At 45.9% G+C, this 121,896-nt stretch overlaps 3 protein-coding genes across 7 annotated transcripts; 1 reads left to right on the top strand and 2 right to left on the bottom strand.

Annotated features, from left to right (window-relative positions):
• Positions 1-21,048: 21,048 nt before the first annotated feature.
• TMEM44 (transmembrane protein 44) lies at positions 21,049-58,359 on the bottom strand. 4 transcript variants are annotated; one of them, XM_087439834.1, is made up of 11 exons: positions 57,972-58,359; positions 55,206-55,332; positions 53,358-53,451; positions 52,070-52,236; positions 51,783-51,869; positions 47,625-47,795; positions 46,067-46,207; positions 44,220-44,324; positions 40,420-40,578; positions 27,881-27,943; positions 21,051-22,409 (listed from the first exon to the last, which is right to left on the bottom strand). In XM_087439834.1, exons 1-11 carry the CDS (start codon positions 58,106-58,108, stop codon positions 22,356-22,358), a joined length of 1,305 nt encoding a protein of 434 aa, XP_087295960.1. In that variant the 5' UTR covers positions 58,109-58,359; the 3' UTR covers positions 21,051-22,355. The 4 variants fall into 4 exon arrangements, with proteins under 4 accessions (XP_087295962.1, XP_087295960.1, XP_014638559.2 ...); XM_087439836.1 differs by lacking the exon at positions 40,420-40,578 and having other exon boundaries at positions 21,049-22,409; XM_014783073.2 differs by lacking the exon at positions 21,051-22,409 and having other exon boundaries at positions 27,540-27,943.
• Positions 58,360-70,524: 12,165 nt separating this feature from the next.
• Positions 70,525-100,469, bottom strand: LSG1 (large 60S subunit nuclear export GTPase 1). 2 transcript variants are annotated; one of them, XM_014783072.2, is made up of 14 exons: positions 100,328-100,469; positions 98,452-98,578; positions 94,288-94,408; positions 94,029-94,115; positions 93,159-93,245; positions 88,778-88,838; positions 87,424-87,600; positions 82,961-83,377; positions 80,436-80,537; positions 80,147-80,290; positions 77,851-77,974; positions 75,283-75,362; positions 73,762-73,935; positions 70,525-71,001 (listed from the first exon to the last, which is right to left on the bottom strand). In XM_014783072.2, exons 1-14 carry the CDS (start codon positions 100,424-100,426, stop codon positions 70,822-70,824), a joined length of 1,980 nt encoding a protein of 659 aa, XP_014638558.1. In that variant the 5' UTR covers positions 100,427-100,469; the 3' UTR covers positions 70,525-70,821. The 2 variants fall into 2 exon arrangements, with proteins under 2 accessions (XP_014638558.1, XP_087295959.1); XM_087439833.1 differs by lacking the exon at positions 100,328-100,469 and adding an exon at positions 100,165-100,316.
• Positions 100,470-113,334: 12,865 nt separating this feature from the next.
• FAM43A (family with sequence similarity 43 member A) lies at positions 113,335-116,544 on the top strand. Its single transcript, XM_004424555.3, has one exon. The coding sequence runs from the start codon at positions 114,343-114,345 to the stop codon at positions 115,615-115,617; it is 1,275 nt and encodes a 424-aa protein (XP_004424612.1). The 5' UTR covers positions 113,335-114,342; the 3' UTR covers positions 115,618-116,544.
• The last annotated feature ends 5,352 nt before the right edge of the window (positions 116,545-121,896 follow it).

The following is a 121,896-nucleotide window of genomic DNA, read 5'->3' as shown; positions in this document are numbered from 1 at the left end:
TGGCTCCTGCTGTGGGCACTATAGGGGCAGGTTTGCAAGTTGACCTGGAAGTCAGCCAAGGTCAGATGGGCTCCAGCCGCTGACCTCTCCTTGAGGCCTCCCCTTAGAGTATGGCAACTTCTCCAGCAAACCAAAGGCCCCTTTTTACTCCCTTTCCCAGAGGAGACAGTAGCGCCTCCCACCCACCCACTCGCTTTCCAGGGAGCCTTAGCCCTACAATAGCCCCCGTCACCACTTTGGAGGAAGCAAGTTACTTTTAGTTTCCAGAGATGATTCACCATCCTAAGGGTGACTGACACGACCTGTCTCCCTGAAACGGGATATAACCCCCCAAGTTAGTAAAAAACTGGGAACAACTAATCTGTCAGCCAGGATCTGGCTCACCAAATTAAGATTTATTCATAGAGCATAATAAGGTTTACTCATGCAGCATATTAAGGCTTATCATGCAGCCATTAAAATGAAAATGTAGATCTACACAAATAGTTAAGTGAAAAGAAGGATGCATTTATCCTCTGGTCCCAATTTTACAAAAATGTGGATGTGCAAGTATAAACACATGTGCATGGAGAAATTATTGAATGATATCCATCGACATTCTAACAATGGTTATCTTGGAGTGGTGAGATTTCTGGTAAATCTTTTTTTATACTTCTCTGTATTATTTGAAATTTTACAATGAGCATGTTTATTTTATAATTTTAGGGAAAACAAAACTATTTTCAGTTTGGAAGAAAAAACTTCCATTCAATTTGGTATATTTCATGTGCAAAGTGCTGGAGTAATGGCTAATACCAAGTGCCTTGGAAACACAGAGCTGAGAATGGTATTAACCCTGCCCAATATTTGCAGGGTCAGCGTGCCTGGATCAGATGACCCCTAGGACAGGTCTTCCTATTTCATGAATCTATGATTTGAAGACGCCAAACAGTATCTCCAGATCAAAACTATTTATAAGAATCATTTCCTTTGTAATGAGTTGCAACTTCCACTAACCGCTTGTCTGCTTAGATGACCTCATCTCTGAGATTTATGTGAAATGACTCCTTTTCCTTGATGTTATCAAGGAGTTTCAGCAGTTGAGTTCCTTATATTTCTTTGTGTTTAAATGGTATTTGAAGACACTGTCATTTGTCAAGGTTTAATTGTTCCCATTATTTTTACCCTGGCAAGTTTCCAGATACTGCTGGGCAGATTTGACAATGAGACCAGCAAAGAGGTTGCGAGATGGAACAGGCCTAGAAGTTCCAGCTTCTAGCCCAGATCTTGCACTTTTTAGCTGTGTGACTTGAGTTAGTCACTGCTCGCAGGGCCTTAATTTTTTCATTTATGTAAAAGGGGGAGGGGAGAGGGGTTAGATAAGATGATTTTAAAGATCCTGTCCAGCTCTGACTCTCTATGTTGAGTTTTAACTCTGAGATTGTAATAGAGTATCTCACAGTCCTGGTCCCAATATTCTTAAAGTTATCTCAGTATCTAAGTCTTTCAATAGCTATCGAATTTTATTGTTGAATAGGGCCTCAGAGTCCACTGCTTGAATCCCTCCCACACCACCCCTACTAGGTTGTCACCCTGTATCTACTAACACCTACAGGGACGAGAAGCTCGCTTCCCCCTAAGAAGCCCATTTCTCTTTAGTCAGAAAGAGCATTTAAAAGGTGTTTCTCGGCAGAACTGAAATCTGTAACCCTGTAACTCTGGAACCCTGTCCACGCTCTGGGTCACTTTGCAAAGGGCATGCAAAACGCATTTTCCTTTCGCTCTCTTCATCGCCCCTTTGGCAGCCTCGGTGAAGGTGTTCCCAATTCCTGACGCTGATCTTGAGGGAGGAGGTCTCACCCTTCCTATTTTAGACCTCAGAACCTGAACAAGGGTAAGCAGTTCTTTACTCAAAGTTCCAGTGATGAATGCAAACCACATAGAGTTGGGAATGTGGAAAGTCAGGCGTTGAGTCCCTTTTCTCAGACTTTGCCCTTTTGTCCCGAACAAAAAAAGTCTAGAGCCTCACTGCCCTCACCAACCATGTGGGTGTCCTTTCCTTTCCTAACTTTAGCCCTTCTCATGTTCCCTGTTTCTTTTTTACCCCCTGGAGTTCCGGCATTCCCCCACCCTGTTTTCCGAGTTACCAACACTCTTATCAGAAATCTCCAGGCCCCAGTCCCCTCTTGTGTCTGTAAATTGTACAGCCTCCAGCATCTCTCCCTCCTCTCTCTGCTTTTTGCAACTAGGTATAGAGGAGAGGTGGTTCTGAGACCCAACAATGGAAATAAAAGACATCCAGGACAGAGGGGACTGCCAGTTCAGAACGCAGTTTGATTTCCCCCAAATACGTTAGAAAAAAAAATCAGACACATCTTGCACCTCAGGGATTACAAACTTGCAACCAGTAGATAAATACTTTATGGAGATCTAATGCACACTACGGTGATTATTGTCAACAATACTGTATTATAAACTTTGAAGTTGCTAAGAGACTAGATCTTCATTGTTCTCACCACAAAAAAGAAATAATTATGTGACGTGATAGAGTTATTAGCTAAAGCTATGGTGGTAATCATATTGCAATACATGAATGTATCAAATCAACACTTTGTACACCTTAAACTTACACAATGTTATAGGTCAACTGCATCTCAGTTTTAAAAAAACAAAGAAAAAAAAAGCATTAGTTAACTTCAATGGGTCTACAGAAGTATTTCATATTCCTTTTGTCAACATAATTTTAACCTTTCATTTTGTAGAGGAACAGAAGTCCCTCTGCCTTCCCAATCTTGGATTTTCATTACAGGGTGCTCTTCCATTAACTTGAGAAAATTATGCTCACATGATCACGCCTAATTCTTGGGTTTCTCCATTGGATGGGAAAGTGGGAAATGGGAGGGGCTTTGGAGAGAGGAATTTCTAATGTCTCCATCATCAGTCAAGATTCAACTAGAGAAGACCAAATAGGAGATACATATTAACATGTTATGAGATTCATTGCAAGGAATTGGCTTATGCAGTTGTGGGAGCTGGCTAGGTAAGTCTGAAATCCATAGAGCAGACCATCAGGAAAGGTTGGCTGGAACTCCAGTGGATTTCTTCTCCAGGAAAGCCTCAGTTCTGCTCTTAAGATCTTTCAACTGATTGAACCAACTGATTATCTAAGACAATCTCCCTTACTTAAGGTCAACTGACTAAGGACTTGAATCACATCTACAAAATAACCTTCACAGCAACATCTAGATTAATGTTTGACTGAATAACTGGGGACTGTAGTCTAGCCAAGTTGACACATAAAAGAGACCATTACATCCCTCAAATACCTATCTTGGAACTTTTGAAGTTACTTATTCCATATATACTTATTTCTTTTTTTATTTCTTACAAGGAGAAATTTATGTATCAAGTTTCTGTAGAAATGTTCACATTCTTTGCCCAAGACAGTTACCCTCCTCTTTGCCTGTTAATAGAGAGGCATGAGGAGCCCAAAGTGGCTGTGTGGCAGTCTTTTGTTTTTTATATAAAGATTGGCCCTGCACTACCATCTGTTGCCAATCTTCCTCTTTTTCTTTTTTCTCCGCAAAGCCCCGGTACATATTTGTGTATCATAGCTGTAGAGTTGTAGCTCTTCTATGTGGGAGGCTGCCTCAGCATGGCTGGCCGAGCGGTGAGTAGGTCAGCACCCAGGATCCAAACTGGTGAATCTCGGGCCGCTGAAGCAGAACGTGCGAACTCAACCGCTATGCCACTGGGCCAGCCTTACTCCTTAACTTCCAGTTCAATGGAATTATTGTTGTGTTTCCTGGTGGAAGCATTCCTCCCTTTGAATCTAAGACCTCTAGACCAGCAGAGCCTAAGGTTATAAGGAAAGAAAGCAGAAATCTTGCTAGTGGATCATTCAGAGTAATAGTGAGTCGAGCAACTCCCATATCCACCCCCTGATTCTTGAACCCATGAGTCCTGGCTGTGGGAGAAACAGTACATATATTGAACACCGATTTAGAGAATATGCAGCATCCAAGAGGACACTGCCCAGCCCCACGAGATATTGCCACCTAGCTGATGCTATAACTAAGTCTTCAAGAGGCCATTCCACCATTCTATCAAGCCAACTGCTTCAGGATGATGGAGAACATGGTAAGACTAGTGAATTCCATGAGCATTGGCCCCTTGCTACACTTCATTGGCTATAAAGTGAGTTCCTTGATCAGAAGCAGTGCTGTGTGGAATACCATGATGGTGAATAAGGTATTCTGTAAGTCCATAGATGGTAGTTTTGGCAGAATCATTGTGTGCAGGGAAGGCAAATCAGACTATCCAGACTAAGTGGCTAGTCCAGTAAGAACAAAGTGCTGGCCCTTCTATGATGGAAACGGTCCAATGTAATCAATGTGCTACCAGGTAGCTAGCTGATAACCCCAGAGTCACACAGGAATCTCAGTGTTGGTCTCTGTTGCTGGCAGATTAGGCACTCAGCAGTGGCCAGACCAGGTCAGCATTGGTGAGTAGAAGTCCATGTTACTGCGCCCACACATAACCTCCATCCCTGCCACCATTTCCACTTTGTTCATGAGCCCACTGGACAATGACAGGACTGCCTGGGGAAAGAAGTTGACCAGTATCCACAGAATGGGTCATCCCACCCACTTGATTATTAAATTCCCCCTCTACTGAGGTTACCCTTTGGTGAGCATTCACATGGAACACAAATATCTTCACATCTTTTGCCCATCCAGAGTGGTCTATAAACTTATCTCTTCCCCAGACCTCCTTGTCACCAACTTTCCAATAATGTTCCTGTCAAGTCCCTGACCATCCAACCAAAGCATTGACCACAGCCCATGAATCAGCATAGACCTTTTTTCTCTGTATAAACATAAGAGTTCTAGGTTGAGTGAACAGAAGTATATCTTGGATCACCAAAATAGAGTCATGATGGCCCTTCAATCAATTTCCAGACTTGAGCCTGTTTACAGACCAAGAACCCCTTGAATAAAATGGAGTCCAGGTCTCCTTGAGAAAGGACCCTGCTACACTGCCAAAATTTTATACTGTGAATCTTTCTCAGTCTTTCCCAAAGGGTCCGTGACCTACTATCCAATACCATAGGTTTCTGCCAGTCAGACTATTGTGATTAATGCTTTGGCTCAGCTGTCTATTATGGTAACCACACCCGTCTTGTCTTTGGTGATTAAGTGCTTTCCCTTGGTCCCTGCCACTCTGGGATCCCATTATTCCCATTGCATTAGGGATCCTACTTTGGTGATTGCAGTTTTACCGTAATTTTTGACCTATAGAGAAAGTGACCACAGAGCTCTTCAAGGTGCTGAGGCTCCCCTCACAAATTTATTTCTCACAGTCATGTTGAAAGGTGTGTTTTCTTGAACCTCCCAAGGTTTGTGAGCAGGTTACATGATAAATCCACTCTAACATTCCAGTCTTCTTAAACTTTTAGATACCTTCCTCTACAATATACCAAAGCAGTTCTGGCATTTAACTTCATTTTGGGCAGGCCACCTTTGGGGCCATTTTTTTTGACAACCAACCAAACTATCAGAGACCTTTCTAACCCCTCAGTCTAAAACTTTGAACTCAGAATCTCTCCTGAGCAGGCCCATATCAATAAATCTTGTCTGATCCAACTATAGGATCTTGTCTGATCCTATACTTTTAAGATCCATTCTACACATTTTCCCGATATCTCTATATGTATGAATTGGAAAAATCATGCAGTTTTTTTGGAGTGTAGTGTATCTCCTCATGGGTCACACTTTGTACTTCACTTGGAGCCCACTGGGACTTGAGTTTAGTTGTAGGCTGAGAGCCTAAGAGTGGTGGCAGGGGTAGCAAATTAATACAGGCCCAAACTAGGGCAGAGGCTGTGAGGATGGGTTGAGTGAACCTGGGGAGGATGGTTAATTTTATGTGTCAACTTGACTGTGCCATGGGGTGCACATTATTCTGGGTGTTTCTGTGAGGATATTTTTGGATGAGATTAACATTTAAATCTGTAGACTAAGTAAAGCCGATTGCCCTTTCTAATGTGGGTGGGCCTCATCCAATCAGTTGAAGGCCTCAATAGAACAAAAAGGCTGACCCTCCCTCAAATAATAGAGAATTCTACCCTCCTGATTGCCTTCAAACTGGGACATTGACCTTTTTTGTGCCTTTAGGCCCAAACTGAAACACTGGCTCTTCCTGGGCGTCAAGGCTGCAAGCCTTCAAACAGGAACTACACCATCGGTTCTCCTGGATCTGATTAAAACTATACCATTGACTCCCCTGGGTCTCTAACTTGCAGATCCTGGGACTTGCCAGCTTCAATAATACTGTGAGCTAAATCCTTATAATAAATCATATATATAGTTTATTGGCTCTGCTTCTCTGGAGAACCTGACTAATACAGAGGGAAGAATGAGAAGGACACTAAGGAGAAAGAATGGATAAGTCTTAGAAACTGATAAAATACAGATTTGGAGGACAGGGAAAAGAGATAATAATGAGTCCAAGGTTTTACCTTGGAGACCTGACCAGAGGATACTGTGCTCAACTGAGATAAGGAAGTCAGGAAATGAGTAGGTTTTGAGGAGAAGAGAAGTGCATCTGATTTAGCCAGCCTGAGTTTGTGAGGCATGGGATACATGTCAGGGCATGTATAGGTTCCTGGAGGGAACTTGGGACTAGTTCTTAGAAAACAGGTCTAGTCATGAGAAAACAATGGGAGTCATCTCTACAGAGAGAGTTGAAATTTTAGAGTAGATGAGACCATGTAGATGATTTCAAAGATCCCGCCCAGCTTTGACTCTCTATGATGAGTTTGAATTCTGGGATTATAATAGTCCAGTTCCAAATATTCTTAAAGTTATCTTCGCATCTATGTCTTTCAATAATCACAGATTTGCATTGTTGAATAGTGACTAAGAGATCACTGCTGGAATCTCTGCCCCCCGCCCCTTTCCACCCTACACTAGATGGTCTCTCTGTATCTACTAACACCTACAGGAGCGGGAAACTCATTGCCTCCCAAGGCAGCCTATTTCTCTTTAATTAGAGAAAAAGGCTGATTCTTGAGAGAAGCCAGGATGAAAAGGGGTTGAGGGGGAAGATTTGCCAGTAAAATGGAGGAAGCAGTAGGTGGACCAAAGAGGAACAAAGGGAGGTTGGTATCCGGAGGGTTAATCAAGAAGGTCTAGGAGAACTAGAACTTAAGCTCCTGGACTTAGAGATGAGGAGGCCCCTGATTATTGAGGAAAGGATGATTCTAAAGGAGTGGTAGAGACCAAACTCAGATTCCCAGGGGCTGAGATAGTTTTGGTGGGAGGAGGGGAGAGCGTTGACTGCTTGTTCAAGTGAGGGTGACTTTAGTGGACTTTGTATGGTTCCCTCCATGAGCAAGGTGCATTCGAGCCTTTCTTGGTACTTGCAGGTGGAGGACCCACCTCTATTATGAATACTCAAGACTACATGAAGGCAATTTAGAAGGTAGGTGTAGAAGAATCCAGCTTTGGATGATTGCTGTATAAAATGCAATGGGTTTTGCAGATACAATTTTGTGATGGCTCATATCCATACACAACTAGGTTGGAGTCATCTATTGCTGCGTTACAAATCACACCCACAACTGAGTGGCAGAAAATAACAATGACTTATTATCCCGTTATTTTTTTTGGGTCAAGAATTCAGACAGGGCACCGTGGGGACAGCTTATCTTTGCCCCATGATGACTAGGGCCTCAGCTAAAGACTCAAATGCTGAGGAACTAGAATCATCTGAAGGCTTAACTGGGACTGGAGGATCCACTTCTAGACACAGTTCATTCATGCGCCTGGCAAGTTCACAGTGGAAGTTGGTCCCCCCCAACACGGTCTCATGTTGCTTAAATGTCCTCACAATGTGGCACTTGTGAGCAATTCAAGGGCCCAAGGTGGAAGCTGCAATTTTTGTTAATGATGTCATCTAGGAAGCCACACACCATCAGGTCTGCAATATCCTATGATGCCGTGGATCAGCCCTCTTCATTGTGCGAGGGGACCATACCGGGTGTGAATACCAAGAGATGAGGATCATCGGGGCCACCTTGGAGGCTGGCTGCCACACGTGGCATGACAGAGGTCAGTTAAAGCCAGATTGGAGCAGCACTGACAGTGTGATGAAGGGCCGGCGGCTGGCAGAGACCCACACCTAACTGAGAGGGTCCAATGTGCTGGCTATTCCAGCCAAGGAGTCTATAGATGGTGTTCTTGGTCTATCAGATTTTTCATCAACCCGACTAACCTTCCGTAGATGGAGAGATTACAGTTTCCTGAAAGGGAAGCATCAGCTGAGACCTTCAATGCAAAGCCACACTAAGCCCCTTTGCTGGGCTGGACAAACTCTGTTCTTATTCCGTGTTTATGGGATGCACAGTTTCCGGATGTACATTGTCTGTGTCTGCTAATGAATTTAGAGCTGAGAGGGAAGAGGTAGTGAAACTACAGCAGGGCTTCAAAAATGCTTCTCCACTGAGCAAAGCTAAAGAGGAATCTGCATGACAGTGGATTTGGATGAAAACAGTCTTCTCACCCTTCGTAAGCTGAAAGCCATAAATACGTATGTGTGGGGATAGGCAATGCTCTGCAGGAGCCCACAGGAGTTTCCACTTGGGCACACTGTGGTCTAATGCCAGAGTACCTCCGCAGCTGCTCTACTCACCCACAGGACAACTGAAAGCCTCACCTTTTTCCTGCTCATCACCTCCTCCACCCCTGGTGGGAGCTTTCCTGGCATTTTGCCATCCCAGATGGAATAATGCAGCTGGCGACAGCTGAGATAGCTTGTGCCTGAACACAAGGGCAGGGAAACCAGTGGACAAGATGTGAAAGGGCTTGGTAAGCACATAAGAGATACTGAGGTGCCACAAGCACAGTGCAGAGCTGCCCCACTAGAGAAGTGTTGCCTAGAATGTGCTTTCTCTTCTTCCTGGGATGTGGAGAGGGCAGGAGTGCCTCAGACAGGTGTGCCCTGTTCTCAGTGGAGCTCGCTGCAGCTGAGACCTGCTGCTTCTGAACAGCTGCTTCTGAAAATGGTGAAAAGGACGAGATCTCCCCCCCAGAAAACGAGGGCTTCTGTTTTTATCATACAGCCTCTGCTGTTATTGTGCTGTGTGACCAGGGTAAGTCTCAGCCTTTCCACCTGTAGTTTCTTCATCTGTGGACGTAATAACCTGCTTCTCTGGGGCTTGTTGTTAAGTGCAGAAGGAATGAGTAAATATTCACTGAACGCCAAAACACCATTAGGTGAAAGACTTACTGGGGCAACTTTGGGCAAAAGTGTTATTTTCCTCTCCAGTAATTCCTCTGGCTTCCTCCAGTGCTGTGTGGCATTGAGACAGGGCCACCGGCTCGGGAGCTGGAAGCCAGGACACCTGCTTCCTCTGCCTTGCTGTGTGCCTGGAACATCACTCCCCAGGGGGACTGCTACTTTAAAATGAGGGACTTGGGGCCGGCCCCGTGGCTTAGTGGTTAAGCGTGTGCGCTCCGCTGCTGGCGGCCTGGGTTCAGATCCCGGGTGCACACCGACGCACCGCATCTCTGGCCATGCTGAGGCCGCGTCCCACATACAGCAACTAGAAGGATGTGCAACTATGACATACAACTATCTACTGGGGCTTTGGGGAAAAAAAGAAGGAGGATTGGCATTAGATGTTAGCTCAGAGCCGGTCTTCCTCAGCAAAGAGAGGAGGATTAGCATGGATGTTAGCTCAGGGCTGATCTTCCTCACAAAAAAAAAAAAAAAAGTGAGGGACCATTTTTTGGTGGTGGCTTCTGGAGAGTGCTATCTACTCTGTGGTCTTTCATGGCCTTGAGTCTAAAGGCTAGAGTGGCCACATGATGCTGCATTGTGGCATGTGGACCAGGTGGGCACCCGGGTTCTCACCCAGCTTTTCAGGAGAGCTCAGATATTAACCCATCCTGTTTCTTCATCTTGACTATGTAATCAATTACCTGGGAGAGCTTGTAAAAAAATACGACTCCCCTGCCTCACCCAGACCAACTGAATAAGAATCTGAGCGTACGACCCCCTCTTAGGTATTTTTTTAAAACCTCCCCCAGGTGATTAGAATGTGCATTCCAAGGCTGAAATCACTTAACCCTTCCCGATTTATAACTCTCAGCAGAGAGAGGTTCAGGTCTAGGCACTGACCCAAACTCTCTCTTAGTTGGTAGCAGAGCCAGGACTGTATCTCAAAGCTTGTGAACCCCAATCCTTGAAAAGTTCTAGAAGTTACTTATGGAGATCTCTATATCTTCTCTATCAATGGAAACTCTTGGATTTCCTCAATAAAAATCATCCCCCATCCTAAAGGTAGCAATGGAGGGACATCTCCACCTGGGGAGGGCAGTTGGACCCCACACTGATTCACTTTCTGTGAGTCATCCTCCTGTGGCGATCTCACTGATCACAGGTGCTACTATCAAGCTGGACAGGGGACCCCTAATTCCCACCAAATACAGCTTGGGTGAAAGTTGAGAGACAACTCATGGGAAGTAGCCAGAAAAAGTCACATCCACCAAGAAAATCTGTTCCCACTTCAGCTCGCTTGACTTCTGAGAGGAATGCTTGTTGGTTCTCTCCCTGCCTTGGCCCATGTGGCCAAGCCAAGGTTCTTTCCCAGCAGACCAAGAAGTCCCAATAGGCTTCAAGGCAGTCTGTGGAGTTCAGAGCAAGGGAGAAAGGCCAGGAGGCAGTCTGAGGCCCATCTTCAAAGTTCGAGCTCCCCCTCCTTCTAATTGACACTTGGAAGGCCTACACTCCCTCCAGCCCCATGTCTCCCACAGCCGGAAGACCTCACCTGGTCCTCTCTTCCCTTTCAGGAAATGCACTGACAGTAAGTAGCAGGGGGTTGTTTTGATATCCTGCTTCTTCTTTTCCAGCTAAGAGACCCAAGATCCTGTCACAACAGAAAGAATTGCTGGACCAGTAGTCGGTAGGTCTGGATTCAGTTTTTGAGTGTTTGATTTCCTTGCTGCAAGACCTCAGGTCCATCTCTTAATTCCTCTGAGCTTTTGGCATCTCAACTTTGAACTGGGGATCTAGAACCCTGCCCTGTCTACCTCTCAAGGTTGTCACTAAGATCACTTTCATTAATGTGACTAAGATCACCCAAGCCTTGTAAACTGTGAAGACTGCATGAGTGAGAGCCTTTATTATGAGGGAATTAAGGCTTGGGTAGAAGTATAAATACTCAAAGGATGGATTTTTCAGAGGATTAGAATATTCTGCCCAAACCACTTTGGAGTTGGAAAATAGCTTCAAGGGATCTTTGCCTAGGTCTCCAGTGGTGCATCCCTGGTATTTATGGGCTCCCTGAGGGCATACAATGGGGCTTACCGAGGGAGGCTTCAGCATAGACCTTGTCCTCTCCTGAGTGGCAGAAGCTGTCCCAGAGCCAACGCCTCCATAAGGAAGGCTACGTGCACCTGTGTTGTTGCCAAGCAAATGTGATGATCTTCGCTACTATCATTCATTGTGCCTGGTACATGGAAGATGTCCCTAAATATTTGTTGAGTGAATTGATTCAAATATAAGGTAATGCCCATGTGAATCCCACACTTTCTTGAGATCTGCAACTTTTCAGGGCAGAAGTAATAGATATTACTGAGGATTAAATTAATTGGGGGGGAGAAATAACCAAACAAACCTCTCCAATTATAGGATAATACATATATATTCATTGTAGCTAAGGAGTATGTATGTATTATACATTCTCAACAAGAAGAAATAAGAAAACAATTCAGTTTCATAAAATTTTGCTAGTGACTATGATTAATATGTGCCCCAAACCATGCTGGGCATTGCTGTAGGCAGGGTATAGAAAGAAGTCACCCACGGTGTTACAATTGAGGTGCAAGACTGGATGGTGATTGGGGGAGACCAGGAAGGATTTGAGGAAGAGGTGGCATTTGAGGCAGGCAGAGAAGGGGAACTGGGAGAATAATCCAAGCAGGGACTCTTGTGACAAATGGAAACTCTAGGGCACGTTGTGATTAAGTCACAACAGCTGTTGCTTACCGAGGCTCGCCATGTGCAGGCACTGTGCTAAATGCTTTCCGTACACTATCTCATTTGCTCATAACTCCGTGAGAGAGGTATTTTTGTTCCCATTCTACATATGAACAAACTGGAGTTCAGAGGGTCACAAAGCTGCTAACCGGCAGGAACAGGATTCAGACATTGGTCTGACTCTCCGCCAGTCCTTGCTCCTATGTAGTCCAGCATGAATGGAATTGGGTGCTCATACAGTGACACAATGGGAGCAAAGACGGGACGAAGACAAGGCGTGGGACATTTTGTTTATAGATTCTGAGGCGTCTTTATTTAACATAGAGGCCAGAGTAGACACAGAAGGTTTTAAGGAGGGGGAAGAACATGATTAGAATTGTGCATTGAGGTCACTTGGTGGCCATAGAGAGGGTGGACTAGAGATCCATTAGGAGGCTGTGGCCACAATCCAGGTTTGGGATGAGAGAATCCCTGCTTGCCATCAGGCTTTGCTACTTGCAAGTGTGGTGGGACCAGCCGCCTCAGCATCAGAAATGCAGACTCTTGAGCCCCACCCCCAGACCTACTGAATCAGAATCTACACTCTAACATGATACCCAGCTAATTCTAATGCACATTGAAACTTGACCAGCATTGCCATAAAGGACAGGAGCTCTGCCTGGCGGTGGGGGGGGGGGGGGGGACACGACACTCCTTCTAAAGGGGCACATCTTTTTTGCATGGCAGATCCCTTTGAGAATCAAAGGAAAGCCAAGGACCCTCGCCCCAGGAAACAATGGTGCAGATGCACGTCACAACATTAGCCTACAACTACAGGGGCTTCACAGAGGCCTGAAGAGCATGAGGGCCACTGTTGGGTCTGTAAGGAATCCCCGAATCTTAATTCATTAATAATTTACTTGGGGAGGATTGGTGAGGAGTTTACAATTTAAAAAATTCAAATCTGAAGACATGGGCTGTCATTTTAGAGACCTCTTCAGAGCCCGGACAAGGCTTAGGTCACTGCAGACAGGGCCAAGACTCTGTTCCCATCTCCCCCTCCCCCTGGCATTGTTTTCCAAATCCCCTGGTGATCTGAGGAGATACCCCGGAGCAACGAACCAAGGCCCACCCTGACTTCCTTGAGCTGGACAGGGCCTGCCTGCCTGCTTTTCTTTAGTCCCAGAATAGCCAAAATTAGCCTCACTTTTGTTTCTTTTCTCAGGAGGCTCTGCATTGTATCTCAGGAAACGAATATTGTGCTCTGGGGACCCTATCTTATCGTGGACTGTGGGGGAGGTGATGAGTGAAAGGAAAATGGTCTTTGACAAATTGGTTCAATTCGGACAATCACATGACTTTCCAGCAATTGCCCACCACTGCTTCAGTAAGGCTATTGTTTCAGCTTCCAAATATTTAGCCAAGTGGGAGGCCAGGGAAGGTTGGGGAGCGGTCAGAGGTTTGAGAATTTGATAATGTGTGGAAAGGACTTTTTTTGGTGAACCTCTGGCATTTCATTGAGAATGCTGATACCCAGAGGCTCTGGTCACACCACCTGAGTTCTTTATCACTAACTGAGTTCTTCAGGGGTGAGGAGACACCTTAGGGTCACTGCTGGAATGCAGAGAGGTGGGAGAGACTCCTTCTGAGGTGGGGGCCCTGGAGGCGGTAGCATTTGAGCGTAGTTTGATTCACCAATTACCAACTTCACGGCTGGATGGGCCGCCTTGCTGAGTCCTCTGGGGAGAGATGGAACTGTTCTTTTACTTCTCACAGTGAACACTGCTCAGAAAAACAAAACCACGTGCAGTGATCCATGGGGCAAATGTGACCTGATCTGTCCGAGCTAAAGGTTTCACACAAAGAATTCAAGGCGTGACCAGGCATTTGCCCTTACGCAACTCTTCAACAATTCCTGCGTCTCTGGGGAGTGCTCCTGCTGAACCCCTCAGGCTTGCTCAGCCTGACCTCACAGGACATTCAGGAGATGAGGCTGGTGGCGGCCGCTGCACGTGAGAATGTGTGTTATCGAAAGGGAACACTTTTCCCCTGTGCTCATGTGGTCATCCGTCTGATACGCCTGTGGGTGGAGGTGGGCAGAGGGGAAGGGAGTGTCCAGTCACCGGCGACAGAAAAGAGCCATGAGGTCATCGGAGCCCAAGGCTTTCCTCACTGACTGTGGGCAGCAATTGTCTTCCCAGCTTGCATTCCCAGGGGTTCACCTCCGCTCCCACAGAGGGTTCTGATATTGGGATTCCTGCTGAGGACACACACTTTCTTTTAGCTGAAAATACACCCTGAGAGCCAGATAGGGGATATATTATTGAGCAAGAGATTTGAGATTTAATTTTGAGAACTACAGTTTGTTTCCAGCTTCTGATGACAACTCCCTCACGTCTGATCCTACCTAAGATGCCACCCTTGGCCGGCCCGGTGGCGTAATGGTTAAGTTTGCGTGCTCTACTTCGGCAGCCTGGGGTTCACAGGTTCGGAGCCTGGGCGTGGACCTACGCAGCGCTCATTAAGCCATGCTGTGGCGGTGTCCCGCATACAAAATAGAGGAAGATGGGCACAGAAGTCAGCTCAGGGCCAATCTTCCTCGACAACAACAAAAAATAAATTACATGCCACCCTTGCCTCTCATAACTCCTTGCTTAGGAACAACTGTGTGGGCAGCCCTCATCCACTTTGCCCACACCCTCCCCATGGGTCCCTTCCCGTGGCATCTCACTGGGATTTTGGATTCCTCCCCACTCCTCTACCCCTAGACCTCCTGAATCAGCAAGACTCGAGAATCTGTGTGATAAGCACCCCACTCCAGGGATTCGGCTGCACACTGAGTTGGGGAATCATTGAGCCAGCTGATCTCTAAGCACAGATTTTGCTCCAATATTCTAGGATCAAAATGTTCTAAGGGATGGCAGCCTCCGGGGAAGAAGCACACAGCCTCCCACGTGTACAGGTGAGTTTTAATAACCTTCAGGTCTCAGTCTACTTACTTCAGTGATTCTCTACCCTGGCAGCATATTAGAGTCATGCGTGGTATTTTTAAAAATTACACATAATATGGTTTCCACGCAGAGATGAGATGTGTGGGTTTTTCCACCTCTTCTCTAAGAAGCAAAAAACCACCTTGGAATCGCCAGCAGTGGTTCCAGCTCGAGGGTACGTGTTGGCACCAGGTAATCTCTTGGGAAATCTCCCTAATGAGGGTCAATCAGTTGGTGCCACAGAGGACAGAGAGCCTTCTGAACAAAGTGGGGTGTGGGGACCCCAGGACTTACCCTGGTAACTTGCTTTAAAATAGTAGCCTCACTGTCTGGGGAAAGACCCTCAGGCCATTTAAGCTATAAGATGGTCAAAGGGAAGCTGCAGACCCTAGGGTGGATCTCTGGGGTGAGTAAGCGGGAGAGTGGAGATTCTGGTCCCATCAGCCTGTGGGGCTGGAACTGAGTGTGACTCAGCACCCAGAGCCAGCTGGTGTCCTGGGAGGAGGCTGAGTAGACGAACTGCTATATTAGGAGACCACGTCGGGGTACCCTTGGCCAAGGTTAGCAAAGGGGGAGGTAGTGGTCCCTTCTCCAAGGGCCACAGCTGGGCATGAAAGGCTTCTAGGAGCATCTGGTGGGCACCAGCTGAGGACGGGGTAGGACCAGCATCCAACAGTGACACCATGGGGCTGTGAGAAGTCACAGCAGAAGTAATGATAAGTGTTAATATTTCTTTGGTGTTATTTGCCTAAGATTGATCTAAGTGCCTTACACTTATTGATTCATTTAATAACAATTAATAGCAGTTCTGTGAGAGAGTCATTATCACCCCCACTGTACAGATAGGGAAACTGAGGCACGGAGGTTATACAATTAGAGAGTCGCTGCCACGCTGTGAACCACGCAGTCTGGCTCCAGAGCCCACATCCCTAACCATTAGGCACTGCTGCCTCCATAACAATAGCCATAATTTATTGGGCACTTACTGTGCACTCTTATGTTCTCTGTGCTCGTTTAGTCTTCACCACAGTCTGATGAGATGGGAACTGGTTTTACTCCCATTTCACAGATGAGGAAAGCGAGGCACAGGGAAGATAAGTTGTGGACTGCTCATCGTCCATTCTCTCCCCTCTGGGAATGAAAACTGGACTCATCCCACCTAAACTGCAGCTCCTTCACTTTTTTGGAACTTCTAAGCCTTTAGGGTTCTCAAAAAACTGAAGCTAGTGGAAAGCTTCACTAGGGGATGCCAGGCTTCCTGCAACAGGACATGTGCACTCTTTAGTGAGGAACTGGAAAAACAAAGATGGTAAGACAATATTTCTACCTCCAAATTTGTGAAAGCAGATCATAACAAGCCCCACCCCAGATTTGTGGAATCAGAATACATGAAGGGTGAGGCCGGGAAATCGGAAATAAAACAAAACCAAAAACAAACCACAGGTGATTCTGGTGCACAGCCAGGGTCGAGAATTACTGCCTTTATTTCATAGTCATATTTCACAGCCCCAAATGAGGAGGCAGCAGTGTTTCTAGGAACTGGTTCTAGTTTTCGGCTCCTCTCGCTTAGAAAGAAGCTGCCTGGGGGAGCTGACCAGGGCGAAGGAGCTGTGAAGGACCTGGGCAGAGAAGCAAAGCTCCATGTGCTCGTTGTTCCTGCCCTCCCCTTGCCTTCTCTACTTGGCAAATCATTATCTGTTCTTCAAAGGCAGGCACAAACGTCTTACTCTTAGTAAACACCTCCGCTGTTCAGCGTCCCCTCCTCCTGCCTCGCCCTCCTCAAAGGACTGCCACCGTGGGAGCCCGCAGCACAAACCTCACTCAGAGCACCGCTCACCACATCCCTTCCCTGTGCTCTCCCACCACCTTTCAGGACTGGGTGTTATTTACACCTTTCTCTTCCACTTCCCCCACCCCTGCCCCCGCCAGGCCCAGCCCAGCAGGGTGCCTGGGAAATAGTAACCTCTCAGAAAGTGCTAGCTGTTGAACATAAGGGAAAAGAAGAAGGGAGGAGTAAAGAGAGAGGGACAGAGAAGACAAAAAGGGCAAAGGGGTAACATGGATGGAGGATGGCCAGCGAAATCTGCTTTAGTGTTGACCCCTTGAGAACATGTGACCTTTGCTCTGACCCCTGGGTACAGCCAGACCAGGCACTGACCTGGTCGCTCTGGAACTGTGGGCACAGAGTACTGAGAGAGAGAGGTGAGAACATTTATGGTTTCCCCAGGAACCATTTCTTATTTTTGTTGATGCTTATAGCAATCCTATGAGATGAGTAGGGTAGACGTGAATAATCTCATTTCACAGCAGAGAAAACTCAGGCTCAGAAAGCTAATAAACAGGTCCAGGGTCACATGGCTAGTAAGCAGCGGGTGGGTTAATCCAAATTCATTGCTAGGCAAAAATAGCTTGGATTTTTAAGGTTGGAAGAGCCCTGGCATATCATGTGATCCAACTCTCACAATGGTACATCTTCTCCACAACTTCCTGGCAGAGAGGGGATGGAGCTGTGTTGGCATAACTCTAGTAATGGGAGCTCCCCGCAATGCTTGCAGCTTGGATAGGGCCAAATGAAAGTTCTCCCTTACACTGAGTTCAACTCTCTCTGTAGCACATACCCACTAGCTCAATCCTCTCCTCCCCAAGACCAGCGAAAGGCATTGTTCCCTTTCCGTTCTGTCAGCTCTGCGCTACCGCCCTGAGCCTCCAGGGCCGACATCCTGGGCTGAGTCAAGGCCCGCTCCCCTCCCTTGCAGCAGAGGGCTGCCAGTGCCAGCTCAGCTGGGACACTGACTCACTCCCGACAGCGTAGGTGAGTCACCGCTGGCCTATGGGGATGTATTTCCCGGTTCAGGTATATCAAAAGGATAACATCCTCTGCCGCTCTCTGCTTCCTCAGGACAAAGTGGAGAATCTCCAAGTATCTCAATCCTGCCTCCGCAGAAGTTCAAGGGCTTTACTCACACAACTTCACAATAAAAATGCACTCAGGGCCTAAAAGACATCCAGGTGAGTTGGACCTAAAAAAAGTGCAAGCTACAAAACGAACTGCTTCATGCGTCGGAGGTAATGATAATACCTGATGTCTTGATGGCCTTTAGGGGTTGAAAAGACCCTTGGTTTGTTTTCAGTTTTTGCAGCCCATCAATAAGGCAGGTAGGAGAGGAGTCAATATTTTTTGTGAACAAACAAAGGGAATCAGTGTCACAGCCGGTGAGTGGCGGGATCAGGACCATCCCAGGCCTTCTGGGTCTGAGGTCAACAACTGACTCCCATGTATGGCAGGCCAGAGCAAGCCCTCTGGAGACCAGCCAGGTGCTGACAGCCCAGGCACTCACGTGCTTCAGCTCAGGCCCGAGTGCCGGCTGCTCCCGCTGGGATTGGTGGCAGCACTTCTGAGCCTGGCGCTTTATTGTGTCCTATCTTATCTCAATAGGAAAAGGCAATTCAGGGGAAGAATTTCCTTGTCACGGTGCTCCAGGCTTTCCATTGTCTAGCTTTCTTAGCCCCAGTTCATCCCTTGGGTCTGACCATTACTCATATCCATGGAGGCGCCTTATCAAGGCTGTCTAAGATAGAGGGCCTATTTTTTTCTCAGTACCAGAAAAACTGGAAGCTGTCTGCCCTTTGTGGCCTGACATCATCCCACAATTAGCCAGCTCAGAATCCAGCCACACTGAGAAGCTACTAGAACAGCAGTCCCTAGTAGTTCAGTTGTTTCCTTCACAAAGCCCTAGGATTTCAGGGTCCTCTCCCCGCAAGTGTGATGGAGAGCCATCTCACACTGGAGCTGACTGCGAGAGTCTTGACTCCTGTACTTTCTCCCCCAACTTTTTACTCCGAAAAACTTCAAACCTACAGAAAAGTTGAAAGAATAATACAATGGACATACTTATACCAGTCACCTAAATTCACCAGTGGTTCCCATTTCATCACATTTGCTTTATCTCTTTCTCTCCATTTACATATACACCTGAAACATATAGACTTTCTTTTTCTGTCGAACCATTTAAAATAAGCTGCCAAATCGTGATGCTTCTGTGAAAATAAATAAATGGAAACCTCATTTAAAAGGAAGTCGAGAGGCCAGAAGAGAGAACTTTCATGCACTTGCCACTCCATGTGCAGTATAGACCCCAACAGGAAAGAGGCACCTTGCATCTCCCACAGGAGGTGATGCTATTTACTACCCCGGCAGAAGGAAGGAAGGAATTCCTCCTTGCCCAGCAACAGCTCAGCCAATGAGAGACTTACATAACTCAGCCAATGAAAAGCCACCACACTTAGAACTCCTAGTCTCCTCCAACGGACTCTTCTTTTACAACAGCCCTCCCAACTTCATAAAAGAACATTTCTCTCCTTTCTTTCTTAGAACTTGCCTGCACTTTGTTTTGCCATAGACAGCCTGTTCTGAATTGCAATTCTTTTCCTGAATAAGCCCATTCTGCTGGTAAAATAACTGGCTGTTTGTTTTAGGTCAACACTTCTCTCCTAAATAGTTTAGCATGTATATCCTAAGAATAGGGCATTCTCCTACACAAGCATAACACTATTATCACTCTCAAGAAATGAAACAAAAATGTTAGCTAATATACTGTACATAGAGTCTTGAGTCTCTTAACGATGGGGATACGTTGTGAGAAATGCATCATTAGGTGATTTCATAGTTGTGCAAACATCACAGAGTGTATTTACACAAACCTAGATGGTATAGCCTCCTACACACCTAGGCTATATGCTACTAATCTTACGGAACCATCGCTGTATATGTGGTCTGTTGTTGACCAAAACGTTGTTATGTGGCTCATGACTATATTCAAATTTCCTCAGTTGTCCCAAGAATCCCATATAGCTTCTTATCCCTCCCTTTAGATTCCTTTACACTAGAACAATTTTCTAGTCTTTTTCTATTTTTGTCTTTCATGACATCGACATTTAAAAAAATCCAAAGTAGTTATTTTGTAGAATGTCCCACAATTTGGATTTGTCTAATTGTTTCCTCAAAATTATACTCCAATTAAAATATCTTGGCAAGAATATTTCATAGGTGATGTTGTATCCTGCTCAAGATATTACATTAGGAGACACATGATGTCAATTTATCCCATTTTGGTGATGTGAATTTGATTATTTGATTAAGGTGATACCCTCTAGATTTCACCATTGTAAAGAAACCCATCTCCATGTGTAATTAATAAGGTAATCTGGGGCTGGCCCGGTGGCTTAGCTGTTAAGTGCGCGCGCTCCGCTACTGGCGGCCCGGGTTCGGATCCCGGGCGTGCACCGACGCACTGCTTCTCCGGCCATGCTGAGGCCACGTCCCACATACAGCAACTAGAAGGGTGTGCAACTATGATATACAACTATCTACTGGGGCTTTGGGGAAGAAAAAAAAATTAATAAGGTAATCTGTGGGGTGATACTTTGAGATCGCATGAATATCCTAGTCCCAATAACCTTTCACCCAAAGCTTTTAGCAACCATTGAGGTCTTTGCCTATCAATTATAATTATGGTAGATCACTTTTTCAGTTTGTTTTTATCTGATTTTAAAAGATATACATGCTTATTATAGAAAAGTGTAAAATATTGAAAAGTATAAAGGAAATATAATTTCTACATACACACAGAGAGCAAGATAAAAATACATACACCAATACGTGGTACAGCCACTTATGAATTTCCCTTTTTCCAATGTTTATGTGGATTTCATTTGGGGAAGCATATATGTATTTATAACTTCCTTTAGTTTGTTTTGTCTAATTATATAATAGATATATTCTTTTTTTTTTTTTTTTTTTTTTAAAGATTTTATTTATTTATTTTTCCCCCAAAGCCCCAGTAGATAGTTGTATGTCGTAGCTGCACATCCATTCCAGTTGCTGTATGTGGGACGCGGCCTCAGCATGGCCGGAGAAGTGGTGCGTCGGTGCTCGCCCGGGATCCGAACCCGGGCCGCCAGCAGCGGAGCGCGAGCACTTAACCGCTAAGCCACGGGGCCGGCCCTAATAGATATATTCTTATTGAAAAAGTTTATACTGCACCAAATAGCATTAAAAAGCATAAAATTCATAAACATATCCATGACAAATTTACTTATATATTTTCTTTTTTATACGTCTCTTATTCATACTAAGAACTCTAAAAAAAATTCTGTCCTTTTAATTTTCCTGCCTTGCTTTTAATTAGCAACTTGGCTGTCCTGTTTCCTCAGGGGCTCTCTCCTGCCCGTTTTCCCTGGTTTGGGAGTAGTTTCTATCTGGTCTACCACTGCCTTTCTCTGGTCTTGGGGGACGTGATTGGCAATGAACTGGAACTACAGCAGCTGCCTGAGCCAAGGGGTTTCTCTCGGAACAAAAGGTGTTTATGCTGCAAACTTGAAAGAAAAGGGAATTTAGGGGGAGATTTTTTTTTTGACTGGGGTATGTATTTAACTGCTTCCATAGTCAAGAAACCACTACTACAAGAATCCATACAACCCCTTTACTGTAGAAAGTCTCATAATGACTTATAAGACTCTTCTGATCTTATTAGTAAACAATGTTTTTAAAATAATTGCTAATATTGGCATGCACTCTTGTGTTCTACTTTTACTACTTGACATTGTCTTTTGTAGATTTTTCCTACTGTGTAAGAACTGGGAATTCATGTTGGAGAATGAGCAAGCCACTTGGGCACTGAACTAGATGATTTCAAGGTAATTCAGATCTGGTCTTCAGTCTATGGTTCCATGATCTTTTAGGTTTAATGGCAAAATATCATTTCTTCATTAAAGTATAATGTTTAATCTTTCCCAGTAGTGGGGTTTTGGAGCCTTATCATTTTTTTTTTTTTGCTAAATAGTTTTATGAGAACATTTCACACAAATAGACCAGTTTTTAAAGTAATTTCCTTAGGGCAGTGTTTCTCAAGAGTTATCTTGGATCATCTGTAACAGAATCACTTGAGGAGCTTGGAAAGATTTCCAGGCCCCGCCCAGATCTAGGAAATCACCAGGGGCGGGGCCTAAGAGCCTATCTTTGAACAGGTATCACATATATCAGAGCTTTAGGATGTAAACATCCACAAAGCACAATCGCTAGTCAGAAGGAAAGGCCTATGGAATGGCTATTTCACATGTGACCAGGCTCTCCGTGGGAAAGAGGGTGGCGGCTGCAGTGTATGAGGGTCCTTGTTCCAGCTGTGGGTTTAGAAAATCCCTCACATTTAACTAGAGATGCTCCACGCGCTAGGACACGTGCAGGACGAGAGGTAAAACGCTGAATGGCAAGGTCAAGTCCAGAGCAGAGGAGTGGAACTTGCCGGGCTGCCCTGAAGGAAGATGTGAGTTGGAGAGGGCTGGACTCAGAAGCCGGCAGCTGGCTCAGGAATAGCGGCGTGGCGGAGGGCGCCCTGGCGCCATGGGTTCCACAGCGACCTGGAAAATGTGAAGATAGTTCTTAACACAGTTTTCCATACACAGGTGGCCCTGTCCTCGCTGCTGTGTCTCATTAGCCTGTACTTATGGAAGCTGGAGGTAATCTAGCTAAGAAAAAAAAAAAAATGTCATCTTAGAACCTTATAGCTGGAAAGCATGTTTGAAATCAAACCGAATGGAGAAAACTACTAGAACAAACAAAAGGGTTAAAACTGGTCGACCCCGCCCCCCCAAAAAAGAGTGGTTGCCTGAGAAGCAGGACGGTCGGGGGTGAAGGGGCGGAGCAGGGCACTGTTGTTTTTCTTCATCAGCCTTTTGCCACAATCTGATTCTCTCTTTAAAAACCGTGTACCTGCACTATCTTTATTTAAAAAAAAATTTTTTTTAGTGTATTTGAAAACAAAGAAAGTGATTTACAGCACACCATAAAGGATGTTGAGCGGTCTCAAAAATGCTAGAAATGGTAAAATCTTCTTGTAATTATCGCCCGAAAAAGGCGGTGCTGTGAAATGCAGACTCGGAGCCGCTGTCAGCAGCCCTCCCGAGGCTGAGCGCGGATGCCGGGAGACGGTAAACTGCGCGCGGCGGCGCCCACGGAGGCAGCGGTGCGGGACTCGCCCGACTCGCGTGAGGCGGTGGCTGCGCTGTGCGCACGCGCAGAGCCGCGCATTTCCTGTCTTCCCGGAAGTCCCCGGGCGGTGATTTGAATGGACCGTAAGATGCTAGGGGTTGGCAGCTTCTCCGAGAAAAAGGTGGGCAGTAGCAGCCAGAATTCAATTCTAATGGTGCCCACAGTGGCCCCCCCTCGTCTCTCGCAGCTTGAAGAGGCCACTTACTGCCCCGCCGGGACAGTCGTGGATGAGCCCAATGGAGGTTGAAGAGGGGGCAAGCGCCCCTGACCCCGGATAGGGACTGGGCCCCGCTGAAGACCAGGAAGACAGGAGCCGGGTCCTCTGCAGCCAATCCCGGCAGCTGGTGGAAAATTTCCGACGGAGTCGAGAGGGTATGCTGAGTTCTCCAAGCGACAGGTGAACGGAGGCACTTGGAGTTAACTCGCTGTTGAACGAAGTGTTGGGCCCCAGAGCAGCAGTCCTGGATGCCCCGTGCCTTGTTTGGCTTTCAGAGTTAGGTAAAGGAAAAGCAAATCAGATGTTCTCTAAATCATTGGATTTAGCACCATTCCTTGAACTTCTCTCTTCTCTGAGATTGTCCCTCTCACCTGATGATGACCTTTGGAGTAATACTGGACAGGCATGTGTAGATTTAGTGAAGAGTCAACATTGCACCAAATTTTGGGTTGATTCAAGGTTCATTCAAGGCAGAGCCTCCTATGCCAAAGCATCAACTTGAACGTCAGTAAAAAACAGTGTAAATTCGAAGAGAGTAGAGCAATGCCCACATACTTGGAAAATGTGGAGGAGGATGATCAAGAAGGGACAGAAAAAGAGGTGGAGAGAATCTGCGAAATTAGTCTTGAGACACTCCTAAGTCATCTCTGTCCTTCTTTTCCTTAATTGGTACAGATTCTTTTTCTCTCACTGTGGAAATATTCATATATCCTTCAATATAAGAGATGGTTTAGCAAGAATGAGGCTTGACAAAAATAAACTGCCAGTAATAGAGCCTCTCAATGAAGACAGTGAATGAAGTGACCAGAATCCCCAAGTTTGGAAACAGGTGTTGTAATAGTTTTTGATTTACAGTACTGGAAGGAATCTGCAAAATTTTAAAAGGTCCAATGCTGTGATTTCTTCATGTTACAGGAAAGACTGGTTTCTTTTTTTGTGTGTGTGAGGAAGATCAGCTCTGAGCTAACATCCATGCCAATCCTCCTCTTTTTGCTGAGGAAGACTGGCCCTGGGCTAACATCTGTGCCTATCTTCCTCTACTTTATATGGGACGCTGCCGCAGCATGGTCTGACAAGCGGTGCATCGGTGAGCGCCTGGGATCAGAACCTGGGCCGCCAGCAGCAGAGCGTGTGCACTTAACCACTATGCCCTGGGGTTGGCCCCGGTTTTTTTTTTTTTTTTTTCCTGAGGAAGAACAGCCCTGAGCTAACATCCATGCCAATCTCCTTCTTTTTGCTGAGGAAGACTGGCCCTGGGCTAACATCCGTGCCCATCTTCCTCCACTTTATATGGGACGCTGCCACAGCATGGCTTGATGAACAGTGCGTCGGTGCGCACCCGGGATCCGAACCCGAGTTGCCAGCAGCGGAGTGCATGCACTTAACCGCTACGCCACGGGGCCAGCCCCAAGTTTCTTTATAAAAGGGAAATGTTATTTTAAATGGATAGTAAAATCCAAACAGAAAGAAGTATATATTATATAATGAAACCGATTTTCAAAGTATATCTGAAATTTGTCTTAATGTCTCTTCCTTGAGAGATAAAGATGTCAGTCTTCTGTGGGAAACAAAAATTCATTGGCACTATCATAAAAGGGAAAAAATGAAAGAAATCTGGCCTTTCATTTTACAGATGAAGAAACCATGACCAGAAAGGGAAATGACTTGACAAGGCTCACGGTGAATCAGAACTGAGAACTGGAGCCCAGCCATGCTCCTTGGCCCAGTGCCTCTCCTTACTCTGTGGGAGCTCATACCCTATTGTAACAAACATGATGTGAGTGTGGCATCAGATGATGCTCAGAAATCTCTTCATCATACTAAGTACTGGTGGGAGATAAGGGGACTGGTTCTTTAGGATCCAGACAGGATGTTAAGAAAATCTTAATGATCAGAGCTCTCCTAAATCATAAAGACTTCTTTGGGAGATAAAATGGGTGAAATCCTTTTTTTCCAGAGGAGCTTAAGCAGGGGCTGGATAATCACTTATTGGGGTTGTCAAGGGTATTCAAACCTCTGAAGTCCCTTCCATCTGTGGGTCTGATTCTTTGGTTACCAACTGCCTTTCAGGGCATATGTGGCCAGGAAGTACAGGGAGGAAGGAAACTAATCCCTCTTCAGTGTCTGTTTTGAGTCAGGTATTGTGTTGTGCATTTCACATATGTTAATTCATTTAGTCTCCACAACAAGCTTTCTAGGTAGGTATTATTCTCAGTCAGCCTTAGGAGTTCACAAAGGTTAGATAACTGCTCCAAGCTATGGAGATAATAGGCAGCACAGCTAAGACTGTAATACACCATCTCATTTCCAGATGAGTGGGCAGGAGAGGATGATTACACAGATTGTTTCCCAGCCTCTCCCCAGGGTAGGTAACCCCTTGCACTGCTCAGTGAGTCTTCAGGGCAGGTAACTCCCATTATCCTCCTGTTCTGACTAACAACTAGGGATGAAGCTGCAGCAGAGGCCCGGGACACTCCTACTAGGAGAAAGGCATTTTGGTTGGCACCTCTTCACAAACACTCCAGAGTTCCAGAGCTTTGCATAACAGGCAGATTCTCATTGAACAACGAGGCCAAACTTTGCTTCCCAAATTCTCAGTTTAATCGTTTGCTCTGGATAAAGAGATGTGGGATTCAGCTTTGAGACAAGCTCGGACCACAATGATAGGAACTGGTTTGTGAAGGAAGAGGCTGGGATGATGAGATCCAGGGAGACAGTCAACATCTGGAACTCAAGTAGTTTGTGATACTCAAAGCCAGCAAGATCAATTTATATTCTTGGGTGAATAGCCATTTCCATCAGGATCCAACTAATTTCTGGTGCCCCGGGGAGCATAAGCCAGCCTCCCCTTGAGAGAGAGGGGATGTGCTAAAGGCAAGCTCCAGAGATGTCATCCTATTCCCATGCCTTCTGCCTTTCTAAAGATGAGCCTGCCTCCTGCCCTGCTGTTACTACTCAGATTAAACATGTTCCCCATGTTCATTCTATAGCAGAGACTGTACATTTCTGCTTCCTGAAAAGTTGTGGGCATAGAGATGTAAAACTCACCCATCAGCTGTGGCCTACCTGAGGCATGCCAGTCATCTTCCTACTCAGGTATCTTCCAATGGCTACCAGTTAGCCACAGAATTAAGTACCAACTCCCTAGCCTCCACAGTCTGGTTCCTTTCCAGCCTTTTTACTCACCCCTTATAGCGCACACTGTACTGCCCATTCTGGACACATTAGATTCCTCCTTCTTTGACTAGATTCTGCCCTTCCCTGCTTCCAGTCCTCTGTGTGGTTTCATCTGCTGGAATGTTCTCCCCCTAACTCAAATCTTCATCTTCCCTCAAAGTACAGCTTCAGTGGTTAAGATTACAAGGCAAACCTGACTTGAGCAAACTCCTTTACAAGACAACCGGGGTCCAGAGCAGTTGGATAAATAGGGTGGTTTGCAGTTCACTTCTAGCTCAGAGGTCACCTGGGGGATTGGGATCTCTGCAGAGACCTGCAGAACCAACCTGCTTCCAGGAAGCTCCCCATTTTTCATGCTGCTGGGACGAACACTACCCCTTAGGAGAAACTGGGCAGCAGCGGCTGAGTCACACAGGCTGCCAGGGGTCAGCCAGGAGCAGAGCTGTGTTTCTTGGCATTTCTCCCAGTTCCTCTCGTGGCAGACTTCCGTGGCTGTGCTGGGATTCAGACAGATCTCTGTGTTCACAGTGCAATACTTCAATTCACTCAATCAGGATTTATTCACTCTAGTGTTCCTCCCACCTTAGCCCCATTCCCTCCACCCACGATCACAGTACCAAAATAATCCTAAAATGGGGCAGCTGTGCTGGAATCGAACACCTCCTGCCATGCCTCTTACCCTCTGCATGCTCTCAGTCACCTCCTGAAGCAGACAGTCCCCCTAACCTGCAAACCACATCCCAGCACACACCTTGCCAGGTTGGAGCAAGTCCTGGTACCCAGAGCAGTTTGCTTTGCTTGTCCTTGCAATACCAATGATCTCACAAACACCTGGTTGACCAAGCAGTCCTAGCTCTAACTTCCCACAGAAAAGTGGGTGACCAGAGGGCAGGAGCCAGGTCCCATCAGTACCTGTGATTGTGTCCCAGACCCCCAGCACATGGGCCCACTCCTCTCATCAACTAGGCTTGGCCAGGTCTTGCAGAATGGGGCTCTACTGAGACCCAAGCACATTAGCTGTTTGGTAGATGAACTCCTTCCTGGCACCCACCAGATATTTAGAGTATGGCTGAATCTAAAAGGAAAGGGAAAAGAGAGTCCAATGTCCCTTAGATGAAGGTTTATATCTCAAAGCAAGAGTGGTCTGTGAACTTCTAATCTTCAGAACAAACTCTGGGCATGTCTAGGTCTGTCCACAGGACACAAAGTCTTAGCTCCATTTTGAGCCATGGCTCAGACCAGCCAGGCTCAGTGACAACTCCTGGTTCCTCAATTTCATGGCAGCCTCAGCAGAAGCTTACATTCCTGCCACAGGTGTCACTGAAGGTTTATCCCTGCTCAGTTCCTGACAAACACTTGGCCTAGGGCTCTGAACTGATGAGCTGGCTCCAGAAAGTGTTACTCATCAGAGGTCAAGTCCACTGGCCTCATAGAGCAGCTGTGCACCTGGGATCTGAGCTTCTCCACGTCATCTTTGTTCCCTTTGAGGTTTACATCTTCAGGGTCCCACTGTGGAGAAAAGACACAAAAGGTACTCTCGTGGAACAGACCCTCCCCATCTCTTTTAATCCCCCCAACAACAGCTCCAATCGTATTCTCGTGGCCCAGATACAGACAAGGACAAACAAGTAAGGGCAGGTTAACTAGGCCTGTGTTTCTAGGACCTAATGGGGCAAGTGTAACTTTAAATCAAGGAACTAATGGGTAGCCACTGTGAGCAAACCAGCACTGCTTCCCTTCCCACCCTCTTTTTCCCTGTCTTCACCAAGTCCTTCTCTAGTAAGACTGAGTCATGTTCCCTGTATCCTGAGAATTCCCACCTCCATGCCTAACTCATTTCTGGAAAGGACCAGGCAAACTCAACCCATTCTTTATGGCCCAGATAAGTACCTCCTCTTCCAGGAAGGGCATCCTGACTGCTTACACTGAGCTCTCGCCCCCTTCTCTCTTTGTACTGCCTGTATCACTCATTTGCAGCTAAGCAGGGACAGCCCTGCCCTTTCTCTTGGCGTCCACCTTGTCCTCTCAGGTAGATGATGAGCTCCAAAGAGCAGGGCACCCATCTGCCCTTGTCCCCCACATGGTGTTTCCTCTAAACTTGAGGTCAACAGACTTGTCAAAAACAAACACTTAAAACCTAATTCAAAGTGGTGGTCACTGCCAGTGACTATTTCACCCGTCTGACTCAGGCAAGTATGGGAAATTGAAATTTGCAGGGGTAGGAGTGAAAGGTTAAACAAAAGACGTGGGCATATCAGCATTAATGAAGCTGTTTGCAAAGTCCTCCTTTTGTTCTAATATGATGGATGGGAGAGAGAACTTTGCACACGTGCCAAGAGCAAGGGAATCCTTAGTGATTCCTGCCATGGAGGCAAGTGGGGGTTGGGCTCAAGTCCTCCTTCTGCCACTGACTTGCTTTCTCTTCTCTGGGCCTCAGTTTCTCCATGTGTAAGTTGGGATGTTGGATCAGCAACTAGATAATACAATCTCTTTTATTTCTGAGTTTCTGTGACTGATGATTCTGAGACATAAGGTCATATTTGACAATATCAAAAGACCCAGGAGAGCCAGCCCTGATGGCATAGTGGTTAAAGTTCCACGCACTCTGCTTCGGCAGCCCAGGTTTAGTTCCCAGGCGCAGAACCACACCACTCATATGTCAGTAGCCATGCTGGGGTGGCGGCTCACATAGAAGAACTAGAAGGACTTACAACTAAAATATATAACTATGTACTGGGGCTTTGGGGAGGGAAAAAAAAAGAGAAAGAGAAAGATTAGTAATAGATGTTAGTTCAGGGAGAATCTTTCCCAGCAAAAAAAAAAAAAAAAAGACCCAGGAAACAACAAGCAAAGGCCACATAGGATATGTCAGCCTGGGCCAGGCAATCTATTTGGGCAAGAAAATAAAGCCAGGCATGGACGTGCACTCCAAGAAAAACACCCCACCAGCCGCTCAAACTTGAGCTGAATCAAACAGTCCAGTCCTTAGAGGTCGGAGATAAGGTCTTTAAGGCTCCCTGAGCCGCTGACAGATAATGCCCACTCCATGCCCGTTATAAAACTCAAATTGTGGCTTTGTTTTGAACAGAAAGAAAGAGCCCAGTTCGATTAGTGATTTACTGATAACAAGTGAACGAAGTTCTACTCCTTGGTAACTAAAAACAGCATCATGTTAAAAGACCACCTCATCCCAGTCCCCCTGTGGGCCAAGGACTAAGCTGATTTGGTTGGTGCAGCTCAGCCCCCTGTACCTGTTTGGGGCTGTACCAGCCGCATTTAGTGCTAACTTCTCATTTACGTTGCACACTTGGGGGGACACCTCTAAGCAAATTCCTTCCTGACATTATCAAAGACCCCAAGTAAAAGAGGTCCCCGGCCCTCAGCCTCCGTGGCCCGGTTGCCCAGTGGTGGAAGTAGGGGCCCATTCCGTTCTCTGAGGATGGACAGCATGCTTTCAGATGAATGCTGTTTTCAAGCTGAGGCCAACATTCTAGATCACAGTTCTGAGTGTGCTCTGGACCAACCTCACCAGAGGGTCCAGGGTGCTCACTGAGAAGGCTGATGCCAGGGACCCACCCTAGACGCTATCTGTGGGTGGGGACCTAAGGTCTGGCATATTAACAATCTCCTAGGGTGATCTTAGCTGCCCTGATGTTTCAGAACCACTGCTCCAGCTCCTGAAATGACTTCTTAAGAGTTACTTTTGCTCCTCCTGACTAGTTCAGCTGCCTGTACACAGAAGCAGCTGCCATTTTGATCAGGTGCACGCTTTCAAGTGGGTTAAGTCTTTGAGAACATTTTAAACCTCTTCCTTCTGAACCCTCAGAATAATGTGTTTTTAAACTTCTTTTTAAGTAATAAAAACATTGCTGGAATCCAGGCATAAAGAGAATTTGAGCAAAAGATGATCTACTCTTATCAGAAAAAATCCTGGGAGATGATGGGCACAGGTAGTCGTCATAAAACATGTGCTCCTCTATCACTTGGAGGCGGGGGTGGCACGGGGGTGGCATGGAAACAGCAGCCAGCTGTCAGAATGACAATGTGGGTATTGTTTATGTCTACTACGGCAGCCACTCTCAGCGCCACTAATGACCTGCAGTCACTCCCCTTGTTCACAGACCCTTGTCCACACCATACATCTTCCTCCGTCACGCATCTTCTCTGAGTCCCTACTAGATGGTCAGCACAAAGCAGAAAGAACTCTGAACTGAGAGAGCCCCGAAAATACCCTGATCCTCAGACTCGCCTCTGGTTTTCACATTCTTTTTTTTCCTAAAGGAATCTGGCACAGGCCCAGCCACCCAAGGGGGGCTAACAAAAACAGGAACTGAAATCAGCCACAAGAAGTCCCTTCTGGAATAGAGAGAGAGCATGATCATACCTGCTCCGAGTTTAGACTTCCCAACACTTTTGCTGCAGAATAAACAGAGATAGAAAAATGTGTTGGATAGATTTTGCCACCATCACAGAGCAGAGCAGAGCTCAGCACCAGCCTGTGTCTGCTAAGTGAGCCAGGAGGCAGGCCCTCCAGGTCTGGGCAAAGGAACAGCTGACTTCAGCAGGCAGAAAGGCAGCAGCTTCTAGCAGCTTCAATGTAGATAGGATAATTGTGATAATTATAAAGGGCTAGAGGTCCTTGGAAAAATTATACATATTTTAAAATTACTATTATTAGAAATTATTATTAGGCATAATTATAATAATAGTAAATCATCTTCCATTTTCTAACCACATGGCTGAGATGAGTCAACTCAAACCCATAAAACTAAGAAAGAGAAATGCAAATAAAATCCCCACTTTGAAAATATGGGGTATTTGCTACCTGCCAAGATTCAGTTTTAATCAGCCTTTCCTGCACGGTTGGTTCTACCCCCAGCCTCACACATGTCTGACTCTGGTTCTCGAAGGGCAGTATCGCGGTCTGCACCCTCGTCCAGCACCTCGTGCAGAGCCTGGGAGACGTGTGTTTCTGACACAGAATCTACAAATGTCTGCTATATCAATCTGTGAACTTCTGTTACACTGAACAGCTGCCAATCTGAACGGTCCACAGGATTTGGCACTATTGTCACATTAAAACAAAGCCTCTACTGTCTTTTAAATTTCCATTTTGAACAATTTTTTAATTACAAGATTTTCGATCATACACAAAGTAAAAGACTAATCTAATGAACACCCATGGACACATCCTGTTTTATTTGCTCTAGCTCCCCAATTATTTTGTTTGCTGAAATATTTTAAGGTAAATACTTTCATCTGTAAATACTTCAGTATGGATGTCTGGTTAAGGACATTTCTTTAAATCCTAAACACAATGACATTATTAAAGCTAAAAAATTAGTGATAATTCCATAGCATTCATCTTTTAATGACCTGTTAGGGGGGATACATAAACTGAAAAAAAAAAAAGATTATTGGAGAAGACACAAAATTACTAAAAATGATGGTTCCACACACTGCAAAAGACAGAAATGTGGATGACAAAACAGGGGTTGAAAAAGTTAAATAACTTTTACAAATGTAATGGAAATGAAAAGAGAAAGGAAAGAAAAAATGCTAACCTTCACCTTTCTTTAGAAAATACAAATGTTCATGCAAAATAGTAACAGTAATCTGTGGTTACCACAGTGAGCGGGTGTTCTGTTTGTTAAAAAAAAGTACTCAGTGCAATGTGATATACTGGATTGTATCCTCGAACAGAATAAGAACATTAAAGGAAAAACTGGAGAAATCCCAATAAAGTCTGTAGTTTAATTAATAGTAATGTACTAATGTTAATTTCTCAGTTTTGACAAATGGAGGATGGCTGTGTAAGATGTTAACATTAGGGGAACCTGGAAGAAGGTATACAGGAACTCTGCACCTTTGCAACTTTTCTGTAAATCTAAAATTACCCCAAAATAAAAAAGTTTATTTAAAGCCAAGCAAACAAAGAAGCTTAAGTCTCCCACTGGATTACAATGAAACTTCCTTTCCAAATCTTCAGCCTCACAGGCAAGTCTACAATTTAAGAAGAGTGCCCTCTAGTGGAGGTCAGAAGTCAGGATTTCTTTTTTAAGTTATTTTAAATCCACGATGATAATGTGCCTAAGGAGTACATTAACCCAAATCTTTGTAACTGAGGTCTCTCCCCACCACCACCACCCCAAAAAAGTAACAGCAAATAACATTTTATAGTCTTTTCCCCATTCAAAAAGCAAAATGTGTTCATTTTTGTATAGAAATTTAAAAAAAAATCACCCATAATTCCACCCCCACAAGACAGCCTCTATGAACAGTTACTGAATAGCCCTCTGAAATACACATACACACAAATCAAACTGTGCAAATGACTTTTCTCCCTTAATATGTAATGAGCATTTCCACATATCCTTAAATTGTCTTAGGACCACAATTCCATCACCACTGTAAATCACAGCAAATAGTATTTCAATTCACCTCATTTCTTTTTTTTTTTTTTTTTGTGAGGAAGATCAGCCCTGAGCTAACATCCATGCTAATCCTCCTCTTTTTGCTGAGGAAGACCAGCTCTGAGCTAACATCTATTGCCAATCCTTCTCCTTTTTTTTTTCCCCCCAAAGCCCCAGTAGATAGTTGTATGTCATAGTTGCACATCCTTCTAGTTGCTGTATGTGGGATGCAGCCTCAGCATGACCGGACAAGCGATACGTCGGTGCGCGCCCGGGATCCGAACCTGGGCCACCGGTAGCAGAGCGCGCGCACTTAACCGCTAAGCCACCGGGCCGGCCCTTACCTCATTTCTAAAAGCACACTTTTTCATGCTTCTGAAACCAAGAAGCATCCTGTAGCCCCTGTCCACAGGGCATGTGGTAACTTTTCCTTTGTTCCTGAAGACTCTGAGGGTATCTTAGCCATTGAGGAACCAGGGTCACACTCCAGGCTTATATTTTATTTTATTTTATTTATTTATTTTTGTGAGGAAGATCAGCCCTGAGCTAACATCCATGCCAACCCTCCTCTTTTTTTTGCTGAGGAAGACTGGCCCTGGGCTAACATCTGTGCCCATCTTCCTCCACTTTATATGGGACACCGCCACAGCATGGCCTGACAAGCAGTGCCTCCGTGCGCGCCCGGGATCCGAACCTGGGCCGCCAGTAGCAGAGCGCGCGCACTTAACCGCTATGCCACGGGACCGGCCCCTGGGCTTATATTTTAGACTACGGGAGCTGCATGGGCCCTCAGAGACCATGTGTTCAACTCCCTCCTCTTGTATTTGCAGAGAAGCAACTTCCCCCAAACTGGGAAGGTGAGACAGTGCTGGGCTCAGGACTGATTATAAAGGTTTTTGTTTCTTCTGATTATAAAGTTTAAGACTGGCCAGATACACACCAGCTACGATTCTCTCCTAGATGTCATTACGCAGATTTTCTTTTGACCTGGTACCTTACAGACTTTAAAAATTTACGCCAGATGCTTCAAAATCTCATCCTTTCTCTTTCCGTAGTTAGTTAACTAAGCAGTTCTAACTCGGGATCAAGCACGGTTTCACCTCCCCACACTTTCTTTCCTCCTCTCTAACTGCCCCAAACTCCCCACGCTGCTCCTCCTCCCGGGGCTGCCGTGGGGAGAAGGGGATGTGTGGTGGGAAATGCTTCACAGGCCGTCAAGTGCTGTGCACAAGAAGGAGCAGGGCTTCTGTAGCAAACTGTTCCCATGTTATTGGTCACTCTGGGTGGTTTCACTACTCAACCCTCTCTCCACTCAGGTCTGAACAGGCCCATCATGAACGGGAGCAGGGAGGGAAGAGCTCGGACCCACAGTGGATGGGTTTCCTTTATAAAGATGATACACAGCTTCACTTCAGGGACATCCCAAGGTTGGAACAAAAGGGGCGAGGCGGAGAAGCCATGTGTATTAAAACGGTGGGCAGCAGGGGTTGGGAGTGAGCACCTCTGAACTCCGGGCAAAGGAGATACAAACACTGTGTTTAGGACAAATCCTGGTGGGAAAGGCTTGGCAACCTTGGCTCCTATTCCTGATTTTTTTAAATCATTTTTTTCCAGTTTTACTGAAATATAATATTGTATGTTTCTGACTTTTTGGAAGAAATTTTGCCGTTCAAATGCTGCTCTGAAGAACTGAAGGAGTGGTCTAGGGAACGGCTGGAAGTAGGCACCATCAAGTCTGATTCAGGAGCAGGATTGCCAGATAAAACACAGGACTCCCAGTGAAGTCTGAATTTCAGATAACAAATAAGGTTTAGCACAGGTATGCTTATCTGAAATTCACATTTCACTGGACATCGTGTATTTTGTCTGCTAAATCTAGCAACCTGCTCAAAAGTGCAGGAAAGCTTCCTGGAGGAAGCAGGATTTAGCCAGAGCCTTGAAGGGCAGGAAGAGAAGACGAGATAAGCAAAGGAATCCAGAGAAGGGAAAGCTGGCTGGATGTGCAGAGAAGAACCTGGAGAGTTGGGCCAAGGCCAGACGGTGAAGTGTCCTGGAGGTCAGGCGAAGGGGTCTGGACTTAAACTGTCTGCAGGAAGGAGCCACAGAAGGCCTAAGAGCAGGGAGGCCATAGGGTTGGGGTCAAGTGCTGGGAAGATCCTGGGTAGGACAGCAATGAAAGGAGGAAAGATGGAGGCAGGAGGAGTCAAAAGCGCCTGCACTGGTCCAGGTGGAAGTAATCCGGCCCTTCCCGGGATTTCGGGGCGAGAGGAGGTTTTCCGAGAGTGGCGTCTAGGCAGACACAGCAGCCTGAGCTACTGTGCTATCACACTACAGTAACACGTTTTGTTGGTGGTTGATCCTTTTGTTGTCCTGATGGAAGCCTTTCTACGTCTAAGAATCGACTCCATGTAATTAACCACCGCCTACCTCCTCCAACAATACACTTTTACACTTGGGGTTGAGTTGCTAAGTGGGACCTTTAAGAGCACCCAGTCCACAGCTGGGGTTTCACAACGAGCAACTGTGGGAACAGTGCTCCACTGCGGTAGAAGCTCCTTCACATTTCGACCTCGTTAAGAGCCTCACCACCCTCCCTGAGGTCATCATTTCCACTTTCAGAGTAGGTGCTGAGAAATGAATGGGTGCAGCTGGGTTCCCTGGCTATAAGGGCCAGAGTGAGTATCAGAGCCCACTTCCAGCCCGTTTCCACGAGGCTGTGTGAGCACCTTTGATAGTCCTGCAAAGCCCCAGCAGCACCCCCACTTGGTCCTCACAATCACTCTGTAATACAGGCAGGGCAGGTCCCACGATTCCCATTCACAAAGGGAGAAACTAAAACTCAGGTCAGTGAGAGCCCGGACAAGCCCCCGCGTCCCCCTGGCTCCTGGTCAGTGCTTTCTCCCGCACAGCCCCCCTTCCCTTTGGGGGCCCAGTGGAGCCTCCTTCCTCAGCCCCAGGGGAACCAGCTGACTGCCCCACACATTTCAGGAAGTACTATCTCTCATTGTCTCATGGCAGGTGGCACCACCTCTCCAGGGAGGAAACAGAGCTGTGGAGGGCGGAAACCAGGTCCTGAACTTGATTTCTGGCCTTTGGTACCTATTGGAATGTTCTGGCCTCTTTCTTCATACTTCTATGTATTTTATTATAAAATTAGAACTTTTATAGTCTCTCTCTATATATATAAATATATATATTCTTTTTTTTTTTCTCTTAAAAGAATGATTTGGCTGTAAGAATGGCAAACGTCCAAGGGAATCTGTCCTGGTGTGCTGGTGCTGGAAGCAGGGTTTGGAGAGGAACAAGCAGTCTTGGTTGTCAAGAGCCTGAGGCACAGAATTAGCAGGGAGACACAGGCCTGGGACCTGACCCTCACCAGACAGAGCAATCTGGTCTTTGGCTCTGTTCTCATCCTCCACACATGCACATGTACACACACACATGCACACATATACACACAACTGCACCAGCTCCGGTTACGGTCATTCTCCAACATGCAGGCTTTGTTCCAATGACAGAAACAGCCTCCTTGCAGAATCCCTACAAAGCTTCTTATACCAGGTCTGTTGCATTGCTAGGAAGCACAGAAGGAAACAATGACTAAACACTTTTTCATCACAAAGCTGGACTCAATCTTTTCTTGTAGTCCAGAGGCTAAAAAAAAAAAAAAAAGCCTTTAAAAGGCACAGGAACAGTTTCAGAGCTGGGGGAAAGTCAACCCAACACTCATAATACAGGTGCTACCTGCCCCAGAGAGTGAGAAGGCCACTCCAGAAAGCCCTGCTCCTTCTGGGCCTCAGCCCCCACCTGTAGACCTTTCTCAACATCATTCAGTGCACCCTCTGGAGGGCTGAGCCAGGAGTGGGGCTGCCTGTGTTGAATGGTGAGTGAGCAAATGAATGGGTGGATCCACAGTCTCTGAACGTGCGTCATCTCGTGTAGAGATGCCCAGAAATCCACACGGCCCAAGCAGATGTCCTCTCTACAGGGTCACCGGTCACACTGAGGCTCCGACATCACTCATCTGGTGCCCTGACCAGCCTAGCCAGTGAACACTTGAGGAAAGGTGGAAATAATCTGAGTTCTCTGTCCACACGAGCTCCCTCGCCTTACCTGTCTCTGCCTCACTCCTCCTGTTCCGCCATCATTGGCATGACTTGCAAATTCCAGTGTTTTATCCTATTAGACAGGGCACTCTCTGAGAACCCAGGCAGAGCACAGGTGAGTGAAAAGAGCCCTGGGGAGAGAGCCAGTTTTCTCATCTGTAAAGTGGGAATGATGGATGATAAACCTGGTCCTGCACACCTCCCTGGGGACGAGTGCCTGCCAAGGCAGTGGAGTGTAGCAGGTAACAGGGCTTTCAGAGCCAGACGGAGCTGGGTTCAAATCCCAGGTCTGCCACCTATTATTATTATTACTAATGTTTTCTTGGGCGAGTTACTTAAACTCACTGAGTCCCAGTCTCCTCTTCTGGAAAACAAGAATAACAAAGGTACCTGCCTCAGGGCTGTCAAGTGATGATACCAAACAGTGCTTGTAAAGTACAGAACATATAGTACCTGGCACATGACACACACAGTCACTGTTAGCAACGAGTCCTGTGATTCTTATTAGTGGGTTTAAAAACACTCAGTGAACTAGAGTGCCACTCCTGTGGAGCGTACTGTTGAGACACCACTCCTTTCTCCACCTCCCCAGCACTGCAGGAAGCAGGTATGCAAAACAGTTGGTACGTGTCCCAAGGGCTGGGACATAAAACCACCACCTGAGAGCTAAGGTACAGAAGCATAAAGGACCACAGAAGACATAAACACATCACCTTAATGACACAGAGCGGCTCCCAGGCCTGCAGAGCAGAGCTGGAAAGCGTTCACGTATGGACCCAAGGGGTCAAGCAGAAACAGAGCTGCTCAACAACAGACACACAACGCGAGGAGGCTGAGGGCACGGAAGCCCACCTCAGGGAGGCCAGGGGGACGGGCAGGGGTGGGGCAGCCACAGAGTAGGAACAGATGCCCCGGGGTCTCAACCCAATGCCATGAAATATTTGAATCGTGCAACCTGGGAGGAGGTGACAACCTAGGGCCCGGCATCGATCCATATGCTCCAGCCCCTCGGGAGTGTGGTCTGGAGGAGCAAGGCGAGGATCAGACTCTAGACCGCGACCAATTTACTGAGTACCTTCCACCCTGCAAGGTGGGCTCAGGCCAGCTCGTCTGTCCTCATGCATTTTTCTTTCAAATTCCCACCCTCAGAAAATGCTTGCTGAATGAGTGACCGAACGGGCAGGTGAAGTGCGGAGTTACACTCACCGGCTAAGAGACACCTTCTCGATCACCTCCAGCCATAAAGGAACCAGGATCTTTCAGGAATATTCCTCTGACAAAACAGGCGAAGCTGTCAAGCCTGCACAATCCCGCCACCCAGAGGCAGCCGCTGGTTGGTGGGCTTGTGGGTTAACTTTAATTTCCTTCTTTACGTTTTCAAATTTCCTACCATAAACGTGTATTACTTTTAAGAACAGAAAATACAGATTACCAGAAGGCCCAATGGCTCACACACTTGACAGAAGCCTCACTGTCTCTGCTCACGGATTAAACAGTCTGTATCGGGAGATTTACAACCCCATTGACCTGTCAGTGTATGTGTTTAGTGAAATCCTAAATTGACGTCTTCACAGGCCGCAGTGGCTTTGTCGTTTGTAGCATATGGATGTTTTACGGGTGAAACTGGAGGACTGTCCTGGGGGGACTCCGTGGGGTGGGCTGGGGCAGCTGCGCTTCGGAAAATATATTCCTTTTACCATGGGCAAAAGCCTTCATTTCCATTTGCCTAATTTAAGAGTGTGACCCTGTCCCCTTGGAATTTATATATGTGGTTAGAAAAAGTCTAAAAAGAGAGAGAGCAGGGGAAGAGCAAGAACTGCAAAACACAGAAATGGCCCAAACCAGCCATGAAGACAAATTTCCCAATTTTTCAAGGTGACTGTCCAAACCTTACCTCAATTGAGGGTGGGTGAGGAAAGTCGCCCTTATGTCCACAGAGCGGATGTTGCCCCCGCTCCCCCAGCCCCTCCCTGACTCACTGACTTAGCTGTCCCTTCTCCTCACAGAACACTTTGCTGTCAGGCCCATTCTTTCCCCTCAGCCTTAGAGCTCTGCCAAGACTGCTGGCTCCAGGCTGCCAAGCCACGTGCCTTGGGTGTCCTACAAATCCTGAGACTGGATCCAAGAAATAAGCAACACCCAATGACATGGGGATAGGTGGACCCCAAATGGTCCTCGGTCTGGTGCAGAATTCCTCACTCAAAACCCAGCTTTCAAAGACCAGCTGGGTTCCAGGACGGAGGGACAGAGAAAGATGACGGCAGCCCAGGCCCTGGCCACGCACAGCCTGGTTGGGGGAGACAGGCCCCTACAGCTCACCAGGCTACACAGCAACAGTGGAAGTTGTATAAGAGAGATGAATGCTCTGGGCACCCAAGGGAAGGAGCCATTAACCTCTGGTGTACGTGTGGGTGGGTAGTTTCACACCGCAGGTGGCATGTGGGGAGGATTCTGACACATGGAAACTGGGCCGGAGAAAACCCTAGATGGAAAGGCCCAGAGGCCTGGGGATGGGGGAACAGGACAAGGGCAGACATCTAGGTGAGGGCAGGCGAGGGGCACAAGGCTGGGGCAGGTATGAAAGGTCTGGAACCTCACACTATGGAACCTGGACTTTACCCCACAGATCAGTGGCTCTAAGTCTTCAGATTTCAGGGTCCACTACGAGTTTAACAAATTTGGGGGACTTACTCAGGATGGCTAATTGCTTATTTTGCCAGATAAGGCCACTAAAACCAAAACCAAAAACTCAACAACTACCACTCACTACCATTATCATTTCATAAAAGGGCATTATAACACCAAAATAGTAAGAGAACACAACCCCAGAATGAAGGAGCGTCCTTCTCCCCAAAAAGACAGCTGACACCCTCCTGGACACCACACATCCACTACACTGTCCTTGTTCTCATTTTCCACAGACAAAGCGAAACTTCCTCCTAGAAGGGGGCCGGGAGCCACAGCTGTGGGACCAACAGTCACAGGAGAGCTCAGACCTGAGAGGTATACCCGTCTGTGACATGTGTTTTGTTCACAGATCCAGAAATTCAAAATGAGGTGAAGTTTATGACAGTACCTGGCATCGTGCCCAGGCATCATATATGACCCCGAGAGCTCGACAGGGCGCAGCTGGTGGTGCCCCAGGGCGAAGAAATGCTTCCACGGTCAAATGGGTTTGGGAAACACTGAGATTCTTTACAAGTTAATTATTCATGCGTTTATTTCTGTAAGACTTGAACGTGCAAGCGATTCTTCAAGACGGCACTGCAGTACGCAGTGTTTGTCTGACTCATGTGACCGTGGAAACCTCTCAGCACTGACAGCGTGGGAAACTCAGCGGCTGCGGAGCCCCGCGGATGCTGATTCATTATCTACAGGCGTGAGGTTCGTGTGGGCGGATGAGCGAGCAGCAGGGCAGGCAGCAAGGAGGACCAGCAAGTGTTGGTGAAGGAGGGTGAGTGTGTACCTCGAGGTCGGAGTTGATGGAGGACACCTCGGAGGAGCTGCTGGAAGACACGCAGGCCCGGATGACCTGAACGGGAGGGTACGAGGGGGGCTCCTGCAGGGACACGTCTCCAGTGCTCGTCTGACCGTCGCCGGGCAGCCTGGTGGCGCTGCAGCCTGCCTGCAAGGGGTGTGGGAAAGGGCAGGCAGGGAGACCGTGTATTTTATTGCTGAATTGGCAAAGCAGTCACATACTCCAGTAGTCGACAGGTAATCCCTGCCTTGCCTCTTTGAAGGGGTGTCCCGGGGCTCAGATGTAAATGCCCCGGACACAAGAACAGCTACTCGTACTGGACCCCAAATCATGAAAGGCTCCAGCCCTGCATGGGTTAAGTGCACAGCTTCATGTGACAGACGGCTGGACAGGCGGAGAAAGTCCACAAAGGAGACAAAGGCAGCGTTCTTTGTGGACTTTCTCACCCCTGGGCGGGGTGGGGAGGCAGAAGCCTCCCAGGCAACAGCCATCATAGATTCTATAAACTCCCCAGGGCCTGACCACACCTGAGTCAACAGATAAAATGGAGTTTTCAGATGCTCCAAGCTGTTGATCCTCATGGCCCCACGGCCCTCGGCCCTCAGCTCAGCCAGAAGGGGCTGCATCTCGGAAAATCTCTCCTTGGGGCCGGTGCTCAGGAGGGGACGCCGGAAGATGAGCGAGCACCCTGTGGTTCTTGTCCACTTCCACATGGCTGTCTGAACAGGGCTTCTAGCAATGCACAGGGCTACAGGGCACCCTCTTCACCACAACCTTGCCCGTTGGGACATTCTCACAAAAAAAAAAAAAAGAAAAAATTTGCTAATGAGCAGGCACGAAATGGCAGCACAGGGAGCATGTTGTCTTTATAAACGCTCAGGTCCCAGAAGCAGACAGGCTGAGTATGAAACCAATTTCTGTGATTTTCTATCTACAGGATCTCGGGCAACTGACTTACCCTCTCTGTGCCTCAATTTAAAATAATAAAATTATTAATTATTAATAATAATAGAAATAATAGCATCTACCTTGTTATGTTATGAGAATTTGATTTAATAATAATAATTTAAAATTAAAATACAAAATTAAATTAAATTAAAAATAATTTAATAATAATTTTAAAAAGCAACCATGTATGAACCATTGGTGTCAGCCATTATGCCAAAGAAGAAGCAGTATAGTACAGTGGTTAGGGGCACATACTCCGTAGATACAGGTCTGAATTCTGATTCTAGCACTGCCAAACTCTGTGACCTGGAGCAAGTTGCTTAACTTCTCTGTGCTCCAGTTTCCTTATCTGTAAAATGAGGATATTACCTCAGGGGTTGGCTGCCAGGCTTATAAGAGTTAATCTACGTAAAGCACTTAGACCAGTAGCCTAGCCCACACTAAGCATCAAGGAAGCGTTGGCTATTATTTACTCAGAGCCTGACAAGGAGTTACCCTCAATAAACTGAGTACCAGGGGATGGAGGCCCTAGAGACGAGGGAGGATTCCTGCCCAGGCTGGACGGTGGGCTCCGGGCTGCAAGGAGCTGGCTCGGAGACACCTCTCGCCCTCTAGTGGACACAGAAGGAAGAGCCCGAACAGAAGTATCGGCTCAGAAATGTGCTGGCACGCCCCAGCAGAAGAGAACGGAGGAGGAACCCACTCCTCCTTCATGGAGTCTGTTTCCCAGCAGGAATCCACTCAAGATTCAGGCACTGGAAGGGTTAATAGTGCAACTTTTGCGCTATTATTTTTCAGAAGTTCCATGATTTAAAAATTGCCTAGTGCCAAGCTTTGGCCGGATGCTGCCAGGATTCTCTGAGCTTTCCCGGGGGCTTCCCGTCACCCACCACCCCCATCGGAAGAAGGGCGTAATGCCGCAGTGGGCACTTCATTGTGAAAGCATGCTCTGAATCTCTCTGACCTTCACTTACATCTCACACAGGGTTATCTGCACCACTTCCCGAGGAACAGCAACAACAAAGAGTAAAACCTCTCTCAGGCCCACACTCTCCCCGAGCGCCAGTGTGTCCGCGGCCACCTCCGCGGGGCCTCTGTCCCTGGACTCCGTGTTCCAAACGCACCTTTACGGAGAGCCAATAACCTAACACGCCAGGGTCCAGGCAACCAAGACAGGAGGAGACAAAGCTTATATCCCAGCAGGAGACAGACAGCGAACAAAGCAAAAGTAGTGATGAGTGCTTTTCAGAGCATTTAAAGGTAATAAATTAATATGACAGTAGGGTGGAGGCGATTTTGAATGGGTGGTCGGGGAAGGCTTCTGGAGCAAGTAACAGTTAAACTGAAAACAAGAAAGACGTAAAAAAATCAGGAGAAAGAGCATTCTAGGCTGAGGAATGGAGAGAAATTCTGTGCAGCCAGAGACAGAGAGGAGGGGGGAGCGAACCGGAGACAGGGAGATAGTGAGCGCTGGGCTGGTGGGGTCTTGGAGTTGAGATTTTATTCTGCATGAAATGAGAAGGCAGAGGAGTGTTTTAAACAAAAGAAGGACAAGATGTAATTTACATTTGTAAGAGACCCTTCTGGCAGCTGGTTGCAGACGGAGGCTGGGACCAGAATAGCAGCAGAGAGGAAAACCAGTTAGGTGGCTGCTGGGTCTATTTTAGAAGTATTTACAAGACTCGCAAGGGATTGCACGGGCATGGGCGTGTAGCGGGGGGAGGAGAGGAATTTGGGGCTTGACCAACTGTGCCAACAGTGGTGTCATTTACTGAGATGAGGAAGATGGGGGAGGAGCCGGTCTGGGCATGGAAATTAAGGATTGTTTTGGACATGGTGTGGGATGCCATGTGGTGAGGCTGAATAGGCAGCCGGGCAGCCAAGACTGGAATTCAGGGAGAGGAAGAGGATGGAGACTCACTCTGGGGAAATGAGCAAGAGCTGGATTCAGAGCGATGGGACTATGAGACTGGAAGAGTGCACCAAGATAGGGGAGCCCTCCTGGGACAGAGCTGGGGTCCTGCAACCTTCAAGCCCAGCTTCCCAGGAGGAGCCAGCAGAAGTGATGGGGAAGGAGACCTGTGAGGGCTGGCAGGAGAGGGAGGGCCCCAGAAATCAGAAGCAGCTAGTGGCCAAATGAGTCGAATCCCAACTAGGACAGAAGTGACGCCGGGATTTAGCAATTTGGAGGTCCCTGGTAACTCTGACAAGAAGAGTTTTTGTGGGGTAGCGGGATGACGGAGCGGACTTCTTCTCACCTCTTTCCCTCTTTTCTCCAACCATCTTCCTCCTGAGGAGCCCCGCGTGCAGGCCAGACCCTGGGGGTCGTCTGGAGCCCTTGGTCTCGCTCACCCCACATTCTCACCACCCCCCCCAACGCTCTCCCTCCAACTCTCTCCACTCCATCTCTGCTTCTCCATCTGCTCCAGCCTTGGCTCAGGCCACTCCATCTCTTTCCTGGACTTACAACTGTCTCTCACGGACCGCCTTGCTTCTAGTCTCCTCTCCCCTAGTCCCCGCCCCCTAACCTTGCCTGAGTGACAGCTCTAAAACGCACTTTTGACCCTGGGTCTCTAGCTCTGAAGCTTCCTGGACTCCCATCACTCTCGGGATGACGGTCAGCCTCCGAGGTGTGTAATCTTACCCTTGCCCCCTTTCCACCCTGTCATCTCCCGAATTCCCCTCCATCGGTCCCTCCACTGAGGCCTTGGAGAGCTCCTTCCTCTTCTTACATGTCTCCCTGCCTCATCCTGCCCATCCTGCAGCTAAAGTGTCACCTCCTCCAAGAAGCCTTCTATGACTACTTCCCATCTTCTGGACACCCAGCTGTGGCCACTCACCTCCTGCACTGGCTCGATGGTCAGCTCCATGTAGCGACTGATGGCTGCCATCGTCCTGAGTGGCTTGCAGTGGGGCAGTGTCATGAGAGGCACCCAATCTGCATTCTTTCAAGTGGAGACGGAGAGACAGAAAGGAGAAGTCCTAAAGTTAGGAGATGTTTTCTCAGAACAAGGTCCTGTTTTCCTCCAAAGAACCCCTAAAGTATTTTGTTCTTTTATGGCACAGCTCACTTTCTGCTCCTACAGGATACATCTTATCTCTTTGAGGTCACAGTAGGTCAGTGGTTCCCAAAGTTTGCTGCACAGTGCAATCACTGGGCATCTAAAAAAACAAAACAACCGGTGTTCACCTCTCACCCCCAGACATTCTGGTTTAATTGGTATGGGATGTGACCTGGGCATGGGAGAGCTTAAAAGTCTCCAGATGATTCTAACATATGGCAAAGTGTGGGAACCACTGCAGTAGGTGCTAAATAATTGCTTTTGTAAAGCGGCAGTTCTCAGCTTTAGTGTGCATCAGAAGCCCCAGGTAGACACTAAAATATAGATTGCTGGGCCCCACCCTCAGTCTCCGATTCTGTAGATCTGGGTACAGCCCTAGAATCTGCATTTCCAACAGGTTCCCAGGCGATGCTGGTCCAGGGACCACACTTTGAGAACCACTGTTGTCAGGACTGCTGAAGAGACTGCAAAGGCTTCTCCTTCCTCCCTTCAGAGCACTAAGACACAGAGTTCTCTCTAAATAGTTTAGCTCCCTTTTGGGATATAATTTCATAAAAATTTCCAGAAAGGAATGAAAATGACCTCTCATTATAGCCTTCATGGGAACTCGGATCTTTGGTCCAAGCACCTATATAAACCCTTTTACCTTGGTCACACGCACCACTATCTTGTTAAGCCTAGAACATTCAGAGGAGTAGTTTTCCTTTTTATCTGTCTGAATGTCCCCTGTGGCCTCCCTAACTCCCCTGCACCCTGTCCCAGCCAGTGGACTCGGTTCACTCACTATCTCATTTCCACTCTCTGAAAGAGGAAACTAAGGTGGTGAGAGCCCAGATAATAGGCAAGATTTCTTCCTCAAAAAATTATCTTAGAAAAGAAGGAGCTGCTTTACAATCAAGTCCTTACAAGCTCTCTTGTATTATAAGGTACTTTATCAATTATTTGGCGCCAAGGACTTTTGACAAAGGCAAAGTGCCTCTGTTAGGATAAGTTCTGGCTACTGATAGAGGTCACCTGATTAACTCAGTAAAAGAAGGAGACAAGCACGGTTACCCAAGACATACTCTTAACTGGTGTATGACTAATTGTAAATGGTGGATGTTATTGTCAACAACACTTTTAAAGATCAGCTTTTTAGCAATATTATCTTAAAAAAAAAAAAAAGCCATGTTAGTGATGGTGATGATGAAGATGTCAAAGATGCATACAAAAATGGGAATACATGTTTTTATGCAATATAAGGGCAAAAATCACATTATTTCTAAATCAATATATTAACTTATGTATTATGTGAATTTAAATACATATATGAGTAAGTAAATTACTAAATAGCATGAGTGGACGTTTGACTGTTTCATCTACACTGCTAAAAATATATTAAAGTTTATTAAGTGATGAAAAAAATTCTTTAAAAAGTGCTATAATTGGGAGAATGGAGGATCCTGTTTATTCAGGGCACCCTTAGTGTTAAAAAAAAAAGTAGTTTTTAAAAGTGACCAATTGGCCAAGCTCAGAGGGACCCCCAGAATTCCCCGGCCTGGCCCTGGCAAGGTTCGCCGCCTCTGCCCGCTCCGCTCGCAAACACTTAGGTGGGACCAGCGGTTTTCCAGGCAGTGAGACCTTGCCTCGTTCCTCGCCTCCTGATTTTCTTCCTCTTTCTCTGCACAGGTCAAGAGGGCTTGCATGTCGGGGATCTCTCTGGCTTCAGAGGCGAATCCTAAGGCCCGCCTCATCTTGCTCTTCATCACGCAGGAAAGGAAGATGATCTGAGAAGTGGAGTTAAGGCCCAAGGATACACAGCACTTCAGCCGCCCACTGATGCCTCATCTCTGCCCCCCACGGGCCCCACCCCGGGCTCTCTCCCTCCCTGGTGTTCTCCTGCCGTGTCGGCTCCAGAACAGACAGGAGCTCATCTGAGGAAAGGGCCAGGTCTGGCTCTCTCTATGTCCCACAACCCATGAGAGCCCAGCACCCAGCAACACCCTCCCTTTGACAAGCACTTAGTAAATGCTGCTGAACAAAAGCATTTTGAAAAACATCTTCTTTGAAGGGCTTGGCTTACAGGGACAGTACAGGTAGTGGGTTGAATAGCGTTCCCCCAAAATCCATATCCACCCGGAACCTCAGAATGTGACCTGATTTGGAAATAGGGCCTTTGCTGATATAATTAGTTAAGATGAGGTCATAGTGGAATAGGATGGACCCTAAATCCCATGACTGGAGTCTGTATAAGAAGAGGAGAGACACACAGATACACAGAGGGAAGAATGCCACGTGACAAAGGAAGCAGAAATTAAAGGGAGGCAGCCACAAGCCAAGGAGCACCAGGAGCCACTAGAAGCTGGAAGAGGCAAGGAAAGACTCTCCCCTAGAGCCTCTGGAGAAAGTGGGGCCCTGCCTCAATGGTGGACTTCCAGCCTCCAGAACTGTGAGAGAATAAATTTCTGTTGTTTTAAGCCACATAGTTTGGGACAACTTGTAACGGCTGCCCTAGGAAACTCATACAGTACATGAGAACGTCCTAGTTTCGGAACTACATATGCTAAATCCACACGCACGCCACGACCGCAGCAGAGCCATCACCCACTGCCTGCGTGTCTACTTGCCCACTGTTGGAGCTTAGCCTGCCCTTGAGGCTCTCATGTCAAGGTCACTGGGGTGTCAGGCAACGCCCCCCAGGGAAGCAGGAAAGTGCTCAGCAGCCACCGACGAAGGGCAGCTCTTGCCAGCTTTTCCCTCTGCTTCCCCACCCCAGGCTCCAGGACCAAAGAGAACAGACAGGAATGACCACCCCCGCACGGCAGGTCCGCTTGCAAAGCCCTTTCCCGGCCTTGTGAGAAAGCAAGGCAGAGATGAGGATAACAGGTTCACAGAGGGTAGGGACCGACCCGGGCCACACAGAACCGAGACGGAAAGCTGGCTCTTCTGATCCCAGGGCCAGGAGCCTCACACTCCCCTTTGCTGTTTCACAGAGCACCAGCCAAGAGAGAATTCTTCTTCTTCTTTTTTTTTAAAAGGAAACAAAACATAAAATTGCAGATTGCAGTTGTGTCTGCCTGCCCCAGGCTTCAACCCACCTCCCTGGCCGCTGAGAGAGAGTTCCATCTAACAAGAGGGAAGGAACGCGTGAGGGGCAGGAACAGATAAGACACAGGCAGTGAAGCCCGGGCCTGGGGTGGATACAGCAAGGTCCAGCGAGGCACGGCCCAGGGAGGTCAGGAACCAGGGTGTGGCCCGAAGCAGGTAGTCAGGCCGCCGGTCATGGGCCACGATGGCTGAGGCGTAGAGGAGGCCAGCCAGGGCAGACAGGAACCGAGTCCACAGGTGGATGGAGGGAAACGTCTTACCCTGGCACTGGGCAGAGAGAGGAGGGGGCTGGCCCCGGAGGAACACTCCAGCCTCCACAGCTCCCTTGGAGCTGGAATCTAAGACCCAGGCCCCTGGTGGCACAGCAGGTTGGAGGGCAAGCCCTCTGCCCATGGCCAGTCCCCAAGGGTGCTGCCTCTGTTGGGCTTCTAGCTTTTGCTGCTTACTTTGCCTGGTGAACTCCTATTCATCCCTCAGAACCTGACTTCAACTCAACTCTGGGAAACTCTGGGAAACTCTGGTTACCATCTCTACCCTGAGGGGAGTGAGTAATTCCCTCTTCCAGGTCCCATCACACAGGACACATCCCTCTGGCAGAGTGTCTTTCACCCAGATCATGACTTAGCTCCTTACACATCCATCTGCTCAACAGACAGAGGGCTCCCGAGAGCAGGACTGGGGTCCTCGCCATCTCAGTGCCCCTGGCACCTGACACCAGGCGGTGGCTCGTGAATGTCAGCTGCAAGAATGTGAGGGAATTCTCAAGAATTATGAAGAGCCAAGGCCCGACTCTCTCTTCCTGGGACCATTAATTCTGAACCAGGACAGACGGGGAAAGTCAGGAAAAGTAGAGATAACATTCTGGAAATTTTGAAGCCAAGGGGATATTTTTGGAGAATGAGTAATGGAAATATTGGTTAGAAAATGGAAACATGCAACAGCTAATGTAATTAATACAACGTAGGGACTCTTTACAGATATGAAGTCACTTGATATACGCATTTATACATATACACACAAATACTATATACTTTCAATTATATATAATCACATAGTATATTTAAATTAATATACATAAATATAAATTATATAGTATATAATTTAGTTTGCTCATTAGATGATGGTATTTATAGATATACAGGCCTTGGCTAGGGAATGGGAAAAACTCAAGAGAAAAAACATGTTTTGGCCTATTTTCCCCATTTTAACTTTCAAAAAGATTGCTCGGGAGTGTTCCACTTCCCTCTGCATTTCTTCTGCTTTTGTTCCCAGGCCCCCTTGCTTCTCCTGTCGTCCCCTGAATAGAGCCAGCATAGGGCCGGGGACGGGAGGGTGGCCCCTGGCCTGCTGGCCCCATCGGCGGTTCCCGCCTCCCACAGCCCAGGAAGCAGGTCCGTCCCAGTCAGCACCCCATTTTACAGAGGACACTGATGGCCAGAGAGGAGAGGTGACATGCAGGGCCGGGGTGGGACCTGGGCCTCTTGCACCTCGGCCTTGCTCTTGGCGCTGCTCCGGGTGTGGAGGAGCCCTCTGCCCTCACCCACATGCAGCTCACTCACGGTGCCCACTGACTTCAAAATCCAGTCCCTCTCCAGGATCAGTACTAGGGCCTAGAGGGCTCTATTTGCCTGCTGTGCTGGACACAGAGTAGGTGCTTAATAACTGCTTCAAGAATGGAACTGGCTTGGTGACTCAAGGTGCAGCAGGAATTCCTCCAGCCCATGCGAGCCTCGTCCAGCAGGTCAGGACAGAATGCTACGGGGACGAGAGAGCCTGCGGCTGCCCGGCACTTCTGTCTGGGGCTGGAAGCAGGCCGTGCCTCGGAGAGCTCCCGCAGCAGCCATGTGCCGTCAGCACGAGGCTTTACTGCTCAGTGGGGTTCCACAGACCTTGTCCTGTTCAAGGACTCACTCCCGGGAGAAGGGGAACTTCTCCCACGAAAGCCATCCAGCCACTCCGTTCCTCAGTGCCCCCACCTGGGGTAAATTAGGAGCAGCTCCTGGGGGATCCAGGGTCTGAGGCCACACTGGCTAGGCTTCCAAGAACACCCCAAACTCTGTTGGGTTTCTCCTTAATAAGGGGACCCTAGCTCTAGGCTCTTCTTCAAGGGACCAGAGACACTCAGGGCTGGAAGCCCCTCAGAGATTGCCCAGCCCAATCCCAGTGCAATCTCACTCTCTCTTCCTGCCAAGGGGCCATCACGCTTGAACGCCTCTAGTGACGGGGAGCCCACTAAGTTATAAGGTAGGAATAACAATACTGATTGCTCTCAACATGCCAGGCACTTGCAAAACATCTAACCCATGAAGTTCTTTCTTTTACTGGTTGGGAAGCAGCCCTTCCAATAACCTCTTGGTTATTGGTTCTGGTCTTGGTCTTGGTTCTGTTCTCTGAGACTGCAGAGAACAGGCTGCTCTTTCTGCCCCAAGACAGCCCTTCTGCATCCACGAGCTTCTTTTTTTCCCAGCCAGATTAAGTCACTCATTAAGAAGTGTCTGCTGGCACCTACCATGGGCAGGCCCCCAGCACCCAGAATACAGCAGGAATAAAACAGACAAGGCCACTGCTCTCACGGTGCTGATGTTCTGCTGGGGACCAGGCAGTCACCTGGTAAATAACTGAAGGAGCTAATTTCAGGTTGTGACAAACAGTATGGAGAAAATGAAGCAGAGTGAGGGACACGGTGGTGGGGCTGGCCTGTGGCTGTTTTAGGTGGGGTGGTGTTATGGGTTGAATTGTGTTCCCCAAAAAGATGAAGTCCAACCCCCAGAGCCCATGAATGTAGTCTCATTTGGAAAAAGGGTCTTTGTAGATGATCAGGTTAAGATGAGGGCGAGCCCGAATCCAGTATGACTGTGTCCTTATAAAAAGGAGAAAGCTGGACAGAGACACGTGCAGAGGGAAGGCCACGTGACAACACGCACAGGGAGAACACCCCGTGAAGGCTGGAGTCACCCTGCCACCTGCCAGGGAACTACCAGAAGCTGGGAGCGTGGCCTGGAACAGATCTTCCCTAGCGCCTTCTGAGGGATCGTGGCCCTGCTGACACCTTGATCTTGGACTTCTGGCCTCCAGAACTGAGACAATACATTCCTGTTGTTCAAAGTTTGGGATACCTTGTTACAGCAGCCCCAGAGACTAACATAGATGGTCAGGGCACTGCACTGGTTCCTTCGAAAATCTTCATGTGATCTGGCAGCTTCTCAGCCCCATGCCACCCTGGAGACCCATCCCAGCGGTCGCTGAACCGAGTGCAGTGCTCACCACTCTCCCCTCCCTTGATCTGGAGACAGCACCTTAGCTGGTGAGGCCCCAGGCCCCGTGGGGTTTCTGGCCATCACAGCATAGGCGGCAGCTTCCCACAAATGATCGAGTAAGCACCTGCCATCCCCGAATCTTGTTATCCTTGGACTCCTAGTAAACGATGCTCTTGGCAAGTGATTGTTTTTAGACTGAATGATGGGCCCACGACTTCCCTGTTAGGCCTGGCCATTGTTCCTGTCAGCAAGGCCCTTCCAGCAGAGCAGTTTTCACATATCCAAGGTCTTCCGAAGGCGCTTTCCTGCCTCAGTGGCTTTTCCCACACGCTCTCCTCTTTCCCTCAGCTCTGCCTCCTCAAATCCCACCTTCCCTTCAGAGCCAACCTGAGGCTCTCCAGCACTTCACTGCCTGGCAGTGTGAACAATCTTCCTCCTCGCTCATTTGAACAGCGTAGCAGTCTTTCCTTCTTCTCCCCAAACCCCAAATATTTGACTCCATCTTTCTTAGAGAGTTAAAATATCCTGCTTTACATTTCTGTGTCTTCCACGAGACCGAGCTCCCCAAGGGCAAGCTCGAGCACGTCTGTATCCCCCCCAGGGCAGGCCAACACAGGGCTTCCCTCACCCCACATGCCTGGAAATATGTGGCAATAAGATGCTCTCGAATACACAGAGCCCCAGTAGCGGCATGACTCTCTCCTCCATCACCTCCTCATTCCCTAATGGGATACTTTTCATCCAACCCCAGCAGCTTTTTCCCGAGAGCCTGCTTTTCATTGGCTACAAGAAATGGAGAGAATGCACAGGCTCTCCCTGTGAGAGGCTCTAGCGGTCTCAGGACCTCCCCTGGGTCCACTGCCCACTAGACACACACACACCCACACACACAGTGAGTCACCCCTCTGCCCAGGTGACCTGGAGCTTCGAGGATGCTCCCAGATGCCCTAAGACCTGCCATGGTGACCCACAGTCCCAGCCGCAACCCGAAGCTCACGATTCTGGAGAGTGGGGGTATCCGGGAAGCCCAGGAGCCGAGGGCGGCGATGCCACCCAGCAGGTAGCCGAGGATTTCAGTGTCATCCTGTGGGGACAGTGATGTACTCAGCACCCAGAGGAGACAGCCCGTGCATCCCAGAGCCACCCTTTCTTGCTTTTAGTAGGTTCCTCCCAACAATGGCAAAGCCTAACCCTGTTCCCCCCCGGGCATTTGTTGGGACTGTGAGGAGGGAAGGGACTCTCACTCCCCATGTCCCTGGTCCCCCAGAGCTGGCTCAGCCTCACCTGCAGAAAGCTTCCCAGCAGCCTCCGCTGTGGCCCTCGGACGACGCCTGAAGCCTTTGGGACAGTGGCCCAGAGAGCCCAGCCTGGGCCCAGACTCAGCGGCAGCGCCAGGGCAAACACGCTGGCCCTGAGCCGCCGTCTCCTCTTCCTCTCCCGGGACCCCCGACCTGCAATAGACACCAAAATCCCGCAGTGCGCCTGGGATCTAGAACTCGACAGACAGGCACGCACGCAGGAAGAGCTGGTGTCAACCCCAGCCCCAATGCCAGAATGGGTTCCCACACTGTTCTACAGGCCAGACCCTCCCCACCCTTCTAGGCCCTGTGGTTGTGCCACCTGTCTGGAGAAGTCTTTCCTCCACTCCCATCGTCCCCCCACCACAACTAGCGCTATTCTCCTTCCTGGGCCCTCATAGTGTTTTACGTTTCAAGGCAGGGGAGATGTTATCCTTTATCAGACGTATCTGTGTGCACACAGTGTTGCCTCTCCTAGACTGGAACCCCTGAGGGCAGGCATCGTGCCCTGGCAGCTTCTATAACATCCACAGAGCCTGGCACAGAGCAGAACAGCAAAAGCTTGGGGAAGGCATCAATGAGTGAACGCATTCGTGCCAGGGCACCGGAACTGTGAGCAGGATGAAGAGCACCGTCTTTAAAAGTCTCCTTGAGATATAAGACAGATACTCCTCTGAACAATTCTAATAGGAACTTCTCTCCACTGGGCAGCATCGGGCAGCATCAGGCATCTCACATTATCCCACTGACACAAGCATCCCCTTTTTGGACAAGGGTCCAAGCACACTGCTGCCCGTTCTCAGGAACCCCACAGCTCCTCACACTCAGGGTACTCATCCCATCTCAGTCACTTGCAGCCCCCCTCTGCCTGATTCGGCCCATGTCCCCTCCTGGCATCCATTTCCGGAAGTTACGGGGCTTGGTCTGGCCACCCCAGACTCGCAAACTGACATATCACTGTTCATCCCCAAAGCCATGCACCATCCCTCCTCCTGGTCTTTGCCCACGCTGTTCTTTTCACCTGGAATACCCTTCCCTGCAGTCCCAGTTCCAACGTCTCATCCTCCTTGACACCTGCAGCCTCTTCCCTCCCTCGGATGCCCACAGTGGGCACACACCTCCTCACTAGCAGCTCTAAGGATCGTTTAGGGCCCTGTCTCCCTGACTGGGCTGAGGTCAGGGAGCCCATTCATTCACTTGTGCCTGGCAGGGGCCCAGCGCAGGCGTGACAAGGAGTAGGCACTCAGCGCACTGACGGATGAAGACACACTCACCCGAGTTAGACTTGTGTCTGGAGCCACAGACTGGGAAGAGAATGAACACAAAGTTCCCCAAGTCAACAGCCGCTAGGTAGGCACCAGTGAAAACCTGGGAGCAAACGGAGACAGAGTCTCGGTGTTGAAACATTTTCCAGCAACGACAGCATCTCTCACCTGGGATCCCCTCTACCACATGTGAGCCACCAATGCAGTCCTTCCAGGGAGCCTCCTACTAGCCCCGGGAATGTTGATTATCGCCTCCATTTGACTGATGGGGAGATGGGGTGCTTAAATGACCTATCCCCTTATGCAGAGGCCCATCGGCAGAGATGGGAGAACCCAGCCCTCCGCTTCCTACTCCACTCTCCACCACACAGTTAGTCTCTGCTGTGTAACTCTGGCCACTGAACTCCTCTGGGCCTCAGTTTCTTCATCTGTAAGACAGGGATAATAACGGTGTCCCCCTCACAGACTGTTAAGCAGATTATATGAGCCAATCCATGGAAAGTGCTTAGACCAGTGCCTGGAGGAAAGTAAAATGCCCCCACCTATAAATACCCCAGCTACCATGACAGTGGGGTTAGTGGTAAGAGCATGTCCTCTGGACTTTGAATCCTGGCACTGCCACTTACCAGGGGGTGACCTTAGAGAAGTTATTTAGCCCCTCTATGCTTCAGTTTCCACATGTGCAAAACAGGGGTAATGAGAGAGAGCACCCATGTCATAGGATGATTTGAGCATTAAATGAGTTAATACATGGAAAGCTCTTAGTGCCAAGTACGTAGTTAAGTATTTAATAAATATCAGCTGTTATTATTGGACTTGAGCTGGCCTCATTATATTCCATCAGCTAATGAGAATGGGCACCCAAAATGAAAGGTGATGCTTTTCTGAGACAAAACTGCTCGAAGCAGCATCTAGAACTCTCCAAATCTGTGTCCCAACCACCAGGCTGCCCTCCTTCATGTCTATCTGGGTGGGCACAAGGCTAGGACCCGCCCCATGAGAGGCCCCCACAGTGGGGCCCAACAGGTTCTCCTTGGGATGTGTGTTTTGGGATAGACCCCTTCTAGGCAGGTTTGTTCGAGGGCCTAGACTTTGGGAAAACTTGAACCTGTTTCACACTTGCTCCAAAGCCCACATCACCACGTGGGAAAGGCTTCAGCCACCCCTGTGTGAGCAGGGCTGACCCCCAGGCTCTAAATCAGTCACAGGGACAGTCACTGTTTATGGAGCATCGACTCTGTGCCAGCCGCAGTTTAAAGTGATGCGGATACTGTGTTGAAGACAAATTCTTGCCGCCGTGGAGCTGACTTTCTGGCAGGGGTTAACATACAAGAAGCAATAAACTAACAAGTAAGTAAAGTACATGGTGTACAGAGGGTACGCTGTGGAAGTACACAGAGTAGGATGAGTGGGTCTGGAGTGTGTGTGGTAGAGGTAGGGCACACTTTTAAATGGGTGGTGGGGGGAAGCCTTATTGAGAACTTTTTTTGTGTGTGTGTGTGAGGAAGATTAGCCATGAGCTAACATCTGTGCCAATATTCCTCTATTTCGTATGTGGGATGCCGCCACAGTGTGGCTGACAAGTGGTGTAGGTCCCCACCCAGGATCTGAACCTGTGAGCCCGGGCCACTGAAGTGGAGTGTGCTGGACCTTAACCACTACACCACGGGGCCAGCCCCAGAAGATGACTCTTGAGTAAAGAACTGAAGGAGGTGAGCAGTGAGCCATGTGGCTATCGGGGCAGGAGCACTGGAGGGGCCAGAGAGAGCAGCAAGGGCTCGGGCCCTGAGGCGAAACTGTGCCTTGCGTGGTGAAAGAACAAGACAGAAGCCACCGTCAACTGTGGGCCCGACGCACCTGGATCGTGAGCTGTCTGGCCAGAATCGCCCCAACGGTGTCACACAGGCTGGTCAGGAGGCAGCACGCAGCACACAGCGCCGTCTGGTCCCGTCTGGATTTCTTTGCACATCTCAGATAGAGAAGCCTGAGTGACAGGGGTATAAACAGAACACGGGAGCCATGAGTCTGGGCTCCCAAAGTAGGGTCTGAAAAGGGCATTGTGACTTTGTGTCCTTATGAAGCCCTTCCCCCCCAGGGATTCAGCAGGTGTCTCTGAACTTAGTTTACAGATGAGAAAAGAAAGGATCAAAGACTCCGCGAGCCTGCGGTCAACAAGCCCACGGCGGGAGCCAGACCTCACGAAACCTGGAGACACTCGCCTCTAAAGAAGAATTTCTTTCCTCCTATAAACCTGGCCAACTCAATTTAATGACCCACCACTCAGTGCTGACAACTAGCTGTCCGGTTATGTTTTGAAAGGAAACAGGAGAGTTATAAAAGTAACCCAACAATGGTAGTTAACTGCAGAGCAGAGTTCCCTGCCTAAATTAAAAAGGCAACTTGTGTCTTTGAAATTAAAGTGAAACCCTTCTAATCCCTCTGTGCAGTGGGCTGGCCTGGCTTCTGCCGCCCGCGTCCTGATTGATTTCATTTGTGTGTGTTGTTCACACACAGGGAGAGCGAAACCTCTTGAAGATGCCATGGTGCTGTGGGCTGACCTCCCCCTAGAGTCCCCCACTGCTGGCTTCTCTCGCTATTGCCCTCTTTCCACCACCCCCGCCCCGCCCCCCAAGCACACCCAGGAACAAGCACAGAGAGGCGGACAGGCTGGACGAGGTCAGAGGTCTCGGTCGGCATCATTGATTGGATCCCGGAAACAATGTTGCTGCATTTCTATGGAGAAACTGAGGCATGACTGCCGCTCCGGTTTCATTACCTTTAACCACAGGGTGGTACTCACTCCACATCCTTAGGACTGTTGGGCGCGTTCTGGGCACCAGCCCTTGGGAACAATGGATGAGGAAGGGAGGCTATTCGGGGTTCGCAAACATTCCCTGACCTGCCAGACGAGGCCTGAAGCTCACAGCGGGAACATCAACCTTTAATTTGGGTCCTGGGTTCCTGAGAGTGATGCAGGGCCTCAGAGTGGAGACTCCACATTAGAGACTCTCTGAGTTGGATCCAGATCAGAAAGAATTATTTCAGCCCTCCCATCTGGGAGAGGGAACACAGGCCTCTGGTGATGAGGTGGGTTATGGTGGGCCTCTGGCTGCATGTGTGGAGGCTCTGCTCTGCTCTGCACCTTGTTGCTCTTCAGCCATTTCCCCAGCTCTCAGGGGTCAGGGATCCCAGGCAGACTATAACTCAGCCCACACACAGCTCGGAGGAGACACAGCCCCCAAAGACAAATGGGGGTTCAGGGAGAGTGAAGTCCTGAAAACAGATGGGTGTCTCCGGACCTGAGGCAGGGGAAAAGGCAGAGGCTCTGTTCGCAGACTGACCAGCTGGGCATTCTCGAGGGAGTGCTCCACCTCTCCAGGCCTTAGTCTAATAATCAAATAGTCTGATATCTAATAATGCCAACCTCAGAGGGCAGCTGGGAGGAACAAATGAGGTAATGCACATGAAGTGCCTTGTTAGCTCCCATCCTCTGATCTGGAGACTTGAATCCTCACAAGCCCACCCCTTTCTAATAGGATCTGGGGTTTCCGTTCTCTCCATTCACTTGGGCAAGGTAGTTAACCTCTCAGAACCTCGGGCTGCCTCATCTAAAAGGGGGTAATAATAGTCCCTACCTGCAGGGTTGTGGCAGGGATTAAATCAGTGAATGAATGTGACACTAGCCCACAGTAAAAGTGGTGTCTTTTTATTCGTTTTCCAGTGATTGGTCAGTGGGACTGCAGAATCTCTGCAACAATGCCAAGCCTGGGGGACTATCTGTCAAGTGCCTAAGGTGAGCGGTGCCAGCTTTGTCCAAGGGTGCTGGTCCTTTCTGCTCTGCCAGGGAATACTTGGGTGGCACCATCCTGGGCATTGTTTGTACTAGCCTGTGGGTTTCCGAGCTTGGGACAGGGTGGCCAAAGACCTGGAGGCCAACTTCAGCCAGACTTCACCCTTAGAACCCAGGTTATGGTGACCACCTGGCCAAACCACTCCAGATGCTGGACAGACCAGGGCAAAGGCCGTGGCCAGAGGCAGATCATCGCCACCTTCCCAGCTAAGAAGGCCTTGGGTAAATTGAGGCCAGAACCATCGAGAGACTTGTCCAAGGTCCTTGCCCTCTGCCAAATGTTGGTGGTAGAGCTAGAGCAATAACAACGACGTTTGATGAGCACTTACTAAGAGCCTTACCGGTAGTAACTCATTTAATCCTCTCATCCGTCCTATGAGTTATCATCCCCATTTACGTGAGGAAAATGAGGCCCAGGGGTTTTATCGCTCGCCCAGCTCACACCGCGAGTCAGTGGGGAAAGGCTGAGAACAGAACCTAGGACTTAACGGCTTCCCGTCCAGGGCCCCATCCACCGCGCCTCCCAGCCTCCTCGTGCTGGCTCGCAGCCCAGCCTCCCTCCCTGTGCGTGGAATCCATAAAGAAGCATCCGACTTCAATCTACAGCGAAATGTTAGTTTCGATCCTGGAACTGTGCTGCCTCCTGCATCCTCCCTTTCTGCCCCCTTCCTTCTAGGTTTCCAAGAGGGAGTTAGCAGGGGGAGAGCGCCCCATTCCCCCTGCGGCAGACCCGGCCCCCCACCCTGGCGCCGCCCAGCCCCGACCCCCATTACAGCGCGTGGGTGGCGATCCAGCAGAAGGAGGCGCAGATCCACAGGCCGAAGGAGATGCAGACGCGATGGCGGGCGAAGCAGCGGTGCAGGTAGTCCCAGTCCCAGAGCGCGGGCGCGGGGCTGGGCGCCTCCCCCATCGCACGGCTCGGCTCCGCCCGGCCCAGTGGCCGGGGCCCGGGGGGCAGCCTCCCCCGGCCGCGGGCAGCCCCGGCCACTGCCGCCCCGCGCCCCCTTCTCTGGGTGCGGTTCCGCCGCGGCGGCCCCGGCCAGGCGCCCCGACTGCGGGCCGGGGATGGGCACGCCCAGCAACGCGCTCCCGGGCGCTGGCGGCGGCGGCGGCCAAGACACGAGGGAAAAGTTTCCGGGACCGCGCGGCTCCCCACCCCACGCTATTGTTGGGGGTCGGCGGGCCGGAGGCCGCCCCCCAGCGGCGGGAGCCGGGAGCAGACTGGCACAAAGGCTGCGGCCCCCGCCCCCCAGGCAGCGGCGGCGGCGGCGCGCTGGTGGACCCCTGCGCTGTGGCTCATCCGCAAACCCTGCGGCCAGAGTGGAACACAGTGACCTACCGGGTCACTCTAAGGCACTTTGTCCGTTCATTAACCCACCGCATTTTCTGTGCCAAGCAATGCACGTACTTCGCGCCTGGCGAAGCGCTTGGGTGCTGGGGATCCCGGGGTGCGTGGGGCTTGGTCCTGATCGTTAACGCGTGCAAACAGAGGGTGCGGTGGGAGGCTCGGAAGGAGATAACAAACGTTCCGGTGAACAAACTCCCCCACATCTTCTCGCACTCTCTTTTCTGAAGCTGTCAACGGCACCCTCTGCCCCCACTCAGTCACCCAAGCCAGACTCTGGAAGTCATCCTAGAAGGCGACCCCAGCAGCCAAGGAGGCCAGTGATCTTTGCAATCTGTCCCCTGCCATCCAGCCGCACTGCCGCACAATTCTGGTACACTGAGCTGTTTTTCTTGAACACAAACTACTATTATAATTTTTAAATTTCCTTGTTGATTTTAGTAAGTTTATAAACTTTAGTAAGTTTAGTCAATTGAGTAAGTCCTTAAAGAAGGACATGACTGTCTCATTTCATTTTTTTTCATTTTTAAAAATAGCAGCTTTATTGAGATCTCATTCATATACCATAAAATTCACCCTTTTAAAGTGCACAATATTTTATAAATTTTTTTTAATTTTATTTATTTATTTTTTTCCCCAAAGCCCCAGTAGATAGTTGTATGTCATAGCTGCCCATCCTTCTAGTTGCTGTATGTGGGACACGGCTGTAAGCGGTGCGTTGGTGCGCCCCCGGGATCCGAACCCCGGGCCGCCAGCAGTGGAGCATGCGCATTTAACCGCTAAGCCATGGGGCCGGCCCCACAATATTTTAATATATCCACAGAGTTGTGCAACCACCACCATTATCTAATTTTAGAACAGTTTCATCACTCATCAAAAAAAAACCCCAGTACTCATTAGCAGTTACTCTCCATTCCCCCTCAGCACTCCCGGCGCTAGGCAACTCCAAATCTACCTTCTGTCTCTATGAACCTGCTTATTCTGGACATTCCATATAAATGGAATCATCCAATAGGTGACCTTTTTGTGACTGACTTCTTTCACTTAGCATAATGTTTTTAAGGTTCATCCGTGTTGTACCTCATTCATTTTTATGGCTGAATAATATTCCATTGCATGGAGGTACCACATTTTATTTATCCATCCATCAGTTGGGTTTTTTTCACTTTTTGGCTGCTATGAATAAGGCTGCTGTGAATATCTGTGTACACGTTTCTGTGTGGATATAGGTTTTCACTTCTCTTGGGCATATAGCTAGCAGTGGAATTGCTGGGTCCCATGGTAATTCTATGTTTAAAGTTTTGAGGAACAGCCAAACTGTTTTCCAAAGTGGCTACACTATTTTACTGGTTCATTCATTTAAAAAACTTATGGCCACTCATAGGAGAAATGAAACACTGTATGTCAGGCATTGTGTAGGAGCTGGGGACACATTCTTGAGAAAAATAGACAAGGTCTCTACCCTTGTGGAGTTTACAGTCCAGTAGGAGAGAGAGACATTAAACAAGCAATCGAGCAAATAAAGGGAAAATTAAAATATGTTGTTAAACAAAAGGGGCCAAAATTAAAATAATAAAATGATTAAGATGAAGTGATATAAAATGAATACCAACTAGGACAAGATTAAAGGGTTAAATTAAAAGGAAAATAATATTTAACCGAAGTTTCTCATAGTCTATACACAATCAATACCCACAGTCTGAAACCCTTCCTTCTGGTTCCCTGAGAGTTCTTCTGGTGTATGTCCTCTGTGCTTATGAATGGTCGTCTCTGCCTCCATCTCCCATGGTGTGATCGCCTAGATCCTGGGTTTCTCTGGTGACATTGTCTGCCTACTGCTCCCAGAAGATAATCTATTCCACTATCTCAATGAAGTGAGGACACACCCCACCCAGTCTTGTGTCACCCTCTCACTTGGCCCTGAGGAAGGGCTACCCTATGTTCTCAGTCTCGTTTCGACTTGAAAATACCATTACTTAATTTGACTAAATCTTTATTACAGTTTTCGTCTTCCTCAGGTTCAGCAGAAACCCTTGGAAGGTCGGCCTAGTTTATTTTATTATTTTTTTTTTGTGAGGAATATCAGCCCTGAGCTAACATCCGTGCCAATCCTCCTCTTTTTGCTGAGGAAGACCGGCTCTGAGCTAACATCTATTGCCAATCCTCCTCCTTTTTTTTCCCCAAAGCCCCAGTAGATAGTTGTATGTCATAGTTGCACATCCTTCTAGTTGCTGTATGTGGGACGCCGCCTCAGCATGGCCGGACAAGCGGTGCATTGGTGCGCGCCCGGGATCCGAACCGGGCCACCAATAGTGGAGTGCACGCACTTAACCGCTAAGCCACGGGGCCGGCCCCAGGTGGGCCTAATTTAAACATTGCTTCAATCCTCCCCACCCACCCTGGACCAGGTCAACACACCTCAACAGTTTTTTCTTAGAATAGTAGTTAGTTCTCCACCTTTTCTGTGACCCCTTTGAGAATCTGAAGAAAACCTCATCCCTGAAAAATATGAACATGTGTGCATACCCACACACAGTTTCTCCTAAAATCTTAAGGAATTTTAAGATTGGAACCCCTGAAATTCAACTATGGATTCCATGGAGGAACAGACCCTAGATTAAAACCCTCTAGTTTAAGGGTTTAAGTCCTATGAGTCCCCTGCCTGGGCATTGGGGTGGTGTGGTCTGTGGATCATTGGTGTGGGAATTACTCTGGCTGACGTCAAAAAGCAGACCTATTAAATCCAGCTCTCTGGGCATGTGTCCTTGGAATCTGCAGGGATTAGTTTCCTAGAGCTGCTGAAACAAATTACCACAAACTTAGTGGCTTAGAACAACAGAAATCTATTCCCCCACACTTCTGGAGACCAGAAGTTTGAAATCAGTTTCACTGGACCAAAATCAAGGTGTTGGCAGGGCTGCCTCTCTCTAGGGGCTCTGGGGGAAGAATCTATTCCTTGTCTTGCCTCTTGCAGTTCCTGGTGGCTGCTGGCATTCCTTGCCTTGTGGTTGCATCACTCTGATCAGTCTCTGCTTCCTGCCTCCATGGTCACGTTGCCTTCTCCTCTTCCGTGTGTTCAATCTCCCTCTGCCTCTCTCTTATAAAGACACTAGTGATTGCATTTATGACCTACTCAGATAATCCACGATAATCTCCCTGTGTCTCAAGATCCTTAATCACATCTGCAAAGACTCTTTTTCCATATAAGGTAATATTTACAGGTTCCAGGAATTAGGACTTGATATCTTTGGGGACCATTATTTAGCCTCCTATACTGCATTTTCACAAGCTTCCTGGGAGATTCTTATGAGAAACACTGGGTTGTGGAGACAACCCTCAGTGAGGGGTGGAGGAGCTGGGGGGACCTGTTCCTAGTCACTGGACATGTTGGCTCAGAGGAAGATGCAGCGGGAAGAATGTGGGCTTCTTAGCCTGCAATTCTTGGACTGGAATTAGCACCATGCCTCCTTGCAGCTGTGACTTGGGGCAAAGCATTGATCCTCTGCACTTGAGTATTCTTACTTAGAAACTGAGGATAATAGTACCCATCCCATAGAGTTACTGTGATTATTAGAAACTCTGCAGATAAAGCATCTGGCATATGTCAACAGTGGAAATTATTATTGTTATTGTCTTTCCTAGGAAGAGCTTCAAATCCACTAAAAAAAGTGGTTCAAAGAAAATATGAAGAGAAAGGTCAACTCATGGTAGGGAGACACAGAGCTCAGTTCTGGGTTCTGTTCTTTACCAGATGCCAGAAGCATTTAAAGCATCTTTAAATACTGTCCCTTGGCCTCTGCCTCTGAACAAGTATCTCCAGGTTAGCCCTCCCAGACTGTAAACTCATAGGCAACTGCCTACTCGACATCTCCACTTGCGTGTCTAATTGAGCACGTCTAAAACAACTCGTGATTTTCCCTCCCGAAGCTACGCCACCTTCGGTGGTCCCTGCATAGACTGACTCGGTGTCTTGGTGCTGTAGGGGCACAAGCCCCCGTGCCTGCGCTCCTCCTCTATTAGGGCACCTCTCAAGCATGGTGAGAGCTGTCTTTCTACCCGGCTGTGAGCGTCTTACAGCCAGGGTTGTTGAGTTCATACCCGTAACCTCAGCTCCCAGCTTGGTGCCTGGCACATGAGAAGGAAAATATTTACTGGGTGAATACATTGATTTTTAAACAGACCATAATGTGATATGTACTATACTAAGAGCGTGTTTAAAATGCTTTGGCAACACCTAACGCTGTGTGTGTGGGTGTGGTGGGGAAGGCTTTCAAGAAATGCATGAGCTGGCTTTGGAGAATAAGTTTGCTTTTGGCAACGAGGCCATGGCGCCAGTCCTGCAAATGCCCTCCTGGAGGGGGTAAGAGCATGGCTGTGGACCCCAGCAAATACCAGAGAGACTGCAGCGAGGGTAGGAGATGAAGCGAGAGGGAATCAGGACGTCATCCTGTAGGAACACTTAGGATTATATATTCTGATCAACTCCCTCCCTGCCATTAGGAGCCCTCCCAAATTCTCCCAGTACCTTCCATGGGGCTCTTCACACGGTCCGTCGGCCCTCAGGAAGTGAATCAGTTCCTTTTCCAGGCTCCTTTGAGGCCTGGCAGCTGCCCCACCCAGAAGCTAAAGACAATGTTTTTGGCCATGGTCCAGATTTTGCAGAAAAGGAAAACTAACAAGAGGATCCTAACACATGCCCTCCCTCCGCAGCTCATAGGCATTTCCTGTTGGCAGAGGCACTGCGCCCACGGGCATTGTCCTGAAGAAGGAAGGGCTGCAGCAACCCGGCAGTCCTGCAGGAGCGGGCAGGCGTGGCCATAAGTCCCAGCCACCTGCCGAGGGACAGGCCAGCAGCTCAACAGCTTTCTCTTCTGAGGACACGTTGCTTTCTGCCAATGTTCTTGTAAAATGTATTATCAGAGGAAGGGCTTGTGGCTACTACTCAAACAGTAACATTAAAAAAAGCTCTGTGTCAGTTTGACTTGCCTGCTATAAATATAGAGAAATCAATGCTAAAATTTGGCGTTTCCAAATTTTAAACAGTCCCATTGTGGGCATGTTGGAGCATCATGGCTGAAGCAGGTGGTGGGACTGTCGGGGTCCTGGACTCTGTTTAACACTCTGTCATCAACTCACTGTATGATCTTGTGAAGGTTTTTTCCCTTTTTCCCCTCAAGTTGCTCATTAGTACTATCCGATTGCTGCAAGTCACTTAGTTTGTGATGCTCAGAAGCTAGACAAGGGCTAATGGAACTGACAGATGCTGACACACTACATCAAGGAAAGCCCTATATATTTTTGTGTGTGTGTGTGAGGAGATCAGCCCTGTGCTAACATCTGCCAATCCTCCTCTTTTTCTGCTGAGGAAGTCTGGCCCTGGGCTGACATCCGTGCCCATCTTCCTCCACTTTATATGGGACGCTGCCACAGCATGGCTTGCCAAGCAGTGCGTCGGTGTGCACTGGGGATCTGAACCGGCGAACCCTGGGCTGCCGCAGTGGAGCTCACGCACTTAACCACTTGTGCCACCGGGCCGGCCCCGAAAGCCCTATATTTTTAAAGAGGCAAATATCAATGAATGCTAACAGTGAGGAAACTCACCTTTAAAGAACCAACTAAATAGAATTCAGTATTTGAATATTTGCATTGGAATAATTATTTAAAAGAAATATAAGTTCTCACTGCAGTTTACAATTCAGAAAGAAACCAGCATCCTGCCAAGTTCACACATGCCAATATGGGAACTGGATAACCCCACTTCCCAAAAGCCAGCGAAGGTAAAGACAGGAACTACGTTTCTGTTAATTGTGATAACTATTTGATTCTGGCCAGCCCTGTTGGTCTAGTGGTTGAGACACAGCACTCTTGCTGTGGTGGCCCGGGGTTATTTCCTGGTCAGGGAACCACACCACCTGTCTGTCAGTTGTCACACTGTGGTGGCTGCCTATTGCTGTGATGCTGAAAGCTATGCCACCAGTATTTCAAATACCAGCAGGCTCACCCACGGTGGACAGATTTCAGCGGAGCTTCCAGACTAGACAGACTAGGAAGAGGGCCCTGGCCACTCACTTCTGAAAAAGTTGGCCATGAAAACCCTATGAATAGCGGTGGAGCATTGTCTGATAGAGCGCCGGAAGGTGAGAGGATGGCGCAAAAAGACCGGGCAGGGTTCTGCTCTGCTGGACACAGGGTCACTAGGGGTAAGAATCGACTGGATGGTATTAAAAAGAAAATTTGATTCTAGTCTCCTGGTACGATTCTGTCTGTTCTTCTAGATGGCTCCTGAGCCATTATGGCATTTAACTGTCTATTCTTATGCCCTCTCACTCTCCAATTTTTTTATTTTGAAAAATTTCAAAACTGCAGAAAAGATGAAAGAGTACCTAGATTCACCAATTGTTAACATTCTGCCACATTTTGTTTTCTCTCACTCCTCTCGGAACCATTTGAAACTACAGGTGTCATGACACTTTACCCCTAAATGCAACAATGTATGTCTCCAAGGATATTCTCCTCACAACCACACTTCTATTACACTGATACAATATTATCTCATATGTAATCCACATTAAAATGTACTCATTCATTCCAATAATGTCCAATATAGTGGGGTTTTTTTTCGGTTCAGGATTCATTTAGTGGTGTGTCTCTTTAGTCCAAGTCCCTTGTCTTATAGAATGTCCCAAATCTGGAATTGTCTAATTGTTTCCTCATTAGATTGAGGTTAAATGTTTTTGCAAAAACAGAACAAGGTGACATCGTGTGCTTCCTATCACACCGCATCAGGAGGCACAGAACGTCAGGCTGATGCAGCCCCAGTGATGTTGAGTTTGATGTCTTGTGTAAGGTGGCGTCTGCTAGGTGGCTCCATTGTAACTGGCACTCTTCCCGTTGTACTTAAGAAGCAGTGGGTGACACTTTAAAACAGGGTGACTCTCCAGGTCCCCAAGGGTGGCAATTCACTCAGTGGTTTCAGCATCCTTTGGTGGTCTTTGCTTGAATCCATTTCATTGATGGTTACAACATGGTGATTCTATCATTCCTTCTACGTTTTTTTTTTTTTTTGTGTGAGGAAGATCAGCCCTGAGCTAACATCCATGCCAATACTCCTCTTTTTTGCCAAGGACATCTGTGCTCATCTTCATCTACTTTATATGGGACAACGCCACGGCGTGGCTTGACAAGCGGTGCATCGGTGCACGCCCGTGTATCAGTGCACACCCGGGATCCAAACCTGCGAACCCTCGGGCCGCTGAAGCGGAGCGTGCGCACTTAACTGCTATGCCACCAGGCCGGCCCCACCTTCTACATTTTTTAACTGGGGTGCTTTCCCAACAGTTCCCTTCCTCTCTCTTTTTTGAATATTACCAAGGACTTAAGAATCTTTTAAAAAATTCTAATATTTTATAACTCATATAAAACATTATAATACTGTTAATTATTAATACTGTTAGTGGCCTACTTTAGAAGTAGCCGATATGTATATTAATGTAAAATCCACGCCATCCCCCCCGAAAAAAATCTCACCATTCAGACCTTTGATGGTTGGGTCAGGCAGGAGTTAGCTGTCATTACCTTTAGCAGCTAACTTCTGAAGATGTCACTAGCCACATTTTAAGTGCTTAATAGCCGACACATATGGTTGTAGTTACCTACTGGACAGCACAGATTATAGAACATTTGCATTACAGCATAAAGTTCTATTGGACAGCACTGTACCAGAACATCCATGAGAGCACTATTTTTAAAAACCTAAATTCTTTGAGTGATAATGATGTGTCAGTGTAGGTTCATCAGGTGTAACAAATGTACCACTCTGGTGTGGAGTGTTGACAGTGGGGGAGGTGCCTGTGTGTGGACAGGGAATATGGGAACTCTGTACTTTCTGCTTAATTTTGCTCTGAACCTAAAACTGCTCTAAAAATAAAGCTTATTAGTTGAAAAAATGTTTTTAAATCCCCAAACCAGCAAACAAAATCCACATTTCCATCAATAATAGAACAGATAAATTGTGATCTATTTATACCATAAAATACTATACAGCAATGAGAATGAACGATTTACTATTTATTACATATAAGCATATGGGTGACTCTCACAATGTTGGATGAAAGAGGCCAGGTACTAACAGTACATGCTGTAGATGCTGTTGATATGATACAAAATCCAGCAAAAAGGTCAGAATGGTGGTGACTCTTGGGGGTGTCAGTCGTGACTGAAAGGAAGCACAAAGGGGCTTCTGGGGTGCTGGCATGTTCTGGTTGCATGTGCTGGTTGCATCAATGTGTTGTTTGTGAAAATTTAGCTGTCTGTACACTTCTGAGGTGCACTTTCTGTATACACATCACACTTCAATAAAACGTTTAAAAATTTTCTTCAGGGTCTGCTGTGTGCTGGGCACTCTTCACTTACATAATAGCCCTCAACTCACTTTGAGATTGCTCAAAGCTGTTGTTGTTTCCCCTTTACACTGGAGTCTTTTGAAAGCAAGATCTCTCCTTTCTGTATGGCCTCCTCCTCACTCTCAACTGGTACAGTGCATTGAACACAACAGACAAGAAATGGTTACTAAGGGTGGAAATTTTGAATGACTTTCCTCACTTCTCCACAGACTGGAGAGAGGAAAAGTCTATTAAAACCAGGTGGCACTAAGTAGGCTTCTGGCTTGCTGCCAGATTTTCCACTTTACCCACCAAGAAAACATATGTTGCTATTGGCTTCTCAACAAAAACCTCAACTTCCTTCTAATTTCCTGAAAAGTAAACAGATTGACAGATGAACAGCAGGTTCTACTTTAAAAGGGTGGTGTATTCCCTGTAATAAAATGCTGGAAAAAAATTTCAAAACAATACAGTGATAATGACTGCAATTTGTAAGTCTAAAGTACTAACCTTTACAACAGGGGTGGGAATACTTACAAAAATTGCATGGGATGCTTAACCACACACATTCTGGGCAGAAGCAAAGATGAAAACAGAAATTCCCCTTTCAGGGTATCCTAGATTGGGTTCCTCAGACTCTAAGCAAAGGACTTAGGTTCAGTGAGTTATTTGGGAGGCAGTTCCATGAAGCTCTATAAGTGAGAGAATGGAGAAAGTGAGACAGGGAAGGGAGAAAAGCAACAAAGGGTGTTAATGAGATGGTTTTAGCTGTGGGCAAGTGGGCTCCATTCTACTGAGGATCTTGTGAGGAACATGTAGAATGTATGCACTGAATGACAGGGAAGCTGGTTACTTACTAACCAGCCCCCATACCTTACGGGTTGGGGGATGCTTTGGGGGTGTTAAATCCCCAGCCATGCTAGACTGTTCTTTTCCACATTTATGAATGTTAAATATCAAAGGTATTCATCCAGAAATAAGCCCTCACATTTCTGTTCAATTTTCAACAAGGGTACCAATATAATTCAATGGGGGAAAGACTAGTTTTTTCAACAAATAGTGCTGGTAGTACTGGATATCCACAAGCAAAAGAATGAATCGGTCCATTCCCTACCTCACACCATATACAAAAATTCACTCAAATGGCTCAGAGACCTAAATGTAAAAGCTAAAACTATAATACTCTTAGAAGAAAACATAGAAGTAAATCTTAGTAACCTTCGATTTGGCAATAGTTTCTTAAATATAACACCAAAAGCACAAGCATCCAAAGAAAAAACATAAATTTGGACTTCATCAAAATTCAAAATGTGCTTCAAAGGACACTATGAAGAAAACCCAGAGAATGGCAGAAAATATTTGCAAATTATATATCTGACAAGGGACTTGTAGCTAGAATAAAGAACTCTTGTAACTCAATAATATAAAGACAAATAACCCAGTTCAAAAATGGGCAAAGGATCTGAGTCAACCTCTCTCCAAAGAAGATATACAAATGGCCAATAAGCAAATGACAAGATGCTCATCATTAGTCATCAAGGGAATGCAAATCAAAACCAGAACGAGACACCACTTCACACCCACTAGGTTGGCTAAAATAAAAAAGACAATAGCAAGTGTGGATAAGGATGTGGAGAAACTGGAGCCCTTATCACTGCTGGTGGGAAATGCGAAATGTAAAATTGTGCAGCTACTTTGGAAAACAGTGTGGCAACTCCTCAAAAGGTTAAATACATAGCAATTCCAATGATCCAGCAATTCTACTCCTAGACATATACCCAAGAGAACTGAAAACCTATGTTCACACAAAAATTTGTACACAAATGTTCATAGCAGGATTATTCTTAATAGCCAAAAATTGGAAAACCCAAACATCTATTAACTGATACAAGGATAAACAAAATGCGTGTGGTATATCTATTCAATGGACTATTATTCAACAATAAAAAGAAATGAAGTACTGATAAATGCTGTAACGTAGATAAATCTTGAAGACATTAGGTTAAGTGAAAGCCAGTCACAAAAGGTTACACAGTGTATGCCATTTATATGAAATGAATAGAATAGGCAAATCTATATGTAAAGTAGATTAGTGGTTGCTTAGGCATGGGGAATGGGGAATGAGAGGATGGGGGCTGATGGCTAAAGGGTACTGGGTTTCTTTTTGGGGTGATAAAAATGTAAAATTCATTGTGGTGATGGTTGCACAACTCTGTGAATCTACTAAAAACCACTGAATCATATGCTTTAAATGGGTGAATTTGTATGGTATGTGAATTATTTCAATAAAACTGTTACACAAATAATCAAAAGCATGAAAGCATTATATATGATTGGACTCTTCCTAAAAAGTCTCATATTTTGTCCATTACACTATCATTAAAGCAAAACTTATTCTAAATACACGCTTCATCCATTCAGTATGGAAGTTCTTGCCACATGCCTGTGCCTATTCTTCAGTAAATGGATCCAAGCGTGTTTTCCCATGCCAATGCTTGTCTCTCTTCTATCAAGAGCTTTTCAGACTATCTCACTTCTGTCAGATAATAGAGAATGACTAGAAGCAGGATGTTACAGATGGAGGAGCACAATTTCAGAACATCTTCAGCTATGCCCCCTCTAAGTCTACCTTAGCCGTGATCTGGAATTACCTTTCACCTGATATTTCAGTGAAGAATTAGAACACATCTCATTCCCCACCTGTATAAACCCTTCCTTGGCTTCCCACTCCTTTTGAGAAAACATCAGAATCCCTCACCGGCTCGAGGCCCTGTGAGATCTGGCTCTTGCTAACTGCCATCTTGCAGTGCTCCTTCCTGCTTGAGGGCCCTCCTCACACTGTTGTCATTTTCTGGACTGCCCTCCCTGCCACACTGCAGGTGGTCAATCAATATTTGTTAAATGAACAAATATAACTTTTTTATTCCCCAGATACAACACATTTTCAAATATATCTCAAATATATTATGGTCAGTTAAAGGCAAGGCTTCTTAACTGTGAATTCATGCACAAACTTTGGAGGTCTATGAATGATATATTTTGCAAAATTGTGTACGTGGGAATATGCATTTATCCGGAGAAAGCATCCATAACTTTTGTTAGATTTCCAAAAACATCTATGATACAAAACAAGGTAAGGATCTGAGTTAAGGGAATAATGAGGCTCAGAGAAAAAGGGAGACAAAAGTAGAGAAGTGAGAGGCTGAAACAGCCATAGTGTATTACACAGAATGTGACTGGAAACGGTAAACCGCCCTCGCCTTACTCTGGATGGTTAAGTCCTAAGGACATCAGGGATCCCTATGCCTAAAACAGAAACTAGCTGCTTAACTGCCTCTTCTCACTCCCTGTGGGTTAGCTCTACAAGAACACATGCTTCCCTCACATGTACCAGCCCCCCATTCCAAGATCTGACATGCCTTCTGCCCTAGCAGGGGTGTGCTGGGTATGTGTGTGAGGGTGAGAGTCACTAATCTAAATAATGTACTCAAAAGAACCCATCTAAAATCCCAGTGATGTTTTAGCAAATTAACATTGTTTAAAGAATGTGGACTACCCAAATGGCAGTGTAGCTACATACACAAACCAATAACACGTCTGTCAATGGCAATTTAATTTTAATGTTTTTTCAAAAAATCCCCAACATACCAATCAGTATGCATTTGTGTATATGTTTACACCAACAAATACACATCATTCATTCCCTCGTCTTTTCTGGGGCTCCCAGATGACGACGTCAGTCAGAGTTGGTGCTCTGAGGAGCCTGACTTGATCCTGACTGCTGGGTGTGGCTGTGCGCCCAAGGGCAGGGTCCACTCTACAGCACCACAGGCAACGGGCAGCTCCTGTTCTTGTCCAGATGCACAACGCAGAGGCCATTTCTGCTGCAGCCCAAGTTCACGTATCCAGGTGCTTGTAGAGTCTACGACTTTTCTCCTTTTTATTTCTGTTACCATGTTTTTTCCAGGGCTTCCCAGCCCCGCTCTCAGAGCTCACAGTAGGGGCAGTGACCAGGCCACTCCCCGGCTTGTAGCCCATCACAGCCTGGACTCCTTTGGTCAAAGCCCTCACATTTTCCTAGGAAATAAGCGAAAATATTATTTGAGATGTCAGCAGTCTCCTTTGGAGAATATGCACAGTATTATTTACGGAGAACTCCGAGACAGCAGATTTCCATCCTCCACTGGTCCTCTCTCTCCCCATTCCTCAAATGATGTTTCTCAGCGTGCTGTCTTCAGTTCATTCTTTTTCCTCAACTTTGTTTAGTCCCATAGCTTCACATACCATCTATAACCAGACTCATAATACCAGCTATTTTCTGGAAATCTCTATCTTGATATCAAAATTCAACTTGCCTCAACCCAAATTTAGTTAGAAACTGACTCTCCATTCTTTATTTCAGCTAGTGGTATAAGAATTCACCCCAGCCACCAAGACAGCACATTCTCTTTGTCTTCTGCATCTGTCACATAAAGTCAGCCACTTAGTTCTGTTGACTCCAGTCCCTAGAACTTTGCTCATCTATCCCCTCCTCTCCATCCCCACTGCTTTAACCCAGGCATTCATTAGCTTTCACTGGACCCCGCAAGACTCTTCTAACCCAGCGTCCACACTTCTACAAGAGTTCTCTAATCATGTATCTCTCTATTCGTGTCCTCATAAATCTCTCATGGCTCCCTGAGGCCTGGGGAATCAAGTTCATATTCCCTCACATGGGACACCAGGCCACCTACAACACATGGGCTCTTTACTGATAAACCCACACTCCCATATCTTCATGCCTTCGCTCATGCTACTCCTTCTGCCTGGAAATCTGGCCCTCACCACTCCTTCCAACGGGCACATTTTTCTTTGTCCCTCAAAGTCCAGCTTAAGCACCACTACATCTCTGTAGCTTTCACTGACCCACTCTGCTTCCAGCCCCAAGATGGCCTGCTCCCCAATCAGGGTTCACAAAGTTCTTGACTCACACCTCTGTCCCAGACCTAATGCGTCATGTTAGTTGTTAACCCGCCCATCTCCCCTTTGCTAGAATGTGATCCCCCTGAAAGCAATAATCATGTCTTACTCACTTTGGTATCTATCCCAGGCCCCAGTGTAGTAGTTGGGACATAGTAAGTGCTCAAAAAGAGTTGTGGGAAACTTGTGATCTTATTTAAGTAAAAGAAAATGAAACAAAAAAACTAAACAAATTTTAAGTTAACTTAGTACAAAAAATTTAATCCAATGTGATTTCCAAGTATAAAGCAATATATCTCATGATCTTATCATAATAAAATATTACTCTAGAGGCTAAGGCTTAGATATATGCTTTATTATATTGTAATTAATTCTAAGTTTTCACCTTTCCTGTACATGACCTTTAGAAATATTTTGTAAACACTTAAAAATTCAACTTAAATGTCCTGTATGACAGTAGCAGGCCCAAGAAAGAGCCTGTAATCTTTCTGTGTATCGGTAAATTTTCTTCTAAATACTGGCAGATTTGGAAATAATTCAAACTAGGAGCCACAACAATCTAAGTTCCATCCCAGCTTTGTCATTTCAAACAAGTGTCCTTGGTTAAGTCACTTAGCCTCCTTGAGCCTCAATGTCCTCAGTGGTAAAATGGGGATAGTAATATCAGCTTGGCCTGCCTCACCACAGGCTCACTGGGAGAGACACAAATAAAGCACCATATAAACACAGAAAGAATCATTTTCTGAATACAGCTGACTTTTTTTTGACTATGTAGTCACTTAAAAGCATTAAAAAAATATATTAGGTACAATTATATGATTTAACTGTTCTGCACATAAATTTGTTCTTTAAAATGCGGCATACAAACTTAGTTGTGATATAAACAACTAAAGTTATTAAAACATGTTGGCTCAGAGAAAAGACAACCTACTAAATGGGAGAAAATATTTGCAAATCATAAATATGATAAATGCTTGTATCCAGACTATATAAAGAACTCTTACAACAACAACACTGATTCCTCCAAAGAAGTTATACATGTGCCAATGAGCACATGAAAAAGATGTGTAACATCATTAATCATTAGAGAAATACAAATCAAAATCATGAGATACCACTTCACACACACTCCTAGGATGCCTAAAATAAATATTGGCAAGGATGTGGAGAAATTAAAACCCTTATACATTGCTGGTGGGAATGTAAAGTGATGCAGCCACTTTGGCAAGTTTGGCAACACCTCAAATGTTAAACATGGAGCTCCCATATGACCCAGCAATCTCACTCCTAAGTATATATCCAAAAGAACTGAAAACATATGTCCATACAAAAACTTGCACATGAATGTTCATAGCAACATTCTTCATAATAGACAAAAAGTAGAAACAACATAAATGTCCATCAACTGATAAATGGATAAACAAAATGTGGTACATCTGTTCAATGGAATATTATTAGGCAATAAAAAGGAATAAAGTATGGACACATGGATGAACCTTAAAGTCATTATGCTAAGTAAGAAGCCAGTCACAGAAGACCACATACTGTATGATTCCATTTATATGAAATGTCCAGAACAGGCAAATCTCCATATAAAGTATATTAGCCATTGGCAGGGGCTGGGGGTAGAGGGGAATGGGGAGTGAATGCTAATGGGTACAGGGTTTCTTTTTGGAGCGAATAAAAACGTTCTAAAATTAGATATTGGTGATGGTTGCACAACTCTGTAAATAGGTTGCACAATTCTGTAAATATACTATAAACCCCTGAATTGTATATTTTAAAAAGGTGAATTTTATGGTATGTGAATGGTATTTCAATAAAGCTATTATACAAAATGTGCTGGATCAGAAGTTAAAGAAAAACCTTAAAACTTACTTGATGGAAAAATGTTTTGTCAACTACATTTTCAATCTGTTTTGCCTGTTTATTTCCACCTGGCTGCATTTTGATTTCACCACCATTCGTTTTGTTCTCTAGGAGTCGCTGGTGCTGATGCTGAAAGGTCACGGGATCTATTCCAGGAGGAGGATGACAGTACAGAAGTTTACCCTGCAAAGACAACACAAATGATAACAGTGCCTCACATGTGCCATCTGTGTAAAAGTCCTCAGAGGAGACATCTCCAACCGGGCCCGCTCTGATGGAGCTTGCTGCTTTTTCATTAAGCTAGCTGAGCTGAGTTTTGGTCAACTGCAACTGCAGAGTCATAACTAATACACTGATGATCCTTACTGTTCTGGAGGCCTCACTCTTCCCACAGCCCCAGACTAGCAGGAAATCTTTCTTCTCTGTGCTCATTACCTTGTTCGCATCTCTACTAGAGTATTCTCCAGTACACTTATACGTTTATACTTAAGATGAGTATTTCCAAAACAAAAACCAGGACAAAATGGACAGTATGGCTGTCCTCACGGGGACGCTGGGCAAGCTGCAGCTGTTCACCGGGTGCAAACCCTGCTCTTGCTACCATCAACACTACAAACTGTGGCTGGCTTTAACTCATCTCCCCGTCCTCCAGTTTTATAAATGGCAAATGAATGAATAATTTATCCATACAAATGTTCTGTTAACCACTTTCTTCCTGAATTGAAGGCAAGAGAATATGGCTGCTCTCTGTTATTTCTATGCTCCAAGAGCTCTGCTGACGTGCTATTGAGATAAGGAGAGAATAAAGCCAAACCCTCAAAACCAGTTATTATTAAGGCCCTGTACTGCCTATTTGTGGAAAGAATTAAGCTTAATACTTAAAAATTATTGGTGACTAATTACATGCCAGGCACTGAGTGTAGTGGTGTGTGTGTACACACGTCTCCACACACATACATTGTTCTCATTTATTTCTCATAATAATTTCATAAGATAGGTATTATTAATTCCTATTTTATTGATGAGGAAGACCCAAAACTTACCACATCCTCATTTGTAATAGGAGAATAATAACCTCACACACTTGTTTATTTTTAATGAGATAATACATGTAAAACATTTAGAACTAGCCCTAGCAGAGTCAGCTTTGAAAAAATGTTAGCTATTATTAGTATTGTTACTAGATAAGTGTAGGGAGACAGGCATATACACAGCTACACTATTGGGAAGATGGTGATACGGTTGCAACAGAAACAAGCAAAGGGCTGTAGGAGATGGAAAAACCAGAGGCATGAATTTATCACTTTCACTAATGTTCAGAGATCTTCATCTCCCATGTTATGTCGTCAGTCACATCTATGGTTCATATGATGCTGGCTCCCCTGGATCAAGAATGTAACTCCAGTTATATCACAATCCCAATGAGAAAATATCTCCTTTATGACTTAACAGGTTGCCATTATCTAAGAACATACTGTGGAGAAAGAAGACCTACTTATTTAAGAGCAACAAGAAGCAAGGTTCACTCACATTGACATAATCCTTCAGGATGTAGCGTGCAGATCGAGGTTGGTCTGGCTGCCCATGGGCCGTCATGAATCCTCGCATATCTGTGAAGAGAAACGAAATTTGCAAAACCTAAGATGGAAGACAGAACACCATGACAAAGACAACTGAGGTGATGGAAATCAAGCCTTTTCTGCTACTATCCAAACTATGCATCCTTACTCTATATCTTTAAAAAAATTAACTAACAATGTAGAAAATATTTTGGTTAGCATTATAAAAACATTTGATATTCTAGGAAAATAGACTATATTGTTATATCTGATACCCTAACAACCACCTAGTGCCACGTTATGACAGACACATTCAATTTCTCTCTACTCCAGTTATTTCTTCCATCATTAAACATTTACATAAGGAGGCTACTTGTAGAAAGCTATACTGTCAATATTATCAGAAAAACCAAAAGCAACAGGGCAATTTTTCTTATTTAATGATATATCTGCACTTTTTTCAGTTTCCCAAACATACAACAAAGATCCCTTTACTAACTCAATTAGAAGGGAGTAGCAGAGCAGAGAGGTTAAGAATATGGGCTTTGGCAGACAGGTTGGGTTCAAAATTCAGCTCCCTCACACACGAGCTGTGAGTTGGCTCTTTCAGTTTAGAAGAAAATAGTTAGAACCCTAGCTCACACCATACACAAAAATACATTTAACCAGATTAAAAATCTAAAGTTTAAAAAAATAAAAGATATTACAGGAAAACAGTTTTATCCTTTTGGGATAGGAAAGGCCTTCCCAAGTAAAACACAAAACCCAATCAAGCCAAAAATGAAAAAAATAGTCTATTAAAATTGTTAACTTCTATAGCACTTAAGAAACCATAAACAAAGCCTGGTAAAAACACTCAGCACATGTAACAAAGAACTCCTAAAAATCGTTAAGACAAAAACAAACTATGAATAGAAAAAAGGTGATTCCCAGAAGAAATATAAACGGCTAACAAACAGGGACAGATGCTCAATTTCACTGGTATTTAAAGAAATATAAATTAAAACAAGAATTATCTAGCAATGTTGTTTAAAATGAACTGCCAGTGACTATTCTTTATGGACCTGCAGATGGTGATCTCAGAAACTGTACATGTGCGGTCATCCGTCTTTACAAACTGGCTTTTTCCTTACTCTGATTTTATCAGATAGAACTAGATGAAAAACCTTAAGAGACCTGCATTATTTTTAGTTTTATCTGGAAGTCAAATCAAATGGAAAGTTTGGTAGAAGTCCACCTTTCCCCATCTTTCAGGCCAGCACACTGGAGATAAGCCTGCATCAGGAAATCTGGGTTCTCATCCAGGCTCTGCCACTGACCAGACACCACCTTGCGGAGGGCATTTCACGCTCTCAGGTTACTTGTCTTCAAAAAAGGGGGATGAGAAGTTGGGTGATCTTTACAGTCTCTTCTAGTTCTATGATTTTGTCAATATACCAGTCTTAGCACAAGTGCTTAGTATTTATTCTCTTTAAAGTCCCTCAACTAAGTTCAAGTCTGATTTAAATGTGGTTCATATCAAATCACCTTTCTCTGCCAGTAAATACTCAAATACCTTGAACTCCTTCCCAGCTCGTGACAATTCCTTTAAAGGTAAGCCACACATGCTTGGAAATGTTTCTATCATTGCTATTCTTTAGGCAGACACAGGTTCCTCCAGACCACCCTTAAAGCTTGTATTTACAGTAAATAAATCACAATCAATTGGAGAAAAGACAGGGAGAGATAAGCCCCAGTGGAACTGGGCTAAAACAAGGAGATGGGAGAGCGTGGACTCATTTTAATGTCAAACAGGGTTTACAAGGGACCGATGGAAGGGGAAGGAGGACGTTTTGTGTCCCTATCCTGACCAAGCTCCGCTCTGTCCCCATCTGAGGCTTTCCTTCCTGAGGCTGTCCTCACAGCTCTCTTATTCCACTCTGATAAGCACATTTGTTTTCTTCCTAACGTCCCTTTTCTTTCCTGTTTGGGAGACGACTCCAGAAAAAGCCGACACAGTCTCAGATCAGAACCTGTGTGTCTACACTTGAGTACCATCAAAGCGGTGGACATCCTGAGGGCTTTTTCTTAGAAGCATGTGATAGCTGTAACAGGCCCTGCGCTCGCTCTCCATGGGAGCTTTCAACACTGACCACATCTAGGCCTCCTACAGGGAAGGAGAGCATGGGAAGATGTGCTTCCTCAGGGATTGATTTCTACATTGAAGGTTAGGAAAGGGCAGACCTGGGAAAGAGGCAGAAGATACAAAGCATCTCCTTCTCTAACTCTAAAAAGCAATTAACACACTGAAGTGAAATACCACTCAGGTGGCAGTTAGCTCTCTGTCCCTTACTGCTGGACCCTGAAACCATCACCAAATCAGCTACCTGGAGGCCACATCATAGGCAAGGCCAACAGAGACCACAAAAACATCGACCCTCAAAGACAACATGACAAATGCTAACAAAAAATTCTGAATTTGTATCTTTGCAGAGGAGTAGTTTTCTCATTAACCGTATTGTTATCCTTTGTTCATTTTAAAAAATAAATTACAACTCACATCCATAAGCTGTCAACAGTTCTTCTGATGTTGGAGGTCGATGGGGATCTTCATCCTCTCTAGGCTTTATGATATTAATGCCATAGGTAGCTTCTAAAACATATCTCGGAATATTCTGGCAAACATACACTTGTCAAGGAATACATTCCCTTGAACTGACCCCCTTCTCCCTCCCCACGGCACCTGACACATGCTTCTAAGAACATAGTACCTCAGCACTTCTATGACAAAAAGCTTTCCACCTCTTCAAAAGAGAAGTACGGTTACTCATTAATTACAAAGATTGTTTTTTTCTCTTTTAAACAATGCAACACCAATGATCACTTCCAATTGAATCCTTTTAAAATAACTATTAAAATATTATCTCTGAAGTACGCCTTAAAGATGACACACTTTTACCCTGTAAAGCAAGACTCTAAATAAACTATACTTTGTGAAATGAGCCTAATTCAGAGATAAAGCACAAAGAGTCTTTGTTCCTAATCCTTACAACTATGCAAGGAGAGGTTGTTTTTTCCTCCCTTTCTAATTACTCACAGACTTTCCTTAAGCCACTACCACATTCTATCCGGTACCATGGTTATTCGTGTACACGCTCCATATCCCCCACAGACTGAATCCTGAAAAGGCAGGATCCACATCTGATTCATGCCTGTGTCCTCCACAGAACCCAACCTAATCTGGCTTGTAAATGCTCAATATATGTCTCATTACTGATTCACAGAGAAACTTAAAATATACAGAAAAGCATAAATAACATAACACCTGTGTTTCCAACTACCAAGAATTAATAACATTTCACCTTTTTTTGTGTGTGAGGAAGATCAGCCCTGAGCTAACATCTGATGCCAATCCTCCTCTTCGTGCTGAGAAAGACTGGCCCTGAGCTAACATCCATGCCCATCTTCCTCTACTTTATATGGGATGCCGCCACAGCATGGCTTGACAAGCAGTGTGTCGGTGCGCACCCGGGATCCGAACTGGCGAACCCCGGGCCGCTGCAGCGGAGCGCACTCACTTAACTGCTTGTGCCACTGGGCTGGCCCCCAACATTTCACCTTTTAAAAATTATATTAAAAAACTTAAAGCTTTCAAACATTATACCAGCCCCCCAACCCAGAGGTAAGGACAGTTTGTGGCACATCTTTCAGTTCACTTTTCATACTTTTATTATATATATCTATTAATACAAAGCATTGTTTTGTGAGATGAAAATTTTTACAAAAATGGCATCATACTGTATATACAATGTTTTGAGATTTACTCAGGTTGCTGTAGGTAGATTTAGTGTATTCTTTTTAACAACTATATATAGTATGCTATTTAGGGATATATCATATTTTATTTATCCTGGTAAATGAATTCTTACTCCTTATTTCTTCTGGAAAGAGAAAACAAATTGGGGTAAACAAAAAGCTGTGGCTGTCAAGTGTAGTCATCACGGATCTAGTCCAGAACTGTGCAGGGCCTGGAAATTCTACCTATTCATTAACTCAGGAGGGAGTGTGCCAGTCTCATGGAGTCTCCTGTCTTCTGCTAGCATCCACGCAGCAGGAACAGAGTAACTTGTCAGCTTGTAAGTAGGCTGTAATCTCAGACGCTGCAGGTCTTAACAGATCTATCTGTGAGCACTTTTTTCATGTGGGACAGCATTCTAGATGCTTCACGTAAGTTAACTCACTATGCTGCTGAGAGGCAGCCGAGTTCTCAATCTGCTACTTACTGTGAGATCTTAGGCAAACTGGTTAACTTCTCTGTGCATCAGTTTCCTTAAGTTTGAGGAAATGAGAACAAGAGCACTACCCATCTCAAGGGTCACTTTAAGAAATAAATGAGCTATTACTTGGTAAGTGTTTTGTAAAGCAAATAGCAATCATGCAATAAACGTTAGCTATAATGATTAAATTCTCCCAATCACCTGTGAGGTAGCTAGTATTACCCTCATTTTATAGAAAAGGAAAAGTCTCTGGAAGGTCAAAGCAAGTTTACCAAGGTCACTCACATACTCAAATGGCAGTGTCAGGATTCAAACAGGTTTGCAACTGGGGGCTGAGGTCCAAAGCCTAGGTTTTTCCACTTATTCCAGGCCACTCTGCTGCAATCAGGACAGGAGGTCTAATTCTGAAGTCCCAATTCCACTTCACTGTATAAACATGGGCAGATCACTAGTAAGAATTTTAGATTTTCCATTCTCAAGATATCAGACCTGAATATATCAAATGCAAGGCAATGTCCAAAACAAACATGAAGCCCTAATACACACATAACCAGAGTCTTTGCAAAGCAGAAAGGATATCAGTGACACAGGTGGGATGTGATCTCTCATCTGGTCAATTGGGAGGATTCCATTGCAAGTCATCTCTGCCTTGGTAGAGACAAAGGACGGCATCACCAGACCTGGGCAGTCACATAAGCAGAGGCCAGGTTCCACATAGAGAGTCTGAAAGTCAAGAAAGAGGTTATTGCTGGTCATACAGCAGAGGAAGGGAAAGAGGAGCAGCACATGAGTGGCAAAGAATTTCAGAAAATACCCAGAAGAGGAACTGGCTGAGAAGGAAATACAGAGGCCAATGCTGTAGAAATACCTGAAAATGCTTGGTGTGACCAGGAGTAGCAGACACGGACACTTTCTTGTTGCCCATGATGGTGTTGATAGTTGAACTCTTACCAACATTTGGGTAGCCCACCTAGAACAGTCAACAGTACATCTCTCAAAGATCCAAAGATGTTACATACATAGTGGCAACACCAGCATCAGTGTCTGGTTGCTTCAGAAGATTATTTGAAATAGACGCTGTTTGTTGTCAGACACTTTTCCCCCAGTGGTGTGAGTGTATTTATTCAGACTTGTCTCCAGTGATGAACAGCAAAGCGAAGTACATTTTATTTTTACAGGTTTTGCTGTAACAGCAGATACTACAGGAAACCTCAGTCCCTTGTTCCCAGCTCTCCCCTCACTGCCCCATCCATACGCATTTCACTGTTTCCATTGCATCTTCCACACTGTGGGTGAAGCCAAGCATCAGACAGATATCTTAATCATCACAACATACAATTATTTATTATTTTTAACTTTTAATAACTTATTAGCAAGTTTCTGTCTTGCTGGCTAAAAACTGTAAATGGCACAATGACTTAATGTGGGTTAATAAGCTATAAAACTCAATTACTCTTGGGTTCAGGGTGAGACAATATCCAGTCTTTCCCCTCTGCTTCTCCCCCAACACTATCAATAAATCTGAAATTTCATGTGGCCTCAGATCAAGCGGGATCATATGAGGGAACAAACTTTTTGCTTAAATCATGCCTCCCTGTTCCATGCTTTTTCTCAGGCTTTGCCCAGTGCCTCCAAATCCAATTCCCATTCTTACATGGTTCCAAGAATCCTCCATCAACGTGACTGGAAGATTATAAACACCATCCGTTGAATATAAAATCCCAAACTTTCCACCTATTACACAACTCATCATGGACACACTTCCACCATTCCAGCTTTAACTCTCACCATTCTTCAAACTTCAGCCACACTCAATCACTTGTTATTCCGTGAACACACTTTTCCATTCCTGGGGCTTTGCTTAAACATTTACCTTTTGTCTGTCTGGAATGCCCTTTCATTGTCACTTGCCAAAACCTCACAGTATACTTTAAGGTGCAACCTCTTACATAAAGATTTCAGATAACTGCTCATTAATTTCCATATTCTGCTACTGTTTTGTGTTTATATCTTGATTACATGGTATATTATTATTTAAATATTATTTGTTGGGAGGAGGGGACTTCCGTTACTGTCATCTCCCCCCTCCCCAATCAAGTTCCCTCATTATATACTCCTGTAGAGTGTGGAACTTTCCCTCTTTAACATCCATCACACTTGGAATTACAGGCTCTCTGAGGGTGGGGACTGTGTCTGTCTTGTCTACCGATACAGTGCTAGGGCCCAGCAGTAGGCCTGGCATGTCGCAGGGGATCAATAAATGTTTGTCGAACGAATAAACAAACCTATTCTCAGGATGTCTAGAGTAAGAAATTCTGAAAGTGAGAGAGGCTGCTTAGCATTTCCATAAATGTGAAATGTGAAAAACAAACTAACTTGTAGGGAAGCTGGGCTTTCTGGCACACGCAGAAAATGAATTTTTAGCAATATAGAGAAATGAACGCCTAAAGCTGAGAGAAATTAAGTAACTTTCCCCCGGTTCATACCAAGTAAGTTAGCTCCACTGCAGAAGTGGGAGTTACACGGATGTCTGCCTGGCTTCAGGGACACCTCTTTTAACCAGTCACTAAAATAAAATGTCGAGCTACTAGTCATTGTAAGTAGGCTTTTTTCTGGTAGGAGGAAACGGGCTCAAAGTAATTAGGATTAACTATACTTGGCATGTAATTTAGGCACTGGAAGACTTTAAACCTGCCATGATCTACTTTCCTCCATTCTGTTTTGTTCTCCTAGACAGAAGATCTTTAAAATAAATACCTTCTTAGTGGAAAATTTTAAAAATAAATAACATCTTCTCTAACATCTTACAATTCTTTAGCTAAAGATGGGGCCGTCTAGAGCCATGCTGTATCCCTTTGGGGTTTGGGCACCTTTCACAGCTACCTTTGGAATTAGGGTATATGGAATTAGAGATGTGATCTCCTTTCTCCTATTTGTAGTATTTATGCAACTAAAGAATTTGTCACACTTTGGCCACAAGATGTTGGGGCAAATATGCACCTGGAACATTTACCTATGAGTTGGCAAGGATCACAGGATGCCAAAAGCCTACAGAGGGTAAGAACAGTGGACTAGAAGTCTGAGGACAACATTAAAAGCTCTTTCCTTCTAGTATTTCTTGGTAAATCACACGATGGGTAGGGCTGAACTGGAAGGAGACTGGAGAAGATAATTATTATGAACAGGGGTGTAACTAATATAAGCCTTCACTCTTTTGAGTTGGGCTTTGCCTGCCACACTGCCAACCCCCTAGATGCCAGTGGGCAACAAGAGGACAACAGTTCACTATGATGGCAGAAGCCTGACTGGTCTCTGGGGTTCCAGTGTAGCTACCAAAGGATGGGGAATAAAGATCCTTATGTGGTAACAATTTTATGACTTATTTCATCTTACCAGTCCAACAGTAAGTTGCCCATCTTTCACCTTCTTCCCAGTGTGTAGCTCCTTAAAGATCTCCAATAATTCCTGCTTCGATACCAGGTGGCTAAAATTGCGTGTCTGCCTCTTCTGCAGGGTGCTCCTGCCCGGAGCCTCAGAATCCACAGTACGGCTTTCTTTCCAGTCCTGGCCACCAGCCTCTTCCTCAGGGGTGCTGTCCTCTTCTGAACACGTCTGCCAATCTTCCTCCTCCTCCTCCTGACAGTCCTCATACTCACTGTCGTCTTCATCACTAGTGGCTACTTCACTACGTGAGAGAGAATCTCTGCCTAGAAGATGTTCAGTCTCATCACGTGGAATTTCAGCCTCATTGCAACTGGAGTTTTCAAACTCAGTTGTGTTGGCTTCTTCAGCATCTCCATTTACTTGTTCCTGATGAAATAACATAAACCACAAAAGTTCTGAAGTGTATAACAACTGCATTTTTCACTGGTGAAAATACTCAAGAGTTGGTTATCTCAGATGAACAGAGGACAAGGAAAGTTATGAAGGAGACCAGAAAAGGAGAATCCAGGCAGAAGACAACATAAGTCTTTCAGTGCAATGACACAACCAAACTCTCAACAGTGGTGCCCTCTGGGGAGGCGAGGAGTGGTGGACCTGCACTTTATACATTTCTGTATTCTTTGAACTCGTACAAATAACACGTATTACTTTTGTAATAGATAAATCTTTCAAGAAAGCAAGGATTTAAAAAAGCCTAGGTCAAGCTCAATTCTTTGCCAGTACATTATTTTGCAGTGGGCTGTAGAATAAAACAAAGCATTTCTCACTAATAATAAAACATTTAATGTTCTCTGGGGCCGGCCCGGTGGCACAGCAGTTAAGTTCACGCGCTCTGCTTCGGCGGTCCAGGGTTCACCCGTTCGGATCCTGGGCACAGACCTACTCATTGCTTATCAGGCCATGCTGAGGCAGCATCCCACGCAGAAGAACTAGAAGGACCTACACCTAGGATATACAACTATGTACTGGGGCTTTGGGGAGAAAAAAGAAAAAGGGGAAGATTGGCAACAGATGTTAGTTCAGGGCCAATCGTCCTCAAAAAAAAAAAAAATTTAATATTCTCTTCTCTGCACAAAGCAAGGAGTATAATTTGTAATTTGAGCTTCATTTTACATTTGCATTTTTAAAGACAGCCAGTTTGCATGTTCAAGGAAAGTGCTATTCTTTCATAATTGCCTTTAATAAATCAAAAGTGCCTCGGAGCATAGCTCCCTGCATATGAAATGCAGGAGCAACAAAACTCAACTCTGCATGCGGAAATTATTCACCAATTAAAGATTTCCTGTGGAAAGAGAAATTTAAAAATCATTTACTATTCACGAGTGTGTTAATTCTTCTGAATTCCTACTGATAACATAGCAGAAATAAGGCAATTTACAGTATTACTGATTTGTATCAACAAGGTTGAATTTGTCTGGATTTAGAAGTGATGCAAACTTTGTATCGTTTTCAAATAATCTAGGGTTTATACAAGCAGCTGTCACAGAAGAGGGCATAATGAACTCAGTTAAACAGGTATCCTAAATTTTAGAAAAGTAGAGATATAAACAAAACATCAGGGAAAATAGGTATGATTTCACAACCATGCCTGGCAACTCAAAAAGAAACATGGCTTACAACAGAACCATAGAACTGGAAGCAATTTCTATGATAAATGAGCAATGAATGTAAAGAAGTCAGTGTGTCTTCACTGTGAGCTCTTCTGAATCATTTCAAAACATGAAAGAGACAGAAAACAAGAATGTGAAGTGAACGTGGATGTGTATTAGGAAAACTAAGGTAGAAGCAGTTTAGGTACAGGAAAAATGATACAGACAACAAAAGGATTTTGTAGTAGTTTTATTAAAAATAAAAAGAAAGAAGGCAAAAGTCAATCCTTTGGGGAACACAGTGCAATTTAACAGATGGCCCAGAGAAAACCGAGGTACTCAGCAAATGCCATGTTTTTTAAAATAGGAAGGGGCCAAACAACAGCAGAGGAAGACCCAAACTTCAGACAGGCAAGAAAACAGTGAAGACCAAACAACTTTTAATAAGTTCATGTTTGATCCTCAAATGACAGATGTGATTACAGAAATAATATCACAACAGTAGCTGGTAATTTTTTCTTGGGAAAGCGTGAAGAACAGTAGAGATTTCAGAAGACTTGGGAGGAATAAATGGCGCCTCACTTTTAAAAAGGAAGAAAGAATATCTTCCAAAAACCACACACTGTTAACCCACAGTCTGAAGCTAGCTGTTAAACTCTAAAAAGAAACCAGTCAGCAACAGGAGGCAACAAGGGTTTCCTGGGAACAGATCATGCAAACAAATGCCACTTTCCTTTGGAATCTACTACTTGGTTAACAGTTCAGGGAATAACACAGATGTAGAAACTAATCCTTTTTCCACTTTTGATAGGGTTATTGGGTTGGTGCACCAGGGCTAAGCAATATAGTGATATTTATTCAAAAACTTCAGCAAGACATCGACTTCCACGGAAGATTTGAAACAACAAAAATGATAAGAGGAAAAACTATAAATCCAGACTACCCCAGGACAATAAGCACTTATACCTATTGTTAAGAAGATTAAAAGAATAAAATATATAAAGTGCTTAGAATAGTGGTGCATAGCAGAGAATAAGTTTTCCATGGGTTAGTTTTTATCAACAACAGTAACAACAGAATAATTATTGTTACATCCTTGCAAATATATCTGTATTCCTCACATTAAACTGCTTGGTATAGAGTGCTTGGTAAGTCCACAGAAGGTTACAGAGCCCTACCCTCAGTCCTCATGTGTTCAGCAATGTTATCAATGACTGGAAAGAATATATAGAAGGGCAAACACACAAAATCTGCAGATGATTCAAAGCTAGAATGAAAGAAAAGCAAATTGTACATCTAAAATGAACTCTACCATGGCCCCAAATCACTAACAACATTTTAAGAGGAATAGTACTATTCTACGTTGAGGTAAAAACAAAATGAAAAACTTTTTCCACATGTAAAGATGGGATAAGATCTGCTTAGTAAGTCTTTTTTAAAAAATATTTGAGGGCTGGCCCTGTGGCTTAGCGGTTAAGTGCGCACGCTCTGCTGCTGGCGGCCCGGGTTAGGATTCCGGGCGCGCACCGACACATGGCTTCTCTGGCCATGCTGAGGCCGCGTCCCACATACAGTAACTAGAAGGATGTGCAGCTATGACATACAACTATCTACTGGGGCTTTGGGGGAAAAAATAAAATAAATAAATAAAAATAAAAAAGCATTTGAAAGATTTGGTTGTTCATAGGTTCAACAACATACATTATGTTCAAGAGCGTAATGTAGCTCCTTTGAAAGGGGATGAATTAACAAAAACAAAATTATTGAGAGTATCCTGATCACAAGAAGGGAGAGTCCCTCTGTACATGTCCTGGGCAAACCAACCCTGGAATAATGTATTCAGTTAGGTGTCACCAATTCTAAGTGTCATCCTGACACAGGCAGATAGGCACTCAGGACCACAAGCGCCTGGGGGATGGTGTCTGTGATGAATAGGAGAGCAGAGAACCTATAGTGCAGAAGGGAGAACTAAGGGACAAAGAAAGAGTCCTTAGATCAAAGGTTAGGGAGGCCAACATAGTTTCACTCAACGGAAAAACTTTCTAAATTTAGAGATAAAAAGAATGAGCCCCCTGGTCTCTGTCATTTAAAGTAGTCACAGGGAGAATATAGGACTGTGTGCCAGGAGGTGGAGGAAGGAATTACTTCAAAGAGGCAGAGCTCGCTACCTTCTAAGCCCATCGAGGGGAGGGTACTGTGTTCACAGCACCTAGTTCAGCACACTCCATAGCCAAGAGATGGCTGATGGGGATAAAAGGAAAGGAGGAGGACAGGAAAGAAGAGACTACTTTAAGTCTCTTCCAGCTCTAAGAGTCTATTACTAATTTCTTTTCGTAGTTATTATTTTAGAAAATAAACTCCAAACAGTTTCTTAAAATTTTAAAAGATATAGAAAATAACATGGTGTATCTTAATTTAGGATTACTTCATTTCTTTTGTTTTCAAAACAATGTCAAAGGAGATTCCAATCAAGTCCTGGGAAGTTACTACATCCTTCAGTTGTACCTGACTTTTCTTAAAAGCATTATAAGGTCATTATGAAACTTCCTATACAACTTCCTGCCTAAAATTTTAAAAAATTAAAAATTATAGCTCATATCAATGTGTAACACGGACCCCTGGGGATGGCAGACTATTCTACAACCTGAGAAAGTAATCTTGTGACTCATTTTTCTATAGGTCAACCTAACATAGCACTTAGGGAACAAACAGACAGACAACCTGAATTCCCACAAATCTCCAGTAAGAAACAACAAACAAAGCACACTAATCAGAAACTGAAATGCTCCTTGAAACCCAACATGGAAAAGTCCCCCAGGTTACCTTAGGGTCACCAATCAGTTGAATGGCTTCAGCCAAAGCTGACCAGAAAATAACCTTCACATCTTCTTTTTCAAAGTATGTGGCCCACGCACTCCGCTGCTCAGCAGTCAACAAGTCTGCCTTATTTATCAGAATGACGTTCTCCTTATCATCATCTATTTCTTTCACATAACATTCCTAGGCAAGACAAAGATATTTAGAAAGGCCTCTTTAAACAAGAAAATATTAGGCAAATTATACTGAAGACTCCCAGCTATCACTAAAAGTTTTTACTGCCCTCAGTTTTAAATCATTCATAATTTAAAGATTTTTAATCAAGGTACATTCTACTGACTCTTTCAGTAAGTTTTGAAGAGAGATTAGGTCACATAAACTTAGAAATACCCTTAACATAAGAAATTAAAAGGGTAAATAGAAATGCTTTCCTGTCCTGTTGAAGTATAAGTTTCTTTTTCTTTAAATAAAGTGGTTCCTCTCTTTTAATAATGCTGAATTGTTTCTTTTAAACAAAGTTAAAGAACTGCATAACTAGTCGATTTGCCAGCCAGCAGGGACTATTTGTCAGCCAAGTGATGATAGCCAATAAGTTCATCTTTTAATGTAAAAAATATTTTTGAAGTCTAAAAGAAAAATGAGATTCAGTAATTGAATTAATTTCCAAGCACAGCTCTTCATTAGAAAACACACCAGAGGTATAAAAGCTGAATTTGTAAGTCTCACCATTCAGATTCTTGTTATTCATCACTGGATTTAAAAATAATCTGTACTATTACTACTACGGTTCTCAAACAGAAACAGAAATACTTCACATGCATACTGTGTTTTATTAATTCAAAGCCTGTATTACGCTATTTCATGTAAGCCCTATACCTTAATTATTACTCCTTGTAGTGTTTTATAAACTTAGTTCACTTGTAAAATACCACAGTTGGTAATAACTAAGGTGTGAGAAGAGAGAACTTAATGGGATGGATAAGAAATGAAGTGACTAGGAATATGCTAAAGAAAGTATAATGCTATTTTGACTGATGTCTCTTAAAAAATGAGAAACACTGGCAAATGTCTATTAACAAAGTGGCTTCTAAACTAACAGCTAGAAAATTCACCTAAGTGTTTGTGTCTTCCTGCAGATGGAAACAATTGTTTTAGAAGAGAAAACACCTGTCCAAACAGCGGCATTATGCAAGCTCTGGACCTTGGGAGGAGAGGGAGGCCTAATTACTAAACAAAGCTAGAGGCGAGAAAGGAACGCTTGCCTCCAGTTACTGCTATGCTGCCCACATGCTGCAGTGATGCTGTCCTCCCACTGCTGCTCCAAGGACTTTAAGTTTGAATCTTGTCACACTTTACTTACCAAATCCTCACATCTAAAGAGAAGCGGATTTCGAGCATCTACTATCTGGACCACAATATCACTGAAAAACAAATGTGAGATACTCCAATCATCGTGGAGTGAAAGGAAACACTGACCATATAATAACAGTAGCTAACACTTTCCACACATTAAGCACTTGACATATGTAACTTTTTAAGGTATAATTATTCCCAGTTCACATGAGGAAACTGAAGGTTGGAACAGTTAAGTAACTTGTCCAAGGTCACCAGCTACTAAGTGATGGAGCCGGAATGGGAACTCCAGCAGTCAGAACCAGAGGCCACGCTCCTAATTATAACATTCTCCTGCTATACTACGGCCTAGAGAGGCTCTGATGTTTCATTGCTAAAACTTCAACTGTATCTTCCAGTAAACTCTCCCAGCAAGATAAAAAGTATTCCAAATACTTCAATCCAAGGTGAGGTCTACTGTATATCCAGTACCTAATCTACCCTTGTGTTAACGCCTCAGGAGAAAATAAATCATTTGCTGACGACTGCCACTATCAAAGCCTATATCTTATTTAAACCCAGGGCTGACAAGAGAAAGCATATATCCAGCAAATAATCATCCACTAGTTCCAAGAATGTGTTTAAATGGCAAAAATACAAAACAGCAAAATACCAACTTAAGTTGCCATACTGAAGCAGGAATGATGAGTCCAACTTCTTCCATCACATATAAGAAGATGTCGCAATTAGAAAACTTTCTGCAGCTGATAGCAGGGCCCTCAAGTCCCTCACAAACGTAGTGGGGACTACAGCAGCCCAGCATTGTGAGAATAAGTATTTCACTTCCCCGGGAGGATCCTCCCTTCCTTCAACCTCTGTGGCCAGGGAAACACTCTAAGGGCCAGCTGCGACTGCCACTGAACGGAAACACGTGGCAGACAAGCTACTACCTTACAGCAGTCTGCCCGTATCCATACCTGGTGAGCCTTTTCTGAGGGAACTCTTGTTCAGCAACTATGCTGAACAACAAGGAAGTAATAAATCAAGGTTACTATTTAGGGCAGGGCTTGGACAATCAAAATGGACTTTCTTTCAGAATAGTTAAATTTCCAGCATAACCTTGTGATTCAAAGGAACTCACAGATGTGCTAATTTACGATGAATTGTTTTTAAGTTCTCTAAGTGGGTCCCAGTATTTCTTCTTTAAGGAATATCTACCACTTTCAAACTGTGAGGATTTAACAGTAAACGCAAGAATGACTGCAAAAAAGGGACAAAGCCTAACAAACTAAAATTACAAGGTCCACAAACATTATGTCTACATACCAAACATGTAGAAAGAGTAATCAGCTTAGAAACCAGTAAGAAAAGAAGACAAATTTAACACAGCTTGCTTCGTATGCTGAATTAGGATGCAGAGTCAAGTGCCAACTATGAACCAGGAAGGGCTTATGCAACACAATGGAAGTGCCTTATCTTACTAGAATACGGTGTTCTGCCCTCAGTGCCTCAGCAGTTTCCTGCATTTCAATGACATGTTATACAGCAAATCTTCTCTGATAACTACTCCTGAAATTAAAGAGGCAGATGGCTTAACTAGCCTGTTACCAAACAGGAGACATCTGCTGCACAGAACACATCAGTAAATATTTCCTGTTAAAAGATGTGGCAGTAGTCGCTTTACTGGTAATATTTCTATGTAATTCAGATCCATGTCCATGTGATATAAACTAGACTCCTTGAGTTAGAAACGTGTTCTTATAAAAAGAGAAATATCGTATAATACGATAACAGAGCAATAATACTATAATCCATTGAAGCTACAAGTTTCAACAAGCACAGGCTCACTCAGAGGAAACCAGCTGCTTATTTAGGGGCATAAAAAGCATGTAGAGAGCCTTCTTGTTAAACAAGGAAGAATGAACACATATGGTGACCTGTGTTCCCTCTCAAAACCTACAAAAACGAAAGTAAATGCTGCAACTCATCAGGACAAAGAGAAAGAAAGAACAACAACTAAGAAATGTCAAACCAATTAAGAAGCAAACCTGTCATGCCCCAGAACTACAAGAAAGCTCAAGATTAGAAGCATCAGATCGACTCCCAAGGCAAGAGTGAGGTATGGGACTGAAATGAATCTGACCATGGAGCTCTTAGGTCCACTCCCCTGTTCCACTCAGCCAGGCAACTACACCTCCTCCCTCCCCTATCTCAATGGCAGAAGGCTACGGTTTATTACGGAGAAAACGAATCTGAGAGGCTCTAAAACTGAGACCTCAAGCACAGGAGAAGGCGGGAAAGAAGTGCCATACTGAAAAAAGGGGGATTAAACACGAGTCTGTGTATCAAATGGTGAAAATGCCCAACCCCCTTGCATTATACCACTGCCGTTAGCCTCCTTCTTCTCTCTATGAAACTGACTGGCCCTGGGGCGAACACCTACAGATACTAACATCTTGGGTTATTCCAACAAAATAAAATTGATCCCTACTCAGTCACCATGTAGTGAAGTTGACCAGTTGCCAAACTCCACCCAAAGAGGTAGTCCTATCAATCAGCTTTGTAAAGCTTCATTCTTAAATATGTACAGACAACAAACATCACTGACGTCTGAGGAAGGCCTCTTACATAAGTCAGAAATCAGAATAAAAAGAAAGAAAGGAATACACAGGAAAGATAGACAGTATAGGAAATAGGAGTAAATCTAAAATTAAAAAAAAAAAACCCCTATAATTAAGCGTGCAGATGAGGGCATTCCCTCAAGGTCGAGGTTTCAATATTTTTGAGCTTGTTACCATTTCTCTTCGGAAATAAGAAAACAGGTATTTTCAGCAGTACACACTCTCAACTGCTAATGTGAGGCACCAAAGGAGAGATCAGTCCACTCTGCTCCACAGACGTTCCCAGGAGAATGATACTGGGTCTTCCCAAGCTCCTTCACATGGGCCTGCCCAGATTCTGGGAATTGGCAGCAAGCTGCTTCTTTTTTCAGGCTTAGAGATTTGCCTTGCCACTCTGACCACCCCATATCCCAGCTCAATGGCCCTCTCTCTGTCCCCAAGGGAACAAGACGGGGGAGGCATGTAAGCCACTTTTTAAAAAATTGAGATATAATCACATATCACAGAATTTACCCTTTTTAAAAGTATACAATTTAGTGGTTTTAGTATATTGACAAAGTTGTGCAATCATTATCACTATGTAACTCCAGAACATTTTCACCCCCCTAAAAAGAAATGCAAGTTAACTTTTACAAGTTTAATCCAAGTCACAATGCTAAATGTGCTAACACAATCACGTGCCACATGATGACATCTCGGTCAACAATGGACGGCACATGCGACAGTGGTCCCGTAAGGTCAGTACCATACAATCTAGGTGTGTAGCAGGCTATACCACGTAGGTTTGTGCGAGTACACTCTACAATGTTCGTGCAGTGATGAAATCAACTAACAACTCATTTCTCAAAACGTACCCCCATTATTAAGCAACGCATGACTGTATTCTTTTCTGAGAATCCCAGGTAAAGCATCCTGTTTCCTAATGTTCTTATTGGGCATATTTTATGGATTAAAAAACAAAAAAACAAAAAAAAAACCCAGCCTGAAGGTTCCTTGTTAAAAAGCATCATTTCAAATATAAGATTCACTTATGAAATCCTTGAAAACAATTCACCCTCCTTGAGGAAAATAAAAACCTCTTAATTAAAGAGGTGAGATTGGAGAAAGTTGATTTATCAACTTCTAACAATTAGGACAAGGAAAAGACTGAAAATCTCCCATTCTCAATTTATCAAAAATCATTCTCTTCTTAGAGAATTAAAGCCCAATTAAAATAAATCACTCCTTGATTTCCCCCAATCCTTATCAACTGCTCCGTCCTCCGCTACAACTCGGCCCACTGCCTTTCTATCTGTAACACAGCAGGAATCACACTCGCTTTGTATTCTACTGCACTTCACGTGAGTGCAAGGATTGCATTTCATTCATCCCTGCAACCCTGGTGCCTGGCACTTTGCTTGGCCTCCCCACATAACATATTTGCTCTTTGCAGGCAGATACCTACTCCTTTTCATACCCATATTTTCTATATTACCAGAAAGGAATTCAATATATATTTGCTGAAATCAAAGTACAACTGCTTCAGAACTCATCTTACAGAAACTGTTCACCATTCTCAGATGCTTATCAATGTGTTCATCTAATAACAAAAAACTCTATATTTTAAAAGAAATAGAGTATCATACTTTCAGTTTTTATTATAACTCTCAATAGCCCTTTGTATAGTTTACGCCCTGTGTGCCTCCCCCCTACACCTCGTCCCTGGGCCTATGAGCATATAGTAACATCCAAACCTAATGTAACACCACTACAATGTCTTCATTACACAAAAAGAAAATGGTAACTTACCTTCTCTCAATCACCCTCCAGAGCTGGCGCCAAAAATCCAAATTTCTTTCAAATGGAGTCAGTATCAGCTTTTGTTCCTCTTCTAGCCTGGCTTTAGAATGAAAAGTTTGTATCTTTGCCAGATTATAATAGAAGGTTTCAAGTAGTATAAACACTCAAATTCATTGCATTAAAAAATAAGTATACAAATATTAACTGTCAAATTATTGCTGAGTCAATATGAAAATCAACTTCAAATTTTATACCTAAGCTATTTAAGCCCTGGAAGTTTATCTATCATACAAAACGACATTTCTCCCACACAAGTCTTTCCGGAAGAATGTTCAAGAGGGCAGCAATCAACCCCAGGGTGACTAATGGCTAGAGAAGGGTATAAAAAGGGAGAAGGCCAGCAACGGAGCAGAGTAACCAACTTGCCATCTTTGTGCAAGGATGCACGTGCACCCAGCAATGCTGTTAGCACACAAAACTTGCATTTGTAAGAAATCTAGGGGCCGGCCTGGTGGCGCAAGCGGTTAAATGCGCGCACTCTGCTGCGGCGGCCCGGGGTTCACCGGTTCGGATCCCGGGCGCACACCGATGCACTACTTGTTGAGCCATGCTGTGAAGACATCCCATATAAAGTAGAGGAAGATGGGTACGGATGTTAGCTCAGGGCCAATCTTCCTCAGCAAAAAAAGAGGAGGATTGGCATCAGATGTTAGCTCAGGGCTGGTCTTCCTCACCAAATAAATAAATAAATAAATAAAAAGAAATCTACTATTTCCCTGTTAAAAGAATCAGGCCTTCAAAATGCAAATAGCCATGCAAGCACATCAAAATGCCTGACTCAGAATTTCAAGGTAAATCTTCACACAGTTGAATGCTCACCGGACAAGTTGACGTCTCCATTCTAGAAAGTTATCTTTCTCTGCCTGTTTGAGTTCTTCTGGGCTAGTTTTTTTGTTCCACTTTGGTCTAAAACAATCACAGAGGAAAAAAAAAATTTCCACATGAGTTACCAAAATAAAACAGGGGATCTGGATTTAATAATGGTAGCTAAGAAAAGGAAGCAGGAAAAAAGGGAACATCAAATTAAAAATTTTATACTCAGTGGCCTTGTAATGTCCTACATTCTTGTTCAACTCACCTCCGTGGTATACACAAGAACTGTTTGTTTTTTTCATGGAGTTTCTTAATTCTCTGGCTCTCCTCAAAAGACAGCAGTCCAGTTCTAGCCTCAGGATGCACAAACTTAATGTTAAGCTTCTCTGTTTATAGAAACGAAAAGTACTGTTACTTAAGTGGCAATATAGATAGTGAATGTCAGTCATTACTTGGAAAACTACAAATATCAGCACCTAAAACAGAATTTAAGCTTTCTTTATTTTGATGCCTCTAGCCTTGGATAAATTATAATTCCCAAATGAAGTTTTCTACCAAAAAAAGAAAAAAAAAGGAATGAAAGAAAGAAAAGACCTTTACTAAAGCTTTCAAAAGGTCAACCATTTTTTCAAGTACTGATTTTATAAAACTCCATATGCCAAATGCATTTCATGGAAACAGACACAGTAAGAGTGGGAAGGGATTGTAAAGATTCAGTACAACCAATCTCCTCATTTACAGACGAAGACTACAGGAGTGGATGGGGAAGTAAAGATTCAGCAGAGATCCCAGTTAGAACTAGTGAACTACTATACTACTATAATTTACATATTTATGATGAAAACCATAATGAATGCTATATAAAAATTCATTTATTTAAAAGAATTATTATTCAAAGGAATGCAAAGAAATAAAAAAAAAAAGCTAAGTCCGTGTATGAACTACAGAGACCTCTAGGCCTCTCTATTTCACCATACACAGCCGCCTCCTTTCCATAGGCAGGTGACTCCACTGAGATAAGCACCTGAGAAGCCAGCTAAGCTTCTTACCAAAATGCTAAGGGAAGGTCCTATTCAAAGACAACAGGACATCTTCACCAATGTTCCTCTTGACCTTTAAGCAAAGATTGCAGTCCACTACCTTTGTCAGACCACTAATACCATCTAGGACCTTGGTCTGCACAGTCCAGTAACCTAAAGAACAGTCAACCCAACCACCATTCTCATTCATGTCACCCTCAACCAACAGTCAAAACACACATCCTCTAGTGCCATATCTGATAATTCTTTCACATTAATCTCTCCTTCCAATGATGATCTCCCACCCAACAATCCCACTTTGCTTCATCCAACCTCTGCAAACACCTCTAGTCCCCTGACTCTTTCCTCTTCTCCCAGTCCACCATCCAGCTTGTAGCTTCACTTTTTTTCCCTATTTGGCCAAAACCATATGGTATATCCAGTCAACCACTCTCTAAATGAACATCATCAAAATTCCTTACACTCCACTGTACCCACTCCCAAATCTCCAACCTTAGATAAAGCCAACTATTCATTCCCATTCTCATTTCAGTTGCGATGCTGAGTTCTGCTGCAAGTAATCACATAATGCAGCCACCTGTCTCTAAACTGTCTTTACTACCAATACTTTGACACCAAATGTGTGCATTTTCCCACACCAACAACCAGTTCTCCAACTCTCTGGACACCAAATGGGTGTCCTAAAATTCAATTCTATTCTGACACGAACCATCAAGAGTCAGTGTCAGACACTACAGGTTTAAGGGCTCAGTCCCACAAAACTGCCCCACTTTGGATGCCAAATCTCTGAATGGGCTTTTATGGAGGCTTCATTAAGTAGGGATGATTGATTAAATTACTGACCACTGGTGATTAACTCAATCTCCAGTCCCTCTCCCCTCCCTAGAGGTGGGCTGAAAGTACCAATGGTTTAATTATGCCTAGGTCTGCCTAGAGACCAATCCCATCCTAATGCTATCTAGGGGTCCCCAACCACCAATTATCTCATTAGCATACAAAAAGACACTCTCATCACTCCAGAAATTCCAAAGGTCTTAGAAATTTTCAAGTCAGGAACCCGGGAGGAAAACTAAATATATATATATTTTTTATTATATCACAACATCACATTGTCACTACAAACTTATGGGCTCAACATCAGCTAAGTCCTTAGGACTTCTCATAGAAGGAAGAAAATCCTTCTATGATGTTGGTTTTATTTCTCCCATTCCCTAAACTATAACTGCTCTCCTTGAGCCCCCTACTCCTCCTCTGCCCACTTCTTTTCAGATGACCTTGTACCATAACAAGAGAAAAACTGAAGCTATTGGATATGCACCCTCTTAACTTCTCATCTACACATTTCTCAACGTGTGCACCCACCTTCAGCTTCCTTCTTTCAGCCTCAGAGGAAGCTGTGCTCCTTCTTTCGTATAAAGCTAATATCTTCAACTCTGCTTTTGATCCCATTCTATTCCCATCTCCTTCCAGGCTCAAACTTTGTTCTAGCTCCTCATTAATCTCTATTTTCTTTCATGTTTTTAAAAATTAACTTTTAATTACACAATACATAAACTCTCCTTGTACAAAATTCAACAATACAGTAAGGCAAACATTCTCTTTGACCAACCTCCAACCTTCTCCCCACCTCTGCAATCCCAGATCTCTCCCCTGAGGTTAATGACTAAAAGTGTAACCTTCCAAGTTTTTTTCTAATATAAACATATATACATGGACTGGTCAGAATATTTTTTTAATGCAAATGGTACCACACTATACGCACTATTCTGCAACTTGGTCTTTCCATTTGATCATAGGTATTAGAGATCCTTCACATCAGTATCCTGAAATTTACCTCATTCTTTTTAACTGCCACAAAGCATTACCACACAAGGTCAGGGTTCTCTTGCCTGATGTGCATAAAGAGCCAATTATTATGGCATCAGCTTTGAGGAAAAAAAAAAGCTTTATTGCAAGATTGATCTGCAAGGAGACAGGAGTCATAAGCTCTCAGATCTGTCTCCCCAATCCAGGGCTTGGGGCACAATTTATGAGATGAATGGCAGGGCAGTCTGAAGTGTGGAGATAGATGATTGGAGGTAAGGAGAACGGAGGCAATTGATGATCTGCCCAAGTGTAGTCAAAATTCATGGCTTTTCATAGGACACGTTCACAAAATGGTGGTGTTAGTATGATCCAAGGGTGCAGGAGAACGGAGGCAATTGATGATCTGCCCAAGTGTAGTCAAAATTCATGGCTTTTCATAGGACACGTTCACAAAATGGTGGTGTTAGTATGATCCAAGGGTGCAGTTTTCAGCCCTTTGATGTCAAAAAGGTCATTTATTAGGCATTTGCCTCAAAATCCATCAGTGATCATTCAAAAAAATGAAATCTGAAATCACGTTTTATTTTTGCTTAAACCCCTCTCCAGGCTCCTTTAAAGCCCTTATTCTCGCCAGGATCTGACCCTTGCCTACCTCCCCAGCGTTTGCTCATCACATCCTGCCCCCGTGTACTTTAAGCAGATGTGCTGCTCACATCTTAGCTTGAGCCCTCTCCCTGTCTGTCATCTCATCTGTCCTTCTAACATCTACTCATCTTTTGAGACTCAGCCCCAGGGTAAAGCTTTCTGTGACTGGCCCTCGTCTTCCTTAGAACAGAAACGAATACTAACTCCATCTTTTATGACCCCATTGTCTGCTATAGACTTCTTTCATAGCACCTAAAACAAAATTTTGCAGAAACAAAATTTGTCTTAGTCACTCTCAGTAGCCAGTACAATGCCTGAGAGTAGCTGGGGCTCAATAAAAGCATTCTGAACAAGTAAATGAATTTTCTAAACAACATAATAACATTTATAATAAGAGACAGAAACAATAGTTTATGATGCTATTTCTGTGCCAGGTACTCTTCTAAGTGCTTAGAAAACACAAAAAAACAAGGGAGAGCAGTGACTAAAACAAATTACACGTATGCAAAAATTCACCATAATGTGTTGACGAGTGCTTTAAGATATAATTCAAATTGCCTAAGTAATAGCAGCAGGCCCAGGATTTTGCTTCTAACAACGGTATCAGAAAACATTTTCTGGAAAATGTTGGTATTGTCCACCATAATGTTGACTGGTCTTTTCCTATGAGAGACTGAGTCTCTTGAACATGATACAATGATGTATAATCTAAAGTGCTTTTTTAGAGGTGAATTTTAAAACTGTGGAACGTTCTGTACCTTGCATCTTGAGTTCAATCGGACCCTTCGACACTGCTTCGGATATCTGCCTTTGGGTTAAAGACAGCTCATTTATGAGTATAGCAGGGTCCACAAAACTCCAAGTAGACTTATTTGTATCTAGTCAGCAAAGATGGAAATGTGACCAGTGTCATACGCACTCTGCAATAAACAACTTACCAGCTACAAACTCTGTTCCCGCAAGTTCTGCAGTTGCAAGGAAATCATCAAGGGAGCTCTGTTCAGTCACCGACTGGAGATTAAGACGACCCCAATCATAGCCATCATTCAGTTCACTTGTGTGCAACTATGAAGAAAGCACAGGGTAACAATAATATAGCTGTTCTCTTCTGCTCTTGACATCCAAACAAACTCTAAACTCCCAAGGAACTATTCTGTGGTCATGAGGGTGGTGTGAGCCCCTTTAGAGTCAACATAATAGTTAACATTTAAATGACCACTTTCTTACCTCATGACAGGCACTTTCCATTCATTATTTCATTTAATTTTTAAAATATTTCAAAGTAAATTTTACGATATCTCTACTTTACTGATGAGGAAACAGGCATAAATGGATAAAATAACTTGCCTGTACATAGTTGCAGCTAATAAGTGCTAGAGATAGAATTTGAACTCAGGATCTCTGGTCCTGGTAGCTACAGTTAGTCAAAATATATTTTTTGTGTGTGTGAGGAAGACCAGCCCTGGGCTAACATCTGTGCCCATCTTCCTCTACCTTATACGGGACGCCGCCACAGCGTGGCCTGACAAGTGGTGCATCAGTGTGCAGACGGGATCTGAAACCGCAAACCCTGGGCCACCGAAGCAGAGCGCGTGAACTCAACCACTACGCCACCGGGCCAGGCCCAGTCAAAATATTTTGATGGAGACTCAGAGCAAGAAATATATTTTACATAGTGACCCAAATGCTGTGATACACATAACAATGTAATTGTGTGCCATTCAGTACAGTAAAATGGAAACAAAAGAATCCTGAAACAAAGTTATCTTATTCTGTGTAATACACTCTGATATTTTGAATTTTATTCTGTTGGGTTAAAAAACCACTAGTTGAGATCTACTTATTTCCAGACACAACTCCGAGTTTGATAAACACCATCCTAGCTACATGCTCAGTACAGGTACAAATAAAGGAAAAAATTGAAGGTTAAAAAGTTAGGTGGTTTGCCCAAGGCCACAAAATCAGCAAAAATCAGAGTACAGATTAGAATCCAGTTCTTTAGTATTCATATTCAACCCTGCTACCAGTTCCTAAAGACTAATAACAAGTTGCTTCAAAATCAATACCAGTAACTAATGTCCACAGTAACTTTGACCTGATGAATACTGATGAGCCCTGTATGCTGTCTACTTTGCATATTATACGAATGGAAATCAGATGGTGTGACAGTGGCACATGGAGAGTTAGCATTATACACATCTGCGACTTCAGCACAGGTTTTTACTGAGAACTTACTGAGTCTCAAATACCTGGGGGCATGAATGTCAAAATAACAAACACGAGTCAAACGACTTCATCCATTTTTCAAGGATCCTAAAACTACAATCGTCCCTAGACCCAGGGAAACATTAGTCCGGCCCGCCACACTTTGGAAATGAACCGTTCATCTGAGTGAAACCATTAGGCACTAACAGGAGTGAAGCACGGCTCTAAGTTATTTTGTATTTCTGGCAGCAACAAGTTACTCTTGGAGAGATAATTCTTTGAACAAATTAACACAAAAAGAAGTAGTTTCTGTGTCCTGCTCAGAACCTTCCAAACGTTTCCATGGCTTATAAGGCAAAGACCAAACTATTAGCCTGGCATTCGAGCCCCTTCAAGATCTCACTCCAGCCTCACCATCACACTAGCCCTCATGTCAAGCCTCTCACCTCTGCGCCCCGTGCCTGCTTATCCGCCTCGCACAAACGTATGTTCATCCTTTTGCGTGACTTGCTCTGGAAAATCTCCCTGACCTTTGACCCCTGGCTTCGCGGCATTCAGACTCTCATAACTAGACAGAAAGATGGAGAGAGATGACAAGGTCTGTCTTACCCAGGAGTCCGTGTGACGGTGGCTACGGCTCCGCTGAGTCTGATGGCGGATAAGCGCCCGGCCGAGGGAGCCAGCACCCAGCGCTTTCCTCCGGCCCATCACCACACCGCCGTCCCACGAACCTTCTCTGCAGAAAGCGCGTTTTCCGGTTTTCAAGACCTCGACCCCCGGAAGTGACGTAAGAGCGAGCTCAAGTAGTGAAGGCCCGAGTTGACGGGAAAACGGAATAACTTGCTCCAAACGGCCCTTTATATACCTCACGCTTGCCAGTATTATAGAACATAAATGTAACAATGGCCTAGAAACTTAATTTTATATAGATATCTCTAAGAATATCTCAAATTTGGATATAGTGAGGGCATTAAAAAAATGGTACCTTCCAGATTTGTGCGTCGGTCTTTAGCGTCCGGCGAGGAACTAGGAGACGTGGAAAACATGGCCGTTCACAGTCGAGGTACTAACCCTGCCTCCTCGCTGTTTTCGTCATGAGGAGGCGGAGCCTCGGGTGAAAGCTATTCCTGGCGCGCGAGGTGGAGTTGCTTCCTGGCGCTAGTTTTCGGCTGGCGTTCCGAGACCTGGGCTCGCGTCTGTCCAAGCCCAGCAACTAAGTAGCTTTCTGTTTACTTAGTCTTCCCCAGCTGCGAACTGGGGAGAAAAGTCCCCGCCTGGATGGGAGTTCGGAGTGGAAGGATGAATAATGTTTCCAGAGCTTGGCAGGGTTGCAAGGAAAGCCAACAGGATCTGACTTAAATGCTTTATTTCAAATAATTTTCTTGTTAATGTTTAAAAGTTCCAGTTAAAATTGTATTCAAATTTTCCAGTAATTAAAATAAAGTGAAAACAGTGAGCCGCCTCCACTCTGTGGCCTGAGATTTTTTTCCTCATTTTATGTTAATTTTCCTATAATGGGAATATGCAAAGACAAGTTAGAGTTATGGGGGTGCTGGGCGTTTTACCGAAATTTCATTAATCGGAGAACCACCTTGACGTTGTCATGCTCAGAGAGGAAGCAGCTTGCCCAAGTCATAGATGGAATATGTGTGGTGTCCGGGTCAAACCCAAATCTCATCAACTGTTTTATATGTTCTTGGGGAAAGGGGAGAATGAGTGTTGTTAGCGTGTATTTCAGAACCTAGTGCTTCTCAGACTTTAATGTGCATATGAATTCCCTGGGAATCTCAGTAACATGCAGATTCTGATTAATAAGGTCTGGGGTGGGGCCAGGGACTCTGTATTTCTAACAAACTTCCAGGTGATGCTGATGCTGCTGGTCTGGTCCACAGGCCACACTTTGAGTAGTAAAAGAAATCCACTCCCTTCTGGTGCAGGTAAAGGCACTGAAGTGGACTGGCTCAAAGTCAGACGCAGCAAGTTAGGGGCGTGCAGAGCTGGCACCATATCTCCCACCCATCTCTGGACTCCCTGCCAAACCCCGTGTGCCGCCTCACTGCTGACTCCTACAGAATTGGAGTGAACGTTGGGAAACACCCAAGGGATTGCTGACAAGCCGTGTAGTAGTTGGCGAGGCTTTGGGAAGGCAGCGCTCACAGATCAGCGAAGAAATGGTTTCTCCCATTTCCCAACTTAGAAGAAACTGTATATTTTTTAAAAACTTGAACATAATCTCCAGAAGAAAGATATGGAGAAGACCCATGGGAGAGAATAAGCAGATAGTTCCTAGTATTCTCTGGAGCTGAGTGATTAAAGATAAAACTAACTCATAAAGTAAGATTAAATGGATTTTACGTTCTAATGACAACAACAACAATAGATGATATAGAGAAACCTGCTGTCTCATTCCTATAGCTCACTCAGGAACTTGGGACTTCACCCTCGTTTCCTTTTCCAGATTTTGTCACCTCCAGAGGTTTAGAGAAAGCAAGCACTTTGAGTTTCTATTGTCATTATTCTCATAGGCTCCAAAAAATCTTGACCAAATAAAGTGATAATTTAATCAAGACTGGTGAGGAGTCAAAAAGACACTGACATTGTAAAGCTAAAATAGCAGTCACTATTCTTAGCTGACAAATAAGTAAGGCATAAATAATTCTAGTATTTTCCTTAAGATGTTCCTCAAATGTACCATTGAAAAAGAACTGGACCTCAGTTTTCTTATCTGGTTAATGGGGATAATAATTCCTGTCCTGCAGAGGTAGCAAATGAGATAATGCTGCAAGATCATTGCCTAGTAGTTTGTGGAGTACCAATTTTCACAACTGAACAAATATTTTCCCCCAACAACCTGATGATGCTGGTGGGAATCCAGATGTATAGTTGATCCATGTCGAGAGATTATGAGGCTAGTTCATTGAGGAGGGCAAGGAGGAAGGGGATTCAGGGTGCTGATGAGGCAAGACCATGGGATCTAGATTCAGAGGCACAAAGTGAGATTGAAGGGATAGTGATGATGGTGGTGGTGAAGGGTGGGGCAAGGTGCTGGCCACTGCCCAAGTGAGGGGGTTGCAAAGATGAATCAGCCTAGGTCCCTGCCCTCCAGCTGTTCCACCCACACACTTCAGGGAACAACACAATCCAGCCAAACTTCTCTCATCACTCTGTCACAACAGTGGAAATGCTCATCCACCAGGCTTGTGTCTGGAAGACTGGTCAGATCCTCCCGATTCCCCACGTAGCCGAGCCCTTCTGTTGAAGCCAGGGTTCTCTGAACAACTGACCCCTGGAGGAGGCTGCATTGATTTTGATTCATATCCAGCTTCCAAATAGCAACACAGAGAGTGTTTCTCATTCGTGATGTTGCATAATACTTGATTTACTGTGGCTAAACAAGTGTAGTTACAAGCCCTGAAACCCACACCCAGGAACAAACCTTGGAGTAGCTTTCAGCTCTCAAACTCCACACTCTTGTGCCTCTGGGCTTCACATCTGTCTGGTGAGGGAGGGGTGAGAGTGGGTGGGTTTCTGTTTTTTCTTTTCACCCCTTGGCCAAAAATGTGTCAGTGGAAGAAAAATTGTTCCAAGGCAAACTTGCAGCCCTGCCCCTCCCTCTCTCCCATTCTCTACACCACCTTTTTCCACAAGGACATTAAAGCAGTTTGCATAAGGCTGAGGGTTGTGAAAATAGAAGCCTGGCAGTCTCTGCAGAGTCACTGAATCAGTAGGGAAACTCCCTTTGATTATCTGCAATTCTCAATTTATCCCTGTTGAAAACGAGTAGATTCTCACACATGAGTGAGTTTCAATAATTCAGAAGCCTTTTATTTGTGGTTATTATAAATGATTAATTTGAGTCACTTCAATCAAACATTGATTGCCTGCTTGTGCAAGTCATTGTGAGTGCAATGAAAAGTGTAAAAGATCTCTTGCTTTGGTGACACAGACTACAGATCCTATGTACACTGTATTTGAACCTATGAACTTTTTCCTAACTCTTGTAGTTATATATGGAATATCTAGGGGCTTTTATTCACAGATGACTTTGCAATTATTTTTTTCCTCATGACAGTCAAGTGAGAAAGGGCACTGTTATTTTTCTGGACTTCTGTTTGTAGAAATTGAGACCCAATAAAGTTGAAGTAAAACGAAGGAGGCTGGAAGTATGATTAAAAATCACCAACTCTAAAGTCTGCAGATAGAAAGCACCAGGTTTCTCTCATTCATTCTTTCATTCATTCACTCATTCATCACTAGGCTCTGGGGAGTCAGCACTGGACAAACTCCCTGCCCCCATGAGCTTACATTTTATTGGTGATCAGCCTGAAGAGGGACTCATCCAAGGATGATAAATAGCTCAGGTCAGTGGTGGAGCCATGAATTACACCACCTCTAAAGTTAGACTTTACTCTGCCAGGAGGGCCTTCTGACCACTGGGATTTTACTTTTTATCTCTAAATGTGACCCCTTCCCTTAAATCACTCTAATAAATACATTAACAAGTGTTACATGTCAATCTGGATGGTGAGCAATGAGGAAAAGGTAAAGGAAGTGTGACTAGCCTCAGGAGAGGGGACTCCCATGGTATACGGGTGTCATTCCTATTTATGGGAAGGACTGATATAGGGAAGCAAGAGAAGATTATTCTGAGTAGACACAAAGCAAGCAAAACTAGAACAAATGAGTAGAAACCACAGAGTCACAATTTTAGGTTCAATTTGTTTGAACCTTATTACAATCAGAGTGTTCAAAGATGGAATGGACAGCTTTGAAAGGTAGTGAGCTTCCTGCCACCAGGCGTATTCAAGCAAAGGCTAGATAACCACGTATGAGGATGTTCTAAAGCGGGTTCATGCTTCAAAGTTGGTGTTGGAATAGAGGACCACTAAGGTGCTTAACAGGCTCCTTTCCCTGATATGTTCCCTTCCCCTTCATGCTACTCTTTGCTTCACCCCAGTATCTGAAATAACAGGGGAGCAATGGTGGTCTCAGAAAGGAGGCTTAGGCTGGCCATAGCAGGGCAGTGCCTTCACCACGTAACTCAGGGAGAGGACGGCATCCTGTCCTCCTTGTCATGTGAGAGTCGAGGGCACTGTGAACCACTGTCTAGCAAATTCAGTCATCATTAGTTACAAATACTGTTATTACAAATGGAAATGTTAAGATCCAAGGTTGTAGTATTAAAGCTAGCCATGTGCGGGTAGTGATTTCTCCTCCCTCCACCTTCAGAGGGGACAAGCCAATCTGGTCCTTGCCTCTGGTGGCACTGAGGAGAAAGGCTCACTTGTAAGGCTCATGGTTTCACTTCTCTTGACTCTTTCTCATGCCTTTGCATTTCTGCCTGGGTATTGTCCAATTGGCAAACATTCCAAGCAAGCAGATCATGAAAAGAGGGGCTTCATGGCAAGCAAGGTTCACGGAGAGAACAGTCCCAGGGGCTTGGGCCACAGGGTGACCTCCAGATATTTGACTTGTTTATCGTTCCTCTCTCACTCCTGTGATTTCCTGTCATGGTCTCCGTTTTGAATTGAACAGTGTCTTTCAAAAAGATGGGTTCCATTCCTAACCCCAGGTACCCGTGGATGTGACCTTATTTGGAAATAGGGTCTTTGCACATGTAATCAAGTGAAGATGAGGTCACACTGGATTAGAGTGGGCTCTAGTGCAATGACGGGTGTCCTTATAAGAAGATACGAATTTGGACACACAGAGAAGACATGGAGAAAATGCCATGTGAAGAGGGAGGCAGAGATTGGAGCAATATTGCTGCAAGCCAAGGAATGCCTAGGATCGCCGGCAACTGCAGAAGCTAGGAAGAGGCAAGGAAGGATGCTGCTTTCTTCTGGCCTCCAGAACCGTGAGAGAAAAAATTTCTGTTGTTTTAAGCCATGCTGTTTACAGTAATTTGTTGTGGCAGCCCTAGGAAACCAATAGAGACTCCTACGATCTTAGAACTGGAAGGGAATTTGCTCAGCTCACAAAGAGGGAGACGAGGGCCCAGAGAGGGGCAGCATCTCTGATCGTGGCTTGTCGCTGCTCAGATGCCTCCAGTGACTCACCACAGCTTGGGAGATGCCCCTGCCTACTATTGAGGGCCCTCCAGAGTCAGGCCCTGACCTGACTCAAACACAAAGAGCATAGGCTTTGGGGATCTTGGGGAAGTTTCTTAACTCTTCCAAACCTCAGCCCTCTCCCTTTGTAAAATGAAGAGAATATCATGGACCTCACAACACTCTCATGGGGATGAAACATCTGGATGGATCTGAAGCACTTAGCGTGGTATCTGACATGGAGTAGGTGCTTAATATGCTTGCGTTCCCTTCTTTTGCCTCACTCGTTGGTATTTAACACTAAGCACCGTCCACATGAGCCATTTCCTCCCTCTGGACTTCTCGCTCCTGTCTCTGTCCACAGCCACCTGCCCTTCCTTCAGTGAAGCATGAAGCCCACCCCCTCCTGATGAGAGCCCTGGTCTCTTCGCTGTTTGGCTATAAGTTATTTTTCCCTCTGAGCCCCCAGAGTGCTTTGTGTTAAGCTCAGTCTTCACTATCTCGGATCAAACTTGTTCGCACCGGTGTTTCATCCCCTACAGCCTCCCAAATGTACCTCCTCGAGTCCTCTCTGAATCACTGAATACTAGATTATAATCTCCCTATGTGCATCTCCTCAGCACCTAGAGGGGAGAGGCCAGTGAAGTTAACATTTGTGATTGAATAGCTGTTACTTTGCCAGCTTATTTGCATAGCCTAGCTAAATATGTGCCAGGCCTACATGCCCAGAGAGAAATTCAAAAACAAGAGGCAAACTAAAACACAGGTTGGCTAGTATTCTCCCTATTCTCAATTTGAAAATCAAGTATTTACCATACACATTTAATTTCATTGGTCCATCTTTCTCAGTTCCTGAGAAATAGGAACTGCTACAACTCTCATTGTTTTTGAAGTGAAAACCCCAGAGAAGTCCAGGGTCACTGGGCAGAGCAGAGGAACCCAATGGGCCACCAGAGTCTCATGGACCTGAGCGTGACCTCAACCACTAGGGAGACCGAAGTCTCACTGTGTGGATCCCATGACAGTCATGCTTGACTCGAACCAATTTGGTCGCAGTGGGAGCCAGGAACAAGGGGACTTTTCACTAAGGGGCCCAGGGAGCAGCAGCTCAGTTGGGTCATGGGAAGAAGTATATTTGGTTGACGAGGGATGCTCCTGTCCAATCTGCCAAATGAACCCATGAGCCCCCAAAATACAGCCCTTCAGAGAGGAGGAGAGTGTAGAACATGTGTTCTACACATTTATATGTTTAAAAGCCTCTAGTTTTACGATTAGCTGAAGGAAGGTACCCTGAATTGAAATTCAGGCCACATGGGTCTTAATCTTGGCCTGGCCACATAAAAACTGAATAGCCATGTACATGCATTCTCAGGGCCTCAGTTTCCTCATCTGTAAAGCTGGGGGGTGGTTTACTAGATTGTCTTGAAGGGCCTTCCAGTTCTGACAGTCTGTGCTTATGACAGTCCGATTGCGAGAAAAATAAACACATGGGTAATGTTCGTCCCACAAACATTTATTGTATACTGACTTGTCCTAAATACCACTTAATTGTGGCAGGCACTGTGCTAGGAGCTGGTGACAGAAAGATGAATTAAATATAGTCGCTGCCCTCAAGGAGCTCACAGTCTAGTGAGGGAGGCAGAGGTACAGACAAGAACGTTACAAGAAGGCAAGCGCAGAGGTTGAGATACACACAAGGGAGCGTGCAGAAGTAGTTGGGGAGGCCCAGGACATTTTTCTGGAGAGGATGGTACCTGAGCTGGCTCTTTGCAAATGGGTAGGGATCAGCCAGAGGAAGTGGCAGGAGGAGGTCATCCCAGTTAGACAGAACTACATACACAACGGCAGAAAGACAAGAAACAGTCTCATGAGCATGGGGAGAAGCACAGGTTCTTCTCCATTGCTGGAGCAGAAATTACGAGGCCAAAAGAGGTGACAGATGAGGCTGCAGAGGTGGGCAGGTACCAGACATGAAAATTCTCATGTGTTATACTGAGGAGCTGGGACTGTAACCTGTGGTTGGTGGAAGCCACTGAATGGTTATAGTGGGAAGAGGTGCAAAGTCTGATCTGTGGTTTGGTAACAGTGTGATGGATGGATTTGAGGGCGGCAGGTAAAGAGAGACCTTGGGGCCTAGAGAGCAGAGGTGGGAATGAGTGTGGATGTGGCCAAGTGGGTTAGTTGGGGTTGGCACCCAATTAATGTTGCTCTAACTGTCTCAGTTTTTTTAGGAAGCACCAGGTCCTCTACTTGGCTCTGATGGGGAGCAGGTGGCTTTGGAAAGTGGTGAGGATTCAGGGTACTCACTGAGGGGAGTGGCAGAAGGAATAGACGGCTGGATGGGAGGTGTATTGCTGCTGTAACAAATTACCATAAACTTAAATCAACATAAATTTACAATTCTGCAGGTTAGAAGTCCAACACAGGTCTCACTGGCCTAAAAATCAAGGTGTCAGCAGGGCCTCCTTTCTGGAAACTCGAGGGGAGAATTCATCCTTGCCTTTTCCAGCTTCTAGAGGCTGCCTGCATTCTTTGGCCTGTGGGCCCTTTCTCCAGCTTCAAAACCAGCAAGGGAGGGCTGAGTCCCCCTCCTATCACGTCACTCTGACCCTCTCTTCTTCCTCCTTCTTCCACTTTTTAAAAAAAATCAAGGTGAGATTCATATAACATAAAATTAACCATTTTAAAGTGAACAATTAACTGGCATTTAGGACATTCACAATGTTGTGCAACTACCACCTCTATCTAGTTCCAAAACATTTTCATCACCCCAAAAGGAAATTCCATATCCATTAAGCAGTTGCTCCCCATTCCTCCATCCCTCCCACCCCTGGCAACCACCAATCTGTGTTCTGTCATTATGGGTTCACCCATTCTGGATAGTTCATATAGGGGACTCATGCAATATGTGACCTTCTGTGTCTGGCTTCTTTCACTTAGCGTAATGTTTCTGAGGTTCCTGTTTCCATTTTTAAGGACCCTCGTGATTATATTGAGCCCATCTGGATCATTCAGAATACTCTCCTTATTTTAAGGCCAGCTGGTTAGCAACCTTAATCCCATCTGCAGTCTTCCTTCCCCTTTGCCATGTAATGTAACAGTTCACAGGTTCTGGGGATTAGGACAGAGATCTCTTTGTGTGTGTGGGGGGTCATTATTCTTCCTACCATAGCAGAGGTCAGGATGTGTCGAGGCATTGCCTGAACAGCTGAGGGATTCTACTCAGCAGGCCAGCTCCAGAAGCAGAGCATATGGACTGCGGTAGTAGTTCAGGGCTGGGGCTCTGCAGGGTGGATGCGGTGCACAGAAATTGTGGAGCCGATGCTCATCTGGAAGGCATTGGATGGGGAAGAGGGAAAGGATAAAAGGCTAGGAAGGAGTCGATAGTGGGAGAAATCAAGTGGGCTAGGGCAGAGCTCCCCAGAATTTAGTACGTGTTCAATCTCAGAGGAGTTGAAGCAGAGATTCTGATTTAGGGGTGGGGCCCAGGAGATGGCCCAGGGAATTCTGCTGCAGCCAGTGGACGAGTCCACTCTGTAAGGGATGCTGATGTAGATCCTGGAGGTCTTGAAGAGGTTAAAGAACTGATATGATGGGGTCAGGAGTGAAGACGGCTGGAAGAATAAGAGGCTGTGATCACGCACTGGGATTTCTAAAGTTTGAGACTCCTTGAAGCTGCTGAGCTCATCCCACCTGGGGGCCTTCACGTTAGCTGTGCCCTCTGCTAGCACAATGCTATCCGTATATATAGTTGTAAATGTTCTAGTACCCACATTAAAGAAATAAAAGGAAACAGGCAAAATTAATTTTAGTAATATATTCTAGTTAACTCAACATAGCCAAAATATTATAATTCAATATATAATTACTATCAAATTATTGAGATCTTTTACATTCTTTTTGTCTTACTAAGTCTTCAAAATCCAGTGTGTATTTCACACTTGCATCACATCTCAATTCAGACCAACTTCATTTCAAGTGCTCAATGGCTACGTGTGGCTAGTGACTACCATACTGGTCAGCACAGGCTAGAATGTTCTCCCCATATATCTTTGCATGGCTGGCTCCATCTCATTGAGGTCTCTGCCCAGAGACACCTTCCCTGACCACGCTGTTGAAACCAGCCACCTTCCACTCCTAACACTGCTTTTTTGTCTTCAGAGACATATCACTATCTGATATTTTACTAGTTATTTGTTTGTTTATTATCTGCCTCCTGATATAGATCCCAGGAGGGCAAAGACCTGTCTGTCTTCTTTAGTGCAATATCCTCAGCAACTATGTCACATCCACAGGAGACTCTCAACAAATATTTGTTGGATGATTTTGAAGATTCCAGATTCATCATTTGGCATGTCAGAAGCCAACGTTCGTTCAGTGGGATGCTGGGGGAGAGGGGCCAAGAGGGAAGAGCATTATGCAAGAAATAAGGTGAGGGGAAAGCCGGCTGGAAAGCTTTCTGTGGGCTAAAAGGCTGACTCAGATGTCAGCTTAGAGGCTGGCTTTCTTTCCAGCTGTGACTTGGCTGTGTGTTGCTTCAACCACTGGCTTATCCAGTTTTGTGAGAAACCACCCCACCAAGTGGCACTTCTGCCTGGCACCAGTAGATGGGGCAGTGTCATAAAAAAAGTGCAGCCTGCAGTCCGATGCAGCGTCTAACCTCTTTCCCAGCTGAATATGCTGATGTTCTGTTCTGGAACTGCCACGTATCTCAGATCTGTGGTGTGGGCTCATAAACGGTACTGCCAGCTCTCCTGGCTGAAGAAACGCAGCCTCAGTTGCGACGTGTGCTTTTCGAGGGGGTGGCCAGGTTCTCCACAAGGTGAGGCAGGCCCCCGAGGCTGGCCCAACCCTGGGCCCACAGGAGAAAGCCTGGTCCTCCTCTGGGGTCTTTGAGCATAGACACAGAGCATGACTCACATACCCGGGTGTTCGAATTTGCCTAGAACCTTTCTGTCCTCCTGAGGTCGAAAGCAAGCTTATTAAGAAGGTAGTCCAGGCATGGCAGAGACCCGTCCACACGAGCAGCTCTGTGGGCCTGTGGGTCTGGGACTGACACTCTGGCTGCTGCTGAAAAGTCTGGCTGCCAGTAGAATCCTCCTTGCCACTGCATTCCACTGGTCTCCCCGATCCTGCCTGGGGCCCAAGGTCGTGCTCCTTGCAGAGGCTGAAACCAGCCTCAGCTCCCACCACTGGTCCCTCTGCCTCCTCCCCAAACCATTTTGACCCTTGGACCTGCAAGCAATTTGAAAATGTTAACTGCTAGAACACGATGTCTGCTTTGGTAGAGGTTAGACTTCGAGACTATAAAGTAGGTAAAGGTCACTTAGCACAGGTTAATTTGGTGTGTTTTTACTGGAATTTTTTGTTGGAGCACATACTGTCTACTTCATTGCCACTGCAAGACATTCCAAAAATTTGAGCAGAAGAGGAATTAACCTTGGCTTAAATGGTTTATTATAGTTCTAACTAGCTCATTCCAACCCTGTGCCTGGAATCCCTCCATTAACCCACCAGTGCAGCCAAGGAGTAAGGCATTACAGCTCTGGTCTAATGACACCCTGGGGCCAGTCAGCCATGAAAAGGCCATTCCTTTCCTCAGAGACCAGGAGGGCCCAAAAAGCATGATCAAAAAACTTTCTTCTTTGATCAGGAAATTTTCTTCCTTCATTGTTACAATCATTAAACTCCATCCTAATCCACACATATGCACGTATTTTCATGATCTGTAATTTTGCTGTCTTCTATACCCAGAAAGTCCTTTAATTCTTTCCTGCTTGGAGAAATCCTGTTCATCCTTCAAACATCACCACCTCCACGGAGGCTTTTCGGATTTTCTGAGTCACAATGAACCTTTTCTTCTTCCAGCTTCTCATCGTACTTTGGGTCTTTCTCAGGGCATTTAGCCCATGCCGTCTTCTTGTTCTCATCCATGTCTCGTTCATCAATTCAACAATTAAGTAGCACCTGTTTGTCCCAGCCCCTAGGGGATACACTGTGCCCTCATAGAGCCTACATTCCAGTGGAAACCCAGAGTTGGGTGGAGTTCATATCCTTTTTTTTTTTTTTTTAAGATTTTATTTATTTATTTTCCCCCCAAAGCCCCAGTAGATAGTTGTATGTCATAGCTGCACATCCATCTAGTTGCTGTACGTGGGACGCGGCCTCAGCGTGGCCAGAGAAGCGGTGCGTCAGTGCGCGCCCAGGATCCGAACCCAGGCCGCCAGCAGTGGAGCGCGCGCACTTAACCACCAAGCCACGGGGCTGGCCCTGGAGTTCATATCCTTCATGGGTCTAGAAGCTTTCTGGTCTTGGAGACAGGAATTGCGTCTGCTCCTGGCTCAGGTCCTGGCACCAAAAAGTACTCAGAAAAGTTAGTTAAATTGAAACATAGCACCAATGACTCTGAGAAAACTGGGTCAAAGTTCAAAGAAAGGTTAAAAGTTAGCAAAGGTAGAGCGCAGAGAATTTCCAGGAAAGGCTACAGTGGTTCTGAAATCAGGACCTGGCACAGAACCAAGGGGTATACAAGATCTCCAGTGGACTGGGCCTGTGGGGTGGGAGTGGGGCCCACCGTCCTCCTCCAGGACAAGCTTGGAGTTTGATGCAGCAACATCTGGACATTTATCAGACAGTCCAGCTAGAAGTTTTTTTGCTTTGACTGGGCAGACCATAGAGGCAAGCAGGTTGTTTCAAGGGCCGGGAAATGAGTTACTAGCCAAGGGTCAAGCTGGTCAAATGACTAAACCTACATTGTCTAGTTGGCATACGAGAAAAGCATGATTAATACGATTGTCATTCTCAGTGGAGAGTGGCTGGGCATTATTTGACACTCAAATAAAAAATGTCATTTGAATTTTTACTAGGAATTCTCATGCAAAATGTGTCAATGATGTAATAAAACAGAATGACTGGCCTGCCAAAGTAAACCGAGTTCTAACCACACACAAGCATTTCTTAGAACCCGTGTATATCTCAGAAAACTGCTCTCCTCTGAGGCCTGACAGCAGGAGGGGGCACTACTGGGGGTTCGGAGTGGGAAGCATTTTATTTATCCACTATACCCTATATTGTTCACTCCAATCTTCTTGTTACCACTAATCTCATTTCTCATTATCTGCTGCTGACCTGTGGAGAAAGGGGTCCAAGACAGTGAAAAATAAGTCGGTGTTTTCTTTGCCCCTATTTTCTTTAATAGAATAAAATTCGAAAAAAAAGATATTAACAGCACCCAGTCATTCTCAGAGAACTGTCACACAAGGAAAGAACCACCATTTCCCCAACCTTTCTGCATAGGAAATTAGAGTCTAAATCCCACCTTCCACCTCCTCCCCCAGAAGTTTCGACGGAGACTTACATCAATTCAGTGAGTTGCAATTCTGCCTGAGGGCGGAGCGTCAGAAGTCAAGCTGCTTTTCCTGAGGGGTAACCCCAGGCCTTGGCGATATCTGTAGATAAAAGAGATGCTGACAAATTTGGGATGTAATTGTTGGTTTGGATCGGTCTCCCCTTTCCCTCGATCAACGGCTGCAATCAGGTCCCTTTAAGAAACCAGGAACCTGCCGGGCGTACAAGCCCGAAACGGATCCTCTTCTCTGCTCCTCCCCTGTCCCCGCGCGGCGAATGGTTCGCGCCGGCCTATATTTACCCGAGATCTTCCTCCCAGACCGCAAGGATGTGAGGCTGGCGAGCTGGCAACCGCTCGCTGCACCGGAGGGGGCGCGCTGCAAAGGCGGGTAACCGACCGAGGGGATCCCGAGAGCGGAGGCGGACACCCCCCAGAGGAAAGAAATGAGGTAGCGACCGTCCCTGGAGCTGACCATGCGCGCGCCCCGCCCTTGGAGCCCCGCGCTGCCCCGGCCGAGCCCGAGTGCCCGGCGTCCGGCCGGAGCGAAGATGCAGTGAGCGGGACTGCTGCGCGGGGCCGCCGCGGCCAGCCGGACCAGCATCTGACCGCACTTGGAGCAAGAGCTGATTCTGGGACCAGCGCAGCCGAGGGGCTCTCTGTCTCCAGCACCCGTCTGGGGTGGGGAGCACTGGCCCCGGCGCACTTGAGTTTCCGTGGTTTCTGGTCCCAGCCTTGAGGATTGTGTGTGAGTGAGAGGGGGCCCTTTTCACGTTCGCCGAGGAGTTCCTGCATATCCTCGCACCATCCCAGCTGCTTTTGCTGGGGGGCTCCCTCTATTTATTTGCACACGCGCATCTCTTCTTTTCTAAAGACATTTCCCGCTCCACTCTCGTTCAATCTTTCTCTCATTTTGCTTGCCTAAGACTCTTGGCCCTCGTCCTTGCCCAGGCTAGGGTATATCTGTGTGCGCTTTTTTTTTTTTCCCCACACTCGCAGCTAAATATTTTCTTCTCTTCTAAAAATTCTACCCCTGCCCCCTTCGGCGGGGTTCCCGAGCGCTATATTCCCCCACCCCCTGCCCCCACTCTCTACCACTGGGCCACTCCCAGTGGAGTTTTATTCTTCGGTCTTGCCCGGGCCGAGTCCGGCCGGGGCGGGTGGCTCAGCGGGGCTCGCACCCGGCGCTCCGCTGCCGCCGCCCAGCTGCGCGGGGGCGCCCTCCGGAGATGCTGCCGTGGAAGAAGCACAAGTTCGAGCTGCTGGCCGAGGCGCCGCCACGGCAGGCGTCCAAACCCAAGGGCTACGCGGTGAGCCTGCACTACTCGGCGCTCAGCTCGCTGGCGCGGGCGTGCCCCGAAGGCGCGCTCAGCCGGGTGGGCAGCATGTTCCGCTCCAAGCGCAAGAAGCTGCACATCACCAGCGAGGACCCTACTTACACCGTGCTCTACCTGGGCAATGCCACCACCATCCAGGCGCGCGGCGACGGCTGCACCGACCTAGCGGTGGGCAAGATCTGGAGCAAGAGCGAGGCGGGTCGTCAGGGCACCAAGATGAAGCTGACTGTGAGTGCGCAGGGTATCCGCATGGTGCACGCTGAGGAGCGCGCGCTGCGCCGCCCGGGCCACCTCTACCTGCTGCACCGCGTTACCTACTGCGTGGCGGACGCGCGGCTGCCCAAGGTCTTCGCCTGGGTGTACCGGCACGAGCTCAAGCACAAGGCGGTAATGCTGCGCTGCCACGCGGTGCTGGTGTCTAAGCCTGAGAAGGCGCAGGCCATGGCCCTGCTGCTCTACCAGACGTCGGCCAACGCACTGGCGGAATTTAAACGGCTCAAGCGGCGGGACGACGCGCGTCACCAGCAGCAGGAGCTGGTGGGCGCGCACACCATTCCGCTAGTGCCGCTGCGCAAGCTGCTCCTGCACGGACCCTGCTGCTACAAGCCGCCGGTGGAGCGCAGCCGCAGCGCGCCCAAGCTCGGCTCCATCACCGAGGACCTGCTCGGCGAACAGCAGGAGCAGGAGCTGCAGGAGGAAGAGGAAGACGAGCACGCCGAGGACTGCCTGGAGGAGGAGGAGGAGGATCGTGCCGGGGAGAGAGACCCGGCAGAGGAAGAGGCCGAGGCGCAGCGGGCGCTCGTGGTGGCCATGCACTTCGAATGCGGGGACTTGCTGGACACGCTGGAGAGTGGCCGCGAGGAGGCGCTGGGGGACGGCGGGGTCTCGCTGGGCCCCGGGGCTGGGCCGCCGCCTCTGCTGCTGGGCAGCGCCTCCGACATGAAGGCCGAGCTGTCGCAGCTTATTAACGACCTGGGCGAACTCAGCTTCGGCAACGATGTGCGCAGGCTGCAGGCCGATTTGCGGGTGACGCGCCTGCTGTCCGGCGACAGCACCGGTAGCGAGAGCTCCATCGAAGGCGGGGGCCCGGACTCCACCTCTGCCACCGCCGGGGACCGGTCCGGCCCCGCCGATGGCGCCAGCCCAGATGAGCCCCACTCGGGCTGAGCTCCCACCCACCTCCAGCGCGCGCCCCTGGCGCCCCTCCGTGACTCCCATCAGTCATCTCGAAAACCTCCTTACTCCCCCCCCCCCCGCCTGCCCCCAGGAAAGGGGAAATGGGACACTTGAGGCCCCAGATTTGCCCCTGCCCCTCTCCCTCAACACAGTTGGCTCTGTGTGAAGCGGGCTTAGGTTGCGCATGGAGATGTGGGGAGATGTACGAGGGGGCAAACCCTGCCAGGAAGGAGAGCGAGGCAGTCAGCTGGGGTGGGGGTGGGGGAAGGGCCCGGTGAAGTTAGCCAAGTCTCGAAAGGCGTGAGGTGCCTGCCGGCCAGTTTCCTGTTTGTGGGGCATCTGGGGGCTGAGGAGGCGGGGTTAACTCCCTCCCCCACCTCCTAACTGGGAGCGGCCTAGCACTGTCATTGACATGTCATTTACAAAAAAAAAAAAAAATTTGCTCTCTCAGTGTTGGAGACTTTAATGCCACCTCCTTGCCCCCAGTCTTTCTGGTGCGAGAGCTTGAGTTGTTTACCTCAGACTCAGACCCTTGAAATTCTGCCAAATTCCTCAAATAACTGTTTTTTTGGGGGGGGGTATGGAAGAAAGTTGCGTTTTGTTTACAGCTAAGACATCTAATATCTAAAAAAGGAGTTTTCCTTTAGAAACACACCTTCCTCCTGCTCAAAAAATCTCACTCCATGATACTGTGTAAAATATTTTTGCACTGTTGTGAAGTATTTTTGACATTTTTTTTGTACATAACTGTGAGCTGAATGTTTATATCTTTTGCTGTGCAAAAGGGACGTGTAAAATGTTGTTCAGTTGTATATACAGAAACGTGTATAAAACATTTTGTTATTTTTTAAGAATAGCACTGCTCTGGTTCTGTTTGCACGCCAGTGGGGAGAGAATAAAGAGGAAAATTTAACAGAACAGGTGAGCGTCTGGAACTGCTGCTGAAAATGCTTGGTGGTGGGGGTGGGAGAGGGGTGTCCATCGCTGGGACCATGTGCTAGGATAGTCTTTGGCCTTTGCAGTGCTGGGAGGTGATTAAGGGAAGGGGAACCCACTTTATGGGTCTGAGGTCTTTTTGGTCCTCACAATTCTGGGTGCTGCGGCTGGGGCCAGCCCTCTTCCAGAATATCCATGTTCTTCATTCATTAAGTTGTGGGAATGTGGGCTGGTTCTGGTCTCTCAGGTAATTGCTGGAGATGCAGGGTGGGTTCTGTTCCTCACTCCCAGACAGGTTATTTAGGGAGGAGGGACTTGCAAGTTCTAATGAGGTTTTACCACCTCCTTCTGTGGTTCGCCTGTACCTTTACAAACAGCTCAAGGAGCTTTAAAGGAGAAATAGAGACCTAAAGAAAGTCACCCCTGGGGCTCTCTGAGGAGTGGAACCATCTCTTTTCCTGGGAGAAAAATCAAGGAGAGAGGAGAGTTGATACATTCCAGTCCTGGCATGAATGAGTCACGGTGCAGGTGGGTGGGTGGGGAGGCAGGTGGAAGATCCTTCCCTCCTACAACCCAGCCTGACCCAGTGGGGGCATGGTGTAGAGCTTGGTGTGTGTATGTGTGTGTGTCTTAGGGTTTTCATGCTTTCTGTATGTGTGTTTCTGTTTTTGGGGCATGGTATAGAGCTTGGTGTGTGTGCGTGTGCGTGTGTGTGTGTGTGTGTGTGTCTTAGGGTTTTCATGCTTTCTGTATGTGTGTTTCTGTTGTAAACTCCAAACAGATGTCTCTAGTTCGGCTACACCCGATCAGCTGGACGTTGTAATAAGATGCTGCCAAAGCTATGCCTTTTGCAAATTATTTTTTCCCTTTGCCCTTTTGGGCCCTTTTTCCTGTGGTGCAGAAATGGATCGTACTCCTGGACTTCCCTGGTGTCCTGAGGCCACTTTGCTTTGTTTTCATCATAAATATGCTCTGAGCAGCTAGACCCAGAGATCCTAAGGAGTCTGGAATTCACTGGAACCATAGAAGAAGGGAGGGTGAAAGATTTTCTTCCTAATGAACAGGAGTTGTTCAGGCATAAGACTATCTTTAGAAAAGAAAAGGATGAGTGGGAAATAATTAAAAATATTCAGAGTCACTTAAAGGCATGGACCAAGTCCAGGCCTTGAGTCTATCATATTTTGGTTTGGTTGAGAGTCCCCATCCCTCTCCCTGAATGCCTCAGCCACCCATGATTGATGACATTTTAAAATCCCCGGGTAGAGAGAGGTCAGGAAAGTCAAATCCCACCCCACCCAGGCACCCACATGACATGCCTTCCACAGGGTTCTCACCTGACTGGCCGACAGCTGTGTGGACCATCACTAGCTTGCATGACTAGATTTCACATTTCAAATTATTTCCACACATTGCCAAGATTCTCTGCTGTTTGAAACTGATGAGAACATTAAACAGGGTGAAGATCAAATGGCTAATACTTGGGGGTGGGGCAGCATCTGTGTGTCTTCATTCTTATCCAAAGGCCAAGGTTGGCTTCCATCTGGGACTGATGGGGCTATGGTGATTTGTCAGAAAGTTCAGACAAAAGCCATCTAACAACACCATCAATAAGCATAAGGCAACTTGTCTCTTCAAAGTCTGATTTTTCCTGTTATCTGATTTATAAATAGGTAAGGGGGGTTTAGGGGTTGAGGAAAGAGGAAGAAGAAAAAAAGCAAACCACATAAAACCCACCTCACCTCCTCCCTTCCTCCTGGTGCCCTCCCCTTCCTTTCACTTTTTGACTTTATCCCCACTGTACCCCAGGGCTCTGGCTGATGTAATTCTAGAAGAGATGCGAAGGTGATACATGATTCACCTCTTCTTACATCTCAGTCTTCTAGGGATGATATCACTAGCGTAAGAAGAGATGTTTTGAATGAAAAAAAACAAAAACCAAAAACAAATTTGCTCCTGACACTCAGAGGGAAGAGAGTGGTGTGACAAAAGCCAAACTAAGTAGTTAGATGGAATACATGCTCCAGAAAGCACCAGAGGTCTGGTTTATGCATCAAGGTTAGCTTTTCCTTCTTGCAAGGTGAGGCTCATGTTTCCCCTTTACGTAACCTGATGGTACTTTCAGTGCAGTGAGACACTTTCCACATTCCTCACCAGCCTAATCCTCCGTGTCCAACAATGCAGCATTGACTGTGTGAAAAACGGCTGACTTCCGGCGGCAAGAGAGATGGGTGCAGAGATGGCAGCGTGAGTCCAGGGAGGAGGCGTTTGTCAACTTGTCTCGGCACAAACGTCGCATGTTCGTTTGTACAATTTGCTGTGTGTGTTGAGGGGAAAGGAGGGAGTAGTAGGATGGTATAAAATAAACAATAGTATCACACACCCTCTCAACTATTATAGTTTCAGAGAAGAACACCCGCTCTTCACACACCCGCATGCTCTTCCCTAAAGAAAACCTCCCTGTCACTGCCCCACCATCAGTGGAACAGAAGATTTTAAATAAATTAGAAAGGCTCTGTTATACACTGAAAGCACATTCCCTCCCAGGGACAGAGCTGCTTTTAAGGGTTCTGCTGGTAAAAGAAGAGAGAACTGGCTGGTGGAATCCACCCCTGGCACCACGCTGGAGATTAAAAACCTCACAGGAGTCACCAAGGATCATGAGAAACTATCTACTAGGAGCAAGTTGCTCTCGTTTCTAACAGGATTTAGTAATTTGATAAGCAGAACTCTTTCCTTGGTTTCCTACTGCATCAGTAGCCCTAGCATCTGCTGGTAAGCGATGCATGACAGAGCTAGAAATGTGCGCAGACAGCTGGGGCTAGGAGCCATGTCTGACTCGTGGGAAACTTATCAGGGTTCCAGGTGGGCAGGAGTCCACTGGGGCCAGGGCGCTCTGTACTCTCGGCCCACCTGGTTTTTCTGCACGCAGCCATATCTGGATCTGGCTTTACTGTCAGCTGTGGCCTTTCCTACTCCTGCTGGCTCTTCCATGTTCACAGGTCACAGTGTGCCTGGGACAAAACCCCACCACCAGCTCCAAAGTGACCCAATCTGAACAGCCTTGACTAATCACCATTTTGATGGTTTAAATAGCTAGGTGGCCCTGGAGCTTGGCACTCATTCCTTCCCCTCTCTAGGGCTGTTCAGTGGCACCAGCAAAGGTCCTTGTTTCTTTTTTTTTTTTTTTAAAGATTTTTATTTATTTTATTTTTCCCCCCAAAGCCCCAGTGGATAGTTGTGTGTCGTAGCTGCACATCCTTCTAGTTGCTGTATGTGGGACTCGGCCTCAGGATGAACGGAGAAGTGGTGCCTCAATGCGCACCCGGGATCCGAACCCGGGCCACCAGCATCGCAGCGCGCGCACTTAACCACCAAGCCACAGGGCCGGCCCGGTCCTTGTTTCTGACTCCCGTGGAGAGTGGCTCTTCCCATAGCCGCCTCTTGCATCTCTTCTTCATCTCTCTCCCATCGCCCTTCATCCTGTAACACATCATTGTCCTCTGGCTTCTCCTACTGTCCAGCTTCCCACCTGATCCTGGCTTCATCCTCCTTCCCACAAACCTAGCTCAAATCTTAAATCACCTAAAAGAAAAAAAGGCCCAACATTTAAGGGAAAAACAAACCAAGCACACAGTCGTCAGCACCAATCCTGCAATTCCAAGGCCTGCTCTGGACCTGTCCCCCACTTAGAGATGTGCAAACTGATGCACAGAGGGGTGATGTCCTGCCCAAGGTTACACAGGGGGGACGAAGACCTAGGGGTCCAAACTCCTAAACCCATGCTCTTTTCACATTCCTCCAGTGTTTATGGCTTATAACCAGATTTTTAGCTTTGGGATAGCAGAAAGTGGCAGTCAAATTTTTTTTTTGTTTCCCCCTTTCTTTTTTACTCCTACATTTCACACATGCTAGATGCTTGATGATAAATATTTGTGATGCCACTCATCGACACACTGCTCCCACCACCAAGCATGAATGAGTTTCTACTAGCTGCACAATGCTGGAGGTAGAGGGGTCAGGTGTCTGTCTTCCTGGCAAGAATGCTCCCAGTGGGTGGGATGGCAGCCCCCAGAAGAACTTGGTCTCCCCTTGCTTTCACCCCTGAGATCTGGTCTGGCAAGACCTCGCCCTAGAAGAGCAGGTCTAGTTTGAGGGTGAGGGAACTCTTCCCATGGCTTCATGGTTATTAATCATCTGTATCCTTCTTGGTTGGCTGAGTTCTCCAGGGACAGGCATGTATCTTTAGGCATCTCTGATTCACCAAACTTAGCACAGAGCGTGATACCTAGTGGGTACTCAGGAAATGCTAAGGAAGGAGTAAAGGCTAGGAGAATAGGTCTGATAAAGCTCAAGGTCATTGCCCAGATGGAGGAGCCAAGGTTTTAAGGATACGTGTTTGGAAAAGAGGGCAGATTGGGATTCAATTGACTCTTCAACTCTACATGAGGTAGATTCAATTCCCAAGATTTTTCTTGGAACTGCCCTGAACTTCTTAGGGAGGGTTGGTTCTGGTTTGGAGAAAGATGGTTTATTTGGAATTGGCTTTGAATGGAATTGGAGTCCCATCCCTGCTCATCTCAGCCCCAAGGTTATCGCCCAGATCCCTCTAATTTGAGCCAAAGGAAGGCTCAGATAATGTGGTGTGGCATAAAGCCTGCAGGAAGAGCCTTGGGTCCAGGCCTTGAAGTGACCTGTTCTCCCTCTGCTTTGACCCAGTCAAGTCACTTCCCCTCTCCAGCCTCAGGATTATCATAGGCAAATGGGTGGGTTGGATTAGATAACAGCAAGACTTTCAGCACTAGTGTTCTGAATGGAAGAAGGAGCAAAGGTTAAGGTCAGGTGTGTTTCCTTCCTCCATCCCCTAGTGGGACAGAATGGAAGAATCCTCTGACTGTGGCCTAGAAACTGTCTAAGGCTCTGCTGACAGAGCTTTTTTTTAGGACCCACTGTGGCCTGGACCCTCACCAGAGTCTAATTTGGAGGTGTCCTTCTCTTGGCCAAGCCAGAGCAGGAGTTGCCTGTTAGCCCTCCCTTTCACTGTCTCAAAACTTGGAGGTCACAGTGGGTCCTAAAATGGGTACTGACACTGAATCTAAAGGTCAGGTTAGGGCCACATTAGGGACCATAAAATGACTTGCCTAAGATCACTCAACAACTTGGGGCCAGGATTTAGGTCTCCTGACTCCAAGTCCTACACTCTTTTCCCTGTATCTTTTGGGTTGGGATAAGTTAGTTTGGAAGCAACCCAGCCACTATCCAAGCAAATTTGGCAGAGCCCAGGCGTCTGCTCAAAGGCCATGAGAGCACCTGGCAGCAGGGTGTTGTGTTTTCCTA

This window comes from Ceratotherium simum, chromosome 15, assembly GCF_057802395.1.
Source record: "Ceratotherium simum simum isolate JZ-2026a chromosome 15, ASM5780239v1, whole genome shotgun sequence".
Lineage (NCBI taxonomy): Eukaryota > Metazoa > Chordata > Mammalia > Perissodactyla > Rhinocerotidae > Ceratotherium > Ceratotherium simum.
The sequence above is the reverse complement of the archived record's forward strand: the minus strand, read 5'-3'. Positions and strand labels throughout refer to the sequence as shown.

What these genes read in the sequence shown, in the direction of transcription:
- TMEM44 (XM_087439834.1), bottom strand. Translation starts at nt 58,108, where the DNA reads ATGGGGGAGGCGCCCAGCCCCGCGCCCGCGCTCTGGGACTGGGACTAC. An exon ending in GTGCCTCGCTGGACCTTGCT is followed by an intron (nt 46,208 to 47,624) that starts GTATCCACCCCA and finishes TCCACTTCTCAG; the next exon opens with ATCATCTTCCTTTCCTGCGT. An exon ending in ATCAGGAGGCGAGGAACGAG is followed by an intron (nt 44,325 to 46,066) that starts GCAAGGTCTCAC and finishes TCCACTTGAAAG; the next exon opens with AATGCAGATTGGGTGCCTCT.
- LSG1 (XM_087439833.1), bottom strand. Translation starts at nt 100,272, where the DNA reads ATGCCGCGAAGCCAGGGGTCAAAGGTCAGGGAGATTTTCCAGAGCAAG. An exon ending in TCTTTAGATGTGAGGATTTG is followed by an intron (nt 87,601 to 88,777) that starts GTAAGTAAAGTG and finishes TGTCTTGCCTAG; the next exon opens with GAATGTTATGTGAAAGAAAT. An exon ending in ACATCCCACCTGTGTCACTG is followed by an intron (nt 77,975 to 80,146) that starts ATATCCTTTCTG and finishes TGACAAGTGTAT; the next exon opens with GTTTGCCAGAATATTCCGAG.
- FAM43A (XM_004424555.3), top strand. Translation starts at nt 114,343, where the DNA reads ATGCTGCCGTGGAAGAAGCACAAGTTCGAGCTGCTGGCCGAGGCGCCG.